Source organism: Phaenicophaeus curvirostris, chromosome 7, assembly GCF_032191515.1.
Source record: "Phaenicophaeus curvirostris isolate KB17595 chromosome 7, BPBGC_Pcur_1.0, whole genome shotgun sequence".
Lineage (NCBI taxonomy): Eukaryota > Metazoa > Chordata > Aves > Cuculiformes > Cuculidae > Phaenicophaeus > Phaenicophaeus curvirostris.
Genome location: NC_091398.1, coordinates 12,185,562 through 12,305,021, shown reverse-complemented (window position 1 = coordinate 12,305,021; position 119,460 = coordinate 12,185,562). Strand labels below are relative to the sequence as shown.

General features: G+C 49.4%; 2 protein-coding genes across 32 annotated transcripts; both read right to left on the bottom strand.

The window, feature by feature from the left end:
• Positions 1 to 22,334: 22,334 nt before the first annotated feature.
• On the bottom strand, positions 22,335 to 48,379 carry COL6A1 (collagen type VI alpha 1 chain). The gene is made up of 35 exons (XM_069860910.1): positions 48,114 to 48,379; positions 47,183 to 47,312; positions 45,127 to 45,327; positions 44,645 to 44,804; positions 44,321 to 44,443; positions 44,209 to 44,229; positions 43,968 to 43,988; positions 43,846 to 43,890; positions 43,515 to 43,568; positions 42,679 to 42,723; positions 42,556 to 42,582; positions 42,174 to 42,200; positions 42,028 to 42,072; positions 41,729 to 41,782; positions 40,903 to 40,965; positions 40,420 to 40,482; positions 40,195 to 40,248; positions 40,071 to 40,106; positions 39,829 to 39,891; positions 36,952 to 37,014; positions 32,952 to 33,014; positions 32,423 to 32,485; positions 31,888 to 31,938; positions 31,768 to 31,803; positions 31,223 to 31,285; positions 30,713 to 30,778; positions 29,863 to 29,898; positions 29,485 to 29,521; positions 28,625 to 28,633; positions 27,662 to 27,795; positions 26,492 to 26,601; positions 25,996 to 26,179; positions 25,605 to 25,779; positions 25,157 to 25,186; positions 22,335 to 24,366 (listed from the first exon to the last, which is right to left on the bottom strand). The coding sequence occupies exons 1-35, from the start codon at positions 48,211 to 48,213 to the stop codon at positions 23,756 to 23,758; spliced, it is 3,063 nt and encodes a 1,020-aa protein (XP_069717011.1). The 5' UTR covers positions 48,214 to 48,379; the 3' UTR covers positions 22,335 to 23,755.
• An 11,116-nt stretch (positions 48,380 to 59,495) lies between these two features.
• On the bottom strand, positions 59,496 to 118,530 carry PCBP3 (poly(rC) binding protein 3). 31 transcript variants are annotated; one of them, XM_069860860.1, is made up of 16 exons: positions 118,440 to 118,530; positions 110,421 to 110,482; positions 109,267 to 109,372; positions 89,735 to 89,806; positions 89,412 to 89,435; positions 88,425 to 88,457; positions 87,657 to 87,773; positions 87,122 to 87,253; positions 86,674 to 86,802; positions 83,853 to 83,996; positions 80,727 to 80,768; positions 76,567 to 76,645; positions 75,751 to 75,810; positions 72,766 to 72,818; positions 69,701 to 69,870; positions 59,497 to 59,882 (listed from the first exon to the last, which is right to left on the bottom strand). In XM_069860860.1, exons 3-16 carry the CDS (start codon positions 109,330 to 109,332, stop codon positions 59,837 to 59,839), a joined length of 1,167 nt encoding a protein of 388 aa, XP_069716961.1. In that variant the 5' UTR covers positions 109,333 to 109,372; positions 110,421 to 110,482; positions 118,440 to 118,530; the 3' UTR covers positions 59,497 to 59,836. The 31 variants fall into 31 exon arrangements, with proteins under 31 accessions (XP_069716979.1, XP_069716987.1, XP_069716988.1 ...); XM_069860861.1 differs by having other exon boundaries at positions 76,567 to 76,642; XM_069860872.1 differs by having other exon boundaries at positions 83,922 to 83,996.
• Between the last annotated feature and the right edge of the window lie 930 nt (positions 118,531 to 119,460).

The window sequence follows — 119,460 nt, the reverse complement described above, 5'->3', positions numbered from 1 at the left end:
TACCTCTTTCTATTGATTCATTTCAGGGCTTGGGGTTTTTTTGTTGTTGCTGTTGGGTTGGTGTTTTTTTAGTTGTTTTGGGTTTTTTAAAATTATTTTTTATTTTTAATTTCACAGGCAATTTTTAGTTCTGCTAAATGAAAAACAGGGGCAAATGTCCCAACAAAATATGGAGAATGGTAATGACTTTCAGGAACAGGGCCTGTTTTCCCTTGAGACTTTCTGTCTCCAACCAAATTGTTGTGCAAATGGACATAGAATTGTTAAGGTTGGAAAAGATCTCTAAGATCGTCAACTCCAACCCTCAGCCCAACACCACCATGCTTCCTAAACCATGTCCCAAAGTGTCACATCTGCTTTTTTTTTTTCTTAACACCTCCAGGGATGGAGAGTCCACCACTGCTCTAGGCAGCCTGTTTCAATACTTCACCACCTTTTCAATGAAGAAATTTTTCCTAATTTCCAATCTAAACCTCCCCTGGCGCAACTTGAGACCATTTCCTCTCATTCTATCACTTGTTACTTGGGGAGAGACCAGCACCCACCTCACTACAAACTCCTTTCAGGGAGCTGTAAAGAGCAAAGTCTCCCCTCAGGCTCCTCTTCTCCAGAATAAGAAGCCCACATTCCCTCAGCTGCTTCTCATAAGACTTGTGTTCCAGACCATTCCCCAACCTCCTTGCCCTTCTCTGGACCAGAACCAGGCCACAGCTGCTAGAACAGGAAATCACAATGAGGAAACACAATTTTACTCTCTGTAAGCTGTACTGGCTCCCAGGCAGTGAGAAAAGCAGAGAATTTGCCTGAAGAGCAAGCTAGCTAGCTGAGCTAGCTGCTGACCCACCGATCCAGACCTACAGGAACATGTTGCTCAAACTGTGTTTGTGAAAAACATCTGAACTGCTAGCTAAAAATAATAAACTCCACTGTTTAGATGTTGGTACTTAAAAAGGTACATTGTGTAGCTGCTAGTACTTAAAAAGGTGTATTCTCGGAGTATCTTCTATGTCAGCATCTTCACCAGGAATACTCCAGTGGACTTAACAGTCTTAGGTTTATGGTTGGACTCAGTGATCTGAAAGGTCTTTTCCAATCTAAGTCATTCTATGATTCTCAAGCAGTCCCTATAGGAACCAGAGGCATGAACTAGAATTTTATGTGCCCATTTCCTCTTTCATCTCAAAGCCCCATGACAGAAGCAGGACTCATTTGGGAGTAAGGGGACACAGAAGAATAAGCATAGCTGAGAATCAAGAAGCTTCTCAACAATTCCTTGAAAAAGCAAAGAAGGATTTTGTGGCCCCATCCCTTTCCAGGAGCGCTCCTGTGGCTCTAAATGGGATGATCACTTTTCCTCCGGAGCATCTTTAGTGAAGGGGAGGGATCCAGCTTCTGATGACAGTGATTTATCGAACAGCACATGAGACATTTAGGCAAAGCATTCACCTTCCAGTAATTCAATGAACACAGCATGTACAAGGCCATTTCTTTTGTCCATTTTGCTGGTGTGTCCAGGCTCTGTTGTGACCATGAGTACTCATCAACATTGCTTCTATTCCATATTCAATATGTCTATTTCTAGGTGAATCTGCCCCTGCAGAAGCTGTTTCTCCAGCAAGATGCCTTATCATAAACAGCCGGACAGTACATCTGTCTCCTACATTGCTGGTGAGTGCCCAAAATGTAGAAAAGAGGAGAGCACAGACCCACATCTCCCTACCTCTCTCTTCCTCGATGCAGACTTGTGAACCCTGTCTTTTTTCTGCAGTTTTTTGATCGAAGAAGGTACAGATTTTTAACTTTCTATGTGTGCTTCTTGAACTTTCTCATGTCAAATCAAAAACTTTTTCCTCTAGTATGACATGACACTCATGGGTCTTGACCCATGAGGATTCTTGTACATTTTACAAAACAACACCCTATTGCTTCTTTTCTCTTGATAAAAAAAGGCTTACTTGGTCTTTCTCACCTACCTAGGCATCTATCTTCGCGATGTTTGTAAGAATATTATCTTGACATCTCTGTTGTAGATGGCCACATCTGGAGAGTTCATATCTTATGTTGGAATAGTCTGACATGCAGGCATGCTGAAGTGGGAGTATGTCATGTTTGAGAATTTCCAGAAATTCTGGAAAAATAATCTCAAAACAAGACACTGGTTTTGTCTGGATTTGTTGGGCTTTTTTACAGTCTTCTTTCTATAACTGATGGCGTTAAATGCCTGAGCTATTTCTCTGTAACTGAATTTTTCTTTTCATGAATGTCATGAGAATGTAGGTAGCTCTAGCAGAAAATGGACACAGGGCAGGAACTTTTTGAGATAGTACTAAAACTTTATCAAACATCTTCTTTCTTCTTTGTAAGGGGAATCACAAAGGGCAAAGACATTTCTTTCTGTGTGCAGTGATCCTCTTTTATGCATAGTGCTTGATACATATATATATATATATGTACATATATGTGTATGAAGTTCTGTCCAGCTGAGGAATCACTTCCTTTCACTCATGGGAGCCTCATCCACTGTCTCTATTCTCTCTTTGGCTCCTTTTCCTAATGCTCCAACTGAGTGGCTTTCCATTTTTTTCTCCTTTCAGAACAACTGCAAAGTCATGGAAAGATTTTTGCAGACAGCGTGCATGGACATGGGTGAGTTGTTCATCCCCTATCAATCTGACCTGCAGATTGTTATTGCTGCTTTCAGAACACACTACCAAGCAGATATTTGATGTTGAATTATGTCTAAACTGGAGGGAGAAGAAAATGAAGAGTAGAAGGAAAGATGGAACAAACCTACTTGATTTTCTGCTCTGCTCTGTGACTTTTTATAGGGTTTCAAGTAAGGGAGTTAGACAGACACACTCCCTTGTAGACTTAAATGTGATTTATTGTATGTTATTTTATGTTTAGTTGTTACTTTGTAAACTATGTCCTTTTTTTTTTCTTACATCTGACTTGTAGCCCCCAATAAAATGCAATCTCATAGTTTTAAATCACATGCTTATATTTCAAACAGCTTTATGAGACTGCTGTTGTTCTTTAGGAAATAGCTACTGTGGTTTCTTTGTGTCTCTCTGCAATTGTATCCACCCTTCATATGATTCTGAAGTTATATGGTGGTCTCCAAGATTGTTAAGTGCTTAGTAAAAAAACAAATGCTGGCTGTTAAGCATATGGTTGATAATTTCAGCATTTTCACTGATAATAAATGGAAAGATGGATTACGCACATTTTTATAGCTGCCTTGTTTTGAAATTCTTGCTTTCTAACTATATTTGTATGATGCATTTGTATTCCTTGCCCCTAACAGGCTCCTCTGAGGTTCAGGCTTGTGATTCTGATCTTTGCCTTGCCAACTTCTCTCACCTTAGGTGGCACAATCTTGCAGTCCCTGCAGACAAGGCTGCCTCCAGCCTTCTCATTCTCAGCAAGTTCGTCCCTGTGTTTGAGTAGCGAGTCCAAATAAATATCTCCCCTAATGAGTTCATTCATCACCTCCATCATGAAGTTGCTCTCAAACCATTTCAACAACCTCTTGTCGTGGTTGTGCCCAGCCACACTGCTTTCCTAGCAGATAGCAATGTGGTTAAATCTTTACATGAATACCCAGGCCTGTGGCTGTAAAGATTCCTCCAAGTGCCTAAAGAAAACTTCATTCACCTCCTCTTCTTCATCAGGTGTTCTGCAGCAAACTCCTACTACAACATCGCCTGTGCTGGCCCACCCTCTGATCCTCACCATCCTTTGTGTGATGTCCCTGGCAAGCCTTGCTCATGCTCACCAGTGCCCAGCAGAAAACATAGGTTAAACAAAGAAAAGAAGAAAAAACATTTATCTTTCTAGATTAATCCAGGTCATGCACATAAGCAACAGGGCCCCATGTCTGACATTCTTGAATTGTGGCAAAAAGAGACACAAAGGAGAATCTTGCCGAACAAAATGTAGTGTTCATTTAATGCCGTATTTTAGAAGCATTTCCCTGGATTTAGGTCATTAAAGCCAAGTGATCCAGGGTGCTTAGAAAGTCACCAAGAACACAAGAGTGCAGTCTGAGGATTCGAATACTTTTCCCTGTATTAATATCCTGGTGTTAACCTTTAAGTCCCCTGTGCAACTGTAGTTCTTATTTACATATTGCTCCATTTTTATATACAGCATTTGCCTGCTTGTACATTGTTGTTTGCTAGCACATAAGAACTGTTTGGAGTTTCTAGAATTTTATTTTAAACAGCTCCAAGTATTTCCCAACCTACAGCATTATTGAAGCTGTGCCAGATACAGGCCTGTATCTGTGACCTTGTGTTTTTTTCACTAGAGTTCAAGATACTTCAAAGATAGTGACATCCCAGAAACTCTGCATTGTTTAGATACCACAGTGGGAAAATGAGCAGCCAGAAATGGAGGTAGTAGTTCGCCATCTTCCAACTGGTCCCATGCTGCAGAGACTCCAGAGAAGCTTACAGGAGCCACTCTTAATGCCACCAGTGGGGCATTAGCGTGATGAAGCTTTTGCTGGTGGTTCAAGGGCCCATTTCCATTCTGTTCTCCACGGCAGAGGTTTCATTCTGAGAGACTGCACAAGGAAATGGTGTGGTTTTGCTCCAGCTACAGGTTTATCCCCACCAAGGCTTTGCTCCCACAGCCAGCTGTGAGCAGGCTTCCCCGCCAGTTCTAATAATCCTCCTGAAAGAGTTGTTCAGACTTCATTAGTACAGAGACCTGTGCTCCAAGTTTTATTCCCCTCTGCTCGAGATTTCCCTTTCCAAGATCAGTTTGAGTGTGCTGGCTTGAAGAAATAGCAGGGATGCTCTGAGGATCCTGTCCCAGGCTGCTCTTGCTGCACAACTTTTTGGGGGTTTTGAAGTTTGCCTTTTGAAATTGAGGACTTACTTATGGTCTTGTTAGTGTTTTACCTTCCAGGCTTCATGTCTAGAGTCAGCTTTTCTGCAGTGCCCTGATAGCTCACCACTTCTGGAACTATTCCTTCCTGACAGGAAGAAAGCCCAGGGCTTCCAGCTGACATTTCCGGGTCTCCTCAGCACCACGCAGTAGATGGAAGAGCCAGCTCTGGCATTTCAATACCACGGGAAGTGAGGGTGCCCGGGGTGCTCCCAGACGTGCCAGGTAGCAGCAGCACAAGATCATGTGTGAACCCAGCAAGCGAAAAATAGGTGGACAGAGGGCAGGGAGAGTGGGGAAAGTACAGTCTGAAACACTTTGTCCCACAATACTTCCCCTTTTACCTGTTTCACAATCCTTGCTTTTTGATGCTTTCATTTCTTACAGCACAATTTTTCCATGCAGCCAATCCAAAACTCATTGACTCATTGGGAAGAGCCTTTACATGGTGAAGCAATTGCATTTCAGCTCCCTGGCAAGGCAGGACCTCAAAGAGGCGGCTGATGCCTCTGTGGTCCACAGCACATGCTGGATAATCCCAAGATATCTTTGTGGAGAGGTGTAATGATTTTTAGGTTTGTAGCCCAGGTTAGTGAAGGAGTTAAAAAACACAGTTTGTGCCTTTGGGACTTTGTGGTGGAATACAGCAAGAGTTGAATGACCCAGCTGCGTTTGTTTTATTTTCTTGTCACCAGAGAAACGAGGAGGAAAAACTTGCAGTGGTGTTTCCATGAAATTAAGAGAAAAAACCCACATAGTTTATAGAGGAAACCTCATTCCCTTCCCCAGCTTTTTACTGGTGACTGTTCAAAAAAATGTACATTTTTTAACTTAGTCACATCCTACTCCACCCACAGTCCTTAACACCATGTACAGACCTAAGAAAGAGATTTCAGTTTCCTTCTTCTTCTGATGAACTTCTATCAAAACATTTGCTTTTTTTCACTGTTGGAGCCTGGACCATACCTCCTGCCCATCAAATTACTACTCTGGCTAAGGTTACAAATAAAATATAGACTTTCTCTGTTAGATTTCAGCTAACTGTATGAGTGATATTCCTCCGGGACATATTCATTATATCGAACCATAAGTCTACTGGGGGACAGTTTTGCCATGACTAATGAGTATGAATAGAAAGGAAAGGAATTGATTAGTGTTTTATCCTGGGAAAAGAGGGGGCTGAAAGGGATCAGATACGGAAAAAGCCTTTCCTCTGAATATGGGGTACAGCAGTGTGGGCTGATGGGCTGGAAAGAGGTTGGCCCTGATTGTAATGACTCCCCTCTGGAGTCTGGTGGCCTGGCAAGGACACTTTAGGGCTCAGATTTATTTGAAATGCTAATCTTGTCTTTAATTCCAGCTTTGTCTCTCTGTAACCACACTGTTCTCCTGCCCACAGGTCTTAAATAAATGTTTCCAACATCAACCCTTGTATGGAGCTGAATCCTTGGGGCAAATTATGTGTAATTCCCACTTCCACATGACCAGTTAGAAGGAATTAGAAAGGAAATATGAAAGAAGAAACCTTGAAACCAATATGAGGCTTTTTACTGGCTTTCGGGACCTGTGATTCAGGTCCTAAAAGAAAATCTGTGACTTAAAAGTTGCAAGTGGCAACTAAAGATGCTCACCAAGAGAAAGCATTAAGTTTTACTTCTCAAAAAACCCTAATCCTAACGAACACTCAAGAGGTGGTTGGGTCTTAGAAATGAGCTTGACTGTCCTCACTTGGGATGCTTTAGCACATAGGTGCAATAGTGCAGCAGTCAAATATGAGCCCAGGTCAATACTGAAGGCAGCGGATACGGTTTGCCAGCGTAGTCCTGTGCTGGTACACAGGCAGCAGTGCTTCTAACACTATTTGGAAGGGCTTACCTTGCCTTCCAGGAGCACAAATCCATTCAACAACCTTCCCGTGGGTTTCTTCCCACCAACAGAGTAAGCTTTTATTTTTTATCTTGTAGACATTAAAGGAAATGCAATCCCTCCCTCCCCAAACCACAGGACTGTCAGCAAGACGGCCAATAAGGTCTAGAAAAGGCTCTGAGTGATGCTCATATGAGTCAATGGATTGATGGGCAAAAGACACTGCACAGGTAAACAACAACAGTGAGCAAGACTGAACAGTAATATCTTCTGGAGTTTCTGCAGTGGTGAGGAACTGTATCTAGCTACCAACAACATTGCCACCAAACTCTCTGGAAGGCAAATGCAGTCCTGGAGCAAGGGTTTTGTCTTGTTACCCCTTTCATGACCTGAATATGAAGCCAAATATGTCAGAGGTTAAATTAATAATAATTTGCAGTAAAATTTCATTTATTTGCAAAACCAAAATTTTGTAACTAATTCAGGTCTTGCTAACAATGTATGCCACAGGTATATATGTGCCTCTGAAATGGAGCAATTGAGAACCCACCTCAGCCACCAAGTCATGAAGCAAAAGCCCAGCATGCCTCCAGCCCTCCTTGGACTGAATTTATGTGCTCAGCCCTCCCTGGACTTGTTTTCCTCTGCTGGGGTAGAGGCTGCATGGAGTTGCCCTACTCTCCAGACATCCCTGTCCCAGCAAGCACAGTGGGCAGCCACCCAGCTCCTGTTCCTTGTGTTGCAGAGCTTTTCCACTGCTCCGTGGCTGCTGCTTTTCACGTATTTGATGTGAATCCAGGGAAGCCTGTGCAGCGTTTTGGCCCAGCTCCCTGAGTCACATACAGCAGAGAATTGCTCATCTGCTTTTGGCACAACGCTTGACACCTCCCGTTTCCTCATGCTCATGCTGAATTTTTGCCTAATACAAAATGTTGGAGGCTCCCACTTCATTTGTAGCTACAGACTGATGTATAATTCTGCAATAAAACGTCCTCCTGGCCAAATACAATGTTACAATAAAATTCCCCTCTACCATCCAGCAAACTTGCTGTCACTGACAACGAAAATGGTATTTGCACCAAGTATCATAAGAATTTGAATGGTAGTTTTATTCTTGTAAGACATGTAATACAATTAGATATGTAATCAGTGTTAAGCAAAAGATTCTTACCTGAGTTGGTTTCAAAGGTCCTCCTACAAAGTAAACTAAAATCCCAGCCCAAATAAAAAATAATATGCTGTATTTCTAATTTGTATTCCTCTGAGACAAAAAATGAAAATACTCTGCAGAGTAAGTTAGCAATAGAGAGGTACAGAAGGCAAGCAGCATTCCATTCTTCCTTGGATTCTTTTCTGATAGTACCTTAAATCAGCTCAAGAGATCAGGGTCACAAGGAAGTTAAAATATTTTTGCTAGGGATGTGACATAGCCTTTTATCAGGATAACTGAACATCTGTGCTATTCCTCTGAGCATTAATGTGAGCCCAGTCTCCAACATCAAATGAAATAATTTTGATGTGCACAATAAATAACTTCTTGTGTTTATACTACTTTTCCTTAAGACTGCCAGTAGAACCCGAATGCTTATCTCCAGTCCAAAGAGGTCTGAGATTTTCCAGCTTCAGTGTATGACAAACAAAATTAACAGTGGGAGGTGAAAGTGCAGGCACTGTCTTTTAGATTTACTTCTTTTATATATGGTTCTTGACCCTCCTTTCTGTCTCATCCAACCAGACCATGACAGCCTCATCTGCAAAGATTAAAAATATAAAGAAAGAAGAAAAAATGAGCAAGAAATCATGCATTGTTTCTTTTATAATTATTTTCTCAGGCACAGAAACCAGATTTTCATTTTACATTGACATTTTCACTGCATCACTTTGGAAATGGTTGACATTACCTACCTGAGTGCCTGTTCACATGACAACGTAACTAGTTTAACCACATTAAAAATGTGCCCCACCATGAAGTCAAGAAGTAAATTGTTTGTGCCTGACCTAAAATCCCAGCAGTGATTGTGGCAGGCTTACTGTCCTGCTCATGGGAGAAGCTTCGAGGCTCTATATGAGATCACACAAATGTGAGCATCCTTAAAAGCATCCCACTTACGTTTTTATACCTTGCTGCCTCACAAAGGCAGAATTGGAGTCCTGCATGCTTAGCACATCTCTGTCAGACATGAAAAAACGAAAGGTGTGCCTGTGATCAAGATACGATCTAGCATAACCCACCCCCAGGGAGGCGCAAGGACAACAACAGTGAGAAAAGGGTGAAGCATGCTGGAAAATGGAAATGGGGAAAGAAGGACTTGTGGCAGCCGCTGGAAACCCTGTAGGGAAATCAGCCTCCCACATCCCTTCAGGGGAATCCAGATAATTTAAGGCTGTAGGAGTGCTTGACAGAAAACCCCAGACCAGGGATGATTAAGTTTCCCAGGCCTCTCATCAAGGAAACATGGTTCCAGTTGAGAGACTGCAGCTTGGCCAGCAGTGAACAGACATCTCCTTGGAGGGGGCACTGAGGGCTGACAGCATCTGGCAATACGAGATGGCAGGCAGCAGTTGGTTTTGGCAAAGCCTCTGTCATGCTTTGTCTCTGCAAGCAAACAGCAGAGCTTGCTCTGGGTTTTTGTTCTCAGAACCTTTTGATGTGAGAGCATGGGAGGTGCCAGGCCTACATTTGCTCCTCTGCAGCCCTGGTTGTAGAGGCTGCAGCCACCAGAGAAAACCCTTGTGGGCTCCCTGCCCACCAGAGGCTGGCACTGGCCATGAGGAGGCACTCCAGAGAGGCCTTGAACCAGAAATGCCAGCACAGATTACAGCCTGGGCTTGCTACCTCTGAGCTGCTGATACTCAGGAGCAGCACCCGCCCCAGTTTCAATAGCATCATGATAACTTAAGAGTCCTGCTTTCAGGGAAAGCACTTTTCAGAACCCCAAGCTGCTTTCATGCAGCCTAAAATCCGTGTTTCAGGGGAACGTGTTTAAGAGCTGTCATTTGAATACACCTTCATTACAAAGACTTTTAACATCATTTCAACCTTAACAAACATAAGCCACAAACTCTACCTTTCCTCTCAGATGGGCATGATAACACTGTGTTCACACAACCCCCATCACCCTACAAAACACTAGATTTAAGAAGCTTACAAGTTAACACTCGACAATCCCCACCCTTTGCAATATTCACCCCTTGCAGACTCCGTCTCTTGTCCCTCCACGGGGGTAATGCCTTTGAAGGAACAGCAGGACTGATCCACTATTGCGCATACCCCTCTACTAGTCCCTCCCAAAGATTTTCTCCCCTGTACTGGATACCAGAAACCTGCTGGACACCAGCAACCTGCTCTCATGACCCATCAGCTGCATCTCACTAGCTCCCAGCACCATCATAGCCTCTGCAGGAGAATCTCCCCATTTCCCCGTACTGTGTGTTGGGGTGTCTGAGGTGTGTGTGTCATTCTCCTCTCTCTGCTCCCAAGCAGGAGCCCCCACTGGTGCTTCTGTTAGCAGCTCATTACACTCCCTAAGGCTGTTGGTTGGAGTCTCAAGTACCATGCAGCAGCTCTGGCTGGCTGGAGCAAGCCCTGGGCACCCCCACAGGGAGCAGCACGTTTCCTACAGGTCCCCACTGCAGATCCAGGATACCAGGGCAGGGGCTTGGAGCACGACCAAGTCCAGGTCTGGCTTCCCATCTGGGGAGAGCTTTATGGGGTTTCACACATCTCTCAGCTTCTCTCCCATTCTTCTTCCTGCCTGGGAAAGAAAGGACTGGGTAGGACTCAAGCTTTTGAGAAAGGGATAACGCACAGATACCTCTGCATCCCGAGACTTGGGTGAGGAGTGCTACACCATGATGTGGTGGTTTTAAATGGCTTTCATCTTCTTTTCTTGAACCCTTGTCACAACACAGGCCAGAAAGCCAAGAGCTGTAGACAGGAGTTCACCAGCAGGGTCCAGCAATAACAACACATTTGGTCTTCCCAGGGTGCGTCCCTTTTTATAGGAGCTGAATGCTTTGATTGTAGAGGAATCATCTCTGGCAAAGATTAAGGTCTTTTTGGCTGGAAAAAAAATTGATGTGTTGTTTTCAAAAGGTTTCTTCAGAAATCACATATTTCTACAGAATACCCAGAACCCAGCCAAACGCTTGAAAGGAAGCAATCCAGATCTGGAGAGGTTATCCATAACTTGATGAAGCAGCAGCTGTCAGGTCAGTGCTCCAGTCTTTGCATCCTTTCTGCCTTGCTGGAGGGTGGGAGGGCAGCCCTGCTCCATCCGCAGCCAGTTCTGGCCAGGTCAGTCTAGGTTTCACTGAGGCATGCACTTGGTTTCTGCAAAAGTATGTTTAGCAAGAGCAAAAACCATGGGATTTTCATTGCCTTTCTGAGATCTGGCTGTAAATGAAAGATTTTTTTCAGTTTGGTGCCCTAACGGTGGAAATTTTGGGTTTTCCCACCTGTTCTCAGCCCACTGGCCAGTGTCATCTGTGTAAGCAGGAGAAAGGGAACCAGCAACCCAGACAAGGTGTGAGAGCAAGACAGGGGTGTAGAATCCTAGTGCAGTTCCCTCAGTGGCTCCAGTTCTAGCTACAGCAATGAGCTCACAGCCAGCACATCCTTTTTCCAGCTCAGGTCATGACTCTGCTTTATCTGCCCTAAAGTTCTTCATAAGCTGGGAATGTTTGTTTTTTTTTTTCTTTTTTTCCATGGGTTTGGTGGAGCACAATGCATTGTAAACTTACAAATCTGTAATGCATGGAGGGAACCTGGATCCCACATGCTCTGCCTATCTTTAACCAGATCCTCTCTTCTTAGAGGCCAGCATGGAGCATTCAGGAACTACAGTTTTGGGAAGAACATGAGCACAGCCCTGAGAGTCTCGAGCACTACCTGCTGATGTGACTGCCCATTCTCGGGTGTCCCTGGCAGGACTCCGTACGAGCTGGGACAAACAGGTCAAATGGCTGTAGCTTTAACCTTCACAGCATATCTGAGCCCTAGGCAAAGAAAATATTGACAACCACAATGACATCTGTGTTCCTGCCACCACACAGGCACAGCAACCGCTTCCAGCCAAAGTTATTCCTAATGAATCCCTGGAGCATCTTGGGTGGTGTGCTCCCGTAAGAGATACTTGAAATGCAAGATATGAATACACACAGCTGGGTTCTCCTGATGTAAACCTATGGACTCCCCTTTTGGAGTCTTTCCAACTGTGTGGCTTTTGGAGACAAAGGGAAATAAAAATCCCAGCCATAAATGGAAACATTTGCAAAGAACGGGGTAAGCCCAGCTGCCAAGTTACGATTACTGCAGTATAATGAAGCAGCGAAATCAGCACTAGATACTGTACTTTTGTAAACTGCTGCTCTTTCAAACAGGCAAATCCATGCAGCTCCCTGCTCCACACACTCCTCCACTGTCCCCAGCTAGAGCTTGATGACCAGAAACACAGAGATCCTGGGAGTTAGTAAGCAACAGAGTGAGGTGCTCAGGTCCCGAAGCCAGGGTCCGGGTGCCCTGAAGCAAGTGTGGTCAGAAACACAGCAGGACTACCTTGAAATAAGAAGTCAGGAACGATTTCAGGGTTTATAAACCTCACCTAACACTTTCTGAGTCCCTTCTGAGCCAAGGTGGTGCGCTAAAGAGGGGAGAAAATCCCTCTTCCACTTTCCTCTGCCTCATGCAATACTTTGGGATTGCAGAGAGGCAGAGCAGATGATTTCTTCTGCCTCTGGTGAGATGGGGACCAGCAGAATCACGGCTGAATGGTTGAGGCTCACAGGCATCACTGCAGATCATCCAGTCCAATGCCCTTGGACCTGAACAGGCTCAGCCAGAGCAGGCTGCTCAGAATAATGTCCTGTTGGGTTTATCTCCACAGATGGAGACCGCAGAACATCTTTGGGTAACCAGTTCCAGTGTTTGACCATCCTCACAGCAAAAAAAAGGATTTCCTTGTGTTCAGGTGTTTCCTTGTGTTTCAGTTCATGTCTGTTACCTCTTGTCCCTGGTATCTACTTCGTGGCATAGACCTAATTTTGGCAGAAACTGTCCAGGCTGGAGGAGAACATGAAAAAAAAAAATTCAGATAGGCAAATTCTTTTCAATTCAGCAGTAAGTTCTTTACAACATCCTGTTAAAATCAATTGCTCACTAAATTTCTCCTAACATATCAGTAAAAACTGCCAAGCTTTTATTCACTGCAAGATTAGCTAACATAGAAGACTACATTTCAAATGTTTTAATGGAATTAAAGGGACTTTTTTGGCTGTTGTGATGCAAACTTCTTGGAAAAAGTGTGCAAAATAATAAATCTATTTTTACTAATGCAGCACATATGTCCTATCCAGTAGCTAACAAGCAATCTCTAGTTTAAGTGGAACAAATGAAGAGTGTTTGTGGGTTAACTGTGTACTTCAGTTCCAATTTCATAACTGTTTTCTTCCATATTGCCTTCATTTGCAAGTTCCCTTCCCTGCACCAAAGAAGATAGAGAAAATCTTTCCAGGTAGCACGCTTTCTGCCTTCCATGCTTGAGTGGTCTAGTAGCCAGGCTGAGCCTACCAGAAAACCCGCACAGCAGCCTGTCGTCAACTGGATGAGACAGCTTCTAGGGTGCAGCAATGTCGATGTTCTGTGTAGAGAACACCATGGTTGACTCATCATTCCATTGTGCAGCATCTATCAATCACAACAGTTTATCTTGGCAATGTCTTGCCACATGCATGGGAGGCTTCCCAGGCCCTGCATAAAACATACAACAAAGTAAACCCTAGAGATCCTTAATTTGCAGGAAATCCCCAGTCCCCTTGTGACTATGACAATTGAAGCCACTCAATTTAGTTTTGATAGCATTGAATCCCAGCATGTGCCCACTTGCAAATGAGCCAGCCAGACAGATAGCTTACGCAGAAAATGGTTCAGCGTGGGCTAAATGATGACACACCAACTGAAATTGGAAACTCTGGACACTCTGAGACTCTTGACCACATCGCACAAGCGCATGTGTCCTCAGAGCAATATTGCCATCTTCGCATGCAGCTGTCTCCCTGCACCATGGGGAGCACAAGGGGCCCACCATAGGTCCTCCTATGGGACCCAGGGATGTTGCACAGGGAAATTTATGGAAGGCTAGTCCACTCCTACCTTGGTTTGCAAAGCAGTAAACAACAATTTCAGCAGGAACCCATTGCACCCTGCGGGGGTCAAGGGGACTTTGGATTTTATACTGTGCTGCCGTTGGGATGGCTGGTTTCAAGTGCAGTAATCTGCCGCATGTTCTCATTTCCCCTGCAAGCCAGATCCCTTTTGACACACTTTTCAAAGGAGGTGCGGCGCTCCAGATGGGACTCATCCAGCTGCCCTCGGCTGCATCTTGTTAAGTATGTACCCAGCACTTCTATGCTAGTCCCTCAGAGCCAGGAAAAACTGCAGTCTGCTGATCATGGCCTGAGTTTTATCCAGGACAGGCTTGCCCTAGAAAAGAAACATGCTGCTTTTACAAGTTGCTATTGAAAAATCTCAAGTACTTCAGATCTCGGGAAAAAAACCCATGTGTAACTGTGTTTAGCTCTCGCATTAACCAGGACATAATTTTATCTGCAAGGATAGTTTTATCACCAGAAATCCAGAGCCCTCAGAAACACTCCAGGCGGAATTTCCTATTTATGCAGAAATAAGCTCAGCTCAGACAAAGGAGTAAATGTTTTGCAGGTCCTGAGGGTTTGGATTCTTTTAGGGCAAGAGATGGATTTTCATGGATTTCAGAAGCTATAGACAAGCACTTTGAGCTAATATCCATGTTTATGAAGGTTTGAACTGCTTTCTAGAACTGAGCCAGGAAAGAATCACCAGTCAGGGTCTGACAGATATGCCTTTTCTGTGCGCTTTTGGAGCAACAAAAAACCTGTGGGATCCAGATGCTGACCTTGAATTATTCCTACTCTGTTTGCTTTATCTTAAGCCATGAAAAATGGTAGGATTTGCTTGCAGAAGAAAAGAGAGACAGGAGAAAACTTTAGGAGCAACCTTAAGATCCCATTTAGAATCTTTAGTATCACCTTACACCAGGTTTGTGCTATGTAGAAAACCTTACTTTTATAATGGGGTGCTCCAGACCCACACTGTCTGCAGCCTGTCCTGACATTGCCTCTCCCCGTCAGCTGTCTCAGACCAGGACCTGGGCAGTAGCAGCAGAGGCAAAGAAGCTGCAAGCTCCTTGCTTGTCTGAAATATCTGTTGCGAGACAAATCTTGAAACTTCTGGCTGACTCCATGGGCAAGGATCTCCTGCTGACAGGGCTAGCCAGTGGCTGCTGGAAGTGCACCTTCAGTGTGGTACAAGATCATGCAGTGTGGGGTATCTTATGTCTGATTCAATTCAGCCTGACTGCAAGCGATGCATTTGTGACATTTTACTTGGCACTGGTGGGACCGCACCTCGAATCCTGTGTTCAGTTCTGGGCCCCTCGCCACAAGAAGGATGTCGAGGCTCTGGAGTGTGTCCAGAGAAGAGCAACGAAGCTGATGAAGGGGCTGGAGAACAAGTCTTAACAAGGAGAGGCTGAGAGAGCTGGCGTTGTTTAGCCTGGAGAAGAGGAGGCTGAGAGGAGACCTTATTGCTCTCTACAACTACCTGAAAGGAGGTTGTGGAGTGCAGGGAGCTGGCCTCTTCTGCCAAGTGCTGGGGGACAGGACAAGAGAGAATGGCCTCAAGCTCCGCCAGGGGAGGTTTAGGCTGGACATCATGAAAAATTTTTTCACAGAAAGGGTCACTGGGCACTGGAGCAGGCTGCTCAGTGAGGTGGTTGAGTCACCTTCCCTGGTGGTGTTTAAAGAACAGGTGGATGAAGTGCTGAGGGGTATGGTTTAGGGTTTGATAGGAATGGTTGGACTTGATGATCCAGTGGGTCTTTTCCAGCCTAGTGATTCTGTGATTCTGTGATCGCAGCAGAAATCTCTTTCTGATTTACAGCAGTATCTGAGGTTTAATGTGCCAGTGAGAGTTAATCCCCTGATCCTGACACATAAAAAGCTTACTTCTGGAATGCTGGGAGAGTCATCATCACCCATACGCAGGGCAATGAATGATTAACAATTAAACTACCTACTTCTACTGTTTTCCATCCTGCCAGCCAACAGCAAACATCCTCAGCAAAAGGAAAAATTGAAGTCATAGCAGAGATGATGATCCTGAGATCATCTGGAGAAAGGACAGGCTTTTCCAGGGAGGGAGCTTGAAAGACAAGGTTCAGTAAAATGGAAGAAGACTTTGCCCTCCCATCAGAGATGCTGGATTAGGCTCAGGTAGGTTGCTGCCTATACTCATCTCATCTGGTCCATAAAACACTTCAGCCTGCTTCAGTATTCCATTCCGTATCTCCCTGATGGGTCAGAGTACAAATTGGCATGCTGAAGATGGATGAGATGGTCCTGAGAAATGAGCCCTGAGAAATGAGTCCTGATAAATACTATGAGGCTTTGCGGGCTCTCAGATGCTGAGGCAAAAACTATTGTAGGTGTGTATATTTTGCTCCACTTCATGCAGAGTTCCTCCTCTTTGCAGAGACTTTGGGGGCCACTGTCAGTGTTGCTCCATGCCATAGCAACCTGTGAGACACAGCCCCAGCAGGAAACCCTGCCCTGGAGGGTGAGAGAGGGACTGTTGAGAAACACATGTTGTTGCACATGTTGTCAGGCTCCCTGTTTTGAAATGAAGTGAAGCAAAATGTTCACTGGTGGCTTTCAAGAGTCAGCATCTGTGTGCTGCTGCTGCAGCCAGAGTCACCTGTGTGTCACAGTGAGGGACATGGGTAACACAAGGTCTGGGAGCCTGTCTCTCCTCCTCATTTTGAATCTGTGGAAGGGTGCTCCTTACTTCCTTTTGCCAGGCATCTCTTGGACTCACCTCTGTGACTGGGAGTTCTCAGAGGCCTGTATTTTCCAGGATAACAGGTCAGATTTCAAATTTCGTCTACAAATATTGTTATGGCTAACTCTGAGCATGTTCTACTGATCCACACAAACCAGATACTGTCTTCCACAAAGGTTGTTTCAAAGCTGTCTGTATACAAATTGCGCCTTAATGCTTTCCTAGTCTCTAGGAAAACTGTGCAAAACAAACGTCTTGAAGTTCTTTTGCCAGAAGTGTAGTTTGGATTATTAATCTGCTCCATGGGGGCTCAGAAAAGTTTTGCCTTGTCCCTACTATACCTTTTATGATGGGTAGAGATCTCAAGATTAAATAATTGATGTGTAACTAACACATGGGCCAACTGGAAAATAAAGGTTTGTCATACAGACTGTGTGATAACATATGAAAACAACTCCAAACAGACCCAGGACCAAAGACTAAGGGGACACCCACTGCTGCCAGACCCATTAGCAGTTTGCAGAAGTTTTCCCAGATTACTGCTGTGATGAACATGTCTACTAAAAGGACCTTCCCCATAGGTGCCATGACTGGGAATGAGCCTCTGGACTTCTTGCCCAGCCTTACCTCTGAGTGCTCCCACAGACTTCTGGCACTGTAACCAACAACCAGGGGTTCAGGTCATGAAAGAAAAAAGAAAATGCAAATAGGAGACCTCAGCCAAAAAATAAGTCTTTAAGGGAAGTTAGGAACGCGATTTCTGTGTCCACAGCAGAGACAACAAGGTGTAATACGCTTAATGGCAGCAAAAGTTTCTTAGGCAGGACATTAGGAAGTGTTCTCCAAAAGTAGCTCCAGCTCCATTATTTGCAGCCCAGTAAGTAACAGCAGTGATTTACACCAAAACAGATTATCTGCAGATGTGGTAAAGCCTCTGTGTTCAGAGCCCTTTAAGGTAGAAAACAGAATTACTGATCACTTCATGCCTTATTTCTCAGTGATTTAGTGACTAAAGAGATCTAAGTTTGATGAGGCAAAGTTTTTTATCTGGCCAGCAGACTGTGCAGAAAAAAATAAAGTTTTCAGACATACTGCTACGGTGTATGCTTTGTGCAATTAAAGCAGATGATGCCCCCATCAAGTTCCTTGCTTCATTTTTCTCCGCTGGAGAACTCATATCATTTCAAGAAAAAGTTTCTCTCTTGAGACCTGTGGAGTCACCAACAGCACAGAAAAAAGAACAATTTTTTTTCTCCAAAAGCCTTATGCAAGGGGCAGGATGAGTCTGTTTTGCCTCCAGCTTCTACTATTTCGTTCTATTAGCTTTTCATATACCACCATCAAGCAGAGATAACCCAGCTGCGTTTTTGTTTGTTTCAGCGGCTTGGATATTAAACACTAACATTTTCTCAGGGATGACAAAGTTGAGGAGCGTTTCCAGTGGGTGTCTGCACCAATGAATGGGACCAGGAGCACTGCTTTGCTGAGATGGTGGCTGCAGCAATATTTCATGGGGATAAGTCACTCCACACATTCCCAGTCCTTGCTGGAAAGACTGCATGTTCCTGTGAGCACCTATTGAGTTTCCATGTCTGATAAGGATGGCTTTATAGAATCATGGAATGGTTTGGGTTGGCTGGGACCTTAAAGACCGTCCAGTACCAGCATCCCTGCCATAGGAAGGAGCACCTTCCACTAGATCAGGGTGCTCAAAGCCTCATCCAACCTGGTTTTGAACACCTCCAAGGCTGGGGTATCCACAGCTTCTCTGGACAATCTATGCTACTAAACGAGAAAAACTACAATAACATAAAAATTAAAAAGCATCAATTGCTCAGTTCAGAAGTATATCAACAGCCCTCCCAACTTCTCCATGAGGCAACTGCTGGACCACTTAGCTGCATCTTCCCTCCTACCATACACCCTCCAGAACTCCCAGCTGCCACAGCTCACAGGAGCTCTGCCACAGCCTGCTGGGGGGGGCAGCCTGGGACTTGGGCTGATGCTTTCTGCAGAAAAGTACACTATGGACCCAGTCCAAACTTCTGATAGACAACAAAAAGTGCGGGAAATACCCTGGCAGAGCATGCTTGCACATGGGCTTAGCTATGGGCAACCAAAGACAACCAAAGTTAGTGTCTTAGCCTAACGAGAACAGAGGAATTAGCAAAACCTAAACCTGTTATATATGCATCTCTCAAAACTGCACCATGCTTTGGTGATGCTCCCCTGTGCTATGCAACATTATGTGAGGCCATCAGCTTCTCAAATCCTGTAGCTGGTGAAGCATGATGATCATAGAATCATAGAATCATAGAATCACCAGGTTGGAAAGGACCCACTGGATCATCAAGTCCAACCATTCCTATCAAACACTAAATCATACCCCTCAGCACTTCATCCACCTGTTCTTTAAACACCACCAGGGAAGGTGACTCAACCACCTCACTGAGCAGCCTGTTCCAGTGCCCAGTGACCCTTTCTGTGAAAAATTTTTTCATGATGTCCAGCCTGAACCTCCCCTGGCGGAGCTTGAGGCCATTCTCTCTTGTCCTGTCCCCCGGCACTTGGCAGAAGAGGCCAGCTCCCTGCTCTCCACAACCTCCTTTCAGGTAGTTGTAGAGAGCAATGAGGTCTCCCCTCAGCCTCCTCTTCTCCAGTCTAAACAACCCCAGCTCTCTCAGCCGCTCCTTGTTAAGACTTGTTCTCCAGCCCCTTCACCAGCTTCGTTGCTCTTCTCTGGACTCGCTCCAGATGATGACAGGGTGTGTTGGAGGGGAGGGGATGGTCTTCCCCTGCAGTCTTGAGTTTACTGAGAATTACTTCTGTGTGTGACTTCTGTACCTCTTAATGGGTTTGTCTTTACTCTGCTGTTTGCCAACAGGCTTACATACACCAGGATTCTTATTATTTCTTTTAAGAAGGAGATCCATACAATTGGACAAAATAATGCAGAACATAGACTGAAAAGCATTTAAGAATAGTAGATTTAAAACAAATTCCAAACCCCAGGGTAGCAAAAGGCATTTGAACATTCAGTTACTCTGCTGCTACAACTGGGAGAGGCTAGACAATGGACCTTGCTCCTTGGGAAAATCATAGGCACAGGAAAGACCCTTAAATAATTTTGAAAATACAATTCAAAATCATCCCTGAGCAGTTATCTATTGTTATAGAGTTTGAGGTCTAATGTTAGCATTGCCAACAGCAATTTGGTTATGCTGCAGGGCTGAAAGCTGGGGGAGGAGCTGCCATGCCAGCCCTGTGTTCTCTCAAAGTCTCATGCTGCCCAGGGGTGCGGAGGATGTGTTCATGATGTTACTGTGCCTTCCCATCGTCGGTGGGAGCAAGCACTGACCATAGCGCAGGGAAACGGCTCAGAATTCAGGCCTGTACAGATGCTACATGGTGCCGGCAAGGGCAGACTTGATGCCCACAGGGAAACAATGAAACGACTGATCTGCAGACCTGCTCAGGAGCTGCAGCTCCTAGGTAGCTCTGGACAGGTGAGCAGTGTGAGTGGACGGGTGCAACTGAGCCACTTGGGACTTCCCAAGTGCAAGCAGCCTGCTGTTCTCATTTACAAGAGCTAACTAGGCAGGATATTTATCTCTCACATACTAGTTTACCTCTCTTACGCCACTTCTTGCTCTGTCATTTATGATTGTGGTCCCACAGCACTGTCCCAGTCTGTTGTGGTGTTAGTTTTTTGCATTGCTTGAAGGGTGCATGTTCTAGTAGTCCTATCACATTAGTGCAGTGGCCTCAGCGATCCTCACCTTCCCCAGCCATCGCCTTCCCATGAAGGGCTGTGAATCAGTGTTGCCTCAAATGAGGAAAATTTAGTCAGAGGAAAGCAGAGAAATGTGGCCCGCATTCTGTCCTTGTTACATAAACCCCCTTGCTGAACATCTGGAGAACATCTGAAGTTTAACAAAGCAGGCCTGCAGGCAGAGGCATTTTTGACCTTCCTTGTAACGGAAGCATAAAAATAGAGACTGAAAAGAGGGGAGTAAATAAACCAGAAATGGAGGACAGGATGGGTCCAGCGTGTTGGGGCAAACTTTGGCCCAAACACCCAACCAGGGCTCCTGAGATCCTGCCTGCACAAGTACGGGGAGAGACAACCCTAAACACAAGGCGCTGGATAGTACTGAAAAATTCCTGCTGGTTCCTGTCTTCTGGGGAAGACAGCTTTTCACCAGGCTCCATTTAAACTGTGTTTCTTCTGGACAAATTGGAATTTCAAGGGAATGTTTAGACTTTTCTCATGGGTAGAACTGACAAACACTTGGACCAAAACTTGGAAAACAGCAGATTTTGCTTGTTTGGAATTTTCTTCCCCTTTCAGTAATGGGAAAAATCAAAGGTATGGTTGGGGTAGGGGGGAAAGTGCACAGTAGGAGGAAAAATCCTTCCTGCAACCTAATTTTTTAGCAAAAACTGTAAATAAACCCGAAGTCAGAGGGAGCTTTCTCCAGGTGTATTTCCATCCCTGGTTTTGACATGGCCTGGCCGTGAGGGGGGTAAACCCCTGAGAGCATGAAGGGGTTGGGGAGGGGGGGGCACACCCCTTTTTCCACCCTTCCGTTACTCGCAGCAGCACATCGTGCCAGGCAGGCTGCCCTAGCAGTAGGTGTGCTACCCAGGGGCTTGTCCATGTTATGTTCCCTTCCTTCATGAATGATTCATGCTGAGGGCTGCAGCGAGCCATTAAGAAATATTTCTTTAGCTGTAACAATAACTGCCTTTATTGGCGCAGACTTGAAGGGATTTTTTCCTAACTTTTTGTGGAGAGGAGAGCGGGACATCTGATACAAACTGCAGCCACCCACAGAGCTTCCCCAAAGGTGTTCCTTATACTTTCCAGCTGTAAGTGAGGTGTCCTCGGGGGCTGCGGGGCAGCCAGGAAGCCTAAAAAGCATCTCAGCTTAGATGCCTGGCCCAGGAGAGAGCATGACTAAGAGGAGGACATGAGGTAAGGGGAAAGCAAGACAGTGCCTCTTCATCGCAGAAACAGGATGTGAATGTTGTCCACTGTCTGGAGAGCAAGTGACTTTGTGTGTATACACAGTGAAAGATTCTAAGCAGCCTCTGGGACATTCAGGTATGACCTGGGAGCTTCCCCAAAGACAGGCACCTTTTAGAGTTATCTTAGGACATAAAACAAAAGTTTGGGGAGCACTGAGCCCGATACATCCACCACTAGCCCTGTCTGCAGAGCAGCATCCCTACATGCCTGGAAAAATGAGGCACTAAGGACAGGTGCTGAACTTAAGCAGAAAGAAAAAAGCTTACCTTTTCACCTAAAGGTCATCGTCACCCAGCTCCTGGCCTTCTAGAAACAACATGACCTACCTGTGTAGGGTTGGGTTTTTTTCCATCCGGAAGGCAAACAGAAGCTGCATAAGCACTTCCCATCCTTTGGGAGCTCAGTGCTCTTCTCATAAAATTTTTAATGCACTGTTTTATAGATGAAGAGAATTCACAGTATTTCTCAAATCCATGGCTTTCAATAATAGCCAGATTTGAGATTTGTGATGCAAAAGGAATAAATCTCTTTTCTTCTATTCCTTACAGTTTTATGTGAGAAGTTGTGCTGAAGTTCTCCCAGATCCCAGCAACATCTATTTTGCTGAGTGCCTCTTTTGAATTTCAAGAGCTCTGAATGCTTGAGTCAGACAAACTTCCAACAAGCTTGTGGAAAACAATTTATTTGACAAATTTCCAAAGTGGACAATTCTAGTAGATCACAGGCATAAAATAAAGCTAACTCTTACAATGGGGTTTTGGATACAAAGTAAAGAGTTTGGGACACCGATACCTGGCAATCACTGTTGCTTTCTTGGAAGAGCATGAATTCATAGTAAGAGCACCAATGGAAGCACTGAAACAAAATCTCACCCAGCCAAACCACATCTTCAGCGTGGTCCTGGAAACAACTGTGTAAACACCAAGGGCCCATATCACCCACATAGTGATAGCACCTTTGACAGTATATCCGTAGGGCATGAGTCAAAGACCCTGGCAGATAATGTCAGCCTTTCCCTTGACTTCTCTGGGCTGTGGATGAGGCCCTAATAGTATGATCAGTGGGTTTCCCTGGGGCCCAGGTGACTAACTCTGAGATGGTCTTATAGAAACAGCACACCCAGAGAGCTCACTGGGAATTAGACAGCTTGGTGCTTTTGAAAAAAAAAATATTAAAAAAAAATCCTGCTAACTGGGCTCAGAGAGATTTTCCAGAATGGAGCTTGTATAATAACACAAGTCATCAGGTTATTCATGAGGTTCCTGGTTTCATTGTAGGACCATGAAAATGAGTAGTGAAGGAGTGCAGTTATGTAGCTGCTTCTAGGGTTTCTCCCCTCCCCAACAGCTGCTGTACATCTTTTGTTTGGTCAGTGCCCAGCCCTCCTGCCCTAAATGGCAGTGTCAATGCTGAGGGATGCTCCACCACCCACCACCACCAGCTCAGCCCTGGGAAGTCCCTGCCCTATTACATGTCACAAGGACAGAGAGGCTTCCACCCAGCTTGAATAATGGAAGTCCAGCCCTCCCTGCCAAGCATGGGAGATATGAACCAAACTTGCCAGCCATGACAATGATCCCTTCTCAAATATGCTGAAGTGTTGAATTTGAAGCATTTGAAGCACAGGATTGGGTTAGGACCATTGTGAGATGGGCAAGGGCTCAGCTGATGTGTGAATGAAAGAAGCAAATGAACAAAAGAACCCTGTATCTGAAAAGAGCCTTAATCAGCCTTATGAGACCAGGCTAGTCCTTAGTGGTACAAAATTCCTCATCTTGATTATTTCTTGGCAAAACCAGCGGGATGAGGTTGCTATTGGTATTCTGGCAGGTTATTACTAGGTGTGCTTGTGTTTGCCTGCTGTGGGGGGGGGAGGTTTGAGGCTGAGAGAGCACAGATGCAGATGATGAAGCAGGGGAAGAAGGGGGAGAATGACGCACAGCCAGGCTGTGGTAGTGTGGCTGTCTGCATACATGCAAATTCCTCGGGTTGGTCAAGAATACTGTTAATCTCTTTTTGGTTTGTTGGTTTTCATTTTTAGATGAGACAGAAGTAGGCATGGCCTTGGCAGAAACCCACCCAGGTGCTCAATCAACAGCTATTTTCCTGGAGACAGTTTGGTAGAAGACACCACGCAGCAGGGAGGTATAGTCAGGCACACGGAAGAGGTGTTGCTCCCCATAGACCACATCGTAGTCTGCACTCTTCCCTGTGACCAGGACACGAATGTTTGGCTCATTGGCTTGGCTGCCCACTGCCAGAACATAGATCTCAATGCCAACCTGCTGAGCCTCCTGCACAGCCCTCTCAATAGCCCTTGCAGTGATGCCTTGAGAGTTGCCATCAGAAAACACCAACACCCTCTTCTTCGCATTACCACGGGCAGACCGCTGGTACAGTGCTGTGATGTACCGCAGCGCAGCATTGATGTCTGTGGCATCGTTAATGAATTCCATGTTGTCGATGGCTTTGGCAATGACCGTGTAGTTGTACTGGAACTGAGCTTCCACTTTCTGCTGATTCTTGCCACTGTACTGGACCACTGAGACACGCACAAAGTCATCGGCAGGCTTGCCAGCCTCCAGGAACCGCTCCGCCAACCGCTTCACGAACTTCTTTGTGGTCTCAAAGTTCTTGCTCCCCACACTGGTGGAGCTGTCCACCAACAGCATGATGTCTGCTGGCTCAGTGAAGGTGACTGCAAGGAAAGGCCCAGGGCTCATTATGTTGTGTTTCTCCTCCTGCCTCTTCCACAAAAAGCCAGAGATTTCATCAGCTGTCTCACAGGCTTCCTACCTTGCCAAACTTGGGCAAATGCTCAGTCTCTGGGTACTTGCTAGCTTGGCTTATTCTACTCCAGTGCTGTCTTACACTTGTCTTTTTACTTGTCATTTCTTCTTGTATTTGGTTACAACAGGCTGCATTCCCAGGTACTTATCTGGCTTAGATAATCTAGTGACTCTTGTTGCCTAAATACAGTGCATATTTTCCTTGACTTATACCATCCTTGCATGTCTGGGGAGCCACTTCGTCTCCCAGGGTTCACATCTTGCCATGATGAGTCTGAGGATTGTATACATTTCTGGTCTGGAGGTGTACTGAATAAATTCATCCCTGTACTTACTATTGAAAGACCTTTCTCAAATATCTCTGCACAGTGCTGATTTTTGCCCTCATCACCACATAGTGATTGATCTCACTGCTTGCCTCAGCTGAAGACTGCAAGGGCTCAGTCTGGCACAACCTCCTTTCTAGATTTGTGGGGCCAAACCCCCAACTTTCTAGGCTTTTTTTTTCCCCAGGTTCTTTGGGCTGTGAGTTTGTGAGAGACTCTGTGAGCATCTAGCAAGGCTTGCTCACTTCTCCAGTCCAGGAGACTCCATGTTGTAAGAGGTCTCTAAGCTATGCATTCCCACAAATGCAAACTCCCACTTCCCCCACCACGGTACCCACAACCCTTTCAGGTGGCACAAGGAGTCAATACTCACTCGGGCAGGTGTAGTCTGGACATTTCTTCTCTGTTAAGAAAATTAGAGAGAGTAACATTACTGGCTCGTTCAGGGAAATCACTGCTCCTACAGAACAGCTTTCCATGGAGCCACAGTGGGGACAAACAGTCATCTTGGTCACAGCCACATCATGCAAGGTGCTGTGCAAAAACTATAAATGTGCACTAGAAAGTGTAGAGGTGCTTGCTTAACACAATGCTGTGGACAGAGATGTCCTACAGCAGGAGAGGACTTGGACCCAGCTGTAAAATTTTCTTAGACATGAGATGTCCCTGTCCCTTATTTTACTAAATCTTGAATGTTGTTCTCTTTCCTCAACGCCTGCTTAAAAGCATGAATAAGGGAAGCCAGGGAAGGCAGTCTGCATTATTCACCCTTTAGCTGAGGTAATCTTTACTACCTTCCTTATTGCCAAACTTTTACATACCTTGGCAGACGTACGAGGTGATGTTCTGCAAGAAAGTGTCATCCAGGAGCTCAGCATAGTTGTCCCTTTGAATGGATAGTCCTGGCCTTGTTGGTCTGCTTAAACAAGCTATGTCATTCAGGTGATCTGGATTTGGAGGGTTCCGGAAAATATCTCCTATGCCAAGGGAAACCACCTGCAGGGAAGTTTGAATCCATCACCTGATGCATTCATCATCTAATGCATTCATAAATGGGAGCACCTGTCACTTCATAAGAGTGCTTCTACTGTGCCGCTTGCCCTAGCCTTGGGTAGCAGAAACATGGAGACCCCCAGAGAACTTGCACTACTCTGATGCACAGCTGCTGCGTGGTGGTCCCCTGCAGACAGGGTGCTTCCCCTGTGCTCTTACCGGGGTGACATCGCACAGAGAGTTGAGCGGGGTAGGGTCCCGCAGTGTGTCAGATCGTCCATCTGTAATGACGATAGCTACTCGCTTGTCAGAGGTGAATCTCCGCAGCAGGTTTTCCTTAGTGAACTGCAGGGCTTCTCCAGTGTAGGTGCCCCCAGCTATCCATTTCAGGTTCTTGACTGCCCTGCAAGCACAGACACCAGTGAGCCTGTAAGCCCTGGCCAATGGATTTGAAGGAGCCCCTGAGAACATGTATCCCACTGACATGCTTGCAACGCAGGGCACCCCCCCTGTAGTGCGCCTTGCGTGAAAAACCGGCAGGTTCCTTGGCCTCAGCACCACCTACAATGCCACCAACCACAGCTTTCCACTAAAGAACTTTTAGCATCCTTGCAGTTGCAGGAGCTGCTTGCCTGCAGATAGAAGGCTGGAGGGAAGTAGGTAGGTGTGTCTGGGTCAGATTTGTGCATGATGTACCAAGACCCCACAGACTTACTGTTTGAGTGCCCCGATGTTGTCTATGTTGGCATCCCCCATGGCCACCAGCTCCTGTGTGTTGTCATGACTGTACTGCACAACGCCCACGCGGGACTCCCCAGCTTCAAACTGTTGGAAAAAGCAGGAGTGAGTTAGGGCCAGATACTTCCAGGGGCCCTGGAGAGCTCAGAAATCCTACCAGTAGTTTCGTACTGAATACCTTCGTGGCAGGCACTGTCACCTCTCCTCTGCCTTATTCCTGGCAGAAGGAGCTCCAGTAGAAGTGGATACACATGGGGACCAATTTGGTGAACGAGTCAATGAATCAAGACCCATATCCAAGTTTCCCAGCTCAGTTGTCTCAACACAAGCCACTGGCCATGGTGGGTGGCCAGGAAGAATCTTTCTTCAAAACTTCAGGTTTTCTTCAAATACAGTGGTTTTGCTGCCCAGCTATAGCCTTTCAGACTTTTTACCAGCTCTTTGCCAACTAAAGAGATCCATGCATGACTACAGGAGGATCCAAAGGCAGGTTGTCGTGGCTTCACAGTCCATGTGCTACAGATGTGACTGATTATACCTTAAGGAAAGGCTTCATCCCAAACATCTCTTCCAAATCACTGAGGTAAGTGAAATTTCCCATACACAGTGGGTTACCAGGGAAGAGTTGGGGGCACAAGCATCTGTGTCCCTCTTCAAACTGAAAGACTTGCTACTGGGACAACATTGCTGTTTTGGGCTGTGAAGGTTCTTTTTAGTAGTGTGCTTAACTGGCAACCTATACTCAAGCTTGTGGGCAGACAAGAGTGCCTGGGGTCTGGCCATCAGGGAGATAGGGGAAGCTGCAATACCACTCGTGCCATCTACTCCAGCCACTCAAAATGCTCATCAGGACAAAGAAGAGACTGAAAGACTGATTGATCAGGCAAATACTTAATCAGCTGGGACATGGAAGAGGAGTCCCTTCACACTTAAAGAGTGAAATGCCTATATGTTGGCATAGCACACTGCTGTGTCATCTCCAGCACTTTATGAATCTGAGAGGAATAAAAACCCACCCTGGTTATGTACTTGAAGGAAAGCCTTGTGGAGTTTCTTGTGTAGTGGAGGCATCTCCTCGTTTTTATTCTCACAGTGAAAAAGAAGTGAGTGCACACAAGCGTCTCCTAGCACCCGATGGAAATCTCACCTTCACACGCTCATCCTTGCTCAGGCGGTCAATGACTTTGATGATGAAGTCCTTAGCAATCTGGAAGTTCTGCAGACCGATGCTCTCTGAGCTGTCCAACACAAAGAGGAGGTCGACAGGACCACAGGTGCACTCTGCAGCAGGGCACAGGAGTGGAGGTGTTTGTGTTTTCTGTTTGAGCAGCTTGCTCATAGCAGCACACTTTGCAAGGAGGCATGCCCAAGGAAGCAGTTATTAGTCCTGATTGCGTGCCTATACTCTATCTAGCCACAAAGCGTGGTGTAAAATAAAGTGGAAAAACAGCTGCGTAGGAGATCTGAAAGTATTTGCATTTTGCTCAGTGCCCCTTACAAGACACGTAGCATTTCCAAGCAGTGAGTACCCATAAAACACCCAGTGATTATTCCAAAATCCATTTCCTCATAAGCCTTCTCACTTCTTCTATTCACCCAACCCAGGAAGACAGAGGTGACACTGGTGGGCAGGATGTGGCTGACTCAGCGTGCTGCCCTCTTTCTCAAGTGCCCTTGGCTCTTTCTTCAAGCTTTTGGACTGCAAACCCAACTCATAGGGACAGCATCAGAGGACAAAAAATCGTACATTTTTCTGCAGACTAGTGCAGGATTTGGAGGGAGGAGGACATCGCTGGATCCACAGCATGCCCTAAACTGATGTCCTTTTCAACTGCAAAAAGGGTGGAGAAAATCTGCCTGCACTTTGCTGGCACAAAGCACCTTCACAGCAGTTTTCCACTTGTAGGACCCAGCCACAGCAGCATCCGAATCTGCACAGCAACCTCAGGGAGAGCTCCCTGCCCTCCCCTGCCTCATGCATGCTCAGTCTCCCTCTTGGGTTCTCAGCACATCAACATAGCAGAAAGCAGGGAACAGGGAAAAGGAGGGGCTCAAGCAAAGAGAAGGAGTAGCACAGGTATGCAGAGCATCTTGGCCAACTATCACTCACCACAGCAGGCTAGAGGAGGAGAGAGAAAGAGAATGTTAAAATACTGGACATAAGAGTTTGTCATACACTAATGTAGACTGCAAGCCTGTGTTTCTGCAAGCCCAAAGATGCCTGATCTGGACAATTCAAGTTCAAGGAGTTTTTTTCCTGTTTCAGGTTGTGATGCCACAACCTGCAGCACTGTATGCTGCAGAGGTCTGTTTCTGCACATGCTGGTACATTCTTATTTAAACAAAAATAAAAGCTAATCCTGGAGGGATTAAGTAAATTGCCAGGGCATGGAGCTCAAACTCAGTTTCCTAAATACCCTGTGACCTTCCAGCACTTCATTACTGGCTGGGGTCCAGGAACCCTTTGCAACACATGCACACTGTTGTTCCCCATGGCAGGACACCCCAGAACAAACCTCCCTCTCCCAAGGGGGAAAGTCAAGCTCCACTATTTAAGAAAAAAACATTGTCAAATGGTACACACAAAGATTTTACACAGCTTTGCTCACAATTCCCGTGAGACAGACTGGTTTGCAGACACAGCAAACCAGTCTCCAGCACACGTAAGTGAAACAGTTTCACAACCTGCTCTAGAGATCCATCTGGGAGTCCCTGTATCAAAAGAAGGGACAGCAACTCACCAGAGATGTGTCTCTTTTTGGCTGCTGTCCCAGCTATAGGGAAGATCTTGCAACCCTGTCCCAGCTTATTGACTTGATTGCGACTCATGGAAGTGGAGTGATGCCCGTGGCATCCCTCTGCATGCTGCCTGGGGATGGCCCCACTCTCGGGAGGGGCAGGGAAAAAGCAGCCAACTCTGACTCCTCAAGGGGCAGAGCAGGGTGGGAGGAGCAGCACAGGGATACTCACAGCACATCTTCATGATGATGTCCAAGATTTCACATTCCTGAAAAAAGAAGTGGAGAAACCTTTGAAGAACAGTGAAGGCAGCTGCTTGGCTCCCAGGTGCTGCCCACAACCCTGCTGCTGCTTTGAGCCCTCAGAGGAGGTTCTGATTTGGAAATGAGTGATATGCAAGTGGGGCATGCTACAGATGAGACTGGCTGGTGACAGACTACCATGAAGGAAGTCTGGCCAGTGACACACACTAGAATAGTGATAGGGAGCAGCCACCACCCAGCCCAGGGGCACAAGGGTCCTCCAGCATCAACCCCCTCCCAGGAGCTGTCATGTGGGACAAGGCAAGTGCAGACCAAGCAAGCAGCACCCTGATCCCATCCTACTCACATCTGGCCCTGGAGGCCCCACAGGTCCTGGTGGTCCCTGTAAAGCAGAAGTGTGGAGAGAGCAGTTACACGAGCAGCCAGTCACACCTACAGCCAGCTCTGCTGGTAGTTTGCTAAGTAATGCTGAGTCTGGAAAAGTCTCTTGGCTACCCAGCTGCTGGCCCCTGCGCTAGGCTTTGAACACAAGCTTGCTTGCCCAGTGCCCTGGGGCTGCACGGGGCTGGGAGGAAGGAGATCTACTTCCATGTGTTTCAATGCTCACTGAAGTAGGAAAGCCAGCTCTTGCTGCAGGCAGCGAGCACACAAACCATGTGCAACATGGCTTGGCATTGCCTCCACAGTACCCAGGGGGGGAGGGAGGAAGGGGGGGAGGGAGGAAGGGAGGGAGGGATGGATGGATGGATGGACGGACGGACGGACGGACGGATGGATGGATGGATGGATGGATGGATGGATGGATGGATGGATGGATGGATATCATTTGCTTGGAAGATGCCCCTCCACTAGCCTTCAGATCGATGTGAGGCCACATAAGCAAGTGGTGACTCAACATGAACTGAAACAACTTCAAATTCTGGATGTTCACTCTGAAAGGCTGCTCACCCTTACTGAACCTGATCATATGAGAAGGCTTTGCTGATGAAAAATCACAAGCGCCTGTATTTTCTGTTCTGATTTGGGGTGAACATGATTTCAAAGACACGTGTTCCAGGCTGCAGCTGTGGGTTTTCAAACTTCCTTGCTCCTACTTGAGTAGGGCCAAGCACAGCAAGTCTGCCCTGCTGTCGGAAGCTCCATCAGCCTGGCATGCTGTGCTCCTTGTTGCAAAACATGTCAGGGTCTTCACTTACTGGGCGGCCTTCCGGTCCTCTGTGGCCTTTTGCTCCTTTGATGCCCCTGGGGCCAGAGGTTGGGTTCTGGAATGAAAACAAAACAAAAATCCACAAATTTCTTTGCGTGAGGGTGCAGCATCTTCCCCTCCTGATGTCTGCTGAGACCTTCTTAACCACAGAAGTGTCATCTCAGATTGCTGTACTCAACCAAGTGAGTTAGGACTTGGGAGGGTTGTGATGAACACTAGGAAACCCCCTACATGGGACAGTGGTGCAGCACAGGGACAAACCAGAGATGATAACTACTGCAACCAAACAGATCTGGAGTTTTGCCGACCATAAGTCGTAGGACACAATGAACATCTGGGGAGACCTCCCCTTGCCACCAGATGCTGCTCAGCAGCAAAGGGCACTTGCAAGCTTAGAAAGTCTGATTGGTTCTGACCCACAGGCAAGATAGTGTTAGAGATCCAGCCCAAAGCTCCTGTTCACAGAGAAAACTTATTCAACTTTACACAGGTTACTCACATCATTGCCAGGGTCTCCAGCCTCTCCTTCATCACCTTTAGGACCAACATACCCTTTCGTTCCCTGAAAAAGAGTACAGAAGAGACTCCTGTATGGACAGCTGTTGTTAGTGTGGTGTTTGAGCTGGCATGTGGTGACTTTGTGAGAGGTGACTTGGGAGAGGGGAAAAGAGCAGTGTGTAGGTTCCTTAGCACCCAATTATGGTTCTGTCAAGAGAGAGACCTTTTAAGGTGGCTTTTAGTGTTATAGCACCATGCCCTTCCCTCTGACTGGCACTTCCAACCCCACATTCAGTCTCTGGGGCTACATCAGAGAATGCTCAGCCCAGACTGCTGTTCTGGGTGTTACTATCAGCGTATCAAGGCAGGACACTTCCACCAGAAGCATCCAGTGCAGGGAAAGGCGGGCAGAAGGAATAGATGGCTTTGGAGGTGCAGGCTGCTTGAGGAAGCCCATTTCACCGTGCAGCGGATGGAGAGGCTCTACGAGCCAAACCACCAGCCAGGGAAATTCCTGTCAGGTAGAAGAGGAAGCAGCACACTTACATTAATGCCAGGGTCACCTCTGTCTCCTGTCTGCCCCTGGAGAGAAAGGTAAGGGAGCAAGTTAGGACAGATAAGCAGAAATAATGATCTTACAGTTTCAAAGCAACACAAAAAACTTACGGGGGCACCTGTGAATCCAATCGTGCCATTCCCAGGAGGACCATCCTCCCCCTGGAAAGGAAAGGCAAAATATTGAGACAATTAAAGGTAGACACCTTAGATAGCATGGCAGGAGGAAACTTCCCTCCTTAGGCAGCCCATCTCCACCCTAAATATTAGTGAATAAAATATGTGACTGGTGGCTTGGGCAGCAGTGCAGGCAGGCAGAAAGGTCATCTTCCTTGTGTTTGACCTGCACAGCCATGGAGAAGAGAGTGATGCTGTCCCTCTCAGAGACTGGAGATATGGCCACAGGCTGGGAACACACTGGGAAGTATCAGGTCTCTGTACTGGAAAGCATATCCCAAAATACAGCTCTTTGAGCCTGCAGGTGTGACGCAGATTCAAAAAGCAGGCTGCTTGCAAATTTTCCCAGCATATCTCAGCTGTGTAGGAACATAATTTTTTTTTCTTCCTGAGTTGGACCATGCTGTGTGCAAACAACCTGTTGTACATCCCTTCCATGCTGTATGCAATCCCTTCAAATACCACTCACCCTTTCTCCCATCAGGCCAGGGTCTCCAGGTAGCCCTGGTGCTCCAGCAAATCCCTTTGGGCCCTGGAAGAAGCAGAAGAAGTGGTGAAGCATCGTTCTTTGAGTTGGGAATATGATGCCTTCTGAGGCAAATGGCTACCATCATGGGAGGTGTTTTGCTTATGCAAGAGAAATGCAAAGCCTGCAGCCAGGCTTTGGATTCTGCTTGCTTCCTGCCTTGGATATCAACTCTGCTGGCAGATTCAGGTGGCTGCCCTCGGAGAGAAGCTACCCGAGCTTTTGTTATGGGAAGCCACATGCCTTGTGTGCGGCTATACCCTCTCTGTGAGTGGAGCTTCTGGGAGTGGGGAAAAAGGCAGCCATGGCCTTACAGACCCATGAAAAACGTCTCTGTGTTCCTGCCAGGAAGCTGCCACCTGAGTTTGTACCTACCATGGGCTTCCAAGATCTGTGGGATTTGTGGACAATGTCTCCTGGTCTTCCTTTAACTCCCTCCCCATAGAAGATGCAGTGATGAAGCAGCACTGACCTCATTGCCACGGGCACCGTCATCTCCCCTGTAGCCCTTGGGTCCGGGGGGTCCAGCCTCGCCCTAGGGAAACACAAAGAGTTCTCACAAAAAGGATTTTGTCTCAGTGCTGCCTCTGCCCTGAAGGGCTGGTCCCTTCATTTTGTGATGTGGTGGTTGGAACAGCTACCTCATGTCTTGCATCCATTGGTGAGTCACCTCACCTCAGCCAGCATCACAAGAAAGGACCTATTGACAGGGGTTAGTGTAGGTGGGAAGATGCTTCAGGAGAAGTGCCTGGCTCCTCTGATGATCCCCTGCCTTCTCCTGCCTGAACAGGCTGCAGATCCCCATCCTTCCTTATGCCCTGCCTTCTCTGTAAACCCTGTCAGAGGTGGCCCTGGCGAGATCCATGCTAAGCAAGAGCCAGACCAAGAAGCTTTCTGGGCCAAGGCATGACACCGCAAGTGTGGGTTAAACACCCTGTGCTTTCAGTGGTAGGTAGGCTGTGAGAGTGAGCAGCTTCCAAGCAGAGCCTCCAAGAACCTGGAAGCCATCCATCTCCTCCACTCCTTGATCTGGTGACGGAGGACATGATGGGGAAGAGGACCAGGGATGCAGAGATGATGTTTTCTACCTGTGAAGCACATCCTGGTTGTATAGTGGCATCGCATCAGCTATGACATGGGGTGTCCTCAGGACAGAGAAGGGTCCTTGGTGGACCCTGTCACCCTGAAGATGAAACAGACCTCCCTCCACAGCGTCCGCCCGCATGCATGGGGGATCAGACAGGTCTGTGTCACAGCTGGGCTGGTAGAGGCCCATTCATGGCTCTGGGGAGTTTCTGTCCTCAGGAGGCTGTAGAGTCCTGGCAGCATGTGCTGGAATGGACCAGAGCTGTCACTCTGCCATGTCCCATCTGGGCAGCAGCCACTTGGTCCATTGGCTGCAGGGCTTGCCAGAAACACTCAGGGACGAGAGAGGAGGTGGTAGGGTGATTTTTTTTTTCTCTAAGAGCTTCAGTAGATGTCCAGGGGAGCCTCCCCGACCCCTCTTCTTCTTGGTGCCAACAGCTTTTGAGAGGGTTTACTTGCAAGAAGACTGGTCATGATGGTGGCTAGCAATTGAGTAATGATGCTCTTGTCTGTGGGTCCAAATCCTCAAGCAATGCAGAATCTTAGATGGAGCTAGAGGTGCAGCCGGTTTCCAGGCAATGGAGATGACAGGGGTAGGCAGAGAGAAGGCAGAGAGCAAACTGTAGTGATCACTTGGCAAATTGCCCCTTCCAGCATTGCAGCTGCAGGTAAGAGTCATGCCAACGCAAAACTCTCAATCTTTTAAATGCTCCCTGCAATGAGCCCTGTGACTGCAGTGTCCTGGCAGGCACAAGGCAGTACTTGCTCAATGGTACCTAGGCTTCAGCACCACAGCAGCCCAGGCTTCCTCTTTATCTTCATTGTCAGCATCTCTGAGCTTTTTGGGAGCAGTTTCACCATGGAGTCTTAGCCTAGCCCAGCTTTGCAGCTGTTCTTTCACCACCTGAAAGCTGAGGAAGTAGAAATCCTCTCCAGCTGTCATCTTTGCTCCTCTTCAGCCAACACTGGCCATGGGATGCTGATGCTAAACATCCACATGCACTCTTCTTTCAAAGAAAGGCACACAGGAGGGTGTAGGGGGACTTAAAATTCCATAGCACAGTGCAGAGCACGAAACTGCTCAAAGACATGTGACCTTATTTCTGCACAAAAGCCCAGAAGAGAAAGAGCTGGGAAGGAGGAACAGGAACTCATGATCGCTTACATCAGCCAAAGCTGGATCCATGGCACTCTTGGCTCACACTGCTTGCACATGGCCTCACTGTAGCACACAGTGCAATTCCCTAGCAGCCTCAGAGGAGTTTATGGATATGCAGAATTTTGGGTTGGGAAATCTTTAGCAGCTCTGTCCGCTACCTTTCTGGGTGCAATAAGAACTGCAGGAAAGGTGGGTACCATTGCCAGGAAGAGAGAGGGATCACCAAACCTGCCCACGAGGATCAGAGAAAGAGCATGCTGACCTTTAGCTTCCCTCAGATAGAAAGAGGATGAAAGGTAGTCCCAGGTTAGTGGAATCCCTGTCCCCTTGCCAAAAGATATATGTTCCAAGAGCCAGAGCTTGCAGATAACGTGGCTTAAAAGGCACTTGTGTTTGCCAAAGTCCTTCTCTTGCTCTTGCCCAAGCCCTTCTCTTGCCCAAGACCAATTAAACATTTATTTTTATTTGGCCGAGAAAAGGCATTCTTCCTCAGCTTATGGAAAAATTGTCTTTTCTTTGCAACTGCTTTTGAAATCTCCCTGGACTGATGAAGGCTCCCAGGCAGCCTTTTGTCTGGGGAGGCATTGGAGCTGCTGCTGTAATGTTTCCCTCTCTGACAGGGTTCTGTCTCAAGTTCAGTGCTCCCCAGAAGGGAAGAACAGTGTCTTACGGACTCAGTGACAGCAGGGAGGCCATTCTTTTGCCCTTCTCCCCACCAGTGAAGGCTGGCTGGAGGCAGTCTCCCCAGCATGCTTGCATAGCTCTGGCTCACAAGCTTGCAACAAACCTCTACCTTAACTCTTCTTCCACACAGTTCTTCTCCTGCCTCGAACCAGGAATGAGCATCTACTACATGAAGAGCAGCTCCAGTCCTTTCTCCTGTGCTGTTGTCCTTTACACACACACCCATTTCACACACGCATCCAAAGAGCTGCCTTCCCACCAGGGTCATCTCCCAAAGCAACACGTCTCACCATGGCAGTGCCCAACAAGCTGGGTGCTGCCAGACCCTCTTTGCCTGTGGTAGGAGATCAGCTCAGCTACAGAGAGTAGAATCTGGACAAATCCTCCTATGTGAATTTGGTGATCTTCACTAGCATGAGACAGGCTCAAGGGAAGCCCGATGCCAGGCAAGCACAGCCTTGGCACAAGCATAGCCTGTGCCTAAGCTGCAGCATGGTGTGAGTCTGCCATGAATTCATCTATGCTGGAGATGATGTGAATGCAACAGCAGCCCTTTCATGCCTCTCCTGCACTCCAGGTCTTCTTGAGGGCTCTTGAACACTAGGTCAACCTTAAAAGACTTCAAAAGCTGTCTCATCTTGTCTGCATGCTGGTGTCCATGCTTCTCCATGTGAACCCCTGTGGAAATCCTCCTCCACCAATGTGAGCATGTTTACCTCAATACTTCCCGGTACCTCAGGCTCCATCAAAACTGTGATGGGGTGGGTAGGAGCAGAGTTGTCCCACAGAGCCCCATCCAAGGACAATCTCAAAGTGTGCTTGCTCATGTTGGTCATTACAATCAGTGCTGTCATCATGGAAGAGTAACCCAGCAGCACCTCCAGACCCAGCATTATCATCTGGGATCTGGTTGTGACTTTGGGAAGAAAGAGGCTTTAATTGTGCAGGGGACAGAAGGCTTCCTCAGGCTGGAGGTAGCCAGCTCTACACTTCAGGAAGACTATGAGGTCTGAAAACTGTTCCATGAGGCACACAAGGACAAGCATACCCAGAGCAGGAGGGCCAGACCTTGCAGCAAGCAAACTTGAGGAACGCTGGCTTTGGGACAGTCTGTGTCTGTTGATGCCAAGGGTGTCAGGGACACTGCTGGGGCCCTGTCAGGCTACCCTCACGGACACAAGATGTCTCAATGACTCCCATGAAGGAGGTGAGCAGTGCCTGGACCCAGGCCTGAACATTTTGTGCATTGCTGCAGCTCGTGCTTGCCAGTTTCCAGATCTGTCAGATGTGTTGACATCTGTTTCCACTGGATTGGGAAACGGTGTAGACGTTGCTCTGTCCTCAGCCTAAGCCTTCGTTTTTTTAGCCCTGTCCATATTCTGAGTTCTCCAAGGTATCCCTGCCCCTCTTCATCTGCTTTGCTCTCTGCTCTGGAAGACATTGAGAACTTTCCCCAACATGCTGTGGCATCAGTTAAGCTCCACTCTTCCCGCTGCCCCAACTGCTTCCACCTGGGATGCTGAAGGTTAAAACAAGCTCTTACCTGGTCGCCAGGTGGTCCAAGAGGTCCTTCCCGCCCTTGGTCACCAGGCGGTCCAGGCTCTCCCTGAAAACGCACACAGAGAGCATGAGAAACCTAAAGGGAGCAGGGGGAGTTTGCAAAGGGCCCTGCATGCAGTGGGGAGCAGGGATGCAGCACCAGTAGCATATACTGGATAGAAATGCAGTCATCCAAACCGGGGGTCTTTCAAGGCAGTTTCAAGAGGTGGATAGAAAACTCTCAGAGGTGTTGGGGGAGAGAGAGATGGGCTAGTGTAGACACCTTGAAGGCAAAGAGATGGCCCTTCCTTCCCTTCAGAAGGAAGACCTTCTGAAAGATAGGATTGCCTCCATCCAGGAGATGTGTTCCAGCCTGTATTCTAGCCAAAAAAGTGAATTCCTGGAGAGACCCATCCTGCTTCACTGTGCTGGCATGTACCTTTGTAATGTTACTGGTGCAGCCAGCCATGGGCACTGTGCTCCCTCTCTCTTTTCACAGATACACTGACCTGGCCCTCGCTCCTTAAACCGTGTAGTGGCTCTTCCTAGCCAGACTCTCTAACCATGGCTGCTTTTCTAGAGCAGCATCTGCCCTGGGCAGTCTGCTTGGAGAGAAGCGGCTTTCCTCATATGTGGGCAGAAACCCCAGGTTAGCAGCATCCTTAGAATTATAGAATGGTTTGAGTTGCAGGGGACCTTAAAGGTCATTTAATTCCAACCCCCCCTGCCACAGGCAGGGACACCTCCCACGGGATCAGGCTGCTCAAGGCTCCATCCAACCTCGCTTGAACACCTCCAGGAATGAAGCAACCACAACTTCCCTGGGCAACCTGTGCCAGTGCCTCACCACTCTCACTGTGAAGAATTTCCTCCTAATGTCTAGTATAAATCTGCCCCTCTCCAGTTTATAGCCATTCCCCCTAGTCCTGTCACTCTAAGTCTTTGTAAAAAGTCCCTCTCCACCTTTCTTGTAGCCCACTTTGGATACTGGAAGGCTGCTCTAAGGTCTCCTCGGAGCCTTCTCTAGGCTGAACAACCCCAACTCTCTCAGACTGTCTTGTATGGGAGGTCCTTCTTCCATCCCCTCTTCCTCCAGCTTGCTGTCTCTGCTGAGCTAAAGGGATTTCCAAGGGAATGAGCCAGCAGGTGGGGAGGGACATCCTGACCTCTCCCTGCCGATGTTCTCCCCTCACCTTCGCTAACACTCTGTACCCTGAGCTGGGTTAGGGCTGTTTGCAGAGAACTGACAGTCTGGAACAGCCTTGAAAACCTGGGCTGACAGTTTTTTTGCACCCCAACAACTCCAATAGGAGGAAATGCCCAAGGCCTGGACATGTCTCAGTTCCACTTTCACTTGACCAGTGTGAACAGTAACAGCCTTCTACCAGCCCAGCAGACCTGTGTCCCAACAGGGCAGCATGTCTTCTGGATCCAGGTTGGCTTCAGGGCACCCTTCCCATCTAGATCCACAGCCAGGAGCAAGCAGGTCAGGGAGGTGTTACAAGCACCAGAAGGCATGGGGCCCCATCCCTGCCACCCGAAGGCTTGCTGCAAGCTCCTGGCAATTCAGAAGAAAGCTTCCCCACCCCACTGCAAAGTGAAGCATTACTCCTCAGAGGGTTGCACGACAGCTAAGCACAGAGCTTTGCACCTTTCACACAAGTCACTCTCAAGATTAACCAGCACCACGGGCTGCAAGATGAGCATCTTTGCACAAGGTGCTGCTCTTCCTGAAGCCCTGGGATGTGGGGCCAGGGAGCCCCTGGCCCATGGGGAAGGAGTTCAGAAATTTCCCATAACAGTCACACCTGACTTAAAACTCAGAGGAAAGTGGATGAAATCTTAGTGACCTAAGCTGTTGTTTGCAAGCTAGAAGCTTCCAGATGTCTTAGCCAAACATTAAATATAAAACATAACTTCCAATGGGCCCTGAGCACTGGTGGAGACATTTCTGGCAAGGCTGCACTGCCTCGTGCTTGGACTAAAACTTGGAAGGAAGCAGTCCATCATCTGCTGAACAATTTAACTCCAGGACACTGGCATGCCTTCATCCCACGCACATGTGCCCCGCACACCACGTGCGGCGGTGCTGCTGCTCCCCACGCAGTAAACAGGACAGGGGAGGCTGCTAGCAGCCCCTGCCAGAGCTGCCCCCTCCCCAGGGTGGACCCCTATCCTGCACCCTGCCCTGTTGGTGGGTACTAGCTGTCCTCACTGCAGGGACAGGGGAAGAGCAGTGCAATGGTGGGACACAGCTGGCCACTCGCTGGGATGCTGCTGCTGGGTGTCCTGCCTCCTGCCACCCCCACCCTGTGCAGCAGCGCCCGTCCTCCCTCTCTGGTGTGTGTGGCACCTCTGTCACTCGCCACATGTTTGTCCCGGCCTGTGGAGGGCTCCTGCTTGTCCCTCCTACACTCATGCTTGGTGACTCACTCCTGGCAGGGAGGAAAAATACTTTCCTAGTGACTTCCACCCAAAAAAGGAGGGAAGAGTGTTCCTCCTCCTGTCTGCACCCGTACATGCTGCCCTGCTGCTAAAGCTCTCCTTCCTGTGCCACCAGTATCCCACACTGCCTCCGAGCCCCCAGAGGAGGACACCTTGCCCCTTTGCTCTCCATCAACTGGTTTTGCAGCCACAAGGCAGGGGCTGACCACTCTCCACCTCTGCTTGGCCATGGTCTCCTCTGGGTTTTGGCTGTTTGGTGATTAACTGCTAGCATGAAGGGCGATTGCTGGGAGACAATGACAGACCACCACTGAGCTTGCCTGCTGGCCCACAGGCTGGTGGAGGTAGCCTCGGGGCACCTATTTCTAGTCCCTGGCTGCCAAGCATGACCCTGTTTGCAAGCAGATGCTGAAAGATGCTCCATGGATGCAGTTACCGGCTCTCCTCTTGGCCCACGGTCACCCGGTGAGCCCGGCGGGCCTCTTTCTCCATTGCTGCCCTGCAATAATGTGATGGGAACACAAAATCAGGATGCGCTCCCAAAAGAAGCAAAACCCTCCCTCGTTGTCCACCTCTGAGTGGGCTCCCCCCAGCCCTCCTCCTCTTGTCCTTCTGCAGGGTACCAGCCCCTGCCCATGCCCTGCTGGCACGGTGCCCGGCGCCAGTGCCCTCACTTACACGTTCTCCAGGAGGACCATCTGCACCTGGAGCACCCTGTGGAGAAACAACAGAGGCAGTGAGGCAGTAGGGATGACCAGCAAGCATGCACTGGGGGCATCACAAGCATGGGCAAAGGACTCACTTCGTCACCTGTCTCTCCCACTGGTCCAGGCTCACCAGGGTTACCAGGCATGCCCTGCATGAGCAAGCCACAAGGGTGCAAATGAGACAAGTCACCAGGAATCAGGGCAAAGCCCTGCATGCTTGCAGAGCCTTGGTAAGCTCTGCTTCAAAGCAAACGCTGTATTGGGGGACGTCTCCCTCTCAAAGAGGGCAGAGGATGATCATGGATAGGTGTTGCACCCACCTTCTCTCCAGGGCTGCCGGGAATCCCTTGTCGTCCAGGTTTTCCATCATCCCCAGGCTCGCCCTTTGCAAGAACACAAGGCACTGTCAGGACTGCATCAGGACTGCAGTGGTGGATTTCAGCTCCCATGGCGCAGAGGCCATCAGGAACCCCAGTGTACTCTGAGCCCCTTTCTGGGTTGTGGTCTCTCCCAATCCCCAGCAGATCTCACCCTACTTCACCCGCCCAATGTGAGCTATCTTTTCACAGCAGCCCCCTAATATCTCAGCGATGCTCATACCAGGCTCATGGGCACCTGCTGACATTAGGCATACTGCGAGTCACACCAACCATCTTACTGTGGGAGATGGGCAGCATCCTCTAGCACAGGCTTGCCTCAATCAGTGCAAGAAGCCAGTGAGGAGTCAGTCACCACCTCTCCTGTCTGAAGGAGAAGGGTGCAAGCATCCCTTCTTCTGCATGGGGTTGGGCAGAGTGGCTCACCTTTCCTCCCTTGGGTCCATAAGCACCAGGATCTCCTTTCGGTCCAGGTGGGCCTTGAGCTCCCTGTTGAAAATAAAGGCAACATCACTGAAAAGCCACATCAGTAAAACTATCTGTGGGAAATCAAGCATGGACCAAGCATTCTAACAGCTTGGCCTGCAGCTCCTCAGTGGTGAGGGATGTGCACTCAGGAGCAATGCAGGGATGGTGTGGTGCTCTTGCACCATGGAGCTGTGCAAGCAGCCCTGTGGCCACGTTGCTGAAACACTGCAAAACTGAATGTATTTCTACAGCTTAGAGGGAAATGGCAGAAAAGGTGATTGCTGGACTGCTCTGGCTGGACTGCAGCAATACTGGTGCCACCACGGACGTGTCATGCTGGGAGCACGGAAACAAAAGGAATCTGGAAAAATGCAATATCAGAATAACTTTTTCTAGAGGCCTTCAAAATCTCCAACATTTTCTGGGTGGCCAATCACAGCAGGCTGAAACCGGTTAATCTTGGGTTTGCCCACTTGGCACTGAGCTCTTCTTTGCTGACTTCCTTGTGCTTAACAGCCTCCAGACAAACGCTGCCTGAGTGTGCGGCTTCATAGGCAGCTCCATGCAATGCGGGACAGCTTCCAGGCAAGGAGAAGGCAGACTGCCCTGGGGACACCCCCAAGGTGCCATGGCTGAGAACAGCATTGCATCTCTAGAGGCATATTTCCAAGTGCAGCAACTCCATCCTGCATGGATGGCTCCCGGTTTCCACGCCCTATCACGGCAGACCTGCTGCACTGGCACTGGTTCATTTGCATTCAAGAGGCATCCACAGGGTACGTACGTCAAATCCAGGTGAGCCTTTGCAGCCAGGTAACCCAGGGTATCCAGCTTCACCCTGTCAGACAGAAAAAGCAGGGGTCTCTGTGAACAGTGCCCATGGGAAGATCCCATCCATCATTCCAGGGCCCTGAAATGGACATCCCGGTCCTGTCCCTGGCTTGCAGGTGGATGGTCCTGCAGGGAGGGAGCCCCACTGCCCTGCAGGGTACAATGGCTTAGTTCCCAGACCCCCCAATGGTTTTGGAGGGGTAAAAGCCAGCATCCTTGGGCTAAGCAAAGTGTTCCAGAGCAGAGATTTACCTTCACGCCATCAATGCCATCGATTCCACGCCTGCCCTTCTCACCCTGAAATGGAGAATAGGGATCATCAGGAAGTGTTTTCCAAAGACCCATCTTCCCCCAGGCATTGACCAGAAAAAATAAGTAGTGCAAAAACAGAGACTGACCTTGGCTCCTTTGGCTCCTCTCGAGCCCTGAAAAGGGAAGGAGAGAGATGTTAGCCCCCTGTGCAGAGCAGATCCATTCCCCTATTGCCTTGCGGTCCCCACTTCAGCTCAATCTGAGGGTGCTGGCATTCACTGCCCCTGCACATTGATGGTCTCTTCTATTCTGCCTGACTGCGCTCACTGCACGGTGCTTGCTTGATCCCTCAGGCTGTGTCAGCTGCAAGCTGGCTGATCCAGTCGGATCCCCAGTCCTGGCATGAGCAGTGATGGCAGGAGTGATGGATGTGTGGGCATGTACCAGACCCCAACACCATGCAGCTGCAGGGGCAGCTTCAGATCACCAAGCAGGGGGACACAGGGGATCTTCACCAGCAGTCCTCACCTTTTCTCCTCGACTTCCTTTGTCACCCTAGAAATTAAAGGAGAAAGGAAAATGGAAGAATGAAAACACTTGTACCAGAAAGCCTGTAGCCCACCTAGAAACCATGTCTGCAGCCCCACACACCTTCATTCCTTGGTAGCCGACAGGTCCCATGTCCCCTGGTCTGCCCTAGAAGACAGAAAACATGGTGTTACAGAGGCAAATACGGTCACCACCATCACCCTGGGGCAGTTTCCCTCAGGCTTTTGGTGTAGAGCTCAGGTCCCAAGTGCCATACCCAACCACAGGAGGTTTTCCTGTAGCTCCATTCCTTGTTTGTTCAGTCTGGGAGCATGAAATCATTGTGGAGGGCAGAAGGGATCTGCCTCCACCATCTCCAGCCTTTCCTGAGGTGAGGGAAATGGTGCACTTGGGGACATATCGTCTGGGATGAAAGGGAAAGGCAGAAATCTCTTGGGAAGGAAAAACGGGGTTTCTAAATTGGGAATACTCAAGATTAGTAACTGCACACTCACCTGTGTGGAAGAATTGCACCTCCCAAAAATAAGTGTAAAGTAGAAAAAACAGGAGGAGGCGGGAAATAGTTTCCTCATTCTGTTAGCTCATTATGTACCAAAGGTTTCCCTATAACACTGCTATGCTTGTCATGTCAGAGGACACGGGAGGGAGCCCGGAGTCCACCCCTGGGCTGGCATACATGAGTCAGAGATGTGCCCTCCAGGAGGAATGGCTATTTTGGGTGAGGAACAAGGAAGCCTTGTAGCAAAAGTGGAGGAGGCCACCTCGCTGCTCGGCAGAATGGCTGCAGAAGGGGACAGCTGGCCATGACTCCACTGACTACCCAATGGAAATGAGGTGATACAGGGGCAAGGGCTAGTAAGGATACATCAGAGAGGTCTGGCCAGAAGTGGCCAAAAAAATAGCCTCAGCACAGACACCAGGGCTGATTCTTTACTTACTGGGTCTCCAGCCTCTCCTTTCTGGCCAGGAAGACCTGGCTTGCCTCTTTCTCCCTGCAATACAGGACAGAAATAAAGTTAGCTCATCGTCCCCAGGAACAGAACAACAATGTGTTGAAAGGAGAGCAGGGAGGGTGGGAGCAGCAATGCTCCATGAACATGGGGAACAGATGACGCCAGCTGCTTGGGAGCATGGTGTGGGTCCTCATCCACCTCTCTGTGGGGCAGTGGTGGGGTGCTGAGGACCTTGTGCCCCACTGGCCTTTCAGCATCCCAGGTGTGCCCATTCCACTGCCCCAGTCTCACAGCATGGCCACAGCTGGTCCCTCACCTCATTGCCTGGGTCACCAGGAGGTCCGGGGAGCCCTCGGGGAGGCTGCAGGAGAGAGGTATGGGTTAGACAAGGCACCAAGGCACAGCCTGGGGACAGAGGATCTGAAATGCCTGACTCACCTGGCACTCGAAGGAGCAGCACTGCCCGGAGAGAAGGAGAAAACATTAGAGGCAGTGGGCAACACCAGGACCAGGCTGCCTCCTGCCTGAGGGGAGCTGGCAAGGATGGCATGTGCGAGGTGGGGAGTGCCTGCAGGGCAGGACTGTGCCACCAAGCCCCTGCTTAGCAGTGGATGACCCACAGGGGAGAGGGTCAGGCACAGGATCGGGCCGGGGGGTTGGGGCTCCAGGACACACTCACCGACTGCTCTGTGTTAACTTTCTGCAAGACAAGAAAGCAAAGAGAAGGGCTTTGAGAGAGACAGGTATGCTCAGGGAAGGGGCAGGTCTGGGAGAGGGCATGCAGTGCTTACAATCATGTCAATGATGGTGTTGATGGTTTCTTCCACATCGAGCTCCCGGGTTGGCTTCAGGCTGGTGGCAGTGAAGTTGCGGCGGTAGGCATGGTCCGTGGCAATGATGTTGAGCCGCTGGTCCTAGGGTTGGGAGGTGGGGAGGGCAGAGTGAGTCCTGTTGGCACCCATGCAGGACCCATCCTCAGAGATCACCCTGGGGGTCTGCGTCCTCCCTCCAGGGAAGGGCTCTGGAGGGCACTCAGAGACTCCTTTGCTGTGCTGAGGGTCTTGTGGCCCCACTTGGGACCCCTGCAGGGAGCATCCCTGCTGCGTAGTCCCTACCAGGTGGTTGGGGGAGATGGCAACAGAGAACACTTTGATCCCCAAATGTTTGGCTTCATTGGCAGCGTCGTCCAGACCTCCGCAAGGCTCCTTGTACCCTTCCAAGGGATGTCCATCAGTCACCACGATCAGGTATTTATTCTCCTTATGATGTGAGCCACTGCAAGGGTTTAAATACAGGATTTAACGTTGCAAGGACTTAACAGAGGTATCTGGAGAGGAATGGCTTGGGTACCTCTGGACGCTCAGCTCAAGCAGTGCCCCAGCCTATGGTCAGGGCATGGCCCATCCCAGCAAAGCTAGAGCACTAGCAACCTGCCACCTACGTGCCTATTTATTCCCTAGATGACCTCCTCTCCCACCCTGGGGACACCTCTGTATGGTGCACAGGGATGTCCTAACCCAGAAGCTCCCAACCTCCAAACACCATGACCATACCACCAGCATCACCTCCTTCACCTGCCTTTGCCCTACTGCCTTACCCAATGAGCAGCTCCTCGATGCCTCGCTTTATGGCACAGTCAGTGTAGGTGCCCTTCCCAATGTAGTTCACAGACGAGACCTGATTCTTCAACTCGTTCTGGCCGCTGGGCATCGAGGTGAGGCTCTTGATGAGCACAACTTCATCACTGTAGTGCAGTGCCCCGGCATTCCATACGAGGTTACGGTCACAGCGGTAGTACCTGTGTGCACACACAAGGACACCTCACCATCTCCATCATTGCCCTGCCGCCACCTCCACTCTGCTTGCACCAGCCTAGCATGCAAAACACACATCCTCTGCAGGGCTTTTCTGGGGCTCCCTGTTCTCCTGCAAGGCTGGGATGTGTTTCATCTGCAAAGTGCAGCCATGGGCAGTTTGTTCAGCAGGTGAAGGACAAAGTGGTACAGCTGATGGGTGTCCACAGTAGTCAGACAGTTTGGCAGAGTGGTTTCCTGAAGGGGTATGAGGCTGCAGTGGCTGGAGCTGAGCAGCAGATATTGAGGCAGACAGCCAGGTGTGTGTGTGTAGGACAGGTAACTGCCCAAACACCCCACCCAGGACTGCAGTGACTCTTCCACTGCAGGGTATGTTAAAACCAAAGATGGATGCCTCCCTCTGAAGGATTCTCTGACGCAGAGAGGGATGAGTGTGTGTTGAAACCCCATCCTATATGCTGACACAGTCTGTACCTATCACTCCCTGGGACAAGGGCACACAGCTCCCTGTGTTTTGGTCAGTGTCCCAGCTAGGGTCCTTTCAGGATGCTGGGACCAGTTCCAAAGGGATGGGTTTGAACAGCTCCCTCACTTCCCCAGGCTCATCTTCACTCAGCCCAGTAGGATCTTTCCCAAAACCACCTGTGTGATTGCCTTACTGCTCTCCCCTCCACCTCACTGCTGCTATTTGCCTTGCCATCAACTCTGCCAGCCACCCTCTGTATGCTGCGGGTGCTTAGCAGCACGACATGCACAGAGGTGGCTTGCAGGGAGACGTCTTCAAAGCAGGTAGAGAGTGGCAGGGTGGGCACGGGGGTGTTTGGGACCAGCTTAGGAGGTCCATCTCTCTCTGTATGCAGCAGGGGCTCTGGACAAAGCTCAGCACTTTGCTTAGGAGAGAGTCATGCTGCTTTGATTGAGGTCTGGCTAGTTCTTCTGAAGCACAAGACTTGTGGTCACTCAATGTCTTGTAAGGTAGTTTTCCTGATGAGCTGTAGATGAGCTGCTAACATTTCCCACCTGCCTTGAGATGAAAGCCTTGCTCCTCCAGCTCCCACAGTACTGCGACATCCCCACAGTGTCCCTCTGGGCACCAGCACACACGGCCCAATGACATTTCCCCACATCTCCAGGACTCATGGTGCTCTCTTGCATCCCTGGATCCAGCCAGCAGGTGAGCCACGGCCTTTGCCTCCAGCTCTTCCCAGCATCAACCCCCTCCAGGATCTGGGAGCTCTGGTGCCCCAGGGTGCCCTCATCCTGGGAAAGCCAGAGTCAGACTTGGGTTGGCAGTGGTGAGGGCCAAGGAGGCAGACAAAGGGCTGGGCAGTGGGGTGGATAAAACGCACTCCACAAGTGCCCCCAAGGCTGAGTTCAGTGATGCAGGATGGGGGATACGAGGGTTTGCTCTACAGGGTGCCCAAGAGCACTGGGTTTAACATCAGAGGTGCCCTGCTGCCACCTGAACACCTGGTTTGTCCTGGACCTGAGCAGCTGGTGGCATGGGGATCATCATCACTTTGGCCCTACAGAATAACCACCTGGCCAGCTGGAGGTGGTGGGGTTGGGGCTCCACATCTGCTGCTCCAGGAAGCCCTTGCTTTGCCTAGGGCCAGGTGCAGGCTGCCCTGTGAAAGGCACGCTGCCACCATCAGCATGGATAAGCAGAAACAGGGCAGCCATGGATTGGGAGAGGGAGGAGATGCTTCCACCTCCTTCCCTGGCATTCCTGCTTTCTTCCTCTCTATCCTTGGTTGGATGCACAGAGCAGTCTCAGCATCCCACCCAGCACCAGGGTCCACTCCCAAAGCAGCCTAGACAAAACCCCAGAAGATGTACCTGTTTGTTAGCTTATCAATGAATCGGTTGGTGAAATCTTTCACTTGGGCAACCAGGTCCCCAAAGGGCTTCACCCTCAGGGCAACACTCTCTGAGGTGTCCAGGACAAAGAACAGGTCCACAGGGCAGTCTGGGAAGAAGCAGAGAAGAAGGAGTTGGCAGGCAGCCCTGCTGCATCGCCTCCCCAGCCTGGGCTCCCCATGCTGCCCGCCTGCACGTCTGCAGCCATGCTCCCCTACTTGCTGGCTCCCAGGATCTGCACGAAGGTGGTCGCTTTTGCATCTGAACCCCATGTGAGACACACAAGCACACGCGCATGGGTGCGGTTGCTCTTTTCTGGTTTGGTATCAGGGTTAGCCGGATTCAGCACATATACAGAAAACATCACTTTGTGGCATTTTACAGCTTCCTATACATTTTTTCCCATTTACATTCAAAGGATAACTTTGCAAGACCAATACAAGTTACTGTATAAAATAACATGCAGCTGAAGTAATCACTTAAAAAAATAAAACCTATATATGATAGCAATTGATGCAATGAGAAAGTAACATTTGTCTGACGCATTCTGGCACAAACATTGTAGAGGGGAGCAAAAATGAAAATGTCCCTTTAACAGCCAGTGCCAAATCCAAAATATTTCAAAAAACAAATCGGGTATCAGCTGTTAACCCCCTCTCCAGCAGCCCAGGGCTACTGCTAACACCCGACAAGACAAAGCCAAGGAGAAAGAGCCAACAACTATTAAAAGTGGGTATGTGTTTCAGATCCTCTCTAATCCTACAGTGCTCTCCTCAGCAAACACAACTCTTCCCCCAAATGTCCAACAAAGTTGCAACAGTGGAGGTGTCCACCAAGGTAAACAACAGCAGCTGGACTTCTCTGCTCATGCCAGGGAGGAAAAACATGCTGGGAAGCAGTCTGGGCTTACCTTCAGCACTTGCAACCCGGGTGGCAAGCTGAGCCCATGAGCCCCCCCCCAGGAAGCCGGCGTGGAGCAGCAGAGTGAGTAGAAAGTCTCGCAGCCTCATTTTTCTTGATTCAGATTACCATCGAGCTGGATTGAAGAAGAAAAGCAGGGAAGGAAAACCCAGCAGATGAGAGAAGCCACAGTCCACGGGCAGGAGTTGCCGAAGATATTTTTTACCACTTTCCCTTTGGTTTCTGACGGAGGAAGAGCAGGCAGGAGGGTAAGGGTGAGGAGGAGACTTCTCCAGCCCAAAGACAGAGGGAGGGATCAGGGGCTGTCAGCTATGAGTCAGAAACGAATGAGGCATTTCTTCTTACCCTTTTTCTGGATGTCACTATACCTGTGATGGCAGCCTGGCCACTGGTGCCTGGGGTCTCCACAAGCCTCATGCATGGAGCCCTGGTGTAGTCAGTGCCCAGCGTCAATATCCCGCTTTGGGGCTAGCCTGCTCTGTGGGGCAGGGAGACTGTGGACACCTGCCAGACTGATCCCTCCTGGCTCCTGGGCCGAGAAAGCTGGGGCAGGGAGACAGGATCCCAATTGCATCCCTACCTGCATGAGAGCTGGCCTGTCTTGTCCTGATAACCAGGAGAGTTCCCCCACAGGGCAGAGCTGGAGCTGTTCCTCAACCGCCCACGATGGGGACACCATAGAGGAACCACATTTGGGAGAAAGTGGTTCCTGACTTCCTTCCTGACTTTCAGGGCTTTCTACTCAACCTAGTCAGAAAACTGAGGGGCAAGCTGAGGAAGGCCCCACAGAGACCCCACAGACTGATAATAAACTCCTGCTCAAGGCAGGGAGCAAGGATGGGCAAAACAGTCAAGCCTATAATGCCAAATTGGGACCCCAGCCTTTAGGGATGCCTGTAGATGAGCATCTTATCTTCTTGTAGGCTGGCAGGACAGCCTGAAGACCTGCAGCACTGGAGAGCTGGACCCCCACAGCAAGAAGGAAGGTACCTCTAGGGCCTACAAGACCCTTCACTCTCCGTGGCCAGCACTGGAGATGAGTTCCACGGAACTTACCTCAGGCTCAGAATTATAGAATGATTTGTGTCAGAAGGGACCTTAATGACCATCCATTTCCAGCCCCAATGCCATGGGCATGGACACCTTCCACTGGATCAGGGTGCTCAAAGTCTCATTCAACCTTGTCTTGAACACCTCCAGGGATGGGGCATCCATGACTCTTCTGGGCAACATGTGCCAGTGCCTAACTACCCACATAGTGAAGAATTTCTTCCCAATATCTCATCTAAATCTCCCCTCTTCAGCTTGAAACCATTGTCCCTTGTCCTATCCCTGCACCTCCTTAGGCAAGCACTGCCTAGTCCTCATCATAGTGGGAGAATTAATTGCTGCCAGGCAAAGAGGTGAAATGCCTAGGAGCTGATCCTGCTGCAGCTGCAGCTCTAACCTGCTCCCACAACACATGGCAAAGGCTGTCATTAAACAGCAAATGGATGGGTTGTCCAGGCCAAGGAGTCACCTTGTCTTTGAAAGCTGACATGAAACTCAGAGAGGAGCTTAATCTGAGACAGGCAGAGCATCCTGTGGAAGTGCATAGGACCAGGACGGCTCCAAGGGACAAAGAGTCAACAGCATCAACCCAGCCAGCGTGTTTCGCACACATGTCGGTTGCATGAAAGCAGCAGGAGACCTGCAGCAGGGCCAGCTGCTGCCTCCATCACTGCCTCTCACACACAGCTACTCTGGCAGTATCTTTGTGCAAATGATTAGGAGAAAATGCCGTAGGCTTTAGGAACTTGTCTCAAGTTGAGGTCTTCGGTTAGCACTAAAAGAAGCCTGTAGCTCCGCTGATTACAAATTACATCAGTGGAGGAACCTGTCCATAGTGTTGAGGAAGATGCATTGAATAATGGCTCTTTGGATAAACAACATCCAAAGCCAGTGGAAAAAAAAAAAAAAGTCTGTGCTGAACTGAAACCTCATAAACTAAACAGCACAACAGGCACTGTTTTTCATGCCAATGCATCTGTGGAAGATGATGTTAAAACAAAGGAAAGAAGAGAAACTGGTGGTCCCAAGGAGGGGCAGGACTGCTGCTGAGCATCCCTGCACTCCTCCAGGCCTTTGGAGAGCCTCAAGGTGGCACATGCTTTGAATGAGGGGCAGCCAGATCAGCAGGGCTCCTCCTTAGTGGAAGGCTGGACAGCATCAGGGGGTGACACCAAAATGTGAAACAAAACTCTGTGCGCTGGTAGCTGGAAGAGACACTGCAGCCCCAAAAGAGTCAAGTGTTTCTTGTGCTGAAGAAAGCATTTTTACCCCAGCTTTAGTACCAGTGTGAACTTGGCTGGTGTCAATAATCAGTCAGGCATAGAGATGGGTAGGCGCTGCAGAGCTGTGCTGGTGGCACCAGGAAATGCGGACACTAAAAGGCAAAGCTTCAAGGCACCTCAAACCTACTGAACATATTCTCCAAGAAAGCAAACATGTCCAAGGACAAATCCTGCTGCGTGACAGTTCAGAGGGGATCAGAGCTGATTTGGCTTTCCAGCTTATCTGCTCGGGGCTCACACAAAGGAGCTCACCTGGGATTTTGAAGACCAGCCAGAGGCTCCCAGGAAGGGGGGTGCTGGGAAGAGATCTGTCTTCATGAATCAGCTCATCAGAGGCATCTTGTGAATCTGCACACCAGAGACATTTCCTCTTTGCTCTGTGTCTTCCTCTCTCCCCCTCCTTCCCAGGGAATCACCCCGAGCAGCAGAAATGCTGATCCCTCCCCCACCTTCTTACATCCATCTCGGGAACAGCCTGGCGGCTCCACAGAGCCTTGCAAAGCAGAGGCCAGATGGCTATGCCAGCAAAGACTTAACGATAACGGTATGGCTTGTGCAAGGTGCCTGCTGACCATATATGGCTCCATATAGCTGCAGCCCATCAGACCCGATGCACCCTGGCACAGGGAGACAGCAAGGCTCCCCCCACCCCACCAGGGACCCCAGTCCCTGCCGAGCACATAGCCACTATCCCCAGGGGTGGTTATCAGGCCCCATGTCCCAGACACAACCTCTCTGGCTACCAGACCATGGGCTTGGATCCGTATCCGCTTCAAAAGCGTTTTATGGCATTATCTTTTTCAGGTCCTTGGTGCAAAGTCAGGGCCAGCGGCCAGGAGCGTTCCTGGGGCATTGAATGGCCATTTCCTTGGAAAAGTGTGGCCTAGTTTCATAGAAATCCAGCTGACAGCTGGGTAGGAGTTTGCCGGCTGACCTCAGGGGTGTTGCAAACATTGGGTCTAGCGACACACCACTGTGCCTGAAATGTAAGGATACCTGCACGTGAAGGACATCCCCTTTCCTTTCTTCTTCAGAAGAGCACAGGGAAGCTGAGCCCTATGGATCTGCCACACCGGGTCCCTAAGGAACTGGGGACCCCTTCCACCTGCCTGTATGGGGCTAACATCCCTCCAGAGCACCATACAGATTGTCAAGGGGAGCCCCTCCATGATGCCTGCATGCCCCAGGAACAAGAACTCCCTATCCCAAATCCCAGCACACAGCACTGCATTGCACAGTGAGAAAAGAATTTATAGTCCAATTCCAGACCAAACTAGGGTGCAGGAAAAAAGTGCACTTGGGACAGAGTTTTTGCTTTCTCTCCTCCCAGAGATCGAGAAAAGGAGGAGTTTGCTCCATTTTTCTGGGATTGAATCTTCCATGCAACCTTTCCTTCCCTTTAATACAGTCCACTTAGAAATAGAAAATATTCCTTCCCCAGGAAAAATGGAAATGAGCTGAAATGAATTCCTCTGGGAAAAGTCAGAACTGAAACTGCCAGCCCACTCAAACCAAAGGGTGCTTTGGAAAGCAGGAAAGGACTGAGTGCCAGGTTTCCAGCTCCATCTTCTGGATCTGGGGCTACTTCGTCCTCTCACACAGTTCTGGGAGATACCACAATTAATGAGCACTGTAATTTCCCTGGTTGCAACCACATGAAGCAGCCAGCTGGCTGCATCACCTTCCCTGCCCCGGGACCTAAGTACCCAAGACTTACTAAGTGGTTGGGATGGTGAAGGCATTTGCTATGACAGGTTTCCATCTGTTCTGATTAACATGGAACCGCAACTTCCCAGGCTGGCCCCTCAAGGTGCATGACCTAGCTTGCCCATGGCTCAGCTGTGTCCCTGCTGGCTGCCCCATCTCTTTGTTTAATCCCACATGATGGAAGCAGCTGTGGTCCAAGCTGAGAACCATGCCAACCACAAACCCCACTGGAGAGAGTGTGGCTTGTGGCATTTCTGCACATGATAACTTAGTTTCCCATAGCATATCTCTGCAGGAGGCAGCGGTGGAGAAACCCCTCCAAGCAGGAAAGCATCACCTCTCCCAGCACAGCAGCAGCTGCTTGGCCAACATAGGCGGGTGTTTTGCGAGCATCCTGCCATGGGCACATTGTGCTCAGCAGCACTGGAGGACAATCTTGCAGACATCCACCCCACCTGCAAAGAGACCCAGCGAGGGACCCAGGCCATGCTGTGCAGTATCTACCTTGACATCCCTACTCTAAGTGGCACCTTGTCACGTTTGCTTGCCTAGTGCTCATATTGACCCTGCAAGAGGCAAAACAGCCACGACGTGGCGCTTCTCCTCTGCTTGAATCGCTGGCTCATCTGACCTGGTGTGAACTTCCCTGCTTTGCAGTTTGCCAGCTGGACTTTGCTGCTACCAGTTCAAGCTGGCCCGGGGGAACCCTTCTCTCCCTTCCAGCACTGTTTGGGGACATGCTCTTCCCTTCCCCATCAAAGCCTTCACAAGCCACTACTGGTCCAAGAAGGGGCTTCTAGCCTCCCCACCGGTCTGGTGTGCATGGGGTGCCAATGCCTGCCCCACCCTGCTCTGCAGACCCATTGCATTCCGGCGCAGCCAGGACATGGCACAGCTTCACCAACAAAGCCACAACCCCACGCCCAGAGTGGTGTGGGGTGGGTTAATATTTTCTCCGTTACCTCACACTGGCCTCTGCTCCTATGGAAAAAACAAAACATCTGGTAATAATATTTCTCTAATAGCTGTCTGGGTCTGTGGGAAAGCTTGGCTCGGCTTCTTGGGAAAGATGAATGTGTGGAGCAAGAGGGGATGCTGTGGATGCAACATGGGAGCTGGAGGAGAGGAGATAACCCTTTCGGGCTCCTTTTTCTGCCTCCCCTGGCATTCACAGGGATCCTTTCCTCACAGGGGTGCCATGGGATGCAGGTTTGTCACACATTTGGGATACCAGGATGGACCTCCTCACACTCTCCTGAAGACACAGTCACACCCACTCCCCCTGCCCCACCACAGAGGCTTGAAAGTGAACAAAGCAAAACTCACTTTCAGGGCTCTTTTTTCCATTTCCTCCAGGGAAAACCTACATTTAACACTCAGAAAATGGAAACAGTCCAAAGCGTAGGCTTTTTGATGTTGGGAGCATCGTGGCTGGGGATAAAACTGTCCCAAACCAGAAAGATCTGCAACATCTGCACTATTCTCCCATTCTTGGGGAAACCAAAACTTTCACTTGGATATGTTTTTTTGACAAAGCTAGAGAAGAAATGATGGGAAGTGTTCATGCCTGAGCACCATTTCTTGCTGTCTCCGGGCTGAGCCCTTGACAGGCAGCCGTGCTTGCTCCAGCCAGCCCACGTGGTGTCAGCAGCACCCCTGGACACAGCAACCCCAGATCCAGGACACAGCTGCTGGGACAGGGGACCAAGTGCCTGCCTCTCCCACACAGCCATTGTGGAGCACAGCCAGCTGGCACAGCATGAAAAACGGGTTGAAAAACATTAGCAGTAGCCCCTCCAGCAGTAGGGTGGAGTATATTTTCCATTGCTTGGCAATAAAATGCATCACTTGGGTGATTCCCAGGGAGAGGAGCATGCTTGCTGGGCTGGGCAGGGCACATCCTCCTGAGGAAGGGAGGCACTAGGTGCTCGAGGAACAGCCAAGCAGCCACCAAACAGTTCCAGCTTCAGCTGGAGGCTAAATCACCAGCCTCAGGGACTGGAAGCACTGCTCCCACCCAGCACTACATTGGGGAGTGACACAAGGTTCCCCTGCCGCACAGTTTGCAGAAGCCAGACCAGTCTGAGTCACCACACTGCAAAGACACAATGTACCTGGATAAAAAATGTGTTTTATCCCTGCCATGGATTGCAGAACCACTTCTAAGGCCCCTCTCTGCCTCCCTGTGGATGCTCTGCAGCTTGTTGGTGCCCAACAGCACCCAGGACTGGTCCCAGCAAGCTCCAGGTGGAATGGGTGGCAAAATGCCAGCATTCCTCTCCTGAAGCCACACAGCAAAACCCCCAAAGCTCACAAGATACTGTGCTTCTCCTTTCACCCCTTGCTGGTTTTCCCCTAGCTTGTCTCACCTTTCAAGCTGCAGTGGTTTTATAGCACAGTTCAACACTTCTGGAGAGCCAAAAAACACCCCTAATTGCTTTCATTTCATTTCCTCATGCTCTTAAGCACCCTCCACTCCCCTGACCATGCTTGCATTTTCTGTCAGTGCAGACACCAAGCCCCAAAGTCCCAAGAAGCAGAGAGGTCTGTCTTGCTGGTTGGATACCCTCCAGATAACAAACCTTGGCTGGCTTCACCTCACAGCACAGTTCAGAGCCAGCCCAACATATTTTCATGCTGTTCCAGGGGTATGATCCACATTTACCCAGGAACTTGCATGTCTGGCAAACTCCCTGTGGTCCCTGTTAGCCTCTTCCCAGACTGCTTCTGCTCCTAGTTTTTTCAACGTGCACTATTTAAACTCATTATTTTTACCACTCCAGAACCCATAACTTCTGGGGTGGCTGTGCCCTTAGAGAGCAGTTCTAGGATGCAGGAAGGCTTGCAGCTGAGCTCTCTTTACATCAGAGCCAGATCCAGCCTACAGTCTTATCCTAGAAGTATAAAACAAGTCAGCTACCCCTCTAGGCAAGGGTGCCTTCCCAGCCCACTTCAAGCAGTGCCAAGCATCCTCCTTAGATCTTTTGCAGACAATGAAGAGCAAATATAAACCATCCAGCCACTTTTCTGTCCTCAAGCATACTTCTGCTCTGTGCTGAACCGTAGCTGAGAGAGCAGTGATGGTGCTGAGCTGGAAGAGAAGCAGGGAGGACAGCTGTTCCTCAGGTGCAGCACTGAGGAGCAGCAGCGCTCACTGGGTGACAGCCCTTGGTCCTGCAGACAGCATCCTGCCTAGGAGAGCTCGAGTACAGCCTGCCCTGCAAAGGAACAGGAGCAGCCACCTTTTAAAAGGCACCAGGCCAGGAGGCTGGAGCACAGGGCACACAAGGAGAGGCTGAGCTGCTTCAGCCTGGAGGAGAAGCAAGGGTTACAGAGGAGACAGCAGACCAGAGGCCCCCAGCAAGGGAAATCCCAGCAGGTTGTAAAGATAAGCATCTCTCCTTCACTGTTCTATTTTTTTTTAAAGGAACAGCAAAAAGTAAAAAGACTGTTTCACATCTCTAAACTCTCACCCTCTCAGGAGGAAGCATCAAGTAAGCTCTGCATCCAGCTTCCCTGTGGCAGAGGGTGGAGGCAATGGGGAAAGGTGAAGGAGTCTGCATCCCTTAATGCCTTCACAGGGGCACAGATGCTCTGCTTTTCAGCTGATGCATCCTGCAGAGGAAAAGCCAGTGCATGTAGATGAAGGATTTTGTTGGTTAACATCCCTCCACATCCCACTTCTCTAGCCTGGGCAGGGATTCAAGTCCTGTGGGTGGACAGCAGTATTTGGGGCTAAGCCTGCGGTGTTTGCACTCACAGCTCCACCGGTGGTTCCCACCCTGTGCCATCTCTGTCTCTGGCAGTGTCTCCCATTTACCAGGGAGAATATTCAATCCTTATTGGATGCAAATGGAACAACTGTGACAAAGGATGAGGACAAGGCTGAGGTACTTAATGCCTTCTTTGCCTCAGTCTTTAATAGTAAGGAAAATTGTGACCTGTGTGTACATCATCATAAGCTAGAGGATCAGAACAAAGCTCCCATGATCCAAGAGGAGGTGGTTAGACACTTGCTTGCCCAATTAGACACCCATAAGTCCATAGGGTCGGATGGGGCCCACCCAAGAGTATTGAAGGAGCTGGCAGATGTGCTTGGCAAACCCCTTTCCATCATCTTCCAGCAGTCCTGGCTGACTGGAGAAGTTCCACTGGACTGGAGGATGGCTGATGTTGTGCCCATCTACAAGAATCCAGGGAGGATCCAGGGAACTACAGGTTGGTCAGTCTGACCTCAGTGCCAGGAAAAGTCATGGAACAGGTGATCTTGAGTGCTATCTTGAAGCACATGCAAGAGAACCAGGTGATCAGGCCCAGTCAACACGGGTTCATGAAAGGCAGGTCTTGCCAAACTAACCTGATCGCCTTCTATGACAAAGTGACCCACCTACTGGACAAGGGAAAGGCTGTGGATGTATCTTCCTGGACTTCAGTAAAGCCTTTAACAGTTTCTCACAGCATTCTGCTCAAGAAACTGTCAGCCCCTGGCCTGGACAGGCACACACTCTCCTGGGTGGAAAACTGGTTGGATGGCCGGGCCCAGAGAGTGGTGGGAAATGGAGTTAACTCCAGCTGGAGGCCAGTGACAAGTGGGGTTCCCCAGGGCTCAGTGCTGGGTCCAGTCCTGTTCGTTGTCTTTATCAATGACCTGGATGAAAGCATTAAGTGCACCCTTAGCAAGTTTGTGGATGACATTGAGCTGGGTGGAAGCGTCAATCTGTGGGAGGGTAGGGAGGCTCCATAGGCATCTGATCAGGCTGGACCACTGGACTGAGTCCAATGGCATGAGGTTTAACAAGGCCAAATGCCGGGTCCTGCACTTGGGGCACAACAACCCTGTGCAGCTACAGACTAGGAGAAGTCTGGCTGGAAAGCTGCCAACAGGAGAAGGACCTGGGGGTGTTGGTTGACAGTGACTGAACATGAGCCAGCAGTGGCTGATGAGCCAGCAGAAGGCCAATGGCATCTTGGCTTGTATCAGAAACAGTGTGACCAGCAGGTCCAGGGAGGTTATTCTCCCTCTGTACTCAGCACTGGTGAGATCGCACCTTGAATCCTGTGTTCAGTTCTGGGCCCCTCACCACAAGAAGGATGTTGAGGCTCTGGAGCGAGTCCAGAGAAGAGCAACAAAGCTGGTGAGGGGGCTGGAGAACAGGCCTTCTGAGGAACGGCTGAGAGAGCTGGGGTTGTTTAGCCTGGAGAAGAGGAGGCTGAGGGGAGACCTTATTGCTCTCTACAACTACCTGAAAGGAGGTTGTAGAGAGGAAGGAGCTGGCCTCTTATCCCAAGTGACAGGGGACAAGACAAGGGGGAATGGCCTCAAGTTCTGCCAGGGGAGGTTCAGGCTTGACATCAGAAAAAAATTTTTCAAAAAACGGGTCATTGGGCACTGGAACAGGCTGCCCAGGGAGGGGGTTGAATCACCATCCCTGGAGGTGTGTAAAAGATGGGTGGATGAGGTACTGAGGGACATGGTTTAGTGGTTGATAGGAATGGTTGGACTCAATAATCCTGGAGGTCTTTTCCAACCTGGTGATTCTGTGACTCCCTGGTGCACAGCCATGCAAGGCACTCATGGATGGCCCATGGCTTGTGGGAAGATGGGAAAGGAGCCCTGAGGCAGGCTAACCTGTGTTTCCCAGAGCATCGGTCTCAGTTGGTGACATGTCAGTTTGGGAGGGTCTCCACGGTGCTGCTGCTCTGAGGAATGGGACAGGAGTTGGGAGAGAGGGTTTTTTAAGCCAGAGCTGAGAGAAATTGCTGGGGAAGAAGAAACACAGAAAATCTGGTTTTTAGTGAAAAGTGAGTGCCAGGCCTGGAGCTGCATGTTGTGGGCGGCTTTGTTTTTTGCCTGAGCCAGACACTGAGCTGAGGGGGATACTGGCTCTCCAGCCATAGTCTTCTGCAAGTGTTGCCTTTGCAATGTCAGCTCATCCAAAATAAAGAGATTTGTGAAGGAAAGCAGGATCAAACCGATTTTTTCTAGGCAAAGTCCCATCCCAGACAGATAACAGCATGTTTTTAAGGATGGTGCCAGCTGGCTTTTTACTGTGGAAGCTCCCTTGCATTCTGCAAGCTGGCAGGTGTGGCTTTTTCTCCTGGGAATGCTCTGGGGTACAGATGCTGGGATGGGGTGGGAATGAGCACCTTTTTTGCACCATGGGCCCATAATGCTGACCATGACCTGATTGAGACATCTCCAGACTGACGTTGACACTTCTGGAGTGTTAGTGAACAGGTCTAGGCTGCCAGTGCAATTAGCCGTGCAGCTTGGTCACCAATGACGGGAGCACCAGGGACGGCACAGACTTTGCAGCCCCTTTGCAGGCCCAAATGGCAGCAGAGGTGACGTGCACTCTGGAAAATACAATTCCAAATGGAGAAAAAGGTCAAAATGGGCATTTTTGCTTTTGTTTCCCCACAGGCCAAAGGTTCTAGCCGGCATTGCTGGTTTTTTTTGATTGCCTGGCTGCGTTTCAGTGGCTGGGATGGACCCACTGGGTATGGTGACCCCCAGTCTCATCAGGGTGCTAGGCAGAGAGGAGGGGTGAGCTGGCAGTTCCATTTTTGATCATCACAGGGAGACAACCCCTGCTCAGGGCTGGCTTTACCCAAGCACATAGGCATGGGTGGGTATGAATGGGTGTGCAGAGCCTCTGCTGGGGCTGGTCATGGGGCAGGGAGGGGCAATGCTCAGACATTGCTTCTCAAGCAAGAAATGAAGCATCGTGGAGAAAGCATATGCCCTGCTGTGGCCCAAAATAGTGCTGGGTCTGCTCCAAGATCTGGGGCTGGCGTGCGGCAGCCCAGGGGATCTGGCTCAAGAGCTGCCATTCTGTGGGGCTGGTTGGGCAGCGCACACCCCATCCCAGTTGCTGGCAGACTCTGCCGTGGGCTGCTCCCATCTGGGGGCCCAACAGTGACTCATGCTTTCTATAAACACATTTCCCGATGGATAATGAATCCCGGCCGTTGCTGCCTTTGGGGAAAGCTCTGGACATTCTTTGCAATGCTCTCCCTGTCCCACTCCTCCTCCCCTCCTGGCAGCCCTTCTGCCGTGCGGGATTGGTTCCTGATGCTGAGCAGAGCCAGGGCTCTGAGGCCCTTTTTCCAGCCATAGTGGTTTGCTTCTCAGGCTTCCACATTAACCCTTCCCAGAGGGCTGCACTGTCAAGCTGCCCCACCACTCTCCATGTGGCTGCCCTGCTTCCTAAGCCAAGGCTGTGCCAGAAGAGCAGCGTGTGTACCCACTGGGACCCCCTTTTTGGTCTCACCCCAACCTCATCCATCTAACCAGGGAGGGTCCTTCAAGCAACAAAAGCTTTATTGCAATTACACAAATAAGCCATGAAATACATTGCAAAGTAGCGGGGTGTGATGGATGATGAAGCAGCGCAGAGAGGAGCAATGGGGAAATGCTTGCAGAAGGAGGTACTGCTGCACGCTGGCTGCAAGCTGCTGTCCTGCGAGCTGCTGCTCAAGCCCCGTCATCCTGGTGCTGCCCCATACCACAGCCAAGGGAGCAGGGTCTGTGCAGCCACAGGCAGGGGGCTTTGGGAAGCCGGCCCGAAGGGTGCCACGGAGGAGAGGGAGAAGCTCACGGGAATCTGGCAGCATCTTCAGGGGTGCTCAAGCATCAGCAACTGGCACCACGTCCATTGCGGTGCTCCGGTCAGGCGGTGAAGGTGTTCCTCCCATGGGGATCAGGGTCTGGAGAGCTAGGGGATCAGTCAAGGGAGATAGTCAGGGCTCAGCCAAGGCTCCAATATCTGTGCTTCCCCCTCCCAGCCCCAGCCACGTCTTGTAACCCCACACAATGCCCTGAGCAACACTCCAGCCTGACGCTGATCACCTGCTCCGCAAAAGGCAAGCCTGGGTGAGCCTGTGCCCAGGCTGAACTCAGCTACACCAATGCAAACCTCCCATTGCCACTGGACCTCACACCCAAATACATTCTACGCAAGCACCCTGGGCTGCCTGGTGAGAGGTGGTCGCCTGGTGTGCTGCAAGATTTGCCTTGTGTGCTTTCCCTGGGTATCTAGAGTGGCTTTTTGGGAGCCTCAGAGCAGCCCAAAAGTGCTAAGGCCACAGGCTTTGTGCACGGAAAATGCCTCAACCCTGCACCACACGCTGTGGGTGTCCCCAGGCTGGGTATCACTCCCACCTGTTTCTCTCTGTTCCACAAACATGGCCTTGAGGATGGTAAATGAGGAGATCCAGTGCTGCTGGCCCCAGGCAGCCCAGGCAGCAAAATTTGTGGGCGATGGATAAGAGTGAGTGCATCAGAAGGCTAGGGGTGATGAGCAGGAGCCAGCAGCCAGGAAAGGAGTACTGGGAAAGGGTGCACAACCCTACCCCACACCTGCCTTTGAACAGCAGGAAGCCTGTGAGTAGATTTTGTGCTTGGTGTAGCACTAAGGGGGGAAAAAAAGCACACTCTGCCCATGCTCTGACCAACAAGGAGCCATGGTCATGCAGCTCCAGGCTGCCGCAGCAAAGGGAATCAGCTTCACAGGCCGAATCTTGCATCCCAGGTATATGAGCACATAAGCAAATGCTTTTTTTTTCAGTCCAAATCCTACTGTGAGCATTCCTGTGTTTAAAGATGCGCTGTGCCATCCAGTGCATCTTGAAATCATTGAATTTCAGCCTGAAATGTTTGGAGGGGAAATCTACTCAAGGCAAGAAACAAAATATAGTATGCAACTGAAAATCTGTTTTTAACACAGAGACAGTGTATTCTTCGGGGTATCAGCTTTGCATCTTTAAGTGGCTGCTTACAGGCAGTGAGGAGCCCCACACCGTTTCTCTGCAGTGCTCCTGATTTGGAGCATAGCTGCATGCTCGGCAACACACAGCAGCATCCCATAAGAAAACCACAGCACTGGCTGCAGCAGCAGCTGCAGGTTACATTATTGCAATGTCAGGGTGAGAGGAAGGGTCCCATGAAAAAATCCCCACACTACTAAATGAGAGCTTTTGAGTGAGCAGGTCATTAAGCTGCTTTGCCCTCCTTTGCACTGGGCAATCCTGTTGGATTTCCGTTGCAGCTCATCCCAAAGCCATGCATGCAACCCTGAATTCATGAGTAATGTTGCTCCATCCCTCCAGTCAACTATTCCCACTTCCCCAGAGCATCAGGCCTTGGAGTCTCATCTGAAGCATCAAACTCAGAGCCAATCAGCATTCGTTCCCTTTTTGGTCCAGACGCAAATGCTTTTGGACACAGGCTTTTCTCCAGGAATAAATAATGCCACTGAGATGCTACTTGCAGGGAACCAGAATACAGTGTTCCAGGAGAGTTTCAAATACAGAAGTCCTCATACACATTGCAGCTTTCCCTTTCAGGATCAAGGCTATACTTTCTAGAAAGAGCAAATGTTTTAAACCAGCAACAGGCCACAGTTCAGCATGGGGCTCAGCAACGAAGCCTCTTCCCACCACTCCATTTTTATCTCACTCATCTCTGAGCTGCTTTTGTTCCCCTTGCATGGAGGCACCCCAAGTATAACTTCTGGGAAAAGACATCCCTGCGGTTAAACCGCCTAAACAGGAGTGTGGGAATCCAGAACCAGCCTGGTTTCACACTTGGCTTGATTTAATCTGGGGGATGCTTTTGAGCAATCCAGTGTCTCATGTTCCTCTTTGCGGGACAGCTGTGATGAGACAGAGCAAGAGGCAAGGCTGCACATCTGGAGTCAAAGGAGTTGCACATCTGGTACATTCAGTACTTCCTAAAAGTCGCTGCCACGTTACCCTTTGGATGGAGACTTGGGGCATGACGCACAGCACAGTGGATTAAGATCCACAAATGCTTTTTCTTTTCTTTTTTTTTTTTTGAAAGGAAAGCAAAAATAACTGTTCTGGCAGATCTCCAGCTCCCCCATGACATCCAATACGGGAGAAGAGGAATTGCATTGACCATGACCTTTCTGCAAGTCATTCCATCTCAAGCTCTGCGCTCGCGCCAGCTGCAGACACTCCTGCTGCAATCCAAGGTGCAGCACTCCCTGTGCACGCCGACAGTGAGGGCTGGAGACCCTCAGGACCCCTCCAGCAAAAAAATGTCCCTCTGATGGAAAGTGCTGGGCTGGCAAGAGCAAATAGTCTTGGACCAATGTAAAGCGGGGCTTCATGCCACCAACCACATTCAGCTAGTATAACTGGACCAGTATAGTGCAACTAGTATAACTGGAGAGCACCGGGACACTGATGGCCAGAGAAGTTGCTAGCCATGTGCGCTTGCCCTGATGGGCTAGGGTGCTTCCATGAGGGTCCCAGCACTGATGGGGCAGTGGGACACAGTGCCACCCGCCTGCTAGGTGGACGTCACTGGTGCGGGGGACACAAATCCCCACTCGCTTCTCCTACCCAGCAGCGTGGCACGTCTTCTGCAAGCAGATGGAGCAGAAGCTGGGAGCACTCAGCAAGCAAAGGCCGCCCACGCCCCATCTGGAACTGGAAAAGCTGGTCAAGGGGGACACCTAGTGACCAGCCTGGGGGTCGGGGACCGGTGTATCACCCCCGGGGATAGGGGAGATGGGCTGCTGGGCTCTTATCTGCAAACGGCGAGAGAAAGGTCTCAGAGAAGGTTTGCACCGAGCCTGCACCATCCTTCCACCCCAGTGGCCAAGAAGAAAATGAGATTAAGGACGCACCCCTCCCACAGCACAGAGCGATCCCCCACAAATCCTACCTCTGCCGGCACTGGAGGGGTGAAATTACCCTTGCTAATGGCCTAATTGGCATAATTAAAAGTGACTAGTATGAATACATTAAAAAAAAACAAAACCAAACATGAATTACAACCAAAAGAGAGTATTACATTTAAAGAGTCTCCCTGGTGAAAGTCACTTTCCCTTAGGGGAAGTAATCTATTTTTTTCAACCCTGTTATGTACTAGGTTTGCAAATAAAGCCTAGAAGAAAAGAAAAAAAGCACATAGGAATAGTCTAGACAATTAATTTTGGGAGTATGACCTGGGAAAGGTGTAAAAGGGAGTGGAAACCTTCAGCTGAAGCCCAAGGGGCTGAATGAGGACCCCAGAGAGGAAAGACACCATATTCTGGGACAGGAAGAGGCTTCGGACCAATACTTTCCTGCCAAAGTAACAATTTCCCACAAAATAACACATTCCCAAAACACTGGAGTGAGTAATACTATGTCGGTTACTTCCAGAAATGTTGAATCATTTTGTCTGGATAAAATGCTTTGAGCGAGAAAAAGCAATGCATTAAAGCAATTCTGTTGATTAGCATTCACCTTGTATTAAATATTCACTCCAGTACTAGAGATGTGAATATGTTTTTTTCAGTGGCATGTCTGTGGATGCATCATCTGGAGTTCACAGAACATTCAAACTCAAGACATATCACAAGTAAAAAGCAAAACATTGAGGCTATTTCCAAAGAAAATAGCAAATCTACTTGAAGCCACACTAAAGAAATCAAAGCTGACTTTGATACAGTCCTTGTGATGTTGTTATCATTGTTGTCATCAACATGCTCCCAGAAGATGCCGCAATTCTGCAAACATCTCTTTCTTGAAGCCTCACTCAAGCCCAGATGATGATGGATGAGCTGCTAGATTCCCAGATAACACTGGAGTAGAAGGTAATGGCAGAAGGAGAGATGTCCTGGCCATGCAACCATATCCTTCACTGTTCCGTCCCCTGCAGGATCCCAGCTGACTGCTTTCAACAGGCTGCCCTCTCTCCAGCCCTACAGCAAAGGGCTCAAGTTCCTTCTTGCTCCCTCTAAAACCTACATGCACAGGGCAGAGAGGCAGCAGGCTGGCCTGTATCTCTCACTCTGCCAAGGAGAGGATTTTTGAGCAACAGGAAGCAAATAAGCATTTGCTTTGTAGGGGCCCAGCATAGAGTTATAACTTTTTTTTTGCATGCCTAGTTTAAAAAAAATCCAGCCTTTTTTTTTTTTTTTTTGCAGGAGGGCTGGCATTTCCCAGCTAGAGTTGCTAGTTATAAATCTTCTCCAGACAGATAAAACAAAAAGCATCCTCTATCAGAGCAATAAGCAGAATTGTGATTGATTTGGTACACTGAGGACCCTTTGTCTGTTCAAGTCCCTTGGAAATACCTAGAGATTTAAGGACCATGCAAGCAGGCATCGTTCAGATAAAGCAAGCTGGGAGAAGCCACAGGGAGAAAGCAAAACCCAGTCCAGTGTTCTGGCTTCCAGGACAGCACATTTCAGCAATAGTCCTTAAAAAACATATCCCAAGCAGTGCTGGAAGGTGCTGGAAGATCTATGAGACTCTCGTGCTGCTCCACACAGAGCTGCAAACAGGCAGCACTCCTGTAAGGTGGCCACTACTGCTGGGATCATCCCTTGTCCCCTCCTGGTCCTGTGCACTGTTCCTGGGCTCCCATGGGCCCAGGTCCTGCTGCAGCATGCAGCTGAGCAAGAGAGCTCAGACATCTGCCTGATGCCAGAGCAATGCTCATATCTGACCTCCTTTTGCCCACTGTCAATTCCTGTGGTGGCTCTACCAGCAGGCACAGTCTCACTGTGATGGACGTATCCCAGCGGGCTGGGACAGGGACAGAACCCGGAGGGGGATGTTATCTGAGGGTTCACTGGCATGGGGATGGGTGTAGACATATTGCTGCCTGCAGTCTCCTCCTCTTTCATAGTCTCTGAGCTCAGTTGCATCTGGCAGACCCAATCTGGCATTTGCTATTTTGGGCAGCGCTGTCTCCGTGGAGGTGGGGAGTAGCACGGAGAGCACAGCACACAGAGCAAAGAAAATCAGGGCAGTCATGATCTGCAGAAACCACAGGTCCACACACAAAGCCATTTCCACATTCATTGTAATTGGCATGCCATTAAGGTTCCATACCTTCCTCAGGGCATAAGTGTCCCACACATATACGAACTCTAGAAATGCAGTGGCTCATGATGGATTTCCCTGTCTTGGGCAACATACTGCTGCTGCTGCTAATTTTTAACTGTGCCCTGTGTGCCATAGCTTTACAGTGCTCCCGTATGCCAAGAAAGCAGTGCAAGAAGAGGCAGGCTGCTCCTGCCATGCACCTTGTTTGCTTTCTGTGTGCATCCATCACTTAACAGGATCTGCTTTTCCTCCAGCTTGTCCTACACCCCATGGGAGATCCAAGCCACAGCAGGATGGGTTGGCTCCCTCTGCATGCTACCCCTCCCTGAGGAGAACATCACCCCATGCCACTGGGTGCCATCACTCTGCTTGAGAGGGGTGACAGTGGGATGTGGAGCTTCTGCTGGCCCTGGCTCACAACCCACACCACTGTGGTAGCCCTGGCATACTGACAAGTGTTTATTTTCATGCTGGATCTTACACACAGATATTCTGTTCTTTCAATAGGGAAAAAAAACTGAACAGGACCAGAGTAAGGAACAGGAGAGGATGAGGAGTACCAGTTGCCCATTGCTGACTTACCACCTTGGCAGGTGGCTCTGTGCTTGCTCTGGCCAGTGTGCATCTTGGGGGAGGCCCCCAAGGTGCTTGAGCCCCTACTCTCCTCCAGCATCAGCACAAATACAAGGGAGGCTGCTGCCCCTCCCAGGGGCAGGTTACTGGCTCCACCTCAGACCTCGTAGCACTGTCCAAAGCACCTGTGCCCCCGGAATGGAGAATAAGATACTCTTGAGTATGTTCAGATGTTGGACCATAGGAAACGCACAGCTGAATCCAAATTGCCAGGGAAAGCAGAGCAAGGGGTTAGGAATGAGCAGCAAAACACCATATGAAGGAGCTGGAAGCACCTTTAAATACTCCAGAGAGCTGAGCACTCCTGGGTTTTAGAACAGCTAGGACGAGTGAATTATTGATACTCAGCAGCAGGGGCTGGCAGACACCTCCACCTTCCTGGAGCTTTGCCAGAAGTGGGCTCCTGGGCTGGGGGAATGGACCTGCAAGGAGAGGTGATGATGCTGCCTGATACACACAGGGAGCAGGCATGCGTCACCTTGCTCAAGCAAACTCATTCCCTTCACCCTCTCTGAGCTGTTCTATCATCCCTGGCAGCTGCTGAGCAGCTGCACTGCCCCTGCCCATCCCTAGCTCCACTGATGTGGTGTTATCACCTGGGGTCCCCACCACAGCACCGTGTGAGTGCTGAGCAGTCAGCACTGGTGACAGAAGGAGAAGTGGTCCAGTATCTTGGCAAGAAAAGGCTGCCAGCGATACTTGCTGACACTGGAGGAGGAAGAGAGGGAAAGACCATGAAGATTTGGGGGCTCACCTGGAAAAACAATATATTTCCCATGTGGTATGGTACAAAAAGGTATTGTGTGGCTGCTTTCTATGCCTGGGGACATGGTGTATCATGATCCCCTCATTTGCAATACAAGAAAAATGCATACCATACATTTTGTACAGTAGGAAATTAACTGATGGAAAATATATGTGTTTCTTCACTTGAGAGGGAAGAGAGAGAAGTAAAGCCTGGATGCAGAAGGCAGTGTCCAAGGGAAGGGATTGGGGCACAGACATGGCAGATCTGTCCAGACAAGGAACAGTGAGAGATGTTTCTTGTCATACTGTAACATGTAAATTAACTTTAGGGAAAGCTAAAAGCATTGTGCAAGCCAAACACCCTCCCCTTCAAAAAAAAAGAAAAGCCTAGAATTACTCAGGAATTACATCACTTGTGAGGACCTTCTCTAAATAAAATATTGTCATAATAATAATAATGATGATGACGATGATGATGATGATGATGATGATGAAGGGTTTTTATACAACCCCAACATTCCCTACAAGCAGCTAAAAAAGTGTGGAAGGATGCAAAAGGAAGGGTGGGGCTGGAGACGACAGGGTGACCCAGGAGAAGAACAGTCGGAGCCCATCAGTAGCAGAGCTGCACAGACATTTATTGAACACAAACAACGACAAACACAGCCGGCTCACAGAGCTTCCTGAGCTATCGTCCAAAGGTTTTGCTCATGATGATTGTCAAGAGTGCTTTCCCCTGGGGGTGTGAATCTCATACAGCTGAATTCTTCCCACTTCTAGTTGCTCATGAGTCAAAAAAGAGAACCATTTGTGTATGTGTGTGTGAGATTCCCTTTGTTTAGCATGAAAAATGGCTTGTCTGGACCCTGCCATGTTGCAAAGACAGAAGTCTGTGCATGAACCCATGTGTGTGCATTGGCTTGGCTCCCCCACATTCTGCTTCCCAAATAACTTGGGGTGAAAACTAACGCCTTACCCGGAGGGCAGAGATGCAAGGTCGCAAAGGTGAGCCAGGACAAGCAAAGCAAACAAAGAGGGAGCCTCGAAGGAAGAAGGGTGAGAAAAGTAAGTACTCTGAAGCACACACAGCTCTGGGTGGCTTCACACGTCCATAGGCTACAGCAAGTACCGCCAAAGTCAACTCAAATGTATAAGTAACTACTCTAGACCAACACTAGAGGCCCCATCATTTCTGAAGTCTCACCAGTGGAAAAAAACCCAACCCCCCTCCCCATCCCCCAAAAAGCAGATGAAGTAATAACACCGTACGCTGTAAACAAGGACCATAACCAAAGAGATTAGGAGCAGCCTCGGGAGCACAGTAAGGAGCTCATAAAGAAACCTTACAGTGTGTGCATATGCATGTGTATTTATATATATATATATATATATTCGTTAGTAAAGAAAAGAGTATCTGTGGAGGCAAAGGGAAGACGGTAAATGTACAGGCAGTACAGGCTGGGTGGAGTGCCGGTGGCTGGAGAGGGTCGGGTGGTGCGGAGTGGAGGATGGTGGGTGGAAATTAGAGTGCGCCCATTCCAGTGACCTCAGACGTCAGCCTAGAATAGACAGGGGCAGAGAGAGGGGTGGAGGGGGGAGACAAAAACAAGCGCTTAATATCTGGAACAGAAAAGAAAACGAAGACCCTGTGAAGCAGCACTCCTCCTCTCGCCTACATTCTGCTCAGACAAGGGGCAGAGCATCACTGGGTAGCTTGAGCACATGGGGCTTGGAGGTCCCTGTGGTCATGGCAGGGCTGGAGAACAGAGCCAGCTCAAAGATTGGCTGCCTTCCCCTCTCCTCACTGCTGACAGGTAATGTCTGTTCTGGGCGCTGCACTGTGGCAGAGCTGCCACCCACCACACAGCTTCACTTCTACCAGCAACTCTCCTATAAAGGACAGGCAGCTGTCCCAGCTCCCCTAGCTTCTTCATTTTGCTCTGGGTTTCAAAACCATGGTAGAGGCAGAGCTTTGCCTTATTGTGCCCCGCCATCTCTGTCTCCACCACAGCACAGGCTGCAGCCCACCCAGCCCTTTCCAGTAATGAAAAGCCACTCGTTTTTCTTTTCTTTCCCTGTCTTGTCTCAAGAGGTCAGGAGGATTGGCAAGGAGCTGCAGGGAAAGCCACTCAGCCATGCCCAGAGGTGTGGGGCCAGCCCCATCCCACTCCTGAGCAGTTGTAGAGATGCCATGGGTGTGGGCAGCAGGACAGCAGGGCAGGATGGGATGGTGGAGGTCTGTTGCAGATTGGGGCTGAGGTGGGTTGGGTGCAAGGAGGAGAAATCACATACAGACCTCACCGGAGCTCCCAGTTCACACCCCAACAAATGTCAGAGTTGCTGCCAGCAGCTCCCCATTCTTGGGACCCAGTCAGCAGCATCCCGCAGCCACTCACGTCCTGGGTTCGTGTGGCACCAACTCTGCCCGCAGTGAAGGGGAGGGATGGGCAGATGGTCTCAGCTTGCACGGCTGCACCAGGAGGGCACGAAGCCACTGAAAGGACCCGTCTTCCCTTAAACTCCCCATCCATGAGTCCATGGGCACAGGCAAAGAGGTCAGTGTGAGCACCCCAGCCACGGCTCATCACCAGCACAGAACTGGTCCCCAGCCGCTCTCCAGATACGCCTCCCCTACACACTCTCCTTGCAGTCCCTTGTCGGATCCCTGGTCCCCCACAGCACAGGAAGCATCGCTCCCCAGCCGGAGGCAGCGTCGGGACTGTTCAGCCCCTGCAAAGTCCTGTTGCACCAAGCTTTTTGGCATGAAAAGGAAGCAATTAGGCCGTTCCCATGTCTTGTGTTTATTGGACTGATTATTTTCATTGGATGGAGAAAAGCCTTTGGGAGGCCTGGAAGCACGCAGAAGAGGCTCTGAGGCAGCAGTAAGCGATGCTGGGATCCCAGTGAGCGGGTCCCAAGTGATGCCTCCCCACCACTGGCTCAGGTCCGTCCCCATCCCTGTCTCCTGCCTTGTCCATATGGAAAGACGGCAGTAATTTTGCCCACCCACAAGCAAAATCCTCGAGCAAGGGCGGTGGGAGGGCAGGCGATTGGCACAACCTGCGGCTGCTCTGCTGGCAGCAAAGTGGCTCCCATTTTCCAGCCAAAGCACTGGCGGGGTGAGAGATCCCACTGGTGTCGTCTGGTCCTCGCTCAGAGGTCTCAGCAAGCTACCATCCATCCCAGTTGGCCTCAGGAAGCCCCTCCTGGCCTGCGGTGCTGGGAGCGAGTGCTGCTCCCACCACGCCAGCAGGATGGGTTCAGCCGTGGTGGGAGGTGGCGGCAGGTGGTGGGGGAGTCTCACCTGGCGTTGATGAGGTACTGCGCGAGGCTGATGTTTGCAGGGGTTCCTGTGATGGTAATTTGGCGCTCCGATGACCCTTCCGTGGCATTAGCGATTTTGATCTGTGCTCCCGACATCTGCCGAATTTCATTGATTTTGGTCCCTTGGCGTCCGATTATGCAGCCTATTAGCTAGAAAAAAAGCACGGAGGGAATGTCTGAGAAGTGACAGCTTTGGCAGCCACTGGCAGGACGCAAGCACAACCACGTGGCACAGGCCAGAAGCCTTTCTCCCTCTGCTCTGAGGCATGAGTGACCTTAATGCTCATGAAAACAGGAGAGGGACAGCACAGTCCTCCCAGGACACATCCAGCAGCCTGCTCTGCCCAGCTACTTGAGGGGAAAATTTCAAATAACTGTACATACTGCCCAGCGTCTCCGAGGACTTCAAGAATGGTGAGGTGTTACACTGGGCTCATTTCACTAGTAATAATTTTCATGGTCTAGTAATTGGTCAATGTTCTGCAAGGATGACAACAAGTCATCTTGCAGCATGTGCTCTGCACTTATCCCCTTGCCAGGCACAGTAAGCCTGAAGGTGGCTATAGCTGATGCTTCACTAGAAGAAAATCAGCCTGCCCCTTGCCCAGGGGACAGCCTAGCTACAAGGGACACCTCATCAGGTGCAGCCACACACCATTGATAGCCTCACATTGCTAACCCTATCCCACAATTCTATCCTGCTGGGACAGCCTTGCTGCATTTGTTACCCCCTTCAGCTCTTTCAGTGCAATTCAAAGGTTCACAGGCATGCACATCATTGACCAGAGAGCATCACGCGGCTGTGGCACTCGCAGAAGAGGAGAATCCTACATGAAAACTTGTCTTTCACACTCTTGTGAAAAAAATAGAGCCAGCTAAAAGCTTGTATTTCCTCAAATGTCCATCCCTTGAATTTCCTCAGTGGTTCTCAATAGCTTGACTTTCCTCAATGGTCTTATCTTTGCTTTTGCTCATTTGTGCATTAAACCATGGTTCCCTGAAGCTCCTCCGCAACTTGCTAACACATAGCAAGATGTCCAGCTTTGCCAACAAAGGCGTTAGGTGTTTCTGCATACTTTTCTTGCCCATTACCATTTGAGCTTCTTTCCAAGGTTGCACTTGGGAATTTTATATGCAGGACATTCATCTTGGCACCTACTGGATTTCTGTCACTGTAGAAGTGGAGACAACTACTCCTCCAAATGTTCACTGGTTCTTTTGTCAGACCACATGACTACCTTAGTGGTTTGTTCCATATAGACCTAAATATATACTCCACTGCACTGCTGGAAGAGTATTAACTATTTCAGGGGCTGCAGCATGATGGTCAGCCCAAAAGCTGCCCATCCTGGTCTTCAGGACCCAGAAGTAACTCAGAGATGCTTCAGCAAATGAAAATCCCTTATGGACCGGGAACCTGCTGGGGAGATCTGAGGAGCCAAACTATTCAGCGAGATGTTCAGCGGCATTCAAGCTGAACAGCAACCAAGTTTCTCCTGGATAGTCAGAGGAACAGCAAGACGGATATCATCTGATTTTCTTGAACTGCAGCGCAACTCCAAGCTGATCTACACCACTAAAACACCTGTAGATAATTTGCTTTACGAAACTCAAACCTGTCCTCTGCTTTGAGGGAAGGTGGCAGAGGTGGCCTTCAAAACAACAGGAGGCAGAGCTAAGGAGGCATTTTTCAGCAGGAAGAAAGATGCAGGTGATCACATTTAACACTGCACAGGTCTGATGAGAGCTGGTCTTCTGGCTAGTGAATGCTCTGAGTGCTCCTGGGTCCTGTGGGAAGTCCTCTGGCATCCTTGCCTCCCATGTGGGCCCTTTTGCAAGGGGTCAATTGATATTCCTGAGGATGGCCTCCCTTTTGCCAGGGTTACAGTCCCTGATGCTCAATAGACGTGGCTGTTGCAACCTCAGGAATGCCTGCCAAGCTGCTCACAGCCTCCTGGAGGGGACTTCTCACTGGATGGACAGAAGCAGACCCAGGATCAGCCTTGCTGTCATCTCCCATGGGCTCCTCTGAGGATTTCAGTCAGCAGATGCTCAGAAGCTGTTTCACTGCTGCATCTCTTGGGTGGAAGGCCTCTCAAGTGTACTCGATGAGCAGAAGTACCCAGCAACTCAGCCAGATTCATTGTCCTTCCCTTGTGCTGCCAGGCATTGGTGAACAGCTGGAAGAAGCGGCAACAGCTCCCAGACCTAGTCCAGAAACTCCTAATGAGGATGGGCTTGAAAGTGTTTGTAAGTTATAGAGGTGGAGACAGACACTGGAAGTCATCCCCCTGCTTGCCTTGATCCTGATTTGAGCATGGTCTGGTTATCAGCCCATTAAAACTGGTAGGCCAGTTCAGAAGCAAGTGAGACTCTTGGATCCAGGTGCCAGCTATGTTAGGCTCTCCATCCCACTTCCTCCCACCTGAGCATCCCCAAGCACCCTCCTCTCTCCACACTCACCCAGCGTGATTCCAGCCTCCTTACAGCAAATGTCCCAGTCACACCCAGTGCCTCTATCTGTAAGACCCAAACACTGACTGCCACCAGTACTAAGATGAGACATACCATCCTTCAGATGCTTGTGAGGCACTTTGTGGCATCAGAAACGCTATTTACTTACCTCCTATTCAACCCCCTCCCTGCCCCCCAGTGACTACACTTGAGTGGAAACATCATCTCCAGATTAAGCAATTATAGTTTAATCAAGGCTTGCTGAGGAGCTCTCTTCCCTTCCCAGTGCAGTCCACTGGGTGTGTTTCATGAGCGCTGAGTTCACTTGAACGGGAAAAGGAACATCGAGGAGTATTGTACCCAGAAAAGCTACCAACAGGGTAAAGTCCAGTGGGTACTTTATGTTGCAGGTTGCTCCCCAACAGACTGCACATGGCATGGGTGAATGTGGTGGAGGGGCACCTCTGAATGTATTTAACAAAGTCATAGGCCTGAAGCTTATATATATATATCTCTAAATACACAGACATACATATATATATGTGTACACACATACACACAGAGACCAAGGAAGCACTTGGATTTACTTACATCATTGGGAATGGTGAGTTCATGAGTACTGGCCGGGGGACTGGCATCCAAACCTGGGCATATGCAAGGGAAAATGGTTATAGCTTGCTGAAGCAGCACAGTAGAGCTCCGCTGCTTTCCTGCAACAGTCAACACTGCAAAGGCTGCGTCCTGTTTCAGGGCTGGGAGGGGAAGGGGATCACACACTCTGGTACAAGGAGGAAGAAGACGGTTGCTACCTGACTCTTCTGGAGCTGGATGCCACTTTCCCCTGCATTCCTTCAGCTGGCCTTGCAGGTGGTGTGCCACAAGTGCCTCGCTTCCCATCCTCCATCTTCCCACTGGGTATGGCTTCAGAGGAGGGTGTGTTACAGTGCAGGGCTGCAGCATTGCCACAGACAGGTGGGAAAAGCACTTTCCCACGAAGCCCTCCTCAAAACAGCAGCTGAGAAACCCAATCCTAGAGGCAGAGACCCTGCTAGTGGGAGGGTTGTCCATGCTCCCTGCAGCACACTCTGGACACAGCAGCGCAGAGGTGCTTGGTTGCAACAGCAGCTTGGTGCCCCAAAACTGGTTTTGGGGTAGGGGATGATTTTCAGGTCACAGCCCCACAGCTGAATTCAGCAAGCTGAATTGAAGCCAGACTGCTAAGATACACATGCTAGCTAGAGCCAGGACTGATGGTCTCTCTCACTCCCAAGGGAAAGCCTGGCACACAGTATGGCCATCGAGAGCCTGCTTCCCTACAAAACTACATGGCAAGGAGTGAAGGCAGCAACGTGCTTCCTCCCAGCCTCTCCTGCACCTGGGAGGAAATTCTCCTCCATAGTGGGAAAGGATGGAGCCAGCCGGCTCCCCTGTGTGTGCAGCTCCAGAGGGAAGAGGACAGGATGCCTTCACATTCCTAGGCCGGGTCAAAGCCTGCCTCTCCCACAATTTTCCATATTAAATCACCTCAATATTGAAGCAGGGATGTCCTGTGTAAAACCTAAGAGACTGAAGCCGCCTGGTAGCTAACAGGAATTTGCAGTAACCTCAAAAAACCCTCATCCATATGATATGAACTACTGAGGAAGGCTTTTAAGAGCAGTGTGTGCAAGAGTCCAAGACACTTATGCAGAGAAAGAAGTACAAGGAGACTGGAAGTGCTGGGCTGCTACAACACAAGACAACAGCAGCACTGAATCCCAGCAGGGTTTCCTCACGTTCCACGGCACTATGCTGCTGCCTTAACCATGCTGAGCAACTCCTCTAAGCAATGACCAAGTTTTGCTGGCCTGCACTTTCATCGAGGCGCTCTGCACACAGATGACAAGCTCCAATCCAGTCTTGACAGCAACAGCCACCTAGATTTTAAACCCCAGCAGGTCTGAACTGGTGTCCGTCTGGGTAGCAAGCAAGATTTCTACATTACTAAAATGAAGTCTTATATTTCAATCCCATTTGAGCATCAGCCCTAGAGAGCAGAATATCAGGTATCTTTTATTTGCTTTTGCATGATTCCTGCCTTTTCCCAAAAGCAGCTTCCCAGTTGCACCTCACCTACAGAGACACAATGGCTGAGTACACCACACAGGCGCCCACTTGCAGGATGTCTCTCTACCATGTTTTTGACTTGGGAGCACATATAAAGGAAGGGAATGGGGATGCAAATCCTCCACTCAGCAACCCTATGCCCTCCTTCACCCCTGCCAGGTGTACTAATGCCAAAAACTGCACAGAACAACTCCTGCCCAGGTTTTACACAGCATGCAACGCTCAACACTGACTTTATAGCATGTTGTGCTGGAAGAGACATTTCACTAGCCCTGGACTGTCTTTCATGTCAAGCCTCCTCACAGTCTAGGGGCAAATGGACTTCATTTAACACAAAGACTCATCCCCCAGGGCGAAGGTGTCCGCATCTCTCAGCCACGTGATGCAAGGCTCAGATTGAGAGAAGTATGGGCATGGCAGAAAATGTCTTCTGAAGGGACCTTCACACTGGAGACGGGGTCAGAGCAGCACTAAGGCACCCAGGGGTCTTTGGAAATGCAAGCTGGGCTGCTCAGATTCAGAGATAGGGCCCTCTGACCCTGCACTCCGTTGGCACAGGTGCTGCTGAAAGCCCTGGGGCATGTGGTGCCATGGTACTGCACCAGCCCTGCATCACAACAGCCACTGAGGAATGGCCATATCCTTCCCCATTACCTGGAGATTTTAGCATACCAGATACTCCTTCCCTGATACACACATGCAGCCCCCACAGTTGTAAAAATGGGAGATGGGGGCAGGGCAGGATTAGTACCTTAGGTGATTGCAAAGGGCAAAGCAGGGCATGCAGAAAACAAGGCTGCACAGGCTGGTATCATCAAATATATTTTGAGGCATGCATGCGATGTACCCCCACCAGCCGCAGAGCACGCGTGTGCCCCAAGTACACCTGGGAGGTCTGGCTCACGTCGTCTACGAGTCTCCAGGTCTGAGGATAACTCCTCTAAGCAGTGGTAGGTTATAAAAGATAAGCACATTTGGCACATATGGGTGAATGTGTGGGACATTTGACATCAAAATTTCTCCAAGATTGCAGCCATGCTTTGGCTCCTCAGGGTCCTGTCCCACTAAAAATGCAGCTCACCCTGAATGGCTTAGAGATGGCTAGAACTGTGTATTATTTCTGTTCTCACAGGCATTTTTCTCCTGTTTCTGAGCAAAGTTTATGCAAAATTAAATGAAAGAATAAGGGTGATGGCACTGATGTCTTTCCATTACATGGACTGTAGTTACACGCAAACATAAAAAAAATAAACTCCAGGCACTTTTCTATTCTTTTGACATACTGTACAAAGGAGAATGGCAGGCATGGTGCTGCCCAGTCTCTCCCTGTCCACCATGAAAACCTGCCGTGTTCCCAACAAATACCACTAGAAGCACAATAATATCTAGAAGCACAATAATGGCACAGTCCTATTTAAGAAACATATTTCAAACAAAGCCTCCTTATTTCCCTGTAACTTTGTGTTTTACCTGATGATTGGCCCATCAGATTTTGAGCTTCTTCGGAGGAATGTAAGGGCAGCTTTTCTCCTGAAGAGCAAAGAAGAAACAGATTTAATGCTTTTGCCTTCGAGGAGATAAGCAATGTCACTTCATCTAGGAAGCTCAAAATATGATGAACATACTGTCAGAAAAGGCATTTCCATCCAGCACTTTGACCACTGAGTAAGCAAAGGTACTTTAAGTATCACCATCCCCTAAACTCTACCTGCTTCCCAGGTCACTGTGAAATGCGTTAACTGCCATGCCAGCTTTGGGGACAAGGCTGCTGAGCCATGCAACGTCTGGCTGTCCTCCTGCCAACATGGCTGCCTATGGCTGTGGCTCCTTCCCATCGCTCTCCCCGGCATGGGGATGCCATCCTGCTCGGCACCGCTCCTCACAGACACCGCAGCAGCATCCCCAGCTGGCATTGAGCCATTCCCCCTGAGAAAGCAAGGATGTCCCACCAGGGTCTCGATCAGCACATGGTGGGGGATGCTACCTCCTTCGGGTGGGGAAGGATGGCAGACTGATGCTCATTGCTTCTGCTAGGAAAGCCAGCAAAGCTGGTAGCAAGTTAAGCGTGGCTTTGCGGGAGCAATCCAGACGTGCACAGTTGGCTGAGAGCTCGCCCATGAAGACTGTAACCCCCAAACATCTGTCTAGTCTCCTTTCCCCATGGACACTGCAACTTCAGTTCTACTTGCCCTGCTTGTTTCCATTAAACGGCATAGGTTTAGAAAGAGAGAGAAACTCTACAGGTAAGAAGAGAAGGATATCTAGAAAGGGCGAGTGGGTACGTACCAGGGAAAGCGGGGGTGGTCTGTCCAAGGGGAGTAAAGGGGGTTTGCTGCATAGCCAACTGGTGGAGCTTGGTCAACTGCTGAGGGGTAGGAGGGACATTAGAGCTAAGAAGGTTATTGTCATAGAGTACAACAAGTCACACCGAAAATCAAGAACAAAATAATAACGGAGGAAAAAAAAGAAAATAGAAAAAAAAAATCAAACCAGGAAGCCATGGTGAGACATGGCAAAAACATTAGCAGAAGGACTTGGCCTGGGTAAAATGCAATAATGCTCAAATCTTTCACAGAAGTGCTTGATCAGGGTCTGAAGTACAATACCAGCAAGAAGCCCATTCTTAGTTTCTACCCCTTGTCAAACGGTTCCGCTCCTTTACCACGAGTGCACAAACCGGCTGCCGCCTACGGTACTTCCAACCACTGCCTTCCCCTCCCAGGCTCTGCAACATGCAACCCAAGGCATGTTCAGGGTAGCTTTAGAGCACAGAAGCAATCTCAAAGGCACTGCCACGATGGTGGCCATCATGTGCCAGCAGCCAGAAAGACCCTCTTTGTGCTGCTGGAGCTGCATCGTGACCACTTGCCATGCAGCAAACAATCTTGTGCTGCACCTCCGATGGGAAACACCTCTGGGAGGTGGACAAACTTCAGCTTTTAACCACAGCTCAATACAAGTGCAAGCCTCTTAGTAGTATTGGGAAATATGGGCTTCAGCCATGACCAGTAGGTATTTCAGATCCTTGTATCCCTTGTTGTGCCAGGTAGGTTTTTCGTGCCCCATCAGGAAGTGGTTGTGTAGAGAGGAGTTTGTTTCAAATACATTTTGTGCTCTGTTTCACAGTTCCAAATAAAAAAAATAAAACAAATAATAAAACAAAACAAAACAAAACAAACTGGGCTGAAGTCTAGCAGTGAGCAGGAGGGAGGGTCTTTATCACCTCCCACTCGGCAATTTCACAGATGCGCAGAGGGTTGCCAGGATCCCAGCATCCTCCAAATGCAAGCTGCTCCCTGCACCCGTCCCCTCTCCAGTGAGGGAGAGGCAAGAGTTATAATTGACATATTTTGGGGGAAACAATACTCAAAAACCTCCTTGCTCCTGCAGTGTGGCTGGGGAGGGAGTGCGGGGAGGTCTGGCCAGCAGCAGTGAGGGAGAAGCGCTGGAGAGAGCAGACCCAGAGGGCTGAGCACACCAGGAGAGAGACTGGAGGGAGGCAGCAGGGAGGGGATACACCTGAAGTCCCCAGAGAGGTGCCCAAGGGAGCCTTGCCTGTCAGAGCCATCTGGACTTTCAGCCTCTGCTGGCTTAGCGGAGAGATCCACCACAGCATGAGAAGAGGCACAAGCACGTCTGCCTCTGTGCATCACAGAAAATAATCCAAAGGTGCACTACAGTGGGTTCCTGCTGAAGCACTGTCAGGTCTGGATAGGACCAGGCATGTCACTGCTGCTTTTTAATTTAAGAACCTTCCTGTTTCCTACCAAATTAAACCCAAGTGAGCCTTGTTTGCAGAGCTCCTTGTTAAAACCAGTGCCACGGGAGGAGTCCAGATGAAACCTCTGGTCTCTTTGCTCCTCAGAGCCCCTCAGCCTCTAGCTGTACCCAGGGGCAGGTGTCCTGCTTTTGCCCGATGGGGGAAACACCGAAATCCTTTCTAGTACTGATTTAGAATATTTTTAAGTCATAGTTTGGATAGTAGTATTTACCAAATATCCATAATTACAGCAATGAGAAAGCCTGCTAGAGGAGAGGATGGCTATGCCAGCATTAAAGCAAAAGCTGCTGCATGAACACTTATGGTGCATGAAACACCTCCTCTCCTGTTTCCTGGAAAAAGCTGAAAGCAAAATCCTGTGAGCATTTCTTCAAACTCTGGTTTTCCCTGCAGGGCACCAGCACTGCTGGGAGGGATGGGAAATGACAGGACAGGAGTGCTGGGACCAATGTACAGCCACACCAAGCATCACAAGGAACCCACAGCAATACAGGGTTAAATCTCCTTGGCTGACAGCCTGCTGTGTACCTAGGATTAATGCCCTGGCTTGGGAGCTTTCCTGTGCTTGTCATTTACTTCACTCCCAAACACCCCTGTCTCCTGGTTGCCACAGCTGTCCTTTCATCTCCCATCATAAATTTTGCAAAGGCATCACTTCCTGACTGCCTTACATGTACATGGGCAATACTGAAGCCCTTCATGACCCAAAACTGTCACTGGCCTGTTTTTTTTTGGGGAGGGGGGGAGGAAATAAAAATCAAGTCAGGAGTTCATATTTTAGCTTTGGCATTCAAAATTCCACCCACTCTGCAGCCACAGGTCTGCAAAAGGTGTCCACTAAACAGACAAGAGCAAGGGCAATGCCCTAAAATCATGTTCAAGACTGGCTTCTGTACCAAGCAGTATTTAAAATGACCGATCCTTGTGAGAGATCTACGAGAGTAAGGATGGAGCATATGACCCCTGTATGAACAACTTTTTCCAGGTCTCAGCAATTCTACTGGGAGCAGGGCAGAGCGCAGGCAGCAAATGACTTAAACGTATTTTATTCCTGTCAGTCAGAGGAGTGGAATAACAAGGAAAACACTAAGGTGTCACCACTGTTTGCAAAGGAAAACTGGGACAAAGAGAATATTGATCTGCCCTCACTAAACACATCCAAGTATTTACAGTCGGCTTACGGAGCAAAAGTGAAGTGCACACAATTAAGAACATTTCCAAGCAACCATCACCACAGAACATTCAAAGTACATGCATACTGGTGTCACACGGAGAGCCAAAGCCAGGCCTCCACTAAATTGGGTGAGACTACTGCTCCCTAGATCAAAATCCAGCCTGCTGCTCCTAATCATTCCCATGGGAAGTGTGCATTCATGGTACAGAACAGCCTTGTCCCGCTCTCCATCATGCAAAAAGTAATCCCATGATTTAATACCCAACATAGCCACCAGAAAGAGGAATATGAGCCATGTCAAACTCTTCCTGTGCGTGGGATGGCTGGAGAGGGCTTTCCACCCAGAGCACACTGCATACAATGGAGGCGCATGCCCAGAACAGCCCGTTGCACTCAGCCCCCACTGCAGACTCTTGACTCTGCATGTCAGCAGGAAGGGACCTCAACCACTGTTTTATCCCTTCTGAAACATATTTAGAAAATCTCAGCTTTTTCCAAAAGCTACTCCAGCACATGTCAGCCGCAACAATGTCAGAAGCCCAGCAGCTGTGTGCCAACAGCAAGGAGCTACTAGCATTGCTGTGCTTTTCATAAAGAAACCCTTTCAAATACACTCATTTTCTATTTCTGTTGGTACTTTTATGTGCAAACCTGCCAGCAGCCATTCCCTACGTGTGCCCACACAGATGGTTGTGGCTTCCTGACCCAGGAGCCCAGCATGAGCAGGGAGATCCAAGCATCAGCAACACCCATCCCCGTTACAAGCCTGTCTCCACACAGAGGAGTGTGAGATGAAGCAGGGACCATGCCTGCAATACCTCCCTGGGTGACAGAGAGCCAAACCCAGTGAGACAGCCGTCAAACCCAGGGTGACTGCTTCCATCTGGAGCCCAGTTCCCGTGCAGAGCCCTCGGCAAGGTGAGCTCCAGCAGCACAGTGGGCAGCTCTCCTCTCCATCCCTTGTGGGGATGCGGGTGGCACTCTGCCCAGCCTCAGCACCTGCGTCTCAGTCACCCAGAGCTGAGAAGACCCCCTGAAAGGCACATCTCTTTCAAGGAAGAAACCACACACCACCACAGCTCTGGCTTCTCCCCACCCCACCAAGGCACTCAGCACCTACATAAGCCTTTGGCTTACCGATACTTTAAGGATAAGAGAAGTAGAGGGGAAAGTAGTCTTTTTTTTTTTTTTTTTCACTTTCTTTGTGTGTTTTGATAATTTTGAGCCACAAAATGCATAAAGTATGGTTTGTCTCAGAACAAAGGGATAGCACTGAACAAGGCAAACAATTTAGCATCAGGCCAAGTCCTCAGAATTAATTAATTAGTGCTAACAGGCTGAAAGGCTTTTCAAGGTATTACAGATACTACACATGGCTGGTTACTTTGAAAATATGCTATTAATATTATTTTCTAATATTAATATTATGTGAATTAACGGTAGCATGCAGGTGACATAAAAGGGTATAAGAAAAATTAGGGTAAAACTCACATCCGGGTGTGGAATGGCGTATTGTCCCTGAATTGTATAGGCCTGCAAAAGAAAAAACAGATGTTACTAGGGCTGGCAGGAGATGGTGGTAAATACCCGTGCCTCTGCAGAGACTGCTTTCCCTGGGTTTTGCTCCTTTCCATCTGTCGTGGGGTAAATGTTGCGAATGGAAGGGCTAAAGAGCTCAGCCTTCATCCTGCTCTGCCCAGGACCACACGCCACTCCCACAGGGAGTGAGCGCTGCGATTCCGACACACCTCTGCCCTTACTCTGCTGCTGGTGAAAGCAGGGTGCAGGATTTTAGATTTTGACTTAACTGACTTAATTTTGAGGCTGAACAGTATGAACGAAGCACTTTCCATGCAGTGCGCAGTTGCCCCTGGCCAGCCGAGGGAAGAACACCCCTGTGCTGCATTAAATTCACTGGGGCAGCGAGTCCTTGGGGCAGGAGGGAGACGTACCCCTTCGATCAAAGCTGGAGTACGCTGAGCTACCTAATTTGAAGGGTTTGGGCCCAGTCTGGCCTTTCCAAAACGAAGAAAACAGCTCTTTAAAGGTGCCACAATTGCATGGAGAGGGAATACTGGGCTTTGCTGTGCAAAGGAGATTTATCAGACCAGAATTATCTGTGTAGCAGATGCATGGTAACATTACCACTGCCCTTTGCGCCTAAACGTGATCCTAGAAAGCAAGCCAGTGCAGCAAGTCTCTCTATATTTTCAGGTGTACAACTCCCAACACAGTTTACATCTATCCAGTGTATTCCAGTGCTCTGCTTGGGGGAAATGCATTGCTGTGTAGATAACAAGCCGGTGCTGATGTCTCACCAAGCACGGAGAGGGCTCAGGGACAAGGCTGCCTGCGCTGCAATGCCTTTCACCAGCAGTAACTGACAAATCCATGCAAATATCTGCTAGGCAAATTGTTTTTCTCATTGTTTGTGGCAATACTTTCTCCTTTAAAAATAACCTGAAAATAAGCACCGCTGTGGGTAAAGGGCAAGAGACTAGAGAGCTCAATATTTTGGACTTAACCAGCTACCAAAATGTATCTCACTGGTTGACACATAATTCAGATGATTCTGAAATAAATGGTAGAAAAGGTGGATAACACTAAAAAGGGAGAGTAAAGATAACCGAGAAAAAGAAAAGAAACCTCTCTGAACCTCCTGCAAATTTGCTGCATCATTTGTAAAAAGCAAAGCACTTTGTGTGAGTAAAAACCCCAGAATCTTGGAGAAGAAAGGAAGCAAAGCCCCAGGCACCAAAATGGTGGGGATATGGCAGAGGCTGCTCTAAAATTTTCACTCTTTCCAGGCAATTTAATTTGGTCATTGTTCTTGTATTAGAACAATTGATTAGAAAAAGATAATTAAAGGCAGGAAGGTGTCTTGGACAGATGCAACCCAGCGGCTGACATTGCACATGGACAACAGGACTGATCCCTTTGGCAGTTGCCATCAGCCACCGTGTCCCTCAGCTCTCTGAGCTCCTGCAGGTTCAACCCACCCCAAGCACCTCAGAGCACCGCTGACTGTCACCTGCTGTCCTTTGCCCACCAGTCCCATGCCACCCCTCGGGCAGAGCCAAGGGGCTCACCAGTGCTCACTTGAGGGTGGCAGGGAAGGGCTCTTCTTCCCACAATGTCACTTCTGTGCAAGACACCAACCATTTCCCAGCAGGAGAAACACTACCTCCACCTTACTCTCCCTTTTGAGAAGATAAGTTCACCAAGCAGCTGGACTCAAAGCTCTTTCCCGGGATGCTGCTCAGACCAAACAGCATAATCCTCCCAGTGCTGGCAATGACAAAGGGATGCTAATTCAGCACGCTGCCTGAAATAGCCTGTGCTTTGGGCTTTGCTCCCAGCTTGTTTGCCCTTCTGCTATTTATTATAGTTGGGAAGAAATTAAATAACTTCTGAGGTGCTGCTCTAGATGGCATTTGCTGCATCTCTGTGGTGCTGGCTCTACCTGGCTCATGGAGCTCCTGGGAAAGCTCTCCTGCTAGATAACGGTGCACCACAACATGATGGTATCTACAGGCAGATGCTTGGTCACCCAGTGAGGTGAGCAGACGATATGCAAAAAGCAAGGGTTTGAGTCCCGTCGTCAAAAGCAGCTGCCTGCTCAACTGCTCTTGTTTCATAGATCACATGGTGCTGGAGCTGATTCTTGTTGCAGAACAACTGCCAGCTCCTGTGGTACACGCATGCGATGACTATCCTGCAAAGAAAAAATCTGCCATCACTTCCCAAGGGACGCTAGAAATATCACGACTGCAAGCTGAGCACTGCACAATGTCAGTGAAGGCAACGCTGGCTCTCCTGCGGACAGAGCCGAGGTCTAGTTTTGCAGCAGAGGTTTATTGGCATCTTTTGAGGAAGCAGAAATCCAACACAGCCAAGCACCAGTGGTGGGATGACCTTTCCACAGAAGCTGCCCCAAAGAGAGACTCAGCCCAGTCCTGGAGTGGCTGGGATGAGCTCTTCCTATCTCAAAACAACTACAACTATGCAAAGTTATTTTTACTTGGACTAGAGATGCTAGAAAATAAACAATTTTAGTCACTGTGAGAACATGGTCATGGCCTCTTGTTCATGACGCCTTTCTCTTTTTCCCCTTCACACATGTAACTGCTGGCAAATACTGAATTTGGGAATAATAAAGCTGGATTCTTAGTCGGGGGCAATTTAGAAGCAAGACTCACCAAAGCATGAGTACTTGCAAAAATCAATGAGTCCATCTGAAACAGAGCAGGTTTGGTGTGGTGCTTAAGATGTGGTTTACTGGTAGATGTGGTAGTGTTAGGTTGATGGTTGGACTCGATGGTCTTAAGGGTCTTTTCTAACCCAAATGATTCTATGATTCCCAGGCCACATGAACACCTCCATGCTATTTCCAGACTTTTCCGGGTGCTCAAATGCTCAGCAAAGCTAACAATTTTTTTCCCTGGACTGGTCCTTTCCTTATCCTCCCACAGCCATGACAGGAGCCAAGCCGTCTGTCTGCCTGGGCGTGCAAACCACCAACAATTCTGCAAAGAGCTTTCAGTCCACCTGCCGTGGGACACAACAGATGGGATGACACCATGCAAGTCAGAAGGCAAGAAACCTGAGTGCACTAACGGGCAGCGGCTGGTGCTGCAGTAAAAGGCTGAGGTTGGCAGTGGAGGCTGCAAGCGGGTCGGCTCTTACCTGACCACCTGCAAAAATGACAGGGGTGGAGGCGGGCTTTGGGCGGTAGGGAATGGTGGCACCTTTTGGTGGGGACTAGGAAAAGGGACAAGGAGAGGGAGAGAGAACATTAGAACAGCTTTCCTGAAACAGCGGCAAAAAGAGCGTTAGAAAGCACCCAACAGAGCACGGCCCCGGGGCCGCTGCCAGCAACACCCATACCAGGCAAACCGCGTTTCTGGACAGGAGCACACAGGGGAAACTGGTGTTCAATGGACAACGAGGACAACCTAGGGTACAGGCGAACCCCTGCCAAGGTGCAAGACTCTAGATTGCTTCCCAGACCTCCGCTGCCTCCCTCACCTTCACCCTATTCTCACAAACTGCATTGCCTGATCTAGACTGAAGCGTGACACTTGAACACAGCACCCTCCTCAAAACACCCCAAGGACACTCTCAAGGTGCAGCAAGATGGGGAAATACATCCACAGAGCAGGCATTTCAATCCTGGATCCCACAAGCTTTCTTGTACAGTGGCTTGCTTTGCAGCCTGAGAGCTGCACGTTGTTGATCTACCCCAGAGTCATACCAGCCCCACCGAGCACCAGGAGCTGTGGCACGGCATCATGAGCACAGGCAGCAGAAGAAGAAAGCAGTCCATCTGAATGACCCAGCTCGATGTTTAAACTCCCTGTCCCCTCTCATCTCCCTCAGAGCTGAAACAGGACACCTTCAGGACTTGGTTTGGTCTATTGCCATCCAAGCTGGGACCTGGATGGCTGTGCAGCAGATGCTGCAATGTGCGACCACTGTAGTCAAGACCTCCCAAGCCCTGGTGGGACAACTGGCAGCGATCACTTTGGCCACGGTGCTGAGCTCTGGAGGAGCCAAAGGCTGGAAACTCCTTGCAAATGTTTCACCAGTGTTTCCAGGGATCTTATTCTAGAGCTTCATGGTAGTGGTGGTGTGCATGAGCAGGCAGCCACATACCAGTAGCAGAGGATTGTCCAGCCCTCCTCCTGCAGCAGCATGCCCTAGGGCAGCACAGCTTTGTCTGGCCAGCACAGCTTGCTTCTTGCTGCTGTGGGCAGGACCAAGCAAAGGGTTTAGTGATGCATCCCACTGCACAGTGCACAGGATCATCTCACCACATTTAAGTCTCTGGTTTTCTCGTGAACATAGCTAACAGGACATAGAAGAGATTTTGCGGGTTGCTAGGGATCAGAAGAGATTTCAGATAAAAGCCTTGGGTTCTACCCAAAATGTAATGGCCCAGTTACATCTGTGTAAAGATAAGCAATACAAATTATGCTATCTCATGGAAAAGTCTTCATGGTTTCTGTACATTCTTCTAGAAGTCCACTTGTAGCCAAGTGTCATATCCAGATCTTCCTGTTAACCACAGGCCTGCAGGAAAACAAAGTACAGCCTCTATAATCACAAACCTGATTTTTCTTTTACTGCATTACAAATCTTGGAGGCATGAGCAAGTAAGATAATCTAAGATTGAAAGGTTATAAGGATCATCTCTGTGAACGGTTAAAACAGGGGACAGATTTCACACTGCAAGAAAACTCATAGGTTTCTCTCTTTCCCATTGCTGAGCCGTGCAGAGGTGCAGCACCCCTGGCTTAGGTCAGTAAAAACAACAGGCACAAAAGAATATAACACATCTGCAAGCATCATCTCAGACCTATCTCTATGACAGTCCAGAGCATAAACTGGAGTCACCATGAGGCGAAAACTGCACTCCTCTGGCAGCACAGTGTAACTGCCTAGGCATCACTGTCAGCTGCAGTGGGTAATGTGGCTTGTGGCAACTCCTTAGCCATGCTGCTGCCAACCTGGAGTTGCATACATTTGGTTTTGCTTCACCTCCACTAAGCTTTGGCATCCTCATCTTAAACTCTTGCGGTGTCAGGCATGCTTGTCCCTGCTGTTAGAAAACAGGGGCATGCAGGCAGTGCATCAAGGCAGAGTGCCCTGACATCTGTCCATGTTTGTCTTCCTCTGGGAAAGACGCCACCATCCTGTGTCCAGAGGGGTTTCCTGCTGGAGCTTCTCCCATCTGAGGTGACAGGTGTGGATGTGGGGCATGTGGCTGTGGTCACCCCTGGCAGTAAGTCATTGGTACAGCAGCATGTCTCCATGGCAGAGATCTTCAAGCTCTGCCCATCATCATCTCTCTCAAAAACGGTAGCCTGGACATATGTCCATGCACCCTACAGGCCCTGCTCTCCACCAGCCCTCCTCACTACCCTCCTTGCTGTGCCTCACTGGACCCCAGCTTTGCACTTCCAGCCCTGACTCCCCCAGCATATGGCTCCCCCTGGCTTCCTCCTCCTCTCAACCACAGTCTTCACAGGGCACCACAAGCCCCATGCAGAGGATGCCAGGTGCTTGGTGGTGTGGCTGCAGCCCTCATCCCCTTCCCATGGCACTCTCAACACTGCTGGGACACCAGACTACAGCTGTTGCAGCTCGCCTGGCCTCCTCCAACACCGTACTCTCCCAAAGCCACCATGGGCTAAGACACAAGCCATATCCTTTGAGGCATCCAACCAGACAGGTTTCCAGTGTGGGACTCTTGAAACAATGGACAATGGTGGGGAAAACACACTGGGTGGGTTTCAAACAGAGGTACCAGGAAATGAGACTGGTCCGACACGCGTGGTGAAGTGTACAATAGATATGCTCCACAGACCCAGTGCTGCTGTGGTGCCAGCTGGGTTTTTTTTCCTATGTACTTTACCCCCTTTGTTACAGACTGTACCTCCAGCATCACCACACAGATCTGTTTGACACACTGGATAATTGCGTCGGGTGTTCCCGAGATTGTCACCGCCCGCTCTGTGGAGTTGGGCAGCATGTCCCCCGCCACTTGAACCTGAGCACCTGTTGACTGGAGAGAGAAAGAGAGAGGAGAGGAAATCCCACAGCTGAATGCCTTTCCTTGCAGCCAGCTCCAGCTCTGATGCCAGGCACCTCTTGAGAGCTGCCCTGCCCTGTGTGAGTTCAGATGCGGTGGCCTGCACGCAGAAGCATGCTGACAAGGTCCTATGGGATGCTGCTCCTACATCAGCAGGACAGTCCTGGGAAGCAACGTGGTGCATGGTGCCAGCAGCATAAGGACCCCCCTTTCTATGGCAGATCCCCCTTGGTCGCAGATCCTCTCCAAGGAGCTGTGATTACATGCAATCACAAAATCAAGTCTGACTTACCTCCCTGATTTCCTTGATCTTGGAGCCTCCTTTGCCGATCAGCGAGCCACACTGACTAGCCGGCACGACCAGTCTCAGTGTCACTGGAGGTTTGCTGGTAGCAGTGCTGTTGCTCATTGAGTTGGTTATGTCCTTGGGAAGGAAGAGTGCAATGCCATGAGCCCTCGTTACACAACCAGGTACCTGCCATCTCAGCTGACCCAAATGACCTGGGCCAAAAAAGAGGGGTCATGTCCCGCAGCTGGTCTCTGCAGCTGCATCCCTGCAGTTACTTAACTCAAAGACCTCTGGGACAGTTCACTGAGGCTCAGTTCTTGCCTAGCTGGAGATGTCTGGGAGGTTTTGGGCCAAGGTTGTATACCAATTAAGTAAGTCCAGCCAGGCACACATGGGTTGGATGTACCCCAGCCCATCTGCACTGCTTGACCCAGCACTGGGAACACCAGAGCTCTGTCTGACTGGTTGGGCCACCCAAGGGTCTGGATGCAGGACCCTTTACTCTGTTCTTCTGGGGGAAAGGGCTCATGTTGCTTACCTCCTCAAATTTGTAGGCGATCATGGCGAAAGCCTTGAAGATGGCATCGGTGGGGCCAGTGATGGTCACAATGCGCTCAGGGCAGTTTCCCTCTGAGATGTTGATCCTTGCCCCACTCTGTAAAAGGAAAGGCAGCCATGGAATGGTCACAGCCAAGCAACCCACAGGGGTGCAGCAGAGGTGCAACCCTTCCTCTGGGTCAGGTCCTGTTCCAGCCCGATCCCTTACCATCCTCTGTGCCAGCCTCTCAACATCCCATCTAAACTTAAACACTCCCATCCCTGCCTCCAATGGTGCTATCAGTGTTGCGTTTCCCTGACCTTCAAAAAGGGTTTCCAAGCATCTGCTTTGGTTCTGTTACTGCAATGCAAACCCACACAATCAAGGCAAGACTAGCTTATGAGTTCATTGCTTGTAAAAAGAAGAGTAGTGCTTACTGATCTGATAACTCCTGGGTAGCTGCAGGCACTGAGACCTTGGACAAACTCATGCATCTTATGAGTGACTTAATTTCAGTGTTACATTAAGAGCAATTCTTGGCTCTGGAAAACTCCCACTAAATGTGATACAAATTTGTTTGAGTATGGAGTGAGAAAACTGGACCAATGAGCTCTGGGCGCAGCCAGCTTGTGTGTCCTGCTCCTGGGAGTTATGGTACATATCACACAGGGCAATGTGCAACTCTGGCTGCTGTGCTGCATGACTGATGACTCTTCCCAATCCTCCTCCCTCCACCTACAAATCCTTCAACAGAGTAGAGTTGCTCACCTCCTCACGCATCTTCTTCACAGTCTCTCCTTTCTGAAATAAGAAGCAGAAACACGAGCTATTACTAAAAATTCAAGACTTTCAAAACAACCTTTCCAGAGGCGCATCTCTAATAAGTGGCAACATGCAGCCAAATACATGGGCAGCTCAGTAATGCCTCTACTCTTAGGTGAGGAAAACTGAGGGTGCAAGCCATTGGAGCCCTGCTCCCCACATCTGTACCACACAACAGACACAACAGCTACTAATGCGCAACTGCAGCCTCCACTTCCTATTAGGAGGAAAACTGCACAAGAAAAAGCTCAGGAACTGGTTCAATGCTGAGAAAAGCTGGCACTTCAAAGTGGCTTCAAAGAACAGTTTTGGATCTGGTATCTATAGAAAGATTTAATATCTTTATATCCAGATATAAAGCAGGTACAACTGTGAATCTTTCCAGGGCTGCATAGGCTGATGGAAAAATAAAGTACAAGCATATAGGGGAAAGGTGTTCGTACTGCAAATCTTTAACACAATAAACTTCTCTTGAACACACCAAAAAAACTCAGTCCTGTATAAGCCAGGGCTTTCCAAACCACCATGACAAGCAACAGGAGCAGAGAACCTCGCAAAGGTTTTCTGTGCAACCTAAATGGTGTCCTGTGGCCTCAGAAACAAGTGCTGCACAATTTAAATGAATCTCCATAACATTTTTAATCTCTCTTATGAAGCTATTTGATTAAAATGTCAAGGTGACACGATCACAAACACTTACTCTTCACCCCAGTGAAGCAGCTTGAAATGGCACTGGGTACGTTTGGTTCCTGAGTTGGTTTCTTTAGGGGAATAGACTTTGATCCCTTTATGGGTCTTTCATAATTTCTGTCTCATAAATGCAGCAACAAGCTCATGCACACATTTAAGGACATCACAGGGAAGAGGTGATTGTCATCTACCGCACCACAGGCAGCAAATGGTGTAGAAAATAGCATTTAAATAAGCCCTTACCTTTCCAATTATGCTTCCAACTTCCTACAAAAAGAAAAAAAAAACCAGACACCAAGGAATTGGCATTACAAAATGTGAAGACAATCCAGCCCAGCCCCACAATGAATCAAAGCCCTGGTGCACACTGTCCCCAGCAGAAGGACAGGGTCAGTGCCAGGACAGGGATGAGAGGGGTCAGAAGCACCAAGCCCCAGCAGCAGGAGGACACTGTTCCCAGCAGCCAGGGGGTGATGAAGTGGCATGGGGGGGCTGGCCAGACCCAGGCACAGACAGAGCAGAGGCAAGAGAGGGAGATGCAAACCCTCTCGCAGGGCGCCCCTTACCTTGCCATGCATCAGCAGCCGGATGGTGAGGGTGACGTTCAGGCCACCTTCGGAGACTTTCGACTCCATTTCCTACCAGGGGACAGGAGACGTGCGTTAGCTGGGAGGGCAGCCCCGGCACAGAAGGAGACAGCACCACGGCCGTATCACCTGGGGACAGAGAGAGGAAAGGTTTTCTCTCAAGCCAGGCAGGTTCCTCAATGTGGGATGGACCCTGCAGAGCAGCAGGACATGGGAAAGCCACGGCTGGAGGAGCTGTGGGGAGATGTCATGGGCTGAGCACCTTAGTGGGTGCAGATCAGGCTGGTCACTTGCTGCAGGGACTGCACTGTGTGCAAGCCTAATAGCCACAGCTACTGGTGCAAGCCCTGCCACAGCTTTCCCACTTGCATTACGCAAAAGGCACTGTGGGAGCAAAGACTTAAGTGTCCAAGGTGGCACAGCAGACAGTTAGCCCACCCCTGCCTGAGCTGAAAAGCAGCTGTGCCCAGCTCAGTGTATGGACACAGGAGCAGGGAGTTCGTGGACCAGTCTGGTCAAAGGCTGAATTGTGACTTTAAAAGACTCAGGGCACCTATCTAGCAAACCAAAATTCACCATTTCAAGTGCAAATGGGCACTAAGAAAATCAGGTTTTCAGTAACCAGGAAATATCTATGGGACTCCAGCAGCACAGAGTGAGACGGCTGGAGCTGGTGTCCCGATTGCTACACTCCTGCATTTTCATCCCAATCTGTGAGAACCCTTGCTGGGCACTGCATCTCAGGACCATGTCATTTCCAGCTATTCATGCTTTGAATGTATCTAACGAAACCTCTGAGTCTTCCCAGTGCTGTCACACTCCCTTTCCTTCCCATTCTCTCTCTTTCTTCCTCTGCCCTCTAGAGGGGAAAACGCCAGAGATTTCTTTGAAGTCAGGGGGAAAAAAAAATCACAGAAAGGTAACAAATCCTTCTTTTTTTCCCTGATGCCTCCCTAGCACGTAAAATGTCTGTGCAGCCTTCTTCATGGGAACAGCAGTCCTGTCTCAGAGGGAGGTGCCAGCATCCATCTACGTGCAATGCGTAGTGAGATTTGCAGCAATTCTCCCCCATGTTATTTAATCCCTTAGTATACATCAGATGAGAGATTTTTCACAATCGTTCATGAGCATCTGGTATTGTCCTTTGCTTAGACAGGGACTTATGTGACAAAAAAATTTAGGGTAAACTAGTTCTTAAGTATTACTTTAATGCAAAGAGGCAGTCCGGATGAATAAACATGCAGCAATGCACAATTTATGAATGGGGGATAGGTTTGATGTAAAAACTCTTCCAAGAGCTTATCATGAAACAAAAAATAGATAAAACCCATGTGGTTAGCAGGGAGACAGGAGTTCCCACCAAGCTAACAGGAGACCAGCTCACTGGGAATGAGGTTCCTTGTCACCTATTTGCAAATGCTGATCTTGAGGCTGCTGGAAGTTACTATTGAAAGAAAGTAAAAGCCTCACAAAAAAAGATAAGAAATGAAATATGTTGGAGATATCAAGCCAAAAGGCACTGTTAAGGGTGGGGAGGAGGAGAATATTTCAGAGGACGAAGGTGACTGTGTTGGGGACCAGAGCAATGGGAACCGGCTGACACATGACAGCAAAACTGTGAGATCAGGAGCTTTCTCTTTCAAAACCAAGCCCACTGCAGGCTAACAAACATAGAATCAGAATCACAGAAACACAGAATCATAGCATGGTGTGGGTTGGAAAGGACCTTAATGATCATCTAGTTCCAACAATAAAGGAAAATAGATAACTGGTTGTGTTGGTTAACCCCGTGCTGATTTCTGTGCATGGGAAGCAACAGTGAAAAGGACAAACCTGCTGATTTGTGAAGGCCAGTGCTACTCCGTGCTCAACGTGAAGAAGCAGGAGACAAAGTGCCTACAGTTCCCCCACCACACAAGGGACAGCTAGTTGTCCTGCCCCATGAGCAACCTAGCCCTGCTGCAGGAAAAGAAACAAAGCTGCAACACCACCACAGCCACCCAGGAGGCTGGTGCATGCCACTGCAGAGGTGCAGCTCCCCTTCCCGGCCGGCGTGCATCCTCTGACAAGAGGGCCAGAGGAAGCAAGAGACTGTTCACAGCTGATGGTCAGGCCACATCCTCAGGCGGTGGCTTTCGTGACTTGCAGAGGCAGCACTCACAAAGCCAACCTTCCCCACGTATCACCCCAAGGGCTTTCTTTTGCCAGCTGCCCCATTGTGGTGGCTCAAGCAGCTGCAGCCACGGTGCCAGCCTCATGGCTGGGAGCTGGCAGGCAAGGGTGGGGACCTGGAGCGGTCTGGGGGGTGACAGACCCCAAAACCCACATGGGTGGCTGAGGTGCTCTAAACCCAGACCCATCCTTGTTGCAGTGGGACAGCCAGCAGCCCAACAAGGTGGGTCACTGCTTGCCCATTAATGACCAGCCAGATTCTCTGTTTTGCTCTCACCAAATGTCCCACAGTAGCAGTGCTTGCTGCGGGGGTGTCTGCCCTCCCCAGCTCCACATCCCTCACAGGAGGAACCCTGCATCAGGCTGTTATGTAAATGTTTCCAATTGATTGAAAAAGTGGGTCATGTGTTAGCCAAATGCTCCTGGCTTTAAGATTTATCAGCATTATTAAATTAAACACGCTTCATGCTCCAGTGAGCGGGAAAGCTACATTGGCCTTTTCTTAATCATACTAGTGAAAGGTAAGTCTTTTACATGGGGGTTCATAAGCTCAATGGAAATTATGGGGACAATAGAGCTGAGGCATTTACCCTAGAAGTGTGCCTCCCTCCACAGCTCCCATTCTTCACAGACAAAGAGCTGGGAAAAATTATCCCCCAAACGCCATTTTAAGCATTTTGGAGCATTCCCTGCCTGGAGAGATACCCATCTTGGACCCTTCCTCTTCATCGTCGTATTCTGCCTAGTTCACATCAGCTTTGAAATGGCTTCTTTGTCAATACTTGAAAGACCTGAGGACATCATTACATCCAGTCAAAAGAATATAGAGTAGATCCAGAGCCCGACTCTTATCCAGTGCAGAGCAGATACTGCCCCAAAGAGGCAACCAAACATGTGGCATTATGAGACATAAGAGCTGAGTTTGGTCCCAGAATGGAAGTTGCCCAGTAAGCCCAGCAAAGCTCTGCCAAGCATCATGCCCGGGCAACCAAATGCAGAGGACTTGTACAGGATCCCCTCATGCACAACCATCGTGGTGAACAGCCAAATGCCTTCGAACTGGGTGAGGAGCATAGTGCTTAGCACTGATCTGCCCCAAAACAGTCAGATAACATATTTTCAAAAGATGAACCCATTGCAGAATAAATACACCTTTTAAATGCAGCTGCCTTTTGGGAAGGTGCTCAGAATCATCATAACTCAGAGCAACTCAGTGTTTTCTTCTCCTTTGGTTTTTAGATTAAATATATTAAATTACAGGAAATTTCCTTAATCTAACAGGAATTCCCTATGTCTGAAAAAGCAGCTCAAGCAGCAACTAAGGAGAACAACAGAAAGGAATGAAAACACCTGCATGCTTCTCCCACCAACCTCTTTGCTGGTTGCAACCCTTGGGAGTTCTCTATTTATAAACAATCATTTCCTACCACCTTTCATGTCAGCAGAAATAGTCCTCTTCCCCACATGTAAGCACACACCCTCCAATTTTATTCCTTTCCAGTTTTTTTAGTGATTCACTAAGCTGGTGCTCTTGCATTTGTGCTTGCTGATACCTCACAAATATTGACACTCTTCTAAAATTCAAGCAAACCGTTCCAATTAGGGGAATTCTGAACAACTTATATTAAATTAATTTAATACCATGATCATCTTGCAAACAGAAGATGGCACGTGAAGCACAACAAGCAGAGGAAGACTGAGCTCTAGGTGGGACTGTGCTCCAGACCGGTTTCCAAACAGGACTGGGATAAGCAGGTGCTGGGATCCTCACAGCACCCTCCAGATGGGCAATACAAGAGGGCTCAGCTGAGCTCAGGCAAAGCTGGTGTCCCTGCAGGGGCCAGGAGACACTGCTGCCTCTGTGCTTACTTAAACTAGCCCTTCTCCTCCTCCTCTTCTTTCCCCCATGCATCCACTTGGGCTCCCTGGGCATGTTAGCCACACGCGAGTGACTCCTGTGGCGCAGCTCCAGCAAACACTGCCTGCACCTTCTCTGCAAATGCCCGGTGGAGAGCCAAGGCATCTGCTGCTGGTACTGGGGGGCAGCTCTCCTGAGACAACCCCCAATGCCCCTGATGCAGCAGTAGCAGCCTGCATTTTGGAGAAGGTTGTCGAGGCTCTCATAAATGAGCTCCACCACAAAACTGTTCCTCTTGCTTTGGTGCTAGCATTGCTACTGACTGCAGACCCCAACTCCAGAGGGAAGGTCTCTCTCATCTGCTCTAAGATCACCCCGGTGCCTCTGGGATGGACAGTCTGCCAGAAGACAGACACACAAGGCAGAGTTTATTTGGTAGATCTTGTCATGGAATATTCTCATCAGCATTATGGAGATCAAATTTCATTGCTTTATCTGGGTATTTGTTTTAGGGGACAGCAATGTTTAGTTTGAGCTGTCCAAAAACAAACAGAGGGGACAACTGAGTGCAAAAGTGTCTCATAGGCATAAATTTCCTCTTCCCTGAAAGGCTTAGATGTACAGTTCACAGGCAAAACCCACAGCAGGAAGTCTCAGTCGCCCCCCTCACCCATTACACGGTCTCCACAAAAATCACGTTCTTGACAGGTTTGGCCAATAAACCTTGGAGCCCTGTTGACCAAGAGCTCTTGCCAACCCATGCAGGTAAGGCACAGGGTGGCCAGGGCATCAGTTTGTATGAGGATGCTGTGACACCTACCCAGAGGACTAACTTGTAGCATCTGGGCAGTTGCTCAATGGCAATGTCATCCTAAAAAAGCTCTTCGGTGCTTCAGGAGCCCCGCCAGCAGAAAGCCAGGTGAGAAAGTAACCACAAGGCTGCAGCATCCTTCAGCATACGGCAGTCGCTACAGCATGGCCCAGATTTTTATGTGGTTGCCAAACTTTCATATTGGGGCTTAATATCTTGGCCAGCAAGTCCATCTCCCAAGATAACATTTTTCACTGTGAGGAAGGAAATATTTAAACACTCTGACCTCTCAATACCCCCTTTACAGAACTCAGGCCAGTGTTTTCTGGCCCTTCAAAAAATAAAAGATCTACTAAATGTAGGGAAAAAAAAGTCAAAACAAGCAAAAACAACAGGGAAAACCAGGAAAGAATCTGCTTTTCTGATATTTTATGCTTTCTAGCTCGCTTCCCCAAGAAGCACTGCCTGTCCACCTGCTTAAGCAGGAGCTTTCTCCTCCCGGAGGCTTGATCCTGCCATTAAGACCTAATCCGGTGATTTTCAGCATTGCATTTTAGCAGCTGGGAAGCACCGCGATGCAGCCAGCTCAGGATTATGACGACAATGCAGTCTGGCCAGGTCAGGATGGGGGTGGAAGGAGAAAAATGTTATAACAGAAAACCAAAGTCAAGCATACCCTTAATCCAAATGGAAACACATCAGCCACCAGCAGGCTTCACCTGTCAGAAGATGAAACCATGAGAGGATAGTAGCACCACCTACATGAGTGACACCAAATGCCAATTGCATTTCCAGCTGCTGCCATTTTCCACAGACTGTAGTCATTTTGGTTTACACTTCCCTCACTTACTCTCCAGCTTCAGTGGAAATATTTTAGCTATCGCTAACCAAAAAAGAAGAAAAAGAGAACCCATGTACATCAGTCAGCAGTACATCTCTTCTTCTCACCTGCCCTTGATCTTTGCGAGCATCACAGGAAGGAAATGTTCTTGCTCTTGCCTTCATAGCAGGCATCTCCGGAGGCTTCATTCTTGGTCACCTGCTTCCATTTCCCTACTCTCCTCTGGATGAGATGTCTCCACTCATCACCTAGCATGTCACCGGTTGGCTGCTGCTGAGGAATTATAACCTGCTCTCCTTGCTTGTGTGTACCATAGGTCTCTTCCAGTCTCACTCACCTCTATACCAATTACTATACCAGTTGCTATTGTTGGGATGCAAATGTGCCTTCCTCTGGACCCTGTGCTCCCTCCATTTCCTTTACTGCTTTACAGGCTCTTCTGCCCACAAATTCAGTTTCAGGGCCATTGGAGCAACCTCTTCTGCTGCCTCATTTGCTACCTCCATGTTTCAGGTGCTCTTCTAACACCTGCTTCTCCCACCAACATCTTTGCTGGTTGCAGCTCTTGGGGTGTTCTCTATTTCTAAACAATCATTTACTATCACCTTTCACATCAGCATGGCTTCCTCCCCAGATCTCCTGCCCTCTAGAGAGCAGGGTTGTTTTTTAACACAGGGTGCCCCTCCAGGGAGAAATATTGGCTCTGGATACTGGTATCAGCTAGAGTTCAGGAGCAAGTGGTATGATGACCTATACCTCCAGTCCCATTACACTGTGATGGGCTCAGCCACATCCCAACCCAAAGCTATGCTAAGCCTGCTTTCCCCTCCAGGACATTCCCTGCTGCTTTCCTGGATTTCTACTTCATCTGGTGTACCCTCAAGTCACTATCAGGTTGTGGATCCCGCTCTGGTTGTCCACTGTAGCAGCCTCATTTGTTTCCACTGAATCCACCCTATGTTTGCAGGTTTTCAGTGGGGTTTCACGCATTTCAGAGCAATTTTTTGCCCTGATGTATAAGCCAAGAAGAATAGAAACACAGCATCACATATCTCCAGCACAGGCCTGTCCCAGAGGACAAGGAAAGCTGGCAAGTCTCTACAAGGAAAAGTAGAGCAAACCCCTGACTCCAGCCTCTGGACACTGGAAACTCCATGAGAGATGTGCAGTAAGAGTCCCTGGTCATCTGCTGAGCACCATGTAGCTCATCACAGCCTATTGCACCTCAACAGTTAACCAAGACCAGTGGCAGCCACCCACAGATGTGCAACCCTGGCATGGCTGGTGCACAGATATACAATCACGCATGAAATCAGAATCAGGCCCCACATGTCAGATGATGTTGTTCTCTACCATCTCTACAGCAAGCCCAGTGTGAGGAGAACAACTGGTTTTGTCGCAATGGCGGTGCTGTTATTGCAATCTTTTGTGTGAAAGCTAGAGAATGAACCTGCAGCTTTTCCCTACTGATCACCCCAGGATAAAGGTCTCGCAGACAATAACTTCATCCTGCGCCACAGGCCAGCAGGATGATAGCACCTACTTCTTGCCCTGATACATCTGCAGGACATACAGGACCTGGAGGCTTATGTTAGTTACCAGGTTTAGGAAAAAATTAGTTAGCCATGCCTAAGATATGTATATGCAGAGATCTACAGAAAGCAGAATTCCCATTCATTCACGTAAGCTGCTGCTGTGTCTCAAGCACAGGGTAGACACACAACAGTGAGAGAAATTCAGTTTAGCAGGAGCAGACTATTAAGATGTCCTTGTGCAACCCAGAAAATCCAGTCTGGGCTGGTTTCAGGGCTCACTGACTGTGGGACACTAAGCAAAATCACTGACTTGAACCTGTTAAAGCATCACTTCGACAAGCTGAGATAACCCTAGCTGGAATTATATTTGGTGTTCATTGAAATTGGTTAGTCTTGTAGTGAATTAAAGCTGCTTTTGGAAAGCTAGGGTGAGCAGGTGGGTGGAAACAACACATTTTAATTCAGTCACTTCCAGTTCTCCCTGTTAGTTACTTTTCAAACAATTTCCCAATAAAAATAATATTTTCAATGAATGGTAAACTGCTTAAGTATAACAGAAATTTCACCCCATAAGGTGATGAGAGTTGATGCTCTTAGCACTACTCACTTGGGTCTGTTATAACTCAGTGACCAAGAGCATCTTCAGGAATCCTTTAGGAAGTGTGAGGTGGACTCAAGACCCCATGTGCTGAGAAAATAACATTTCCTGGGATAAGGAAGATCACTCTGTCTCCTCAAGCACAGCTTTTTGCTCTGTCAGCAGATTAAATAACAGATGGAAACGACCCAGTGCACTTTGTCCTGAAACACTGGCTGTGCCTCCATGCCCAAGCCGATGTTTTGGAAAGGCTGGGAGCAAGGGCCCCAGCAGAGCTGCTGAGGGACCATGGAGGATCAAGGGCTGGCTTGGTCTCCACTCAGCCCAGGTGCCCTGATCATCTCAGGAAGGCAGAACCATTAGCACTGCATTGCACCCCCAGCCTGAACCCTGCCGCAGGGCTCAGCACTGCAGAGTGAGGCGGATTCTGCTGCAGCATCCGAGCGACAGGAAAAAATCCCAGAGCTTTCCTGAATTAGCTAAAACATCACCATCTTGCACAGCAGAGGCTGGGGAGATGACTGCTTCAGTGCCACACTCCATGTCTACACCCCGAACGTGCAGTAGGTCATGGGGAAACAGCACTAGCAGTGCCACAAAGGGTGACCAGACTAAGCCACTGGAGAAAATCATGTAATGTGAAGGGAGCCAGGGCAGGTCACCCAGCATTTCTAGAAGCACCGACAATAAACCCCCCACCTGGGGTTAGCCTTCACAGAGAGAGGACCCTCACTGGTACTACAGGGGTGGCAGTAACAAGGCTGTTCATACTATCCTATGCGGCATTGTCCTAGAAGAGCCAAGGAAGCCTGGGGCAGATGAACCATTTGAAGATGGCCAGGAAATGCTCTAACTATCCCCAGAACATTTCTCAGTGGCATCCCTGTTAAACTGCCAAGTGACTATCCAAGTTGGGGAAGCCAATATCCTAGCGAGCAGACGAAGACACCAATGGGCTTGGTAAAGGGGAGAAAATAAGACACAGACAAGGCAAAGTATTGAGCTTGGCTGCGTGCAATTAAGTTCACAGAAACAGAGAAAGAGCTCCCCATCTATCCAAAAAGGGCTGGGAGCAACAACTCCACTTGTAAGTTCAGGATCTGCAGAAAGAAACCAATGATGATGAGGCGGGTCTTCACCCGAGATCCAGCCATCAGATCCCTGGGGCCAGCAAACATGGCACATGGGAAGGGCAGGAGGAACCAAGGCTCTGCAGGACACAGCGGTGGGGGCAGACAGGGGGCCAACAGTCTTGAGTGAAGGGCTTACACTGCAGTGAAAAAGATCCAGGTCAGGCACTGGAAAAGTGGCGCCCCACAGCCATGAGCTGTCGGTGACAATGTCATTCTGACAGTCATCATTGTTTAAATCCTACAAAGATTTGCACATTTGCAAGCAGAACTCATCCCTGTTGGACAACTGCATTTATAACCTTGACAGAGAGCTATGTCCAGGGTCTGTCACGCTTCAAGAGTGTACCCAATTTAGTCTTTTTCCCCCTAGCCAGAGGCTAAGAAATGGAAGCCAGGAGACCACCTCGCAGTGGGAGATGCTCTGCCAGGGGTGCAGACAAGCTCTGAAAGACCCACATCTTACCCAAGGATGCCAGTGCAGCCAGCATTGGAAGCACACCCCGCAGGAGACTGAAGGGTGAGACAATCAGTTAGCAGTCCCCTATGTGCCAGTTTTTACACGCTATTTTTCATGGGAAGACCAAAAGACACCCAATAAAGGATCCTCATGGTCATAGGTCCATGACAGCTACTTGTAAAGGAGGACACATGATGGGGAGCTGTGCGGACCTCAAAGGACAGGTGGCCTGGAAATGAGAGACCTTGCAAAGGGCTCCAGGCACACTCCCAGCAACCTTTTAACCTAGTGGGGCAGCTGAGAGGACAGCACTTCTGAGGCCTCAGGAAAGCAGAAAGCAACAGGCACATTATATCTCACTGACATGGCAGAGACTGCACAGCCTTCACCATAACCTCAAGGAGGTAACTCAGTCCTTACCTGAAAGGGCGGAATGGATGTAATCAGCACAAGACTTTTGCCTATCCTGTTTCTACACCACTGCTGCATGGATGCATGTGTGACTGCAACAGCTGCAGAGCAGGCACCAAACCCCCCTACCACTATTTTCCTTGATCCAGCCCTCAGGGACATAGCCTCCTACCCCCTTTATCCTTCTCTCCACCTTTGTCCACCCTTTCAGGCATCCTGGACAGCTGGGGCAAGGGGATATCTGCTTCCAGTGTGTCCTCCAAAACAAATGAGGATGCAACCAGGAGCAGCTCAGAGCAGCAGACATCCCACGGCTCCCCCATCCGTGACCCCCCTCATTCGCCTCAACCAGAGCCTGCCCTGGCTTTAATCTCACAGGCAGCATCATCCCAATAATTTCCCTCCATTTTCAATCTGCTGATCTGGGGGCAGCCCACAAATCCCTTCATCCTGAAAGCAAAGCAATCTACTGCCTCATCTCATCCCATCTCCATTTTGCTCTCTCTAATCCCCAGAAACAGGGTGTGTCTTGCAGTGCATGGACTGCCCTGGAGGGGTCTGTACAGGTGTTGGTGGACAAACAGACTGACCAACTCGGATCATTCAAGGGCAAACAGGAGATGCCAGGTCAAGATGGTCAAGGAACATGTTATTTTAACATGCTCCATCTCTACAAAAAACCACAATTGATTTAGCTGCTGAATTATTTTTTTTTAAATAAAAAACATCAGGAGTGTAGTAGATGCAGGATGAAAGATTGGGGATTGGGAGCTGCTCTCATGCATGCCACCAAATTCCTCAGAGTGCTTAGGGTAGGTCCTAGACCCCACTAATCCAGGGATGAGGAAACAGGCAGGTCTTCCTGTGTTATTCCCCCATCTCCAGGCTGGGGACATAAGGAACACACTGGGGACATAAGGAACAGACTGGGTACAGCATCTGCCGGTCCTCTCCACATTTAGGAAAATGTTTGGGAACAAATGAGACCCATGGGGGAGCCACGACCAGTCTGACTCCATAAATCCCAGTTCCTTCAGGCTCAGGATTGCATCCAGCATTCTGCCTGTGCCGTTTCTCCACAAGCCTAAAATCCATGACATTCTCTCCAGCAATTAGGGAATGGAATACTGATGGGAGATGTGGGAAGGGAGAGCCTTGGAGGCTCCCTGTGTTGAAGAAGCAATCCAATATCGCTTGATCAGGACCAAGCAGATTGGTTGGGATGCAGCACTAACCGCATCCTTCCTTTTTCAAGCATCAATTTGCACAGGGCTGGAGAAGACAGGGGTAGTAGTGACTGCATGCTCGGCAGCCACCACAAGGCCATGTCCTCCCTGATGCTGCCCCCAGCCAAAAGCACCTCGAGGAAGGAGGACATAGGAGAGACGTGTGACAAAGCTAGCCAGCAGCCGTGCCAGTGGTGGAAAGGGCTGCACGGACCCCATCCTGTGCTTAGTGATGGCAGCTCTCCCTGGCTTTGGACAGCAAGGAGGAGGATGGGGGCCCTTAGTGGCTGGGGGTGGATCGCTGCTGCGCCACACTCAGACCCTGACAGCAGGCTCCAAATCTGTCACTCCCGATCTGTTTTCACTTCAGCTAAACCTCAACCCTGATTAAAATCAAGGAGAGCCGCCTTCTCCTCTCTCCTTCTCCCCATGGTAGGTCTTCTGTGACCTCGGGTCTAAACATTGAGCGAAATGCACCGGCAAGGGAATTAGTGAATTTGCATGGCTGGGAGTCAGGGCTGCTGGGGAAGGGACCATCCCCACCTCTGTCCCCATATCTGGCCGTGAGGGCATGGCAATTGCAGCAGTCTCATTCCTGCAGGGCTGTGGGTGTCTTCCGAAATCCAGGGCAGGATGCACCACCAATAACACCCTGACCTGACTCTACCATGGGCAGGTGGTACCCTGGCACCTGGGGCAGATGGCGCATCCATAGGACGGAGCAGGTCTGCTGCAGTGAGATGCCCTGTGCTGGCAACCGCTGCACACTACCAGCTCATTTAGCAAATTATAGAATCATAGGATGGTTTTGGTTGGAAGAGATCTTTAAGAAAGATCATCCAGTTCTAACCATCCCTGCCATGGGCAGTGACACATTCCAGTGGATCAGGTTGCTCCAAGCCGCATCCAGCCTGGCCTTGGACATCTCCGGGGATGGGGCATCCGCGACTTCTCTGGGCAACTTGCGCCAGTGCCTCACCACCCTCACAGGAAAACATTTATTCTTAGTATCACACCTAAATATCCCCTCTTTCAGCTTAAAACTATTCCCTCTCATCCTATCCCTGCACTCTGTGATGAAGAGCCCCTCCCCAGTTTTCCTGTAGGCAAAAGACTGAATAAAATAAAGAAATTAAACCAGATATACGTGTGCATGCCATCGCAGCACTGGGAAAGATGCATTCAGCGAGAACCAGAAAAAAAGCTCACTAGAGGGATGGTGACAGCCCTCACCCATTGAGGAAGTATTTAAATTCACTTTTCATTTCAGCTGGCCAAAAGGCAGCTGCAGAGGCCTGGCAAACTCAAGCCACATAGGCTTGCCCTCCAGAAACAAGGACTCCATGCCAGAAGTGCCACCCCCTGCAGCATGATCCAGGGCTGGGAAGGCACCCTCTGCTTTGCCAAAAGCAGACACAATGCTTCACTACAAACTGGAGCTGAGGCTGGAAGCACTCTGCCACCAGCAGGATAGGGCTCATCCCCATGCACCAGGCAAGAGCCCCCCTGCCACAAGGAGTCCCACAATGTGCTGCCAGCAAGGTGTTCACTCCCCTTGCCACACAGACAAAGTCCATTACCCAAACAGGTATGTCACTTGGAGATAAAAAATAATGTTTGTCTAAGAAAAGTGGCCCCGGGACCACCAAACCATGGAGGGGAAAAGCACCATTGATAGCTACCAAGAAGAGCATCCTGCAAGCTGGTGAGCATCTCCCTGTGCAGGAGCCCAGGACCCCTCCGTTTCCACCTCAGATCGGTGCTGGAGGTGGTTTGCTTGGTCTGCTCTACACAACCCATGCCACCGATTCTGACAGCATTTGTATTATCTGATCCTATGCACTAATACCCCACAGCCACTCTAATACAACTTGGAGGCAGAATTCGCACCTATTGAAACATGAACATTAAAATAACATCCAGACCAGCTCAAGAGCATTTTTTCCCCTTGGTCTTGATCAGTAGCTTTTTATCTCCAGCCCAATATGATCAGATTTCTTCAGAAAGAAATATCCCCTTAATTCAGCAGGATTAAAAGAGTATTTTTTAGTTATTTCTCAGGAAGAAAGAGTTTCAAATTTGCTTTTGCATCTGAGAGCACTAAATATGTTTCCATAAATCAAGCCATAAAAGAGGAGGAAAGTCTAAGCTTAAGAGCTTCAGAAATATTACTGACTTATTTGGGAAATTCTGTATTAAAGGCAAATCCCTAGATATTAAGAAAAATTGCCCTTTTTCAGGGTTTGGTTCTGTATCAAAATGCAGGCTAGCACCTGTCTTTGCCTCTGTCAAAACAAAGGTCAATCATTTTATGGAAACTCAAACACAACACCATTGATCCGCTGTTTCTCATTTATTTTTAAGTCGGATGTGACTTCTGAGTAATAAAATAAGATTTTCCAATATGGTTCACATTAAAATTACATTATCCCAGAAAACTCAGATTACAAGAAAAATACATCCAAGAACATTTTCCCTTTCTAATAAGGAGATGATATTTTGGGGTTGATTTCAACAGTCTTCTATAACATTTGCAACTAATATTTCACTTTTCTACTTATAAAACAATGATGTAACCAACGAAAATGCAACAGAAGTGCTACGGTATCAGAAAGAATTTAGGCACCTGGAATAAAATGGTTACATGAAGGCAAACAGAAGACAAAGCGAGCCTCATAAGGAAGGGGATTCCTCTCCCCAGATCAAATTTCCCCCATGCAATGAAAAAAATTATTAATGGAAATAGAACAAAAGGTAAAAATTAAATCAAACATGGTTGGGTTATTACATTGCCAGATCAAGATGCCAGATCTATGATATTTTATCGATTTCTTTAAGGCATTCAATTTGTGCTATTTCCACCCTGAGTGCGTACATAAACAACACTGTCCAAAGCCTGCACTGTAAATCCCGCAAATTAGGAATGGCTGGATATTCTGGTTAAAGCAGAGATCGACGCTTTCCTGCCCAGGGATAGGATCTTTGGCGTTAACCACAAGATACAGGTAAAATTGAATTTACAAAAGAAAGCATATGCTAGAACAGAGAATGAAGATCTTGCTAAATAATTTTGCAGAAATATGTTGCAAAAGAAAAATCGTAAAATTTTTGCAAAACAATCTTGAAAAAAACATTTTTGCAACTGTTTTATAGGAGAGACTTGAGGAGCAGCCATTCACTTCAGTGAGCCCCTTTGCTCACGTACCTGTTTCTCCCATAATCCCACCTCCCTCCGACACAGACTTAAATTTCCTCTACAACTTCATTTAAGATGGCTCTTAAGCATCCAAAGCTCTTTTAACTCATATCGAAGCCCCAGACCCGACTCATTTCATGATTCTTTCCTGATTTTCATCAGTAGGAAAAGTTGCACGCGGCAGGCGGTCTTCCACCAACACAATCTTTTAAATCTTCTTACCTTCCCCAACGAGCCGCTTTAGTGCCGATTTGATGAGAGGGGCGTCCAGACAGATGGCCAGTCTTTTCACGTTTGGAAAGGATGAAAAATGCTATGGGGGAAAAAAAATCCCAGTGATTTTTTTTTGCCGTACAGCGCAGAGGGCTCAAAACCTCATTGGCCCTGGGAGGGCCACCACGTGGCATGGGATGAAGAGCATGTGACCTATTTTCTCCCATGTCTCTCGGTTTGCTGGAAAAGGGGATGCTGATGTTCTTGTCATTTCAGTGGGCTTTGATTTTTTTTCAAATTTTTTTAAAGGCCACTGAGCAAATCGAGTTGCCTCAAGGCGATGAGGGCAAACCAACCAACGCTTTCAACATGAAGGAGAAAGGAGCTTGGGTAGGAGACTAGAATACTGCCTGTGTGCAAGGGGTAATTTGGAGATGCTTTACCAGGGTACCGGCAGAGTAGTGCTTGCCCACCCACTCCATGAACAGAGCCTCTGGGAGGAAGAGGAGGGCATACAGCTGCAGGTGATGAGTTGTGCTAAAACCTCCATCTCAGAGGCAGCAACAGCAGTGAGAAGGACAAGGCTGAAGCCCTGACTGCAGACCCCACAGCTCAGCTAGCTCCCTGAGCCTTGGAGGAAGGGGATGTGTTACAACTGCTCCATCACTGATAGAAGATTATCTCATGTCCCCACATTGCTCGTGACTCCCCCCCCGACAAGCTGATTCCAATCTCTGCTGCCATCCTGGCTAATCATAGTGGTTGCAACAACCAGCTGCTCCAAGAGACGACAAGGCTCCTGCTCTGGAGGCAGAGGGTCTGCTGAAATAGCTTTCTTGGAAGAAGGATCAACTAGGGTGGAGGGAATTTGGGGTGTCCTGGGTGGGCATTGCTTGCTCCCACCAGTGCATGGTCCCACCAGGTTCAAAGGGCATTTCAACTTTGAAATTACTTTCCCCTGCAGACACTTGCCAAATCTAAAACCCAGCACAATCCTGGGATGCAGCACTGCCCCAAAGGGGTCCCCAAGGCCCTGTGCAGCAAGGCAAACCAAGCTATAGCTCCCAGCATCTGCCTTTGATGCTGCAGACCCCTTCTTGCCCCACCTTTGTATTTCCCAGGGCCAGCAGCTCTGAGCCACCACATCCCAAAGAGCCATGGTCCACAGGCAAAGAAACTCTTGGCCTTCCCTCTGTAACTGTAGGTACCAGCCTACTGGAGCCTGGACACTGTTTGTGGAGGAGAAAAGCAATTTTTTGAGCCCAAGACATCCTCTCGCTTTTCCCATCAAAGCTCAAGCCCATAGGTCATGCCAGTCAAAACCGGCATTTTTCTGGCAGTCTGAATCTCCACCTGGCAAATCCCTCAGCTGGGCCATCGTGTCGTGCCAAGGACATGCCTGTTCATCACCCCTGCCAATGGAAAGCCCCAGATGAATCTACCTCTGGCATCTGCCCTTGAATTTCAGTTATATTATTCCTGCAGATCAGCTGCCTCCAGCCATCCTATCATCCAAGCACTTGAGCCCTTCTTATCTAAGGGTAACACCTCAGGCTCCTCAAAGAACCAGCTGGGCTTGGGCTTTGGTTAGAAAGCACAGCTGAAGTTAACTCCAGCTGGAGGCCAGGTACAAGTGTTTTTCCCCAGGGCTCAGTGCTGGGTCCAACCCTGTTCAATGTCTTTATCAATGACCTGCGTGAGGGCATTGAGTGCACCCTTAGCAATTTTGCGGATAACACTAAGCTGGGTGGAAGTGTCAATCTGCTGGAGGGTAGGGAGGCTCTGTAAAGGGATCTGAACCTGGCTGCTGCTTCTCCATCACTGCTGTTCCCATGCACAGGACTCTGCACAGGAATGGGAGGCCTCAGGAGCACAGTCCCTATGCTCAGGTCCTTCCTGAGGCCAGATTGTGCCACCACAATTAAAGACAAAAGTAAAATGTTAAAGTGACCCATATGGTGTAGAAAAGTGCATGGTTTCACCTGAAATCCTCCCTGACTCAGAGAATCACTGCTCCAGTCACCAACCAGACAACGGGGCATTTTATTCCAACGAATACAAGCTGAGGGAGAAACTTGCCAACCTCAAATGAAAATACAGACCCAGCCAAAAGTTCTCAGCTTGCTGCTTTCCCCTCCTGTGTTTTGCGATGGCCAGTGTGTAAAGGGAGAAAAGACACCCCGCCACCTTCCAGCCCTGCAACTCCTATTCACAGCCCCCTTGCCCTTCTCCAGTGACGCCCAGTTAAATCTGGCTCCCGAGTAATCTTCTGAATAATTATATAATAGAGAGGCAGGCAGAGAAATTATTTCAGGCTGCTCTGTCAATAGAAGGGAAGCTGGATTAAAAGATCAGAACAAGCAATACTTAGATTAAAATGGTTTGTTATTTTCAGCTGCAGAAAATCCATGGCTAAAGCACGGAAGACATTGAGGGAAGGCGCATCATCTTTCTTTCCCCAAAAAGGAGCTTTCTACATATTAGCCAAGGCAAGTTCTATGTTTTCAGCCTCTGCTTGGGTTTTGTTAGCCAGTTGCTCAAAGAAATATAATTTGCTGGTGTGTATGGCATTTTACCTAAAGACCTTAAAGCAGTGCAGAGATGCTTCAAGTAACATTTTGCTCTGTGAGCCGAGTCTGAACTAAACACCATCAACGCATCGCTGCTTGTTAAGACGTCAGGCCCCTTGAGTCAGGAGAGCTGGCGCGCAGCTTGGCAGACAACTTCATTCCCTGCGAGGAACGTGCCTCCTGGCACACAGCATGGGCTTTATCGGTACCAACACCTTTGCCTTTAGCATGTGCCTCCCAAACACATGAGCTGATGGCAAGCAGATACGAGGCTTATCAGTGGTGGAGACGTGGCTGCAGCTGGGAAGAAGCCCATCAGACAGTTGGGCAGCTCTCTGCAGGTGTCCATATGGGTCTCCCTGGCCCCCAGCAAGGTCAGTAGCACAGGGTGCCATGCTGGGCCCTGCTCTGACTGATTGCTTTAGAAAGGCATGAAGAGGAGGCAGGAAAAAAGAGGGTGAGAAAGGGACCCAATGCTAGGGGCCAAGCTTTCTGCAGGGCACGGTGCTCATCAGCCACATCCCAGATCAATGCCATTAGCTTTGCTCGTTCACCTTCAAGTTCAGATTAAGCAGAAGGGTCAAACTGGGAAATCATTTTCCGCTGGCTGGCACACCCCCACCAGCACCCCACAGCTTTATGTCATACTGTGGCCAGCTTTTCCCCTTACCAGCATGGACACTTGCTACCCAAGCACCTTGCTCACCCCACAGCATCTCCAACCTCCAGCATCAGCACTGACCACTGGATAGAGGCCATCACACTGCCTGGATGCAAGACAGAACAGCAGAGGTTTCCCAGCACCCAGTGGTCTCCAAAAATTGAGTCCTCTTCCAGGTGTGCCCCACATCTGTAGTTTTTCTATAAAATAGTCATGGTACTACCCACACAGGGTCAGCTCTGAGTACAAAGGATGAAATCCCATGGGGCAAAAGGTCCAAGCCATTGCCTTGAAGAGAGCTAAGCATTTAAAATGCAAACCACACGTTACTTTGCATTTTGAGCCAGCAGCTTCTGGCGTGCACAGAGCCAGGCACCAGGCTCCTCTCCTGTCTGCAGATGTGGGAGAGGGTCTGAGGCACAGTCCTGGGGGAAGGGATGGGATACTGGACAGGGAGTGCACAAAGACAGAAAAAGGAGGCTGGAGACCCTCCTGGAGGGAGGCAGGAGCTGTGAGATGGCATGATGTTCATCCAAATGATGTTTTAGTAATGACTTATTGCAAAACAAGAGTCTTCACTAAAGCCAGAGGATAAAAGGCACTTGCTGGACAGATTGGAGTTATGAGAGAGGACAGTCTGGGGACTTGCTCCCAGACTGCACACTCAGAGCCCTCCCCAGCAAGGACATGTCGCACTTTTCCTAGGGTTGGTGACATGAAGCCCTTTCCGAAGATCTACTATGCTCAGGAGGATGCCACCAAGAAGGGAAGAAGCACAACCTTTCTGGAGCATAATCTCAAGTGCATCCTTCCTTCAGATCATGGCCTCCAAACTACCAGCAGGAAAGCCACAGCCACCCTCTGCCCTCCCAAACAGCATCTACAGATGGATGTGTTTGCAAGAGGCAGTCCACAGCATACAGGAGCTGCAGACAGTGACAACAGAGACCTCAGACGATGACATGCTCAAGGCCAGACAGCCACCATGTCACAAATGACCTTGGATAAGTCTCCTTGCAGGTTTTGGGGCACGTTCTACCCTTGCTGCCCTTTACTGGGTCACCTGCAGCTCCTGTGACAAACCCTCCGTCGTCTTATCCAAAGTGCACCGTCTTGTTGCAGGAACAGTGTTGCTCTGGCTAGCCTGTCCCATGGTTTTGCATGAAGAGAAGAAGGATTAGTGACACTTTTAAAAGGAAAGGGAGAAAAGAGAGATGGATTTAACTCTTATTACAACATTTCTGATTTATGGAGTTGTCTTCTTACTCAGAGATGCATGTCCTCCTCTTCGCTAATGGAAAATGTTGCCCCATCGTACATTTGCTATAGTCAATGCCTGGGACAATACAATGGCCCCAGGCCAAAGCAGATCTATTTTAGTAACAAAAGCAGAGTGGCTGATGAAAATGACCCCGTCTATGCACTTCCCAGCTTAGCTCTTTAGCTGATTTTAATGGACCCCTGTGACTAATGCAGCGGAAAGTGGGCGGCTGAGTGCAACGAGGGCAGAGGTGGCAGGACAGGAGACCTGCACAGATGCTGGACTGTGCTAGCCCTTTTGCAGAGAGTGGTCCCAGCAGCAAAACATACCTCGCAGAAGCCCTATTAGCACAATTGCACCGTACTGGGAGAAAAAAAACCCTCCCTTTTATGCTCATCCTGCAGCATTGTCCCTCACACAGATCTGGGTCATTGTGGTGCAGCAGTACCTTTCTCTGCAGAGTCCAATCATGTTCTCCCTACAGGGACATTATAGCCTAAGAGATGCCACAATGCAGCTGCAAAAACTCCCCGGGATTTGGAAAGGGACTGCGTTCACCTTACCTTACCCTGCAGGCTGGACTTGAGCTCCAGAGCGATTCCTCAGAGGGTGTGGTTTCACCAGAAAAGGGCATGCTGAGCGTGAGGCGGAAACTGGGGGTCCACCACACGAGCCTGCAGACCAGGACATGACACAGGTTAAGCAAAACACAGAGGAACAACACCAAATGGATGCTTACCATCCAGGAAAAGTGAATATCAGAGAGAAATAAAACATGGTTTGTGTTTGGGGAGGGAACAAACAATCAAGAGCATCACCTTTGGATTGTTTAAAGGACAGGCAGTAAAGCCCTGCCTCTACTTTTCTCTACATTCAGAGCAGGCTTGGGCATGTCCTGCCCCAACGTCCATCAACAAAGGGAAGTCATCCAAAAAGCTGGGCTGTGGAGGAGGGGGTCCCCAGGACACAATCCCAGCAAGAACCCCAGGTGACCACAGCCCAGGAACTGCCCCCACAGCAGGAGCATGAGCCAGGGGTCTCCTTCATCTAGAAATCAAATCACAATGGAAATACTCCAGCATGTTTCAGTGACATGGGCGCCAGGTTATTTTTATTGCTTTATTTTTGCTGCTGCTCCCAATAAGTTAACTGGGGCATGCACTTCCCGTCAATAAAATCAATTGAGCAGCCTGAGTAGTTAATAAGCTGAGTGCCAGAGGGTAGAAAAATGTCTCCATTGCCCAAAATATTCTTTGGGCAGCGAGACACATGAGCTGCAGGCCCCACTGGTCACTTGGACTTCGTGCTACTTTTGACGTGCTGGGGCAGCTTGTGTGTTGTAAGGGGAAATCTTCCTCTTCTTGGTGACTCAGCAGCCCTCACACTTGTCTCCAGCAAGAGGGGAGCCCATGGGACCCCCCGAGGTCAGTCATCAGTCCTATCTGCTGCTCACAGCAACATTGATACTAAGATGAAAGCAGATTGCCCAGAGCTTTGTCCCTCTGGGGTTCGGAAACCTCCATGGATAGAGACAGCACAGGCTCTCTCAGCGACCAACTGCCCTCAGAACTAATGTTTTTTTTCCCTTTCTCTCTAAAGAGCATCCGCATCGTCCAAGGTACTGACTGCATCCCCAGCTGGTGTCACCAGCAAGCAGGACAGGTCGCACATAAACTGCCAAAAATCAATTGGAAAAGATGGGAAACCCAAACTGCCACTCACCAGGTTGAGGAGATTGTTGGGCAGAGGACTGGGGGTCAGCAGCGGAGGCAGCAGGGAAGGACCTGTAAGACAGCATGACACCTCAGCAACCTGGGGTGCCCAGCCAGCCCCCACAGGCAGGAACCTACAAGAGCATCTTCCCAGCACCACCACTGTGGCCACGAGCAACCCAGAAGACGGGAAAGTGCATAGGTAAAACAGTCCTGAGTAAAGGAATCCTTGCTAATTTTTTTAATGCTGATTAGCACAAATTCCTGATCCCTGATGCCAGTATTGAGAAAGAAAAAAAAAAAAGAAAAAGAAAAAAACTCGACTACAGCATCAGCTCCATCAAAACCCGCAGAAGTGAGGTGGCTCAGACAAGAATTTAGGATGCTGGAAGGACAAGGGGTTGCAAGGAAAGCCCTGTCCTGCTCCCCAGCACTGGTGCAGATGCAAGTACCTCTGTCACAGCCTCATGGGTGGATCCTGTTTCCCCGCTGCCCATACAAGCACAGAGTAGTAACCCACGGCAACACAGCCCACTATTTCCCAAGGAAGAAAACTTTAATTTGTGTTTCAGATCATAGCTTTGAGTTTATCCCAAGACAAGGCTTAGCAGTCAGGAAATGCATCATTAAAGAATTTGTCAGCAGTTTTCGTAATCAAATATTGCTCTATCTCCCAGCTTCTTCTTATGTTACAACCCTTCCACCCTGATGCTAACATGCTACATGGTAAGTTCCCAACCACAACCCCATGGTCTTACACTGTGCACCATGTGTGCACCCATGTACAGAAAACCCTGCTTCCACCACAGCTTTTTTCTCTAAATGTTTGGTGCAGGCAGAATTCCAAGCCAGTTTCAAAACATCTTATTTCTATGTCCTGCAGCCCTCTGAGATGCACGGGAGTAGGTCAGTCAAACTGTATGTTTGTCAACCGACCTAACTCATGTTCTCTGCTGTTCAGGTGCAGATCATCTCCAGGTATGGACATGCCTGTGCTTCACAAAGGACTGGCGCCACACTAGGGGCAACCTCAGTTCCAGCATGCACCTCCAATAATCAAAAAAGCTGCCTCCAATCAGAACTTTCAGCACTGCAAAGCACATCTTGACCATGGCTGCTTTAAGCATCCCCTGACACCTCCTGTGGGGCTGCTACTAGAAGAACTCTGCGAGGTGCAATAGTTCAGAGGCACCACCACCACGGCTGAAGAGCCACTGTGTCCCCACATCACATGACAAGGGTGTCTTGTGTATCAGTGACCAAAGCAAGGCAGTCAGGAGGCACCCTGAGCTTCTGGACAAACAACTTTTTGGTCTACTGAAAGACTATTATCCTCATCATCATCTCCTAAATCCTCTCTCTACCACGGCTTAAAGCCCCTACACCTGGCAGTACAAGCAGAAGAGTAAAGTATTTTTTTTCCCAGTTGTTTCTCTATAGTGAAACATGCTTTGGTGCCACAAGGAAGACACCAGCAAGCTTATCACACCAAGAGCGTTCTATGCCCTGATCCACGGCAGTGGAGAGCACAGCTCCAAGCCTGCATAACCAGCTCACCCGCTAGCTCTCATGGACTAGGAGACATTGGCAAATTTGGTCAGCAGTGTTCTCTAGAGGTCACTCACGATGCTAAAGGAGTCATCTGTGAACAACAGAGGTGTTCAGATCTCAGAAAAATCACACCTGTTGCTCCCAGATAAAAGCACCTGAGGATGCAGTGAATTGCAACACACTGATGAGGCCAGTCCCTCCAAAACTTAACCTCTGTAGGTAGACTCTGACACTGTCCACATCCTTAATTCATCCCAGAGAGGCACCAAGCAACCTAAACAGCACAGACCCCACACAGGACAGCACTCACCACAGGCTCAGCATCACCCTCGGGTTAACGTAACCATGCACACTGGAGGACTTGGCCACCTTGTTCCAAGGGGCTAAAAATTTCCCCATATTTGGTCTTGAGTGGGTAAGGAAGAATCATGGAGATGTGGCCAAATGTTCTCTGAAGAGGGCATCATTAGGATACAAAGGTGAAGCTTCATGCTCTCGCCCAGCCTCAGAGGTGAGCTGACATCCATAAGTGAGCAGGCTGTGACCAGACCATGGAACCCTGACAACTTCCCCACTTTTGCTCAGGCTGAGCAAGCTGGTGAGCACTGCTCTTAAGGACACCTGCAGGCATCCAGACTGGGACATAGACATAGACATGGGGGCTGCCCGTGGGTGCCCATGTCTAGAACACCCCAGCTCACACACTACCCTGCTGCCAAGTCCAACTCATCAGATCACACTGAGAATAATTCTTAAGGGTCCCTCAAAGCTAAGCTTGCTCAGGCAAAACCAGGTTATCAGCTGTCTTGCACATAGTCTCCCCGTCTCTGCACATACTGTGGGCTGGCAATGCAGAAACAGCCTCATCAGGAACCCAGTACACTGCCCTATCCTATCATCCCAAATACCAGCGGGTCTTCATATATCCCCTAAAACATACCATTTCCTCTCACAACCCCCCCAAAAAAAGCCTACTCCCACATCCAGCCTGCATCTCCTGCAAACTCAGCCAGCCAAGCTGGACTTCAGCTTCCCCTCACCCACGAGTATTCGGCTTTTTGTGCTCACAAGGCATCTTGCTTGGCCCTGTGTTTGGGACTGTGGGGCATTTGTGTGAGGTCCAAGGTCCAGAGAGCAAGGAGATTTGCAGATGTCTTCTTGCTTTGTTGCAACCCCCAGGGAAAACTCAGGCTCTTTGGGAAAACACACTGTGTGGCTGGTGAGGGATGTACTGGATGGGATGGGGATGTTCTCCCACTGTATCACCAAATTCCTGAGCTATAATACACCTCCTAGACAGGAAGCTCAGCAAGACAGATCCATGTGCATTACCGTGTCCCCTTGTGTCAGAGGGGACCCTGCTCACACTCACTTAGGGTGCAGCAGCCCCTGCACTGATGGGATTCACTTTGTTCTGCTGCTTGGGTTTTTCAGTGCCATCGCTCATCAAGCAGGGGAGAGAATGATCCTCCCCTGACCTGCGTTCCCATCATCCGCCTTACTGGGTGTTTTACGCAGACAGAGGCAATGATTTTAATGTCCTAGTGAACAAGCTGTCGGGACGCATCAGCCTCAAAAGGCAGGATTCAGCAATGGTTTCTCCTCCCAGGCGCTGCCTGGGCAAGGAAAACCAATTCCAGCTCTATACAAAAACACGCGTGTGCGCGCGCGCTGAGTGTGCCACCGGTGCCTGTTATTTTCCAGCCTTTTAATAAAACATCCTTCAAAACCCCATTCCCCAAGAAAGGCAGGTGGTGAGCCCAAGGTGTGGGGCCCATAAGTGAGCCACTGCCAGGACGGCACAGCTACTGGGCAGGCAGAGTGGGCAGCCCCGCGGGCAGGAGCTGGCATGACGTGATGGGACCTGAGCGCTCCAAAGCCATCAAGAGTCTCAGCAGAGATAAGCTGAGAAAAGCCATGAGCAGAGCTGACATCTGCCCCTTGGGCGGGTACCTAATGAGCAGAGACATTGTCCATTTGGGGAGAAGAGATAAAGTTAAAAGATTTCTAAGCTGACACCTGGCAGCCTCCATTGGTATTCCTGGTGAAACAGCAAGGGAAGGAAAATTGAGATGGGGGTCTGAAACTGGTCCCCCCCCCGGGCTCTGCAGCTGTGTGTGAGCAGGATGGGGATGGTGCTGGTATCTCAGCATCCTGTCTCTGCTGCCTGGAGATAGGATTTCCTGCAACATTAGAAGAGAATCTGGTGTTTTCCAAGCGCTGTCCCAGCAGGATCACCCCCAGGGCTGTTTGGCAGGATCCCACCTGCCAAAAATGCAGCAGCACAGGGTGAGCACATTCCTGGGCCCAGCAGCGTGCCAGACCTATTCTTGGCTGAGATGCAGGCATGGGTAAAGGCTCCCATGTCCCATGGTTGAACAGGACGACACTTGGCAAAGTCCCAGCCCCCAGCCTCACCCAGCAGACCCCCCTTGCTGCTTCCACAAACCTAGTTCAGTCAGCCCTTATAAATCCAGTGTCTGTAAGCCCACTTGTCATCAGCCCTTCCCTAACTTACCTCCAGCCTCTTCTCTACCCACCACCTTCAGACAGTGCCTGGTGATGAGATGGGAGCAATGGAGCGGCAGAGAGAAGAGCCCCGTATCACCCTTATCGCCTCCCATTTTTCCCTCAGGAAAACCTGGCTCTAAAAGCACTTGTGAACCAGCAAGCCTCCTCCCACTAACCTCCAAAGCCTCGGCTTCTTGTGGGTTTTCCTGGGAAAGCCTGCACCAAGATGCTTTCCTCCACACCCACCCACCCCTTTTCCCAAAGGCCAAGGAGGTTTTACAAGGCAATCATCTCTGTGGGACCATCCTGGTCCCTCATCCTTGAGCATCCTCAAGGCTTTCTACCAGCCAACAACAGCTGGAAAAAACTTGCCATTGCTCCACACAGCTTTCTTCAGCTCCACTGACAAACACCCTCAGGTCTGAACAACTTTGCAAGCAGGACTTTCACCCATCTATCTCAGGAGTCTTTAACTCCTTCACAACAGATATGCCCAAATCGGGGTGCAAATCCAAGGGGTCTTTTCCCAGGATGCACAGGAGCTGGGACAGCAGCTGGGCTCCAGTCACTCCTCCCCAGCACCTGCTGAGCCGCTGGGATTGAGCAGATGGAGCAGCCACAAATCCCCCCGTAAGCCAAGGAAGGGGACTAATCTCCTAGAGGACAAATCAGTTGGCAAGGGGGGAAGCTCAGCTTCTTGCCTTTTCCTCCCTCTTCCGGCAAATGCCAAGGCATCTGGAGTGCCTGGAGGAACCCCAGCATCCCAGAGGGCAGAAGAGGCAGTGCTGGGGACTTGAGCACCCAACTGAGACCTGGTTCAGGGACAAGCAGATATTTCATTTAGGTCACAGTAAGCTAAGCCGTAAGTGCCCTACCCAGGGAGACAGCTGGTGTCTCCTTGGGGAAAACCACATCTGGGGGCAGTTAAAACTTCCAGAGCACTCCCCAGCCACAAACAGCTGAGGCTTTGCTAAACATGAGAAGCCCTTGGTGAGCGTAGGAAGGCTTAGGAGCAGCCACCGGAATGAAACACAGCATCTGCAGAGGAATGCCTGGTCCTTCCTTGGCTTTGGAGATGGATGGGGATTAGATGTATTGTGTTGGGCTAGTTTGGGTTATCAGGATGGGATCTGGAGAACCAAGCATGCTTTCTCCAAAACCTAGACATCACTAAAAGGATTAGGAGTGATGTAATGAGCTGATGTCAAGGCACTTGAGATGAAGCCAGTCCCCACCAGCAGAAGCCACCAGCAGCTCCCCAGGACATCACCAATGGCCAAGCCCACCCTATGCCTTTCAGAAGGTTGTTTCTGACCCAAAGACCCCAGAGCAGAGGTCAGCCCAAGGAGACCCCAGGGTCTGCACAGCCTGGTCTTGCTCTCAGGACCATTTGCAAGCAGCCAACTCCCTCCAATTCATTTTCCTTCTTCTCCAGAGGCAACTGAGAGTGAGTAGGTCAGCAAATTTGGTGCCATCCTCCGTTCTTCTGAGTTGCTGTTTTTTTTCCCTTCCATCCTTTCTTTGCTATTGCCTCTCTTCTCTTGCTTAAGGGCTGGCAAAAATACTCCTGCATGCTTCAAGGGAGAAACATCTCACCAGATATTGTCAGCTCTACATGCAAAACTCTGAGGTGTTTTGTAGCCACAGCAGGGATAGCTATCAATGACAAGTATGAGCACTTCAAAAGAGTCTCATGAGCACTTCAAAAGAGAAGGCTACAACTCCAAGGAAGGGCAGTGACCATACCGGCTGGGATACATGGCATCTGGGCACAGTTTGCACCTTAGTCATGGAATCATAGAATCACAGAATCACAGAATCACAGAATCACAGAATGGTTTGGGTTGGAAGGGACATTAAAGATCATCCAGCTCCAACCCCGTGCCATGGACAGGGACACCTCCCACTGGATCAGGCTGCTCAAAGCCCCATCCAACCTGGCTTTGAACACCACCAGGGATGGGGCAGCCACAACTACTCCAGGTAACCTGTGGCAGAGCCTCTCTGCCCTCAAAGGAAAACATTTCTCCCTAATATCTCATCTAAATCTCCTCTCTTTCAGCTTAAAACCATTGCTCCTCATCCAATCTTTGCGCTCCCTGATAAAGAGATGCTCCCCAGCTTTCCTGTAGCCCCTTTCAGTACTGAAAGCTGCTCTGAGGTCTCCCCAGAGCTTTCTCTTCTCCAGACCAAACAACCCCAACACTCTCAGCCTGTCATTGTAGGGGAGGTGCTCCAGCCCTCAGATCAACTACGTGGCCTCCTCTGGACATGCTCCAACAGATCCATGGCCTTCCTGTGCTGAGGACTCCAGAACTGAACACAGGACTCCAAGTGAGGTCTCATGAGAACACAGTAGAGGGGCAGAACCTCATCCCTCAATCTGCTAGTCACACTTCTTCTGATGCAATCCAGGATATGGTTGACTTCCTGGGCTGCAAGTTGGTCCTCAGATGGAGGAGCGCGGATGGCCAGCAGAGCCTTGTGAAGCCCTGTCTGAGGTGTAACACACATCAGCAATGGTATAACATCACTTCTGCTGCTTGCTTGGGAGCAGGTGCAGAGCCTGCATGCAAGGAAATGTCCTGGGAGAGGGAGGGTGAGATATCAGTGTGTGCCCCTAGGAACCACAGCCACCCATGCTGTGCAACTTCAGGTCCCTCACTTGTCCATCCGCACTGCTGTCCAAAATCACCTGGAGGAGTAACACATTTTCGCAAAGAGGAAACTGAACCACAGATGTGTACAGATGAGTGAGGTACCTGAAGACTTCCACTTAGGTGGATTTTTTAGCAGAGAGTAAAACCCCGATGATGCTATAGGGCCTGCTTCTCTGCACCCCAACATGCACTCACCATCCTCCCCATCACAGTTTTGTGTCCTGCAAGATCCCTAGCCTTGCACAAGGTCAGGGAGCCTACCCTGGCTGTCCCTAAAGCATCGTCCTCCACTGACACAAAGCATCCAACATAGCCAAATGAGGAGAATCTCCCCCCGAGCTAGGAGAGGTCAGAAACTTACGGATTTTGTCCTCTGGCTTTGGGCTTTGCAGCTTCCCAAACATTTAAGGTCATGTTGGATGGGGCTCCAAAAAGACTGATGCAGGTGAAGATGTCCCTGCTCACTGCAGGGGGGGGTGAACTGGATGACCTTCATGGTCCCTTCCAATCCAAACTGTTCTATGATTTTATGGTTCCTGAGGTGCACTTCATGGAGTGGCCACAGGCAACCACAGTGTAGAGGCTCATCTGTCCCATGGAGCTGCTCCATCACAGGGAAGGGCTTCACTTCACAGACACACTGTGGTCTCTTCTCTCCAGTTCCCTGAAAAATTGCCTTCATGTTCTCAGTCAAATAAAAGCCTTTAAATACTGAATTGTTTCCATATTTGACAAAAGGCCAGAGACACAGAGTGATTCAGTCTGTGAGCATGTCTGGAGGTCTCTGGTCCAGCTTCTGCCCTGAGCAGGGTCACTCCAGAACCAGATTAGGCTGCCTGGCTTGAAATAATTTCACCCTACAACCTCGAAATTTTTTCCAAGCCCTCTGTTTTTTCCCTGCATGCTGGGAGGAGTTCTCCTGTGGCCTTTCCTAAAACACAGAGAAGGGAGAAGAGGTTCACTGCAGGCAAAGAAACCTGGTTGCCCTCCTGCACTGCCATCACCAGACGTGCTTGTTTTTTATAATTTCAAGAGCTGAGCAGGCTCTGCACTGCCTTTGGGCTGGCTGGGCTTGAAACCAACCTTGCCCTGCAGTAGAGACCTCATCATAGGTCATCCAGCTTCCTAACATCACCTGGTAAGAGGAGATAGAGCAACCACACACCACTGCTCAGCAGCATGGAGCTGTTCTGGCCTGGCCTCACCATCACATGACACGACCTGTGCTGGGGAGGAAAGGCCACCCTCGTGCCAGGAGTCCCCTGGGCAGCCCTGGACCTGCAGCAGGGCCGTTCCTGCCTCCTTACCTCTGGGGCGGGTCCCCTGTGCAGTGTGACTTGGAGGCACATCTGATGAAGTTGGGAAGGTGATGATGTAGCCAGCCAGGTGGCTATAACCCTGTTGACAAAAGGGATGACAGTCAGGCTGTAGCGGAGCAAAAGCATCCTCCAAACAGCATTCTCTGACACAATGTTCAGCACTCAACTCCTCAGCAGCAAACCCCACAAAATCATCCCAAGGGTGATGGAACAAAGATGCTGCAATGAGAAAAGTGCAACCATGTCATGGATGGACCTGGGGGGCAGAACCCCCATCACAGAGTGCGTGCACAAGGGAGGAGGTTTCAAGGTTTCAAGGCAAAGGCCCCTGGCAGCACCCCCAGCCCTATTCCAGCTGTGGTTCTGTCTTTCCATGAGTCCTGTGTTCACGCAACGTTCACCACGAACACGATGTGGGGAGCTCCAACCAACACACACAGCAAAGCCGCACATCACGACAAGAAACCCTGCTACGAGCAGCAGCTCAGTCACTAACATCAGGAATAAACAAAGTATTTGCTACCTCCACGTGCAGCAGCACATTGCTTGTTTCCAAATGTCTTGCTTAAGTTACTATCATTTAGTGACTCTTAAGAAAAGACCCTGCTCCTTTCCCACCCCAAGCCAAGTGTGAGCAGGCTATGCTGGCGCTGGTTGCTCACCCTGCATCCACTACAGCAGGTCCTGATGACTGAGACAACCACAGATGTGCCTCAGCATCACCCAGCACCTATGCTGGAGATGCCGCTGCCCCAGTTCGCAAAGGACAAGCAGGTCCCAGCACTGCTAGGAATCAGCAGTTCCCAAACTCTGGGCCAACAGATCTGGGCACTCAGGGCACTTGGATTTTCAGGAAACCATCACCTTGGGCTGGGAATGTCTGGACAAAAGGTTTTACACCACGGCGGCAGGGACGAATGAGTCATCCTCCAGTCCTTGAAATGGAGCCAAAAAAGCTTTTACCCAAAGCAGCCAGCAAAAGGATACCATATCTGGAGCTCCAGGATTA

What these genes read in the sequence shown, in the direction of transcription:
- COL6A1 (XM_069860910.1), bottom strand. Translation starts at nt 48,213, where the DNA reads ATGAGGCTGCGAGACTTTCTACTCACTCTGCTGCTCCACGCCGGCTTC. An exon ending in CCGGCAGCCCTGGAGAGAAG is followed by an intron (nt 40,249 to 40,419) that starts GTGGGTGCAACA and finishes TTGCTCATGCAG; the next exon opens with GGCATGCCTGGTAACCCTGG. An exon ending in AACATCGGGGCACTCAAACA is followed by an intron (nt 26,180 to 26,491) that starts GTAAGTCTGTGG and finishes CTGTGCTTGCAG; the next exon opens with GGCAGTCAAGAACCTGAAAT.
- PCBP3 (XM_069860860.1), bottom strand. Translation starts at nt 109,332, where the DNA reads ATGCCCTTTTCTGGTGAAACCACACCCTCTGAGGAATCGCTCTGGAGC. An exon ending in ACGCCATTCCACACCCGGAT is followed by an intron (nt 76,646 to 80,726) that starts GTGAGTTTTACC and finishes CCTACCCCTCAG; the next exon opens with CAGTTGACCAAGCTCCACCA. An exon ending in GACCACCCCCGCTTTCCCTG is followed by an intron (nt 75,811 to 76,566) that starts GTACGTACCCAC and finishes TTTGCTCTTCAG; the next exon opens with GAGAAAAGCTGCCCTTACAT.